Raw genomic sequence first — 103,195 nt, forward strand, 5'->3', positions numbered from 1 at the left:
TTATGTAGTATGTAGGATGAGAAAATGAGGTCTAATCGGCTTACCTGGTTACAAATTAAGTGAAGGGAGAAGTTGGACCATGATCCAAAAACAGACCTGGATGGATTACAGTCAAACGTTGAGGCTTGCAATAATAAAATATGAAGAGAAAAGGAAGAGAGTGAAGGTGTGCACGAGAGACAGCCTAAAAGACACTTGTCTGAATAAGAAGGCAAGAATTTGCTTTGCCTACAAAGATGTGTGTGAGAAGCCTATGTCTTTGGTGAAGCCACACATGACTATCTACAGGTGGTAGATAGTCATGTGTGGCTTCACCAAAGACATGGGATTCTCACACATTTCTCTCCATTCGCACAACTCCGGTGGATGGCAGAGAGTTCTTTCCCCCACAGTAGACACTGTCACACTCTGTCCCTTCAAATCCCATTGGGGTTATAATCACATTCCTGTGAAGGGAATGTCCTTGAGATACAAACTAGTGTCACTTCAATGCCATGACCTGGCGGAGAAAACCATCTAAAACTGCCGCTTTATTTCGCCAAGACAAACAATTCATCCTGAACAAATAGTCTCATCAAATCAAAGTTTATTGGTTGCGCACACAGTTTAGCAGATGCTATAGCGGGTGCAGCGAAATGCTTATGCTACTTGCTAACAATGCAGTAAAATGTCAAAGTTACACAATCAATAAAATAAAAAAAAGATTTAAAAAATCTAGAAAAATCGTAACAACTTAACAACCCAAATAGCACTGTAACAATAATCCAAATGCAATCTATACGTGTCTACACCGGATGAATTTATACAAGATATACTAGGAATGATATGTACAGTAGATATATTAATGAGCTACGTCAAGAATGCAGTATATAAATAAATATGTGCAGGGTATAAACAGTGCAACTAAAATGCAATGTACAGCAGTTGAAATATTAGAATGAACTGTCGAGAACAGTATACAGTACCAGTCAAAAGTTTGGACACAACTACTAATTCAAGGGTTTTTCTTAATTTGGACTATTTTCTACAATGTAGAATAATAAACTATTAAACAACACATATGGAATCACATAGTTTTTTTTGTTTAACAGTTTTTTGGTTACTATTTCGATTTTAGATTCTTTAAATTAGCCACCCTTTGCCTTTGACAGCTTTGCACTCTTGGCATTCTCTCAACCAGCTTCATGAGGTAGTCAACTGGAATGCATTTCAATTAACAGGTGTGCCTTGTTAAAAGTTAATTTGTGGAAATTCTTTCCTTCTTAATACATTTGAGCCAATCAGTTGTGTTGTGACAAGGTAGGGGGTGTATACAGAAGATAGCCCTATCTGTTAAAAGACCAAGTCCATATTATGGAAAGAACAGCTCAAATAAGCAAAGAGAAACAACAATCCATCATTACTTTAAAATGTGAAGGTTAGTCAATGAGGAACATTTTAAGAATTTTGAAAGTTTCTTCAAGTGCAGTCGCAAAAACCATCAAGTGCTTTGATGAAACTGGCTCTCATGAGGGCCGCCATAGGAAAGAAAGACCCAGAGTTACCTCTGCTGCAGAGAATAGGTTCATTAGAGTTAATTGCCTAAGAAATTGCAGCCCAAATAAATGCTTCACAGAGCTCAAGTAACAGACACATCTCAACATCAACTGTTTAGAGGAGACTGTGTGAATCAGGCCCTCGTGGTTGAATTGCTGCAAAGAAACCACCAATAATAAGAAGATACTTGCTTGGGCCAAGAAACACGAGCAATGGACATTAGACTGGTGGAAATCTGTCCTTTGGTCCAAATTTGAGATTTTTGGTTCCAACTGCTGTGTCTTTGTGAGACGCAGAGTAGGTGAATGGATGATCTCCGCATATGTGTGGTTCCCACCGTGAAGCATGGAGGAGGTGGTGTGATGGTGTGGGGTTCCTTTGCTGGTGATAACCAGCATGGCTACCACAGCATTCTGCAGTGATACACCATCACATCTGGTTTGCACTTAGTGGGACTATCATTTGTTTTTGAACAGGACAATGACCCAACACACCTCCAGGCTGTGTAAGGGCTATTTGATTAAGGAGAGTGATGGAGTGCTGCATCAGATCACCCGACCTCAACCCAAATGAGATGGTTTGGGATGAGTTGGAACACAGAGTGAAGGAAAAGCAGGCAACAAGTGCACAGCATATGTGGGAACTTCAACTTGGAAAAGCATACCAGGTGAAGCTGGTTGAGAGAATGCCAAGAGTGTGCAAAGCTGTCATCAAGGCAAAGAATCTCAAATATAAAATGTTTCTTATGACCAAAAATAACTTCTAGACATCAGGACTGAGATTACTCACCACGGACGAGCAGAATCCTTTTTTTCCTTTCATGACTCTGATGAGCCCGAGGCGAAGGATAATGCTTTCTCGGGAACAGGCCCAGATACCCGTGATTTGCGTGAAGAGGCAGCGGAGAAAAAGGAGCCAAAGTGCTGCCTTCTGAGAATTCGTAGGTGATCGAATAAACCCCCACTTCCCTCCATTCTGCTAGCAAACACACAATCTTTGGAAAATAAAATCGACGAGCTATGCGGAACATTAAACTACCAACGGGACATTAAAAACTAACATCTAATGCTTCACGGAGTCGTGGCTGAAAGACGACACTATCAACATACAGCTGGTTACACGCTAGACCGGCAGGATAGAACAGCGGCGTCTGGTAAGACAAGGGGCGGCAGACTGTGTCTTTTTGTAAATAACAGCTGGTGCACGATATCTAAGGAAGTATTGAGCTATTGCTCACCTGAGGTAGAGCATCTCATGATAAGCTGTAGACCACACTATCTACCTAGAGAGTTTTCATCTGTATTTTTCATACAGTGACTTATGAAAGTATTCACCTCCCTTAGCATTTTTCCTATTTTGTTGCTTTACAACCTGGAATTAAATGGATTTGGGGGGGGGGGTTTGCCTACCACTTTGAAGATGCTAAATATTTTTTCTTGTGAAACAAACAAGAAATAAGACAAAAAAAAAACATAACATTTGAGCGTTCATAACTATCTCCCCTCCCCAAAGTCAATACTTTGTAGAGCCACCTTTTGCAGTATTTACAGCTGCAAGTCTCTTGGGGTATGTTTCTATAAGCTTGGCACAACAAGCCACTTGGATTTTTGCCCATTCTTCAAGGCTAAACTGCTCCATCTCCTCCAAGTTGGATGGGTTCCGCTGGTGTAAAGCAATCTTTAAGTCATACCACAGATTCTCAATTGGATTGAGGTCTGGGCTTTGACTAGGCCATTCAAATGTTTCCCCTTAAACCACTCGAGTGTTGCTTTAGCAGTATGCTTACGGTCATTGTCCTGCTGGAAGGTGAACCTCCGTCCCAGTCTCAAATCTCCGGAAGACTGAAACAGGTTTCCCTCAAGAATTTCCCTGTATTTAGCATCATCCATCATTCCTTCAATTCTGACCAGTTTCAAAAGTCCCTGCCGATGAGAAACATGGTGTTCTCGGGGTGATGAGAGGTATTGGGTTAGCGCCAGTCATAACGTTTTCCTTGATAGCCAAAAAGCTACATTTGACCAGAGTACATTCTTCCATATGTTTGGGGAGTCTCCCACATGGCTTTTGGCAAACACCAAACGTGTTTGCTTATTTCTTTCTTTAAGCAATGTTTTTTCCCCATTCTTCCATAAATCTCAGCTCTGTGGAGTGTATGGCTTAAAGTGGTCCTATGGACAGATACTCCAATCTGCACTTTGGAGCTTTGCAGCTCTTTCAGTGTTATCTTTGGTCTATTTGTTTGCTCTCTGAATAATCACCTCCTTGCCTGGTCCGTGAGTTTTGGTGTGCGGCCCTCTCTTGGCAGGTTTGTTGTGGTGCCATATTCTTTCTTTTTTATAATGAATTTAATGGTGCTCTGTGGGACGTTCAAAGTTTCGGATATTTTTTTATAACCCAACCCCGATCTGTACTTCTCCACAACTTTGTCCCTGACCTGTTTGGAGAGCTCCTTGGTCTTCATGGTGCCGCTTGCTTGGTGGTGCCCCTTGCTTAGTGGTGTTGCAGACTCTGGGGCCTTTCAGAACAGGTGTATATATACTGAGATCATATGACAGATCATGTGACACTTAAAGTCACATGATCTTAATTGGTTGCACCACATCTTATTTAGGGGCTTCATAGCAAAGGTGGTGAATACATATGCACACACCACTTCTCAGTTTCTAAATATTTTGAAACAAGTTATTTTTAAAATTTCACTTCACCAATTTGGACTATTTTGTGTATATCCATTACATGAAATCCAAATAAAAATCAATTTAAATTACAGGTTGTAATGCAACAAAATAGGAAAAACGTCAAGGAGGATGAATACTTTTGCAAAGCACTGTTTACATACCACCACAGTCAGAGGCTGGCACTAACACAGCATTGAATGAGCTGTATTAACAAGAAAACGCTCACCCAGAGGCGGCGCTCCTAGTAGCCGGGGACTTTAATGCAGGGAAACTTACATTTGTTTTACCAAATTTCTATCAGCATGTTAAATGTGCAACCAGAGATGGAAAAAAAACTATGGACTACCTATACTCCACACACAGAGACGCATATAAAGCTCCCCCTCGCCCTCCATTTGGGAAATCTGACCACAATTCTATCCTCCTGATAGAAAACAGGAAGCACCAGTGACTAGATCAATAAAAAAAGTGGTCAGATTAAGCAGATGCTAAGCTGCAGGACTGTTTTGCTAGCACAGACTGGAATAAATCAAATCAAATGTATTTATATAGACATCAGCTGATATCTCAAAGTGCTGTACAGAAACCCAGCCTAAAACCCCAAACAGCAAGCAATGTAGGTGTAGAAGCACGGTGGCAGGGAAAACTCCCTAGAAAGGCCAAAACCTAGGAAGAAACCTAGAGAGGAACCAGGCTATGAGGGGTGGCCAGTCCTCTTCTGGCTGTGCCCGGGTGGAGATTATAACAGAACATGGCCAAAATGTTAAAATGTTCATAAATGACCAGCATGGTCAAATAATAATAATCACAGTAGTTGTCAAGGGGGAAGCAAGTCAGCATCTCAGGAGTTGGCAGTTAGTTGGCTTTTCATAGCCGATCATTAAGAGTATCTCTACCGCTCCTGCTGTCTCTAGAGAGTTGAAAACAGCAGGTCTGGGACAGGTAGCACGTCCAGTGAACAGGTCAGGGTTCCATAGCCGCAGGTAGAACAGTTGAAACTGGAGCAGCAGCACGGCCAGGTGGACTGGGGACAGCAAGAAGTCATCATGCCAGGTAGTCCTGATGCATGGTCCTAGGGCTCAGGTCCTCCGAGAGAGAGAAAGAAAGAGAGAAAGAGACAATTAGAGAGAGCATACTTAAATTCCCACAGGACACCGGATAAGACAGGAGAAGTACTCCAGATATAACAAACTGACCCTAGACCCCCGACACAAACTGCTGCAGCATAAATACTGGAGGCTGAGACAGGAGGGGTCAGGAGACACTGTGGCCCCATCTGATGATACCCGCGGACAGGGCCAAACAGGAAAGATATAACCCCACCCACTTTGCAAAAGCACAGCCCCCACACCACTAGAGGGATATCTTCAACCACCAACTTACCATCCTGAGACAAGGCAGAGTATAGCCCACAAAGATCTCCGCCACGGGGGGCGCAAACTCAGACAGGAAGATCACATCAGTGACTCAACCCACTCAAGTGACGCACCCCTCCTAGGGACGGCATGAAAGAGAACCAGTAAGCCAGTGACTCAGCCCCTGTAATAGGGTTAGAGGCAGAGAATCCCAGTGGAGAGAGGGGAACAGGCCAGGCAGAGACAGCAAGGGCGGTTCGTTGCTCCAGAGCCTTTCCGTTCACCTTCACACTCAATCATATGACCCACTGAAGAGATGAGTCTTCAGTAAAGACTTAAAGGTTGAGACCGAGTCTGCGTCTCTCACATGGGTAGGCAGACCATTCCATAAAAATGGAGCTCTATAGGAGAAAGCCCTGCCTCCAGCTGTTTGCTTAGAAATTCTAGGGACAAATAGGAGGCCTGCGTCTTGTGGCCGTAGCGTACGTGTAGGTATGCACGGCAGGACCAAATCGGAAAGATAGGTAGGAGCAATCCCATGTAATGCTTTGTAGGTTAGCAGTAAAACCTTGAAATCAGCCCTTGCCTTAACAGGATGCCAGTGTAGGGAGGCTAGCACTGGAGTAATATGATCACATTTTTTGGTTCTAGTCAGGATTCTAGCAGCTGTATTTAGCACTAACTGAAGTTTATTTCGTGCTTTATCCGGGAAGCCGGAAAGTAGAGCATTGTAGTAGTCCAACCTAGGTATGGATTCATTTTTCTGCATAATTTTTTAACAGAAAGTTTCAGATTTTTGCAATGTTACGTATATGGAAAAAAGCGGTCCTTGAAACAGTCTTGATATGTTCGTCAAAAGAGAGATCAGGGTCTAGAGTAACGGAATATGTTCCGGGATTCCTTTGATGGCATTGAGGAGTACACCACATCAGTCATTGGCTTCATCAATAAGTGCATCGACGACGTTGTCCCCACAGTGACCGTACATACATACCCCAACCAGAAGCCATGGATTACAGGCAGCATCCGCACTGAGCTAAAGGATAGAGCTGCCGCTTTCAAGGAGTGGGACTCTAACCCGGAAGCTTATAAGAAATCCCACTATGCCCTCTGACGAACTATCAAACAGGAAAAGCATCAATACAGGACTAATATCGATTCATACTACACCAGCTCTGATGCTCGTTGGATGTGGCAGGGCATGCAAACCATTACAGACTACAAAGGGAAGCACAGCAGAGAGCTGCCCAGTGACATGAGCTTACCAGACTACCTAAACTACTTCTATGGTCGCTTTGAGGCAAATAACACTGAAACATGCATGAGAGCACCAGCTGTTCCGGAAGACCATGTGATCAAGTAAGACCTTTAAACAGGTCAATATTCACAAGGCTGCAGGGCTAGATGGATTACCATGACGTGTACTGCGAGCATGCGCTGACCATCTGGCAAGGGACTGGCACTGACATTTTCAACCTCTCCCTGTCCAAGTCTGTAATACCAACATGTTTTAAGCAGACCACCATAGTGCCTGTGCCCAAGAACACTAAGGTAACCTGACTAAATGACTACCAACCCGCAGCAGTCACGTCTGTAGCCATGAAGTGCTTTGGAAGGATGGTCATGGCTCACAACAACACCATCATCCCAGAAGACCCCTAGACCCACTCCAATTTGCATACTGCCCCAACAGATCCACAGATGATACAGTCTCTATTGCACTCCACACTGCCCTTCCCACCTGGACAAAAGGAACACCTATGTGAGAATGCTATTCATTGACTACAGCTCAGCGTTCAACACCATAGTGCCCTCAAAGCTTATCAATAAGCTAAGGACCCTGGGACTAAACACCTCCATCTGCAACTGGATCCTGGACTTCCTGATGGGCCGCCCCCAGGTGGTAAGGGTAGGTAACAACACATCCACCATGCTGATTCTCAACACAGGGTCCCCAAGGGGTGTGTGCTCAGTCACCTCCTGTACTCCCTGTTCCCTCATGACTGCATGGCCAGGCACAACTCAAACACCATCATTAAATTTGCCGATGACACAACAGTGGTAGGCCTGATCACCGACAACAATGAGACAGCCTATAGGGAGGAGGTCAGAGACCTGGCCGTGTGGTGCCAGGACAACAACCTCTCCCTCAACATGGTCAAGACAAATATAGTCTCGCTATTGTTGTTTTACTGCTGCTCTTTAATTACTTGTTACTTTTCTCTTATTCTTTTCAATATTTTTTTAAACTGCATTGTTGGTTGGGGGCTCGTAAGTAAGCACCTGTTGGTCTACACCTGTTGTATTCGGCGCATGTGACTAATACAGTTTGATTTTTTATTTTTTATTTTTATTTTTTAATTTCACCTTTATTTAACCAGGTAGGCCAGTTGAGAACAAGTTCTCATTTGCAACTGCAACCTGGCCAAGATAAAGCATAGCAGTGTGAGCAGACAACAAAGAGTTACACATGGAGTAAACAATTAACAAGTCAATAACACAGTAGAAACCAAAGGGGGAGTCTATATACAATGTGTGCAAAAGGCATGAGGAGGTAGGCAAATAATTACAATTTTGCAGATTAACACTGGAGTGATGAATGATCAGATGGTCATGTACAGGTAGAGATATTGGTGTGCAAAAGAGCAGAAAAGTAAATAAATAAAAACAGTATGGGGATGAGGTAGGTGAGAAAGGGTGGGCTATTTACCAATAGACTATGTACAGCTGCAGCGATCGGTTAGCCGCTCAGATAGCTGATGTTTGAAGTTGGTGAGGGAGATAAAGTCTCCAACTTCAGCGATTTTTGCAATTCGTTCCAGTCACAGGCAGCAGAGTACTGGAACGAAAGGCGGCCAAATGAGGTGTTGGCTTTAGGGATGATCAGTGAGATACACCTGCTGGAGCGCGTGCTACGGATGGGTGTTGCCATCGTGACCAGTGAGCTGAGATAAGGCGGAGCTTTACCTAGCATGGACTTGTAGATGACCTGGAGCCAGTGGGTCTGGCGACGAATATGTAGCGAGGGCCAGCCGACTAGAGCATACAAGTCGCAGTGGTGGGTGGTATAAGGTGCTTTAGTGACGAAACGGATGGCACTGTGATAGACTGCATCCAGTTTGCTGAGTAGAGTGTTGGAAGCCATTTTGTAGATGACATCGCCGAAGTCGAGGATCGGTAGGATAGTCAGTTTTACTAGGGTAAGCTTGGCGGCGTGAGTGAAGGAGGCTTTGTTGCGGAATAGAAAGCCGACTCTTGATTTGATTTTCGATTGGAGATGTTTGATATGAGTCTGGAAGGAGAGTTTGCAGTCTAGCCAGACACCTAGGTACTTATAGACGTCCACATATTCTAGGTCGGAACCATCCAGGGTGGTGATGCTAGTCGGGCATGCGGGTGCAGGCAGCGACCGGTTGAAAAGCATGCATTTGGTTTTACTAGCGTTTAAGAGCAGTTGGAGGCCACGGAAGGAGTGTTGTATGGCATTGAAGCTTGTTTGGAGGTTAGATAGCACCGTGTCCAAAGACGGGCCGAAGGTATATAGAATGGTGTCGTCTGCGTAGAGGTGGATCAGGGAATCGCCCGCAGCAAGAGCAACATCATTGATATACACAGAGAAAAGAGTCGGCCCGAGAATTGAACCCTGTGGCACCCCCATAGAGACTGCCAGAGGACCAGACAGCATGCCCTCCGATTTGACGCACTGAACTCTGTCTGCAAAGTAATTGGTGAACCAGGCAAGGCAGTCATCCGAAAAACCGAGGCTCCTGAGTCTGCCGATAAGAATATGGTGATTGACAGAGTCGAAAGCTTTGGCAAGGTCGATGAAGACGGCTGCACAGTACTGTCTTTTATCGATGGCGGTTATGATATCGTTGAGTACCTTGAGTGTGGCTGAGGTGCACCCGTGACCGGCTCGGAAACCAGATTGCACAGCGGAGAAGGTGCGGTGGGATTCGAGATGGTCAGTGACCTGTTTGTTGACTTGGCTTTCGAAGACCTTAGATAGGCAGGGCAGGATGGATATAGGTCTGTAACAGTTTGGGTCCAGGGTGTCTCCCCCTTTGAAGAGGGGGATGACTGCGGCAGCTTTCCAATCCTTGGGGATCTCAGACGATATGAAAGAGAGGTTGAACAGGCTGGTAATAGGGGTTGCGACAATGGTGGCAGATAGTTTCAGAAATAGAGGGTCCAGATTGTCAAGCCCAGCTGATTTGTACGGGTCCAGGTTTAGCAGCTCTTTCAGAACATCTGCTATCTGGATTTGGTTAAAGGAGAACCTGGAGAGGCTTGGGCGAGGAGCCGCGGGGGGGGCGGAGCTGTTGGCCGAGGTTGAAGTAGCCAGGCGGAAGGCATGGCCAGCCGTTGAGAAATGCTTATTGAAGTTTTCGATAATCATGGATTTATCAGTGGTGACCGTGTTACCTAGCCTCAGTGCAGTGGGCAGCTGGGAGGAGGTGCTCTTGTTCTCCATGGACTTCACGGTGTCCCAGAACTTTTTGGAGTTGGAGCTACAGGATGCAAACTTCTGCCTGAAGAAGCTGGCCTTAGCTTTCCTGACTGACTGCGTGTATTGGTTCCGGACTTCCCTGAACAGTTGCATATCACGGGGACTATTCGATGCTATTGCAGTCCGCCACAGGATGTTTTTGTGCTGGTCGAGGGCAGTCAGGTCTGGGGTGAACCAAGGGCTGTATCTGTTCTTAGTTCTGCATTTTTTGAACGGAGCATGCTTATCTAAAATGGTGAGGAAGTTACTTTTAAAGAATGACCAGGCATCCTCAACTGACGGGATGAGGTCGATGTCCTTCCAGGATACCCGGGCCAGGTCGATTAGAAAGGCCTGCTCACAGAAGTGTTTTAGGGAGCGTTTGACAGTGATGAGGGGTGGTCGTTTGACTGCGGCTCCGTAGCGGATACAGGCAATGAGGCAGTGATCGCTGAGATCCTGGTTGAAGACAGCGGAGGTGTATTTGGAGGGCCAGTTGGTCAGGATGACGTCTATGAGGGTGCCCTTGTTTACAGAGTTAGGGTTGTACCTGGTGGGTTCCTTGATGATTTGTGTGAGATTGAGGGCATCTAGCTTAGATTGTAGGACTGGCGAGGTGTTAAGCATATCCCAGTTTAGGTCACCTAACAGAACAAACTCTGAAGCTAGATGGGGGGCGATCAATTCACAAATGGTGTCCAGGGCACAGCTGGGAGCTGAGGGGGGTCGGTAGCAGGCGGCAACCGTGAGAGACTTATTTCTGGAGAGAGTAATTTTCAAAATTAGTAGTTCGAACTGTTTGGGTATGGACCTGGACATTACTTTGCAGGCTCTCTCTGCAGTAAACTGCAACTCCGCCCCCTTTGGCAGTTCTATCTTGACGGAAGATGTTATAGTTGGGTATGGAAATCTCTGAATTGTTGGTGGCCTTCCTGAGCCAGGATTCAGACACAGCAAGGACATCAGGGTTAGCAGAGTGTGCTAAAGCAGTGAGTAAAACAAACTTAGGGAGGAGGCTTCTGATGTTGACATGCATGAAACCAAGGCTTTTTCGATCACAGAAGTCAACAAATGAGGGTGCCTGGGGACATGCAGGGCCTGGGTTTACCTCCACATCACCCGCGGAACAGAGAAGGAGTAGTATGAGGGTGCGGCTAAAGGCTATCAAAACTGGTCGCCTAGAGCGTTGGGGACAGAGAATAAGAGGAGCAGGTTTCTGGGCATGGTAGAATATATTCAGGGCATAATGCGCAGACAGGGGTATGGTGGGGTGCGGGTACAGCGGAGGTAAGCCCAGGCACTGGGTGATGATGAGGGAGGTTGTATCTCTGGACATGCTGGTAGTAATGGGTGAGGTCACCGCATGTGTGGGAGGTGGGACAAAGGAGTTATCAGGGGCGTGAAGAGTGGAACTAGGGGCTCCATTGTGAACTAAAACAATGATAACTAACCTGAACAACAGTATACAAGGCATATTGACATTTGAGAGAGACATACAGCAAGGCATACAGTAATCACAGGTGTTGAATTGGGAAAGCTAGCTAAAACAGTAGGTGAGACAACAGCTAATCAGCTAGCACAACAACAGCAGGTAAAATGATTAGTTGACTGTTGTATTCGGCACATATGACTAATCCAATTTGATTTGATTTGAGTCCAAACTTTTGACTGGTACCGTATGTATGTGAATGGTGTGTATGGACAGTATGTGAATTGAAAAGGTGTGTACAGCAGTAGTTATGTAGGATGGGCCATGACTAGAATACAGTATATACATATAAAGTGGGTAAAACAGTATGTAAACATTATTAAAGTGACCAGTGTTCAGTGACTATGTACTGTACATCAGGCAGCAGTCTAAGGTGCAGGGTAGATAACTGGGTGGTGACAGTGTCTGAGGTTCTGGCCAGGGTACTGGGCAGAGGCTGGCTAGTGGTGACTGTTTAACAGTCAGATGGCCTGGAGATATAAGCTGATTATCAGTCTTTCGGTCGCAGTATTAATTCATCTGTACTTTTTCCCCTTCTACATGGTAGCGGGATGAACAGTCCGTGGCTCAGGTGGCTGGGTCCTTGATGATCTTCTAGGCCTTCCTGACACCGCATCTTAATGTAAGTCTTAAGGTAACAAAAGAGAAGGTTGTGATCTTCCCTATATATTTGTCATGGACATTCCTTGACCCCACTATGTGTGTGAAAAGTCATACTGCTAAACCTTGCCACAGAATTACCATCTTACTAAGTGACTCATGACAGTGGATTCTTTTTGCTTGGCTTTTGTCACATTCAGTGGTGGAAAAAGTACCCAAATTGTCATACTTGAGTAAAAGTATAGATACCTTCATAGAAAGTTACTCAAGTCATCCAGTTAAATACTACTTGAGTAAAATTCAAAGATTTTGGTTTTAAATATACTTACACTACCGGTCAAACGTTTTAGAACACCTAATCATTCAAGGGTTTCTTTATTTTTAATATTTCATAGTTTTGATGTCTTCACTATTATTCTACAATGTAGCCCAATAGTAAAAATAAAGAAAAACCCTGGAATGAGTAAGTGTTCTAAAACTTTTGACCGGTAGTGTAATGTATATATCAAAAGTAAAATATACATTTCTAAAATATACTGTATATATCAAAAGTACAATTATATTTTAAAATGCCTTATATTGAGCAAAGCAGGTAGCACCATTTTCTTGCTTTTCAAATGTATGTTCTCCATAGTCAGGGGCACACCCCAACACTGGCAGTAGGGATGATCACGTGTTCTCAATATGTCCATGAATCAGACCATTTGTCTTGCTAAGCATTCACAATATAAAACGAGTACTTCTGGTTGTCAGGGAAAATTTTGTAAAAAGTACATTATTTTCATTAGGGATAAAGTGAAGTAAAAGTTGTCAGAAATATAAAATAGTAAAGTAAAACACAGATGCCCAAAAAAAACTACTTAAGTAGTACTTTAAAGTGGTCCAACTAAAATGTTATCCGGACTGTGTTCAAAATGAAGACAAGTCTTAATGAAACCACTTTGTAAGTGAGACGGTTTCCTTACCCAGTGGGTATCTAATTTAAAAACATGTGTAGTGAGTTTCACAGCATGCAGGTTTTGTGGGAACACTTAAATAACATATGGCACAGAGAGCAAAAAGGTACAGTGCGTCTCAGATGGAATCACCTAACACCAATACCCAGTCAAAGGTTACTTGCTTGGGCTGACTCAGGAAATACATCATACCATGGATGTTATTAAAAACCTGCCTTTCTAGTGTCTTTAAAACAAATCAATAACATTCGACAATTCACTGTGATCCAGTGAGAAGATGCTGCCTCTGGCTGTCTAGGAGCAGAACAATTTTACATACCTGTGTTAAGTTAACCATTTTGTTCAGGCATAAAAAAAATTTGATGTACAAAAAGCATTTTTTCCCAGCTTCCTGCCTTCAGTTCGCATCTCAGCAGTGCCTGCCCTTATTGATCATGGCACTATCTAGGCCTAGGGTAATCAAGTCTAAAAATGGGCAACCAACATTGTTAGAAACTATGTAAGAATCCATTAATCAAGTATTTGAATGCATTAAACATTTATTAAAAATGTACACAATAATACATACACATTTTTGTATTAGACGTACGAAACTTTGTGCAAACTATTTCCCAATTTAGAGTACATAAAAATAAAAAACATTAACCAAAACTGTATGACAGGGTCCTACAAATGTCATTAGAAAATACTAACGCATGCAAACAGATTCAATAAAATACTAATATTAAATCAAGAGGAAATGGAGCCACGAATAAACTTTGACAAATTTTGTGACTATACAATGTAGCGCAAAATCTGTCATTAATGTAAGTTACTCAAACTAGAAGGTTAAAGCCATGATGCATTCACGCCACAATAGGGTGTTATACCATCATACATGCACCCAGTAAACAAAAACAGCTTGTACATTCCAAACACAGATCATAGTCCGTTGGAAAAAATGTAGAAACCTGATCGCAGAGCTTCTGAAATCAAATAAGTTCTCCATTGAGATGCGATGCCTAGCTCTTACCCTCCTCTTGGTGGTCTGTGTCCATACTGACATGACGCAAGACTGCACATGGAAACTGGCCTACTGGTATTAACAAATTTGGTTCAATACATTAAATATTGCTGTACATGTTCAACATTGTACATTTTTCCCCGACAAAACCATAAAATAGCTAGAAAAATCAGGATCATCATCAGTGTCAAAGAAAGCAGCATTCAGTCATGGAAAAACATGCTTTTAATAAAACATTTTTGTTCAAACCCTTCCTTTTCCCTTCATCTTTGGACACCAGACAAAGTTAGACATCAGAAACAAAGACAGAAATTTAAGAAGTGTGTTTTGCATAAAGTGAACACATACCTATTCCGTTCAAACACATTTCCCAAGTAAGATTAATTGTTCCATGTTAAAAGTACTCCCTATTGCCTATGAAAGTGATACTTTACAGATATCTTGCAGACATACAACTCCCTTTAAAATAAAAATAAAAAAGGAGACGTCTAAAAACAATACATGGCAATGGGGACAGTACACGACACGGTACCTTTTCCAGTACACGACACACTGACGTCACGTACGACTCTTGGCGGCAGTAAGAAAGCCATCTGTGCCCATTTGCCTGAATTTACGTTTTTATTACTCCTAAACCAAATACATTTAGGTTCTCATACGCTTACAATGGATGTTTTGACATTTGGTTGAACAGTAGTTAAGATTTTATTTGGTTGTGATCTTTGCAAAAATAACTTGAATGCAGCAGTTAGCTAGAATGCTAACACTCATTGATATAGGCTGTAGCAAAAGATAGCCAAAGAGCCATTTTACTGGTTGAAGTGTAATGCAGTTGATTTGCGAACATTAAAACAGGACATTATTATGAGCCTTAAACTCCAACTATACTCCAAAAGTAGTGTGATATGCACTCGTAAGCAGCATGTTCTGTAAGAACTCCCCCGTGTTCCGCTACCAACTTGCAGCGTCGCCCTCGTGCGGCAATGTTTGCAAACCCAGAAAGGTGTCAAAAGCAATAGAAACAATGGAAAAACAGAGACAAATACTTCATGTAATAACAATCCTGTACAATGTTCCAAAACTACAGTCAGCTCCAAATGTATTGGGACAGCGACACTTTCGTTGTTTTGGCTCTTTACTCCAGCATTTTGGATTTGAATAAAAAGACTCAGGAGAACAGTTAAAAAATTACAGCACTATTTGTAATTCATTAAGGACTATCCGTAATCATGGTAGCATCCACATTAATTTAGAAGTGTTTAGAAACATTCTATTTCTTATATATGATAAGTGACTCCAGAAATGACAATACATTATTTACCATTAATTTCCATTGGGCACAAAATCTGAAACCACAAAAACCAACAGCAAATGCATCCAACAAGTTTATAGAGTCACAAGCTTGATGTAATCATTGTGTGCAAGGAATATGGGACCAAATACAAAACTTTAATACACCTCCAAAAGTTTTGGAACAAATTCACTTAGTCCCCTAAAATGTGGGGGGGCCCATGTACAAAAAGTGTGGTAATTTCTAAACAGTTTACCCGATGTGGAGGAAAATACCCTCAAATGAATGCAGACTGTCTGCACTTTAACCTCATAGTATCACTTCAAATCCAAAGTGCTGGAGTAGAGCCAAAACAACAAGTGTGTCGCTGTCCCAAAACTTGGAGCTCACTGTATACAGTGCATTCACAACCCTTCCCCCTTTTGTTACATTACAGCCTTATTCTAAAATGGATCAAATATACACTGCTCCAAAAAATAAAGGGAACACTAAAATAACACATCCTAGATCTGAATGAATGAAATATTCTTAAATAAATCACAAAAATTATCAATGGAAATCAAATTTATCAACCCATGGAGGTCTGGATTTGGAGTCACACTCAAAATTAAAGTGGAAAACCACACTACAGGCTGATCCAACTTTGATGTAATGTCCTTAAAACAAGTCAAAATGAGGCTCAGTAGTGTGTGTGGCCTCCACGTGCCTGTATGACCTCCCTACAACGCCTGGGCATGCTCCTGATGAGGTGGCGGATGGTCTCCTGAGGGATCTCCTCCCAGACCTGGACTAAAGCATCCGCCAACTCCTGGACAGTCTGTGGTGCAACGTGGCGTTGGTGGATGGAGCGAGACGCTGTCCCAGATGTGCTCAATTGGATTCAGGTCTGGGGAACGGGCGGGCCAGTCCATAGCATCAATGCCTTCCTCTTGCAGGAACTGCTGACACACTCCAGCCACATAAAGTCTAGCATTGTCTTGCATTAGGAGGAACCCAGGGCCAACCGCAACAGCATATGGTCTCACAAGGGGTCCGAGGATCTCATCTCGGTACCTAATGGCAGTCAGGCTACCTCTGGCGAGCACATGGAGGGCTGTGCGGCCCCCCAAAGAAATGCCACCCCACACCATGACTGACCCACCGCCAAACCGGTCATGCTGGAGGATGTTGCAGACAGCAGAACGTTCTCCACGGCGTCTCCAGACTGTCACGTCTGTCACATGTGCACATTGTGAACCTGCTTTCATCTGTGAAGAGCGCAGGGCGCCAGTGGCGAATTTGCAAATCTTGGTGTTCTCTGGCAAATGCCAAATGTCCTGCACGGTGTTGGGCTGTAAGCACAACCCCCTCCTGTGGACGTCGGGCCCTCATGGAGTCTATTTCTGACCGTTTGAGCAGACACATGTACATTTGTGGCCTGCTGGAAGTACTTTTGCAGGGCTCTGGCAGTGCTCCTTGCACAAAGGCAGAGGTAGCGGTCCTGCAGCTGGGTTGTTTCCCTTCTACGGCCTCCTCCACATCTCCTGATGTACTGGCCTGTCTCCTGGCGCCTCCATGCTCTGGACACTACGCTGACAGACACAGCAAACCTTCTTGCCACAGCTCGCATTGATGTGCCATCCTGGATGAGCTGCACTACCTGAGCCACTTGTGTGGGTTGTAGACTTCGTCTAATGCTACCACTAGAGTGAAAGCACCGCCAGCATTCAAAAGTGACCAAAACATCAGCCAGGAAGCATAGGAACTGAGAAGTGATCTGTGGTTATCACCTGTAGAACCACTCCTTTATTGGGGGTGTCTTGCTAATTGCCAATAATTTCCACCTGTTGTCTATTCCATTTGCACAACAGCATGTGACATTTGTCAATCAGTGTTGCTTCCTAAGTGGACAGTTTGATTTCACAGAAGTGTGATTGACTTGGAGTTACATTGTGTTGTTTAAGTGTTCCCTTTATTTTTTTGAGCAGTGTATATACAGTACTTATTTTCCACCATAATTTGCAAATAAATTCATAAAAAAATCCTACAATGTGATTTTCTGGATTTGTTCCCCTCATTTTGTCTGTCATAGTTGAAGTGTACCTATGATGAAAATGACAGGCCTCTCTCATCTTAAGTGGGAGAACTTGCACAATTGGTGGCTGAATAAATATTTTTTTGCCACACTGGGTGTGTGTGTGTGTGTAATATATATATAAATCAAACAATACCCAATAATTGCAGACGTATTTAAAACAAATATCTTATTTACATAAGTATTCAGACCCTTTTATAAGACTGGAAATTGAGTTCAGGTGCATCTGGTTTCCATTGATCATCCTTGAGATGTTTAAAACTTGGAGTTCACCTGTGGTCAATTCAATTGATTGGACATGATTTGGAAAGACACACACAAGGGTCCCACAGTTAACACTGCATGTCAGAGCAAAAACCAAGCCATGACGTTGAAGGAATTGTCTGTAGAGCTCGGAGACAGGATTGTGTTGATTCGCAGACCTGGAGAAGGTCTGAAAAACATTTCTGCAGCATTTGAAGGTCCCCCCAAAGAACACAGTGGCAGCCATCATTCTTAAATGGAAGAAGTTTGGAATCACCAAAACCAAGATTGAACTATTTGGCCTGAATGCCAAGCGTTATGTCTGGAGGACACCTGGCATCATCTCTACGGTGAAGCATGGTGGAGGAATCATCATGCTGTGGGTATGTTTTATAGTGGCAGGGAGACTAGTCAGGATCGAGGGAAAGATGAACAGAGCAAAGTAGAGATCCTTGATGAAAACCTGCTCCAGAGCACTCGGGACCTCAGACTGGGGCCAAGGTTATATATCCAAGATGGCCTAGTAGTCAGAAGTCTTTCTCCTTCGTCTTGTCGTGTCCCATGTGTCTTTTTTTCTTCGCATATTTTTTATATTTTTGTAAATCTCAAATTCAAAATACTGTCCTTCAACCTGCCTCAACCAATGTGATGTGGATCTGTTTTTTTCTCATTTTTATTTACCTCGGTACCAGAATCCCCCAACAGAAGCTAGCCAGCTCACTAGCTAGTAGCTAGCTAACCACTGCTAGCGGTCATCAGCTAACCTTTAGCTCGGAAAGCGCTCGCCAGTTTGTACAACGCGACTCAAACCAGAGTATACCGGACCCATCTCTCTCCTTATCCCCGGATTACTACCACAAGCTCTGAACCTTTTCACCGGGTCATCGTAGCTAGCTAGCTAACATCTGTCCCGAAGCAAGCACCAATTAGCCTGGAGCTAGCCCATGCTAGGCCCATTCTCCCGGCTAGCTGAAGAGGCCCATCAGCCACTCCTGGGCTACAATACCCAGACCCCTTCTACTGCCGGTACGGGGCACAGAACCACACCGATCCTTCACGACTGGATTACTGACGTAACCTGCTCGAGGGGGTACTCAACTGGCCCATACGCCACGGAGTCCCCTGACTGCCCATCTTTTAGCCGCGGTCCGCTGGCTGTCTAGAGCATATTGGATTGTTAGCTGAATAGATCCATCGGCCAATTCCTTGGGCCACTATACCTATTTTGCCAATTGGACTTGGACCCCTCTGCTACTCGGAACCCTACTAATCCATCACATCACTGCACACGGAGGCTAAAACAGCCCGCTACCTGTCTGAATCCCCATGTCTCCAGCCAGCCCAACCATTCACTGGACCCCTATGATCACTCTGCTACACATGCCTCTCCCTAATATCAATATGCCTTGTCCATTACTGTCCTGTTTAGTGATTGGCTTATTTCACTGTAGAGCCTCTAGCCCTGCTCAATATGCCTTAACCAACCATTTAGTTCCACCTCCCACATATGTGGTGACATCACCTTGTTTAAACGGGGCGGCAGGGTAGCCTAGTGGTTAGAGCGTTGGACTAGTAACCGGAAGGTTGCAAGTTCAAACCCCCGAGCTGACAAGGTACAAATCTGTCGTTCTGCCCTTGAACAGGCAGTTAACCCACTGTTCCTAGGCCGTCATTGAAAATAAGAATTTGTTCTTAACCGACTTGCCTAGTTAAATAAAGGTAAAAAAAAATAAAAAAGCGGCTCTAGAGACAATATCTCATTACTCAATGTCTAGGTTTACCTCCAAAGTTCTCATTTCCTACCATACCTTTGTCTGTACATTATGCCTTGAACCTATTCTCTCGCCCAGAAACCTGCTCCTTTTACTGTTCCGAACGTACAAGACGACCAGTTCTTATAGCCTTTAGCCGTACCCTTATCCTACTCTGGTTATGTAAAGGTTAACCCAGGCCCTGCAGGCCCCAGCACTGCTCCCATTCCCCAGGCGCTCTCATTTGTTGACTTCTGTAACCATAAAAGCCCTGGTTTCATGCATGTTAACATTAGAAGCCTCCTCCCTAAGTTTGTTTTATTCACTGCTTTAGCACACTCTGCCAACCCAGATGTCCTAGCTGTGTCTGAATCCTGGATTAGGAAGACCACCAAAAACCCTGAAATGTCCAACCCTAACAACATTTTCTGACAAGATAGAACTGCCAAAGGGGGCGGTGTTGCAATCAGCAGAGATAGCATGCAGAGTTCTGTCTTTACTATCCAGGTCTTTACCCAAACAATTCAAGCTTCTACTTTTAAAAATCCACCTTCCCAGAAAGAAGTCGCTCACCGTTGCCGCTTGCTATAGACCACCCTCTGCCCACAGCTGTGCACTGGACACCATATGTGAATTGATTGCCCCCCCCCATCTATCTTCAGAGCTCGTGCTGCTAGGTGACCTAAACTGGGACATGCTTAACACCCCGGCCATCCTACAATCTAAGCTTGATGCTCTCAATCTCACACAAATTATCAATGAACCCACCAGGAACAACCCCAAATCTGTAAACACTGGCACCCTCATAGATATCATCCTAACCAACTTGCCCTTCAAATACACCTCTGCTGTTTTCAACCAAGATCTCAGCGATCACTGCCTGCATCCGCAATGAGTCTGCGGTCAAACGACCACCCCTCATCACTGTTAAACACTCCCTAAATCACTTCAACGAGCAAGCCTTTCTAATCAAACTGGCCCGGGTATCCTGGAAGGATATTGACCTCATCCCGTCAGTGGAGGATGCCTGGTTATTCTTTAAAAGTGCCTTCCTCAAAATCTTAGATAAACATGCCCCATTCAAAAATAGAACCAGCAACAGATATAGCCCTTGGTTTTCTCCAGACCTGACTGCCCTTGACCAGCGCAAAAACACCCTGCATTAGCATTGAATAGCCCCCGTGATATGCAACTTTTCAGGGCAGTTAGGAAAGCCAAGGCTAGCTTTTTCAAGCAGAAATGTTCATCCTGTAGCACAAACTCAAAAGTTCTGGGACACTAAAGTCCAAGGAGAATAAGAGCACCTCCTAGCTGCCCACTGCACTGAGGCTAGGAAACACTGTCACCACCGATAAATACACGATAATTGAGAATTTAATAAAGCATTTTTTCTACGGCTGGCCATGCTTTCCTCCTGGCTACCCCTACCCCGGTCAACAGCCCTGCACTCCACATAGCAACTCGCCCAAGCCGCCCCCATTTCTCCTTCACCCAAATCTAGATAGCTGATGTTCTGAAAGAGCTGCAAAATCTGGACCCCTATAGAATCAGCCGGGCTAGACAATCTGGACCCTCTAAAATTATCTGCCGAAATTGTTGCAACCCCTATTACTAGCCTGTTCAACCTCTTGTATCGTCAGATTCCCAAAGATTGAAAAGCTGCCTCAGTCATCCCCCTCTTCAAAGGGGTGACATACTAGACCCATTATCTATCCTACCCTGCCTTTCTAAGGTATTTGAAAGCCAAGTTAACAGATGACCTACCATTTTGAATCCCACCGTACCTTCTCCGCAAAGTTTCAGATCTGGTCATGGGTGCACCTCAGCCACGCTCAAGGTCCTAAACGATATCATAACCGCCATCGTTAAGAGACATTACCGTGCAGCCGTATTCATCGACCTGGCCATGGCTTTCGAATGTCAATCACCACATTCTTATTGGCAGACTCAAGGGCCTTGGTTTCTCAAATGATTGCCTCGCCTGGTTTACCAACTACTTGTCAGATTGAGTTCAGTGTGTCAAATCGGAGGGCCTGTTGTTCGGACGTCAGGCAGTGTCTATGGGGGTGCCAAAGGGTTAAATTCTCGGGCCGACTCTTCTCTGTATACATCAATGATGTCGCCCTTGCTGCTGGAGATTCTCTGATCCACCTCTATGCAGACAACACCATTCTGTATACTTCTGGCCCTTCTTTGGACACTGTGTTAACTAACCTCCAGACGAGCTTCAATGCCATACAACACTCCTTCTGTGGCCTCCAACTGCTCTTAAATGCTAGTAAAACTAAATGCATGCTATTCAACCGATCACTGCCTGCACCTGCCTGTCCATCCAGCATCACTACTCTGGACGGTTCTGACAACTAAAAATACATAGGTGTCTGGTTAGACTGTAAACTCTCTTTCCAGGCTCACATTAAGCATCTCCAATCCAAAATTAAATCTAGAATCGGCTTCCTATTTCACAACAAAGCATCCCTCACTCATGCTGTCAAACATACCCTCGTAAAACTGACCATCCTACCGATCCTCAACTTTGGCCATGTCATTTACAAAATAGCCTCCAACACTCTACTCAACAAATTGGATGCAATCCATCACAGTGCCATCCATTTTGTCAAAGCCCCATATACTACCCACCACTGAGACCTGTACACTCGTTGGCTGGCCCTCGCTTCATACTCGCGGCCAAACCCACTGGCTCCAGGTCATCTACAAGTCTTTGCTAGGTAAAGCCCTGCCTTATCTCAGCTCACTGGTCACCATAGCAGCACCCACCTATAGCACACTCCCCAGCAGGTATATCTCACTGGTCACCCCCAAAGCCAATTCTTCCTTTGGCCACCTTTCCTTACAGTTCTCTGCTGCCAATGACTGGGACAAACTGCAAAAATCATTGAAGCTGGAGACTCATATCTCCCCTCACTAACTTTAAGCATCATTCTATAAATAGCCCATCCAACTACCACATACTGTATTTATCTTGCTCCTTTGCACCCCAGTATCTCTACTTGCACATCTACCATTCCAGTGTGTAATTGCTATATTGTAATTACTTCGCTACCATGGCCTATTTATTGCCTCACCCCCTTATCTTACCTCATTTGTACACACTGTATATAGACTTTGTATTTATTGACTGTTTATTCCATGTGTAACTCTGTTGTTGTATGTGTCAAACTGCTTTGCTTGATCTTGGCCAGGTTGCAGTTGTAAATGAGAACTTGTTCTCAACTGGCCTACCTGGTTAAATAAAAGGTGAAATAAAAAAAAAGTTTGCCTTCCAACAGGACAATGACCCGAAGCACACAGCCAAGACAACGCAGGAGTGGCTTCGGGACAAGTCTCTGAATGTCCTTGAGTGGCCCAGCCAGAGCCCAGACTTGAACACAATCGAACATCTCTGGAGAGACCTGTAAATAGTTGTGCAGTGACGCTCCCAAGCCAACCTGACAGAGCCTGAGAGGATCTGCAGAAGAGAATGGCAGAAACTCCCCAAATACAGGTGTGCCAAGCTTGTAGCGTCATGCCCACAAAGACGCGAGGCTGTAATCGCTGCCAAAGGTGCATCAACAAAGTGTTGAGTAAAGGGTCTGAATACTTATGTTCATGTGATTTCATTTACATTTTTTTTTTTATACATGTGCAGAAATGTCTTGAAACCCGTTTTTGCTTTGTGAATATGGGGTATTGTGTGTAGACTGAGGGGGAAAAAACAACTTTAAATCAATTTTAGAACAAAGGGTGTAACGTAACAAAATGTGGAGAAAGTAAAAGGGTTCTGAAAACTTTCCGAATGCACTGCTTGTTGAGTCCCAACCAAATTCTTGAGATGAAAGTGATAAAGTTTGGACACCTACTCATTATTTTGTTGCTATTTTCTACATTGCAGAAAACCAACTATGAAATAACATATGGAATCATGTAGTAACCAATGTTTTAAAACAAATCAAAATATTTTATATTTGAGATTCTCCAAAGTAGCCACCCTTTGCATTGACAGCTTTGCACACTCATGAATTCTCTCAACCAGCTTCGTGAGGTACCACTTCGTTTCAATTAACAGGTGTGCCTCGTTAAAAGCTAATTTACGGAATTTCTTTAATGAGTTTGAGCCGATCAGTTGTTGTGACAAGGTAGAAGGGTATACAGAAGATGGTCTTTTACCAAATAGGGCTCAGTCTATATTATGGCAAGAACAGCTCAAACAAGCAAAGAGAAACAGTCCATTACTTTAAGAAGTGAAGGTAAGTCAATGCAGAAAATTAAGAACTTCGAAAGTTTCTATAAGTGCAGTCGCAAAAACCATCAAGTGCCATGATGAAACTGGTTCTCATGAGGACCGCCACAGGAAAGGAAGACCCAGAGTTACATCTGCTGCAGAGGATAAGTTCATTAGTTACCAGCTTCAGAAATTGCAGCCCAAATAAACACTTCAGAGTTCAAGTAACAGACTGTTCAGAGACTGCGTGAAATCAGGTCTTCCTGCTCGAATTGCTGCAAAGAAACCACTACAAAAAAGGACACAATTAAGGAGACTTGCTTGGGCCAAGAATAACAAGCAATGGACTTTAGACTGGTGGAAATCTGTCCTTTGGTCTGACGAGTCCAAATGTGAGATTTTTCTTTCCAACCGCCATGTCCTTGTGAGACGCAGGGTAGGTGAACGGATGATCTTTGCATGTGTGGTTCACACAGTGAAGCATATAGGTGGTGTGATGGTGCTTTGCTGGTGACACCGTCAGAGATTTTCAAATTCAAGGAACACTTAACCAGCATGGCTACCACAGCAGTACTATCTGGTTCGCGCTTATTGTGACTGTCCTGTTGAAAAACAAATTATAGTGACACAAAACACACCTCCAGGCTGTGTGAGGGCTATTTGACCAAGGAGAGTGATGGAGTGCTGCATCAGATGACTTGGCCTACACAATCACCCGACCTCAACCCAATTGAGATGGTTTGGGATGAGTTGGACCGCAGAGTGAAGGAAAAGCAGCCAACAAGTGCTCAGCATATGTGGGAAGTCCTTCAAGACTTTTGGAAAAGCATTCCTCATGAAGCTAGTTGAGAGAATGCCAAGAGTGTGCAAAGCTGTCAAGGCAAAGGGTGGCTATTTGAAGAATCTGAAATATATATTTGGAGTTGTTTAAAACTTTTGGTTACTACATGATTCCATGTGTTATTTTATAGGTTTGATGTCTTCACTGTTGTGCTACAATGTAGAGAATAGTAAAAATAAAGAAAAACCCTGGAATGAGTAGGTGTGTCCAAACTTTTGACTGGTACTGTAGATCACAATTTTGCAAAACATGCATCTAGAGTTAGGATTTGGCCCTGCGTCATTAGGGTCATGTGTGTGACACTTCAAATGTGTATTAGCAAAAATCAACTGTTTAAAATTGCAAACAGACATTTTAAAGTAATTACACCATGCTAAGGTGAACCATTTACTATGGCACTGTACTTAACCTTTATCCTTCCATACAACAGAAAAAAATAAAATAAATCTGAACAACTTAACTGCAGGCACATTTAAAAGCTAGAATCAGCAGTTGAAACAATGACAAAGTGTTACCCCGCCTCAGTTTTGGTAAAAAGCTGAGGGATGGGCCTGGAGAAATGTAACCACTCAAATTCATAGACAGAGCTATGGCTGCAAGGAATTATCGTCAAAAATATAAAAAGGATAGTTTTAACCATTTTCTGAAGCTATAGTGCATTTACATTTGTTGTTTACAAACATAGTAAAAAATAAATCTGTAGGGGTATGTATGACAGTTGAACTAAGCTCACGAGTCATTTATAAGTTATATTCAAGAATCAATGAGATCATTAATTTATAATCCCAAAAACTAAGTGTTCTAGCTTTAAATTACGATGTTAAGCAGGAAAGGATATGGCATAGGGTCCTACAAAGCCTTTTTTCATGCAAACCTACTGTAAGACTATATGGCCTGTTGAAATCAATGGATATGCTTTGCGCCCTCCACAGGTTTCAAATGTAAAGTACATACAGTACACACACTACAGTCAACTGAGACGTTGCGTCTTGAGGCCCTGAACATTGTATTCCCTGGGCTTAACCCAATCAAAGCCAGTGACTGAGTTTCTGGGGAAAGAAACAGTAAACATTTACCAATAAAGAAAGTCAATACTAATTCGACTGAGGTGTATAAGTGTAAAGCAATTATTTTCCTGCACTTTTCCTGAAATAATCTAAGATAGTGCAAAGAGTCTACTTTTTTTTGGCTTGAATAACAGAGTAGTCCCAGAGATTAATCATAGTTACAAAAAAAAAGCTTTGGTTAAAAACAAAGATGAAGTGTCAGAGTGTATGTGCTTGGTGAGGACTTAGACAGCTGATGTAAGATGTAGCGTCCATGACAGTCCAGGTTGTGTCCATCATACCAGGAATGCTGTTTGGCGGATGTAAGAATGGCAATAGAAAATATGTCCATACAAGAGCTGTTACTTGACATTTGTCCATGGTAGTAGGGGTGCTGCAGGTGATAAGGGGTGTTTTTTGTTTAGACAGATTCTGCTGGTTGTAAGGCATCACAGTTGATGGCTCAGTTGTCTCTTGGCAGATTTGAGCCAACACGGTAATCAAAGATCATGGGTGGTCATCAGTTTCCTCTCTAAGCTCTGTAGGAAACGCGCACACTTCAGCGGGAGTCATCCATAGGCTTACCTGTCTATGACTCGCTCTCTATGGTGACTGTGACCGTCTCGGCTACATCTGAAACACAAGGGTGAGAGGTCAAGGTTCCGGCAGCTCACAGGCACAGGGATACATGACATCACAGGGATCTACATACCAGTTTTGTCGAAGCTGCCATCCTGATGGTCCTCAATGTGGTTGATGGTGTCGCCAAGGACATGCTTGGGGCTTGCAGGACAATCTACAGAGCTGTTTCAGGACAAGGCCGGTTTAAACTTCACGAATGAGGCGAGATCATTTACTGAATCAGGAATGAAAGAAATCATGAATAACCTTTTGCCGTTGATCTGGAGGCCCACAGCTATCTGCTCAGGATCTAAGTTCACCAACCGGGTGACAAAACTGTTACCATCACCGTGACTGACAGAGAGAAAGGAGAACACAAGGGGGGGGGGGGGGGGGATTAGGCATTTAAATACCTACATTGAAACTCAAACTGTTTTTATTGACTAAAAGGCAGTACTGACTAAGATGCAAAACGATTCTAAAGCTCCAACAGAATAGATGGATAGGTGACTTCGTGTTTTCACCTGGTGTAGATGGGAAACATCCAGTACTTCTTCTGGTCTCCAAAGACCTCAGCCATGTTCCTACTGAACCCCAGAGAGAAGCCATTCTTGTCTGGGCCATTTCTGAAGACAGGAGCCCTGAAAGCCTCTGAAATAAATACAAAATATTAGTTGCAAGCAGCAATGAACAGGGTTCACAGGATGACAGAAAGGAGACAAGAGAAGTTGGATAACAAAGTAGCAATATGTACAGTAGGAACCATCTTCATTTAAGTACAGTCAGCGAAAACATGAATGTTTAATCGCTCAATACCACAAGGATGACATAACTGAAGTTAAGTCTAGTGCTGTATCTTTGAATGCAGTGGGTAATCATTCTTAAAGTCATTACTTAATATATTGAGTTTATATACCAATTCTGTGGTCAATTTGATGTATGGTTGATGACTTGAAATATTTTCAGCGTTTAGCGTGTTGAGATGACTTATAATAATGGCTGGGAACGGAGCGAACGGAATGGCAAATGCATTGAAACCATTCCATTTCATTCTGCCCCAGCAGTTACCATGAGCCCTTCCTCCCCAATTAACATGTCACCAACCTCCGGTGGTGTATTGGTAGGCTATATTTTGCGGTCATTTTTGAATTCTGGGACTTTATTTTGTGTCATAATCTGTTAATTACTTCAATCTCAGTTGGTACACTCCACATTAGCGTAAAAAAAAAAAAAATACAAATTATTCGGTATACCTTCACAGCTGTAATACGCCGACTGCGCAAGCGGCAGAACTTCTACTTTCCCAAATAAATGACACTTTCCACTATGTTCAGGCCACATAATACGGCAACAATATGAGATTACACAGAAAGTAATTATGATATTTCACATTATTCATCTGCACAATTAAAATCTAACATTGATTTGCATGAGACAAAGTCCACCTGATCAATAATTACTGCTCCAGTATCCCATGGTGCCACTGGTGCTAATGACATCTATAGAGCCACCAACAGGTCTGGTGCAGCCATCTAAGGCTGCAGTGACTTTATATTCACAGTTATTATATACAGCAGGTAGCCTAACGTTTAAGAGGATTTGGCCTGTAACTGAAAGGTTGCTGGTCTGAATCCCTGGGGGGGGGGGGGGGGGGGGGGGGGCTGTTGATGTGCCCTTGAGCAAGGCACTTAACCCTAATTGCTCCTGTAAGTTGCTGTGGATAAGAGTCTGCTCAAATGTAAAGAAGCATACCAAAATTCATGGCCCCATCAGTTCATTTCTTATAGCCCTGGTGAGAAATGGTGCCATCTAGTGGTGTAATGTGGCCATCTAAGAATTCAGCAACCAGACATTGTCAAATACATTACAGGCTATTTTATTGGGTCTATATACCAAACCTGTTGTCAATCTGACTTATGGTGCATGAGAAGATAAATATATATATTTTATTTAGCATTAGCACTAATGTGCATCTATTAGGTACAGTGTGGCCATATTTTAATGCAGCAAAAAAACTATAATCTCTCCATGAAATGAAAGACTGATGTCATGAGTCTAACTTCAGGCTAGGCCTCTTTTCTCCACTTCCTTTCTGACTGACATGCCCAAAGTAAACTGCCAGTTACTCAGGCCCAGATGACAGGATAAGCATATAAATTGGTAGCATTGGATAGGAAACACTTTGAAGTTTGTAGAAATTTTAAAATAATGCATGAGACTATAACACAATTTATATGGTAGGAGAAAATCTAAAAAAATTAAATAAAAAAAACATCTGATTGTTTGAGATCCCATGCTCTTCCATTAGAATGTATGTCAAATCCAGCTCCCAGTTTGCAATTCCTATGGCTTCCACTAGATGTCAGTCTGTTTTAGGCTTGTTTCTCCCCAAACAAGGAAGAATTTTGAGTTTTGGCACGGAGTCATAGCTGGAAAACAGTCTGTGCGTGCGAGATGAAGATGCATGGCTGCTAATTTCACTTTTCTATTGAACATACTTCTTTCCATATTAAATTTATAGTTTAATTACATTTTAGGATACCTGAGGATTAATTAGAAAAGTAGTTTGACTTGTTTTACCAAAGTTTAGCGGTAGCTTTTTGGATTCCTTTGTCTGCATGTTGAATGAGTGGATTACTCAAATCGATGGCGCCAACTAAACAGACTTGGGATATAAAGAAGGATTTTCTAACAAAACGACCATGCATGTTGTAGCTGGGACCCTTTGGATTGCAAACAGAGGAAGATTTTCAAAAAGTGATTATTTAAATTGCTATTTGTGATTTTATGAAGCCTGTGCTGGTTGAAAAATATGTTGATGTGGGGCGCCGTCCCCAAACAATTGCATTTTATGCTTTCGCTGTAAAGCTTATTGTAAAATTGGACAATGCAGTTAGATTAACAAGATACTTGTATGTAACAAAATATTTAATATCCATAATTTGTATGATTATTTTTTTAATTGCCCGCCCTCCAATTTCACAGGAAGTTGTCAACAGGTGTCCCGTCTGACGGGACGCCTATCCCAGAGAGATAGTCTAAATACAAAATGTGGAGTGAATCTGACGTATGGTTCATGAGGAGAAGATGATTGCAAATTGAGCATTAGTGTTACATATGCAAGGAATGTATTGTTAAATGGTTCCCTTGTTTTTATAGATATCAATACCACATTCAGTGTGGTTCATCTTAGGGACGTCCAGGATAGTGATAACAAGTCTCAAGTTGATTTAAATGGACACATGTAAATCAGATGGTATTTTTTCAATAACTCAACCATCTTTTGACCAATCCCTTAGTTTTTTCTCTCAAACTAAGTTTTGCCATGTATTTTGGTCCTATGGTTTCATGAGAAGAAGATTTGTTAAGTATGTTTAGCGTATGTGCTAATATGCATCTACTGGTATAATGTGGTCATCTTTGAATCCATAAATGCTATTTTCTCAAACTCTTTATGGACCAGTGTTGACTCCAAAGATCACCTTTGGAAGGCATCAGACATTTAGTCCATGAGAAGATTGATTATTATTACATACACAGTCTCCTTATTTTTAAGATATCAATGCCAAACCTGTTTCACCATGGTAATGTCTTTGATGACCCTAAAAAGTTGATAGGCCATTATGGAGTGGATTTAAATGGACATGTGAAATCCGATGTCCTAATTTATCCCAAAAAAACTCAGCCATCTCTTAATAACTTAGTTGGAGAAAAGATATGTACCATGAACCTACATAACACGTGGACTTATGGTTCATGAGAGGTTTTGCCCCCAAAGTTTTTCAAATGATATCCTGATGGACCTTATGGGTCCTTGAGCAGTGAGGAAAGACACCTAAACTCAGCAAAAAAAAAAAAAGAATTGTCCCTTTTTCAGGACCCTGTCTTTCAAAGATGATTCGTAAAATTCCAAATAACTTTACAACTCTTCATTGTAAAGAGTTTAAACACTGTTTCCCATGCTTGTGCAATGAACCATAAACCATTAATGAACATGCACCTGTGGAATAGTCGTTAGGAGGCTAACAGACGGTAGGCAATTAAGGTCAAAGTTATGAAAACTTAGAACACTAAAGAGGCCTTTCTACAGACTCTGAAAAACACCAAAAGATGCCCAGGGTCCCTGCTCATCTGCGTGAACGTGCCTTAGGCATGAAGACTGCAGATGTGGTGGGGGCAATAAATTGCAATGTCCGTACTGTGAGATGCCTAAGACAGCGCTACAGGGAGACATGACGGACAGCTGATCGTCCTCACAGTGGCAGACCACGTGTAACACCTGCACAGGATCGGTACATCTGAACATCACACCTGCGGGACAGGTACAGGATGGCAACAACTGCCCGAGTTACACCAGGAACGCACAATACCTCCATCAGTGAACAGACTGTCCACACTAGACATCCTCCTCCCTCATGTGGTACCCTTCCTGCAGGCGCATCCTGACATGACCCTCCAGCATGACAATGCCACCAGCCATACTGCTCATTCTGTGCATGATTTCCTGCAGGACAGGAATGTCAGTGTTCTGTCATGGCCAGCAAACAGCTCGGACCTCAATCCCATTGTGCACGTCTGGGACCTGTTGGATCGGAGGGTGAGGGCTAGGGCCATTCGCCCCAGAAATGTCCGGGAACTTGCAGGTGCCTTGGTGGAAGAGTGGGGTAACATCTCACAGCAAGAACTGGAAAATCTGGGAGTCCATGAGGAGCTGTTGCACTGCAGTACTTAATGCAGCTGGTGGCCATGCCAGATAGACTTACTTTTGATTTTGACCCCGCTTTGTTCAGGGACACATTATTCCATTTATGTTAGTCACATGTCTGTGGAACTTGTTCAGTTTATGTCTCAGTTGTTGAATCTTGTTATGTTCATACAAATATTTACACATGTTAAGTTTGCTGAAAATAAACAGTTGGCAGTTTCTTTTTGCTGAGTTTACATACAATTAGTTTGAAGTCTAAGTCAAACAGGGAGAAAGGCTATGAGGGTTTAAGTGAGACTGCTTATAACAGCGCCAGAAATAGGCCAATTGGTGCCATTCTTTTGGACCAAGTTACCCATGCCATCGAGTTTCTGTGTGCCAAATTAGAAGAAAAAAAAGTTCCTAATCTATGCTCAAGTCATTTGACCAAAAATATTCAGGGAATAGGTTCTGAATCACTAATTATAACCAACAATAAAAAAGGTGTCAACAATCAATCAAGACAATAGTGGATGAGTTACTGTGTCGAGTGTGGTGAGGCATGGCAGCTACCTATGGTGGTCCTGTTCTTTCCCACAAGCCAGAGATGGTAGCTGAAAAGCGACAGGATGCTGATGAAGAACATGGCCGCCACAAAAAACAGAAACAACACGTGGAATTTGGCGTGAGTGTCAGGCAGTTGATTCTTGAGGGGAGAGAGAGAGAGAGAGAAGAGCTGTTAGTGACATCATACTCTTCATCCACCACATACAGTAGTAACGTTCACCTTCTGCACAGACGCACAGAATATGACACATCAGTCAGTTGTAAAACGATCTATGAAGACCTCATTCTGGAGTAGCAGACGCTTAGCCTACATGACCGTTCAAGTGAATGGCTCCAGAAAGGTACTACATACAGTACAGGCCTTTTGGTTGTTAGGCAAAATACGACATGCTAAACCAACCAACCCTGTTCGACTCCACACTCGCCCTCAGTTTGGCCAAGATGACAGTGGACATTCATTGTCACAAGCAAGGCAGCATAGAACACAAGCCTAGTTTTACAGACAACGGGAACAGACAACGGCTTATGTTGCAAGACAACGGCTTATGTTGCAAGACAACAGTGTTTGACACATACTGAAGAGAATCGTTCAACAGCAATTGGTACTTCTGAGAGACAGAAGCCTTGTGAATGCCATTATGGGTTGAGCTTCTTGACCTTTCCTTAGTGACAATAGGCTACTCTAAGAAGTGCAACCTTTCTTTTTGACTAACCACAATGATCAGATGGTGACAATCTCGCATTTTACCTGAGGACAATCCCCAACAGATCTCCATCGGCAAAGCTTTAGGCAAAGTATTAGAGGCAGGCAGACGATTAGTGCAGAAATTAAGAAAGTTACACAATCTTAGAGACAAAAAAAGAAAAAAGAAAAAAGAGAAGAACAATATTACAAAACTATCGGGCACCTGCTCAATGTCCTCCAGAATGTTAGCACAATTGCACATGTTCCACCCCCCCCCCCCCTTTCCACACTATACCCTACTGCAAATCACACAGCTAAATATAAACCAGATTCACACAAATTTCTCCTGACATGCAGACTGCTCAAGTTTGAGGTGGTTTATGTAGACGATTTGGGGTATTGGCTAATTGGAACATGCTATCAGGGATCTTACTGCTTTCATTGGTTAACACTCAACTAAGTTCTAGCTAGTTAAGGAAGAAAGGACAGGCAGCTACAGTATTACTTACTGTCCAGAATTTGATGAAATACTGCAGGACGGTAGCGGCGATGAATGCACAATACAGCATGGAGTAGGCCAGAAACAAGACAAAGAACTTGTAGTTTGAAAATCCAACACAGTTATTCACCCTGAGAGAGAAACAGAGAAAACAAAAGTCAACGTGGCTTGTGCTGCTCGGTCTCTTTCTGAGAGCAGAGTAATCCTTTCCACATCACTATACCAGACAGATATAATATGCTCATGCAGTAGAATGGACAGGATGAAACTCTCCACTGATCCAAATCACTATCAAGTCAGTTTTAACAATAGACTTCAAATGAGGGCAGGCATATGTCTGAGCGGTATGGTCATGAGTGTACTTTGCTAAGCATCTATACTTCATGAATGTACTGTTACATACCATGGACAGTGATGGTCCATCTTCAGTACACACCTGAAAGAGGGGGAGTATGACAGCATGAAAAACAAAGTATATAGGACGTTGCTAGTTGACTGCGCCGCTCTTGGTTGTACCGTCTTCCATATTTGGCATTGTGAGGTGGTACATTTTGTGGTTGGACCAATTGAAAGCAACTTGATAGGTTAGCGCTACCATCAGTCCTGTGTCATGCCAACAGTAAAGCAACCGGAGACCGACTGCCATTTTCACCTCCAGAGCTTTGGATTTCATAGCCTATAATGGCAATCAATTTATGTTGTGGGGCGTTTCTATGGCAATTTAAAAGGGAAGGACTCCGAAATACAAAAAGAAAATAGGAACAGATTGTTTTCGCGGAGGGTGGATATTGAAATTCAGTCTCTTAACTTTGTAAATAAATATACATTTCATCTCTATTTAGTTTAATATACAGCAGATTTCATTACAAATAATCATCTTATGTACAGTGAGGGAAAAAAGTATTTGATCCCCTGCTGATTTTGTACGTTTGCCCACTGACAAAGAAATCAGTCTATAATTTTAATGGTAGTTTTATTTGAACAGTGAGAGACAGAATAACAAAAAAATCCTGAAAAACACGTCAGAAATGTTAGAAATTGATTTGCATGTTAATGAGGGTAATAAGTATTTGACCCCGCTGCAAAACATGACAGTACTTGGTGGCAAAACCCTTGTTGGCAATCAGAGGTCAGACGTTTCTTGTAGTTGGCCACCAGGTTTGCACACATCTCAGGAGGGATTTTGTCCCACTCCTCTTTACAGATCTTCTCCAAGTCACTAAGGTTGAGGCTGACGTTTGGCAACTCGAACCTTCAGCTCCTTCCACAGATTTTCTATGGGATTAAGGTCTGGAGACTGGCTAGGCCACTCCAGGACCTTAATGTGCTTCTTCTTGAGCCACTCCATTGTTGCCTTGGGTCATTGTCATGCTGGAATACCCATCCACGACCCATTTTCAATGCCCTGGCTGAGGGAAGGAGGTTCTCACCCAAGATTTGACGGTACATGGCCCCGTCCATCGTCCCTTTGATGCTGTGAAGTTGTCCTGTCCCCTTAGCAGAAAACACCCCCAAAGCATAAATGTTTCCACCTCCATGTTTGAGGGCGGGGATGGTGTTCTTGGGGTCATAGGCAGCATTCCTCCTCCTCCAAACACGGCGAGTTGAGTTGATGCCAAAGAGCTCCATTTGGGTCTCATCTGACCACAACACTTTCCCCCAGTTGTCCTCTGAATCATTCAGATGTTCATTGGCAAACTTCAGACAGACTTTCTTGAGAAGGGGGACCTTGTGGGCGCTGCAGGATTTCATTCCTTCACGGCGTAGGGTGTTACCAACTGTTTTCTTGGTGACTGTGGTCCCAGCTGCCTTGAGATGATTGACAAGATCCTGCCGTGTAGTTCTGGGCTGATTCCTCACCATTCTCATGATCATTGCAACTCCATGAGGTGAGATCTTGCATGGAGCCCCAGGCTCCCAGGCTCCATTTGCAAGTAATCGCACCAACTGTTGTCACCTTCTCACCAAGCTGCTTGGCGATGGTCTAATAGCCCATTCCAGCCTTGTGTAGGTCTACAATCTTGTTCCTGACATCCATGGCGATCTCTTTGGACTTGGCCATGGTGGAGAGTTTGGAATCCGATTGATGGAAGCTGAGATTAGGAGAACTCCTTTGAAGAGAACCTGCAAAATCGGCAGTGTTTCCTACTTACAAAGCATGTAGCGGTCTGTCATTTTTATCATAGGTACACTTAAACTGTGAGATGGAATCTAAAACAAAAAATCCAGAAATTCACATTGTATGATTTTTTAGTAATTAATTTGCATTTTATTGCATGACATAAGTATTTGATACATCAGAAAAGCAGAACTTAATATTTGGTACAGAAACTTGTGTTTGCAATTACAGAGATCATACAATTCCTGTAGTTCTTGACCAGGTTTGCACACACTGCAGCAGGGATTTTGGCCCATTCCTCCATACAGACCTTCTCCAGATCCTTCAGGTTTCGGGGCTGTCGCTAGGCAAGACGGACTTTCAGCTCCCTCCAAAGATTTTCTATTGGATTCAGGTCTGGAGACTGGCTAGGCCACTCCAGCACCTTGAGATGCTTCTTACGGAGCCACTCCTTAGTTGCCCTGGCTGTGTGTTTTGAGTCGTTGTCATGCTGGAAGACCCAGCCACGACCCATCTTCAATGCTCTTACCAAGGGAAGGAGGTGGTTGGCCAAGATCTTGTGATACATGGCCCCATCCATCCTCCCCTCAATACGGTGCAGTCGTCCTGTCCCCTTTGCAGAAAAGCATCCCCAAAGAAAGAATGTTTCCACCTTCATGCTTCATGGTTGGGATGGTGTTCTTGGGGTTGTACTCATCCTTCATCTTCTTCCAAACAATGGCAAAAAGCTCTATTTGTCTCATCAGACCACATGACCTTCTCCCATTCCTCCTCTGGATCATCCAGATGGTCATTGGCAAACTTCAGACAGGCCTAGAAATGCGCTGGCTTGAGCAGGGGGACCTTGCGTGCGTTGCAGGATTTTAATCCATGACGGCGTAGTGTGTTCCTAATGGTTATTTGAGACCGCGGTCCCTGCTCTCTTCAGGTCATTGACCAGGTCCTGCCGTGTAGTTCTGGGCTGATCCCTCACCTTCCTCGTGACCATTGATGCCCCACGAGGTGAGATCTTGCATGGAGCCCCAGACCGAGGATGATTGACCGTCATCTTGAACTTCTTCCATTTTCTAATAATTGAGCCAACAGTTGTTGCCTTCTCACCAAGCTGCTTGCCTATTGTCCTGTAGCCCATCTCAGCCTTGTGCAGGTCTACAATTTTATCCATGATGTCCTTACATAGCTCTCTGGTCTTGGCCATTGTGGAGAGGTTGGAGTCTGTTTGATTGAGTGTGTGGACAGGTGCAGTTAATACAGGTAATGAGTGGAGAACAGGAGGGGTTCTTCTTGGTAGGTGATCAAATACTTATATCATGCAAGAAAATGTAAATGAATTACTTAAAAAAAAAAAAAATCAATGTGATTTTATGGATTTTTGTTTAAGATACCGTCTCTCACAGTTGAAGTGTATCTATGATAAAAATTACAGACCTCTACATGCTTTGTAAGTAGGAAAACCTGCAAAATCGGCAGTGTATCAAATACTTTTTCTCCACACTGCGTATATATAAATCAAATTTCACTCAAGAACCTGCAGCCTCTAGTTAGCGCCACAGAGTTCTATTGAGCAGTGGCCACTTTTTGATCATGCCTGTGATGGCATTCCATTCACTCCAAACATGCTACATTCTCAGAGTAAATTGTCAAACTTCTCAACAATAGTTTTTCCTGAAAAACGGGTCACATATAGTAAAGACATGAGGTTTGGACACGTGTTTTTCTGACAGAATTCTCTGAGCGGACATTTGTATAAACCTTGAATGAATTAGTCCTTTTATGGGTGAAAACCCTAGAGTATATTACTTTGGAGTTGAAGCACCCAAAAAGATACGACAACCCCATGGTGCATCTCATCTGAACCCCACAGTAATTGAACTGAACTCACATGTCACAGGTGGAGCAGTGGTGGCAGCGGTCGGGTTTGATCACCAGACAGCGGTCACAGTACCGGACGGCTGTGGAGAACACATACACCTGATCAATCATCATTAAATCTAAAGCTTGTGTTTCAACTACAGTGTATATGGAAATATTATTTTATACTAATAGAAATCTATTTCACTGAGCAATTGTGTTTAACAAGTCATTAGTCTCAATTATAGGGGTCTAAATTATTGGCACTCCTAAAGATTCTTATAAAAACAAACAATGTATCTGCATTAACATTCTACTTTTTTCTCTCTCAGTTTAAATAACTTGTGGCCTTCCATGGCTTCCTGTTCCACCGGGGCATGAGGTACATGCATGTAAAATCCTTTTGTCATCCATCCCCATGGGAAAAGGCAAAGCGCTCCCAAACAAAGAGACAAATGATTGTTGACCTTGTTAATTTTTTAAATAATTAAATAACACTATTAGGAAGTTTAAAACTTCTTAGGGCTGCAATCCCGTTAACAGAATTGATATGAAAGCAAGTGAAAGTGCAGAGCGCCAAATTCAAACAGAAATCTCAATTTAAATTCCTCAAACATGCATGTATCTTATACTATTTTAAAAGGTAATCTTCTTGTCCGATTTGAAATAGGCTTTACAGCGAAAGCACCACAAACGATTATGTTCGGTCAGAGCCAAGCCACAGAAAAACACAGCCATTTTTTCAGCCAAAGAGAGGAGTCACAAAAATCACAAAGAGATAAAATTAATCACTAACCTTTGATGATCTTCATCAGATGACACTCATAGGACTGTGTTTTGTTCGATAAAGTGCATATTTATATAAAAAAAATCTCAGTATACATTGGCGCGGTGTTCAGTAGTTCCAAAAACATCCGGTGATTTTGCAGAGAGCCACATCAATTTACAGAAATACTCATTATAAATGTCGATGAAAATACAATTGTTAGACATGGAAATATAGATACACTTCTTAAGGCAACCGCTGTGTCAAATTTCAAAAAGGTTTTACGGAAAAAGCAAACCATGCAATAATCTGAGAACGGCACTCAGAAAACAAAAGAGAGATATCCGCCATGTTTGAGTCAACAGAAATAACATTAAATATTCACTTACCTTTGATGATCATCAGAATGCACTCCCAGGAATCCTAGTTCCACATTAAATGTTTGATTTGTTCGATAATGTCCATCATTTATGTCCAAAGAGCTACTTTTGTTAGCACGTTTGGTAAACAAATCCACTCATTAAGTGCGTTCCCTAGTTGCAGACAAAATGTCAAAAAGTTCAGTTACTGTCCGTAGAAACATGTCAAACGATGTATGGAATCAATCTTAAGGGTGTTAACATTTTCAATAATATTCCAACCGGAGAACTCCTTTGTCTTCAGAAAAGCAAAGGAACACATCTACCTCATGTGAAATGCACGTGACCAGTGCGTGACTGCTGGCAGACCTCTGACTCATTCCACTCTGTCGGTCCCACTTCACAGTAGAATCCTCAAACAAGTTTCTAAAGACGGTTGACATTAGTGGAAGCCTTAGGAAGTGCAACATAACCACTATCCCACTGTGTATTCAATAGGGGCTGGTTTGAAAAATCGACCACCCTCAGATTTCCCACATCCTGTTTATATTTCTTCTCAGGTTTTTGCCGGCCATATGAGTTCTGTTATATTCAGAGACATCATTCAAACCGTTTTAGAAACTTCAGAGTGTTTTCTATCCAATACTACTAATAATATGCATATATTAGCAACTGGGACTGAGGAGCAGGCAGTTTACTCTGGGCACCCTTCATCCAAGCTACTTAATACGGCCTCTGCAGCCATAAGTTAAAACCACTGGAACAATGGTAAACTTGCCTGGTATTGGACACAAGTGTATGTTGTCCCCCACGCACAGTGAGGAAGATGGTTTGGGAGGCAAAGACAAAACCAAGGGCCAAAGGTGGACAATTACAGAACTGTTGCATTTTCAGGTCACCAAGTCTCCAATTACACACCAACAGGCTCTTTGGAAGTTTTTCCAGAAAAAAGCCTTTATTGAGAGCAAACAAATGTAACACCTGGAGGTGAAGTAATTTATTTAAATGTAACTAGGCAAGTCAGTTAAGGACAAATTCTTATTTACAATGACTGCCTACACCGGCCAAACCCGAACGACACTGGGCCAATTGTGCGCCGCCCTATGGGACTCCAATCATGGCTGGATGTGATACACCCCGGATTTGAAACAGGGTCTGTGTTGTGACACCTCAAGCATTGAGATGCAGTGCTTTAGACTGCTGCGCTACACGGGAGGGCATCTTGGAGGCAACCAGGTTTTTGGCTGCCAAGAAGCTGAAACTTGGGCTCTTTCAGCAAGACAATAACCCCAAGAAGTAATTAAAAGCCACAAAGAAATTGTTTATTGCATTTTTCAGTGGCCATCTCTGTCTCCGGACATGAACCCCAATGAAAACCTGTGGTTTGATATGAAGAGGGCAGTCCATAAGCGCAGACAGAAGGATATCAAGGATCTGGACAGATTCTGTATGGAGGAATGGTCTGAGATCCCTCCCAATGTGTTCTCCAATCTCATAAAACATTTGAGGAAAAGGCTCAGTGCAGTTATGCTCGAAGAGGGTGCCTGAGTATTGAAACCAGGGGTGCCAATAATTGACACCTAGCTTTGAGATGTTTTTGTATAACTTGTAAACAAAATCTGAGCAATTGTATTAGTATATCTATTAATTATGATCCTTGTGGATCATACAATGTAGCTCAGTATTTGTATTATAGTCTTTTTTTCATATCTTTATCAAGGATGCCAATCATTTGGGACCTTACTGTATATCCCAAATACATAAAATAGCACAAATTCTAATTGGCAACCATGTTGGATGTAGACATAGGGAGTTGGGTGGCAGTAACATTCTCACCTCCTGTCCCAGTGCGTGTATAGACAGGCAATCCTACCACCACCTTCTTCAGGATCTCCTGCTGAGTGTCTGGATGTTCCTCCTTCTCATACTGCTCTTTCTCCACTTTGGGCAGACAAAACTGATGGGAGAACAGAAAGGAGTTTCTCAAAGTACGCAATAACATAGTCTAGTTATTACCAGTAGTCATGCATCTAGAAATTAGGGAACAGTTTAAAATGTGGGAAAAAGTTACTTGAGATTGAGGGCAAATCCCCTTCATAACCATACACTAGGGTTAGGCAGTATCCAGATTCATACCGTTTCTATACCATACAGTATTACCGAATGTGCAAACAAGGGGTGCTATTTAAAAATATAAATACAATAATAAAAATACAGTATAAGGCTTGGGCAGTATCCAGATTTTAATAGCATCACACTGTCTTCTCATTATGGGATTTAATGTATTACCAACATAGCACACAAGGGGGCAGTCCATGGGGCCTCTACCATGATGCTGACAAAATATGAGCAAAATCAAAGCACAGTTAGCATTTATCTAACGAGCAAAAACAAACTAATTGCAAAGATCGGAAAATCCAGCTCAAAGTTATACAAGCATAGCTAGCAGCTACCGAATGTCATTGTGTGTGAGTGTGGACATTTACAAGTGAAAATGAACGAGAGAAATGGTGTAAATAAAAGTTGATTCATGCTTTTCTGAAGGAAGAACAGAATGTGTACATGGAGCAGATGAGAGAAGAACAGAGAAAGAAAAAAAAAGTGGGGGAAGCAGTGAAAAAAAAAAAAAGGCAGCTGTACAGAACTCTTCCAGACCTCTGCCAGAAAGCCATAAGATGTGAGATGGCAAATACTTCGTAGTGAATTGCATTACAAGTAACTTCGTCACCTCATGTGCGCCTCAGAGACTCAGCGATAGAACGCTATAAACTCACCATCTCGCTTTCTCCATTTTCAAAGAAAAACATGACTGTTCTGGGGAACTACAGTAAGCTTCATAATGTAATATGTGACAGGTGAAATGAAAAATGCAATCCGTGTCATCTCTTAACTAATTACACAAGTTGACAGCAGCTGTTAACTTAATGTAGCTACAAATATTCACATTCATTGGAAAAACTTCACAGAAATAGTTGACAGTATTGAAAAACCATCCCATGGCTTTTTTCCCAAATACCATGGTATACCACCCAAGCGCTATCTGAGAGTTAGAGATGCACGTTAGCTAAAGTATGTGGACACTTGTCAGCAACAGGTGTGGCTGAAATAACAGAATCGACTCATTTGAAGGAGTGTCCACACACACATATACAGTGGGGTAAAAAAAGTATTTAGTCAGCCAATTGTGCAAGTTCTCCCACTTAAAAAGATGAGGCCTGTAATTATCATAGGTACACTTCAACTATGACAGACAAAATGAGGGAAAAAAAAAATCCAGAAAATCACATTGTAGGATTTTTTATGAATTTATTTGCAAATTATGGTGGAAAAATAAGTATTTGGTCACCTATAAACCAGCAAGATTTCTGGCTCTCACAGACCTGTAACTTCTTCTTTAAGAAGCTCCTCTGTCCTCCACTCGTTACCTGTATTAATGGCACCTCTTTGAACTTGTCATCAGTATAAAAGACACCTGTCCACAACCTCACAGTCACACTCCAAACTCTACTATGGCCAAGACCAAAGAGCTGTCAAAGGACACCAGAAACAAAATTCTAGACCTGCACCAAGCTGGGAAGACTGAATCTGCAATAGGTAAGCAGCTTGGTTTGAAGAAATCAACTGTGGGAGCAATTATTAGGAAATGGAAAACATACAAGACCACTGATAATCTCCCTCGATCTGGGGCTCCACGCAAGATCTCACTCCGTGGGGTCAAAATGATCACAAGAACGGTGAGCAAAAATCCCAGAACCACACGGTAGGGACCTAGTGAATGACCTGCAGAGAGCTGGGACCAAAGTAACAAAGCCTACCATCAGTAACACTACACCGCCAGGGACTCAAATCCTGCAGTGCCAGACGTGTTCCCCTGCTTAAGCCAGTACATGTCCAGGCCCGTCTGAAGTTTGCTAGAAAGCATTTGGATGATCCAGAAGAAGATTGGGAGAATGTCATATGGTCATATGAAACCAAAATATAACTTTTTGGTAAAAACTCAACTCGTCGTGTTTAGAGGACAAAGAATGCTGAGTTGCATCCAAACACCATAACTACTGTGAAGCATTGGGGTGGAAACATCATGCTTTGGGGCTGTTTTTCTGCAAAGGGACCAGGACGACTGATCCGTGTAAAGGAAAGAATGAATGGGGCCATGTATCGTGAGATTGAGTGAAAACCTCCTTCCATCAGCAAGGGCATTGACGATTAAACGTGGCTGGGTCTTTCAGCATGACAATGATCCCAAACACACAGCCCGGGCAACGAAGGAGTGGCTTCGTAAGAAGCATTTCAATGTTCTGGAGTGGCCTAGCCAGTCTCCAGATCTCAAGCCCATAGAAAATCTTTGGAGGGAGTTGAAAGTCCGCGTTGCCCAGCAACAGCCCCCCCCCCCAAAAAAAATCACTGCTCTAGAGGAGATCTGAATGGAGGAATGGGCCAAAATACCAGCAACAGTGTGTGAAAAAAACTTGTCAAACGTTTTCTTTAAGTCTTCACCTCTGTCATTTCCAACAAAGGGTATATAACAAAGTATTGAGATAAGTATTTGGTCAATAACAAAAGTTTATTTTCCACCATAATTTGGAGGATTTTTAATGAATTTATTTGCAATGTGATTTTCTGGATTTTTCTTCTAATTTTGTCTGCCATAGTTGAAGTGTACCTATGATGAAAATTACAGGCCTCTCATCTTTTTAAAAGTGGGAGAACTTGCACAATTGGTGGCTGATTAAATACTTTTTTGCCCCACTGTATATCAAACATTAGGAACACCTTCCTAATATTAAGGTGCACCCTCCCATTTTGCCCTCAAAACAACATCAATTCATTGGGACATGGACTCTACAAGGTGTTAAAAGCTTTGTTGATTTATGCTTGACCCATGTTGACTTATGCTTCCCAGGCAGTTGTGCCAAGTTGGCTGGAGGTCCTTTGGGTGGAGGACGATTTTTGATACACAAGGGAAACTGTAGAGAGTCTAACCATAGCAGCAATGCAGTTCTTGACACATACTGGTCCGCCTGGCACCTCCTTCGAAAGCACTTAATCTTTTGTCTTGCCCATTCACCCTCTGAATGGCACACATACACAGTCCATGTATCAAATGTCTCAAGGCTTAAAAAAACCTTCTTTAACCTGTCTCCTCCCCTTTATCTACACTGATTGAAGTGGATTTATTGAAGTGGATCATAGCTATCATGTAGTCAGTCTCTCTTGGAAATCTGTTCTTAAAGTTTATACACACACACACACACATATTATATATATATATATATAAATAAAACACACCAAAAGCTTGGACTCATTTACTCAATCCAGGGTTTTTCTTAATTGTTACTATTGTCTACATTGTAGAATAACAGTGAAGACGTTGCAACTATGAAATAACACATGGAATCATGTAGTAACCATTCAAACTAGCCACCCTTTGCCAAGAGTGTGCCAAGCTGTCAAAGCATTCTCTCAACCAGCTTCATGAGGTAGTCACCTGGAATGCATTTCAATTAACAGGTGTGCCTAGTTAATTGAATTTGTGGAATTTCTTTCCTTAATGCATTTGAGCCAATCAGTTGCGTTGTGACAAGGTATTGGGGAGGGGGTATACAGAAGATGGTCTTTTACCAAATAAGGCTAAGTCCATATTATGGCAAGAACAGCTCAAATAAGCAAATAGAAGTAACAGTCCATCATTACTTTAAGACAAGAAGTACAGTCAATGTGGAAAATGTCAAGTTTCTTCAAGTGCAGTCGTAAAAACCATCAAGCACTATGATGAAACCGGCTCTCATGAGGACCGCCACAGGACAGGAAGACCCAGAGTTACCTCTTCTGCAAAGGATAAGTTCATTAGAGTTACCAGCCTCAGAAATTGCAGCCAAAAATAAATGCTTCAGAGGTCAAGTAACAGACACATCTCAACATCAACTGTTCAGAGGAGACTGTGTGAATCAGGCCTTCATGCGGCAAAGAAACCACTACTAAAGGACACCAATAAGAAACATGAGCAATGGACTTTAGACCGGTGTAAATCTGTCCTTTGGTCTGATGAGTCCAAATGTGAGATTTTTGGTTCCAACCACCGTGTCTTTGTGAGACGCAGAGTAGGTGAACGGATGATCTCCGCATTTGTGGTTCCAACCGTAAAGCATGGAGGAGGAAGTGTGATGGTGCTTTGCTGGTGACACAGATTTATTTAACCAGCATGGCTACCACAGCAGTCTGCAGTGATAAGCCATCCCATCTGGTTTGCGCTTAGTGGAACTATCATTTGTTTTTCAACAGGACAATGACCCAACACACCTCCTGGCTGTGTAAGGGCTATTTGACCAAGGAGAGTGATGGAATGCTGCATCAGATGGCTGCCTCCAAAAATCACCCGACCTCAACCCAATTGTGATGGTTTGGGATGAGTTGGACCGCAAACTGAAGGAAAAGCAGCCAACAAGTGCTCAGCATATGTGGGAACTCATTCAAGACAGTTGGAAAAGCATTCCTCAAAGCTGGTTGAGATGCTAAGTGTGTGCAAAGCTGTCAAGGCAAAGGGTGGCTACTTTGAAGAATCTAAAATATATTTTGAGTTGTTTAACACGGTTTTGGTTACTGCATGATCCCATATGTGTAATTTCATAGTTTTGATGTCACCATTATTCTATAATGTAGAAAATAGTCAAAATAAAGTAAAACCCTTGAATGAGTAGGTGTGTCCAAACTTTTGACTGGTAGTGTATATGTAGTATTTTTTTATACACTAAACAATTTAGGCAACAGGGATGTTGATCCAGGAGGGGATTGAATGTCTCTGCTGTATCCACAAAACGGGATCTTGACATCTAGTTAGCAAACAAATTGCCTAGCTGGAGCCCTGAGCTGGATATAATTTATTATACACTTAGATGGTTTTATAGTTATACAGAACATATAGATATATATAGAAGGAGGCAGGGATGCCCCAAATATGATTATTGTATTGAAAATCATATCATTGGCATTTCAAAATATACTGTTTATACCAGGGTATCGCCCAATCCTACCACACACACACACACACTGTCTTATGTTAACATATACTGTACAGTGAAATTACAGAGCGCTTTAGGAACCGCCGTGCCTACTGCTCTGGCCACGTGGCATTGTGATGTAGCATATCACAGGCGGTAGAGTGAGTACTACTGACAAAGACAGATACACTCTCTCTGTATACCTCTTTAGAGGGGTTGGCGGGCCTGCTGCAGATAGTCTTCCAGTAGGACCAGATGAACATAATGAAGAACAGGTGAAAGACAACTAGGTATGATACTGTTGGAGAGAAAGAAGCAAGAGAAACCATTCATACCGCATACCAGAGATCAAATATAATGCAATTATATCCATGAGGTCAATAGATACATCTGGATTTTGGCAACGAGGCCCTTTATCTACTTCCCCAGAGTCAGATGAACTCCTGGATTCCATTTCCATTTCTCCGACTGCAATTTGAAGGAAGTTGATAACTTGCGCAATGACTGGAGGTCAATGGGTAACTTCCTTCATACTGGACACAGACATAAAAAAATGGTATCCACAAGTTCATCCGACTCTGGCGAAGTAGATAAAGGGGCTCATTGCTAAAATCCCAAAATATCCTTTTAACCCTAAATGACAACTTTTCATCCCATGCAAAACAAGTATTTAGTTTACCATGTCTAAATCACAAGTTCCAGAGTACATCAGTGTCACGTAGTCAGAGTAGAGTTTGTGTGGGTTCAAGGTGGTGCAATCATGTGTGGGCCCAAGACAGTCAGTCTTAAATGCACCAGATGTTTCAGAATGTTACTTACTTTTTTCTGCATTATTTGGGATTGTTACTGAAAGAGACAAGGGGGGGGGGGGGGTAAAGAGACAGACAGAGAGGAGTTTAGAGAAGGCCTCCGATTTATGCTTTTGCTGAGTTACAGTACTAGGCTCACATCTACTATCCCCTTTCTCTCAACCCCCAGCAGCAGCCTGGTACTACCAGCAGGAGACCCACCCTTCACAGAAGGCTTTGTTTGCCCTGCTGAAGGGATGCCCCTGACTACAGCCTGTCATTGTACCATCAGCAACAGCCCACAGAAACAGGCTAACCAGGTTAGACACAGTGAGTGGAAACAGTGTGGTTCACGAAGAGACAGCTGGTCAGTTGTATTGGAATAAGTCAACTTGAGGCCAAAGTAGCCTCATATCAAATGGCTCTGAAAGATGCTTGGCACAGAATCGAAGGCAGAATTGCATAGCCAAAATGCAACCGAAGCTAAACAATTTCAAAATAAGAAATAAGGTCAGAGAAAAACAATTTCCAGTCTAGCATTTTTCAGTAGATCTGATTAAATTAAATATGATGGGACAAAATTATTCCAACATCCCCTCTATTCCAATATGGGACGAGGTTAAAGTTTCCAGTCAATTCGATTGCGTCAATTTGTCTGTCCATTTCCTTCTAGCAACAGTGGCTTCAATCTATGGGCATGATTGGCTGGCTACCCACAAAAAGTAGCGAGTGTTTCACTCATTCTATTTCTATGGATTCACTCAAGAAGAAAGTGTTAGATTGTATTTGATCATTGTCACACTTGTACGGTGGTGACAATGATCCATACATTATTAACCTGATTTTATCCGAATAAGTTACTGTAAACTAACGTTACCGGTTATACACATCCTCCAGCTGGGGCAAGCAAGCAGTAAGGCAACTTTGTTTCAATGAGGAAACAAACCACGGTAACCCTTAAAAAAAACTTTAAAAAACGAGAATGTTATACTTACAGATACAGAGTTCAACGACGTATGCATAATAAGACCAGCCAACGACAAGGTTTATGAAAATAACAGGTATCCAAGATAAACTCCGCTGACAGCACCTTAGAACATGATGCGGCGCCATCTTTAATCCGACTGGGGAAAATTGTGGTGTGACGTCAAAGCTTCAGACTTTTCAATTGACTAATGCCGCGTTCAAACAACTGAGAACTTGGAAATCTCATACTTCCGACTTCAGTGCGTTAAAACAACTGGGACCTCGGAAAAAAACGAGCTCCGACTGAAAAAAATACATTTGAACGGTCATCCAACTCGCAATTTCAATTTGGGAACTCGGGCCTCTTTCTTCAGCTCCGGCTTTCCGACCTGAAAATCACTGACGTCATGATTTGACCTCCTATTTTTCAGTTTGGTAAGGAGCGCCTCTTCTCCATCAGATGAAACCACCACAGATATATACAGCTGTGAACCGTGAACTGGTAAACCACTGGAGACTCGACATGAATCGACAATCTTATTTAATTACTGAATCAAATTAAATTGTATTTGTCATATGCTTCGTAAACAGCAGGTGCGGACTAAAAGTGAAATGCTTATTTAAAAGTCATTTTCTAACAATGCAGAGTTAAAGATAAACCTATATTTTGTATTATTATTATTGTGGGGATGGGTGATTCTAGTAATTTAGCTCAGTATTGCAATCTCTGCTCGCCATGTAAGCTACACATTTGTTCCAGCTCACCACAGTCCAATTCAATTAGCTTCTCCTGACCATTGTATTTAGACTACTTCCGAAGGGATAGCATTTTCCATGATGCTTCACTTCATGTGTCAACATGAAAACCAGACTTTATGACCTCGTTGACAAACTAGGCCATATTTATTTATTTTTATTGAACCTTTATTTATCTAGGCAAGTCAGTTAAGAACAAATTCTTATTTACAATGACGGCCTACACCTGGATGACGCTGGGCCTATTGTGCACCGCCTTGTGGGACTCCCAACCATGGCCGGTTGTGATACAGCCTGGATATTTAAGTGGAGATAAGTGATAAGACACAAGATATCAAATCAAATCCAATTTTATTTGTCACATACACATGGTTAGCAGATGTTAATGCGAGTGTAGCGAAATGCTTGTGCTTCTAGTTCCGACAATGCAGTAATAACCAACAAGTAATCTAACTAACAATTCCAAAACTACTGTCTTATACACACAAGTGTAGGGGGATAAAGAATATGTACATAAAGATATATGAATGAGTGATGGTACAGAGCGGCATAGGCAAGATACAGTAGATGGTATCGAGTACAGTATATACATATGAGATGAGTATGTAAACAAAGTGGCATAGTTAAAGTGGCTAGTGATACATGTATTACATAAAGATGCAGTAGATGATATAGAGTACAGTATATACTTATACATATGAGATGAATAATGTAGGGTATGTAAACATTATATTAGATAGCATTGTTTAAAGTGGCTAGTGATATATTTTACATAATTTCCCATCAATTCCCATTATTAAAGTGGCTGGAGTTGAGTCAGTGTGTTGGCAGCAGCCACTCAATGTTAGTGGTGGCTGTTTAACAGTCTGATGGCCTTGAGATAGAAGCTGTTTTTCAGATAGGCCTGCAGGGGCTGTTTCTTGTTTTGAATATGCACATGTTTATTCATTCTGAGGTCTATTTATATAAGATTTGAATTTGTCACATGTTTGCCCCGATGTCAAATGGTCAAACCCTACAACCTTGCTCAGACTGAGATGAGATATTGATATATGAATTCATTGGATGAGTTGCCCCAAGCCCAGATCAGCTCCATCAACTGCTCAGATAGTATCACAGTGCTAGGAGGTGAAATGTGGCTCTCTCCTTATGACATATCTAAATCTCAACCCAACTGAACTGTAAATCATCTGCTGTTGTTGACTCCCCTCACCTCCGCTTTTTCTCTTCACTCCCTCTTGACTGATTTGTCAAAATCAAATGCTCCTACCTCCAGCAGAGGGCAGTAGTGCTATTGAAAACACAAAGGCACCCACAGACTAGTTAGTAGCCTCCATGACCCAATTAAATCTTATTTAAATCAGCCAGCGACCATGAGAATATAGCAGATTAACAAAGTCAACACAATTGATTAACAGGCTACCTGTACAAAAAGGAGTGCAGATACAAAGACACGTTATGCTAACCCCTCAGATCTGATTCGAAATACACACACACACACACACACACACACACACACACACACACACACACACACACACACACACACACACACACACACACACACACACACACACACACACACACACACACACACACACACATGGTTATGCAAAAATGGACTCCTTCCCAGAGCTTCCCATTAAATTAATTGTAAAACTCAAATCAACTCCCCTACCCAGGAATACACACACACACACACCCGACAAGCAGACATGCTCTTAAACAAACAAGAGTGTGTGATACAGAACTCATGATTTAGATTTTGCACTGTGTTAGGCCCTGATAAATTACCTTAACATGACATGTGTTTGACACCTTTCCCAGAAGTTGCCCAGAGCCATAATGTGACCTGCCAGTGTCAACCAACATCCCTTGTCTCTGGGATAATGTTTCTAAAGGGTGAAGGGTGAGGCAGAGACAGAGAGAGCTTAGTGTCATCCCATAATTAGATTTTCTAAATACGATTTCAAACACAAGTGGTCCTTGTATTCAGATTACTGATTATGTGCTTTAGCCCTCTGGGTGGCGGCATATAAATGAAACAAGCTTGTGAGTATTTACTGTAACTGCTGCTTTGGGGGTAATATATGTTATCATATGTACAGTGGGGCAAAAAAGTATTTAGTCAGCCACCAATTGTGCAAGTCCTCCCACTTAAAAAGATGAGAGAGGCCTGTCATTTATATCATAGGTACACTTCAACTATGACAGACAAAATGAGAAAATAAAATCCAGAAAATCACATTGTAGGATTTTTAATGTATTTATTTGCAAATTAAGGTGGAAAATAAGTATTTGGTCAATAACAAAAGTTTATCTAAATACTTTGTTATATACCCTTTGTTGGCAATGACAGAGGTCAAACGTTTTCTGTAAGTCTTCAAAAGGTTTTCACACACTGTTGCTGGTATTTTGGCCCATTCCTCCATGCAGATCTCCTCTAGAGCAGTGATGTTTTGGGGCTGTTTCTGGGCAGATTTTCTATGGGGTTGAGATCTGGAGACTGGCTAGGCCACTCCAGAACCTTGAAATGCTTCTTACGAAGCCACTCCTTCGTTGCACGGGCAGTGTGTTTGGGATCATTGTCATGCTGAAAGACCCAGCCACGTTTCATCTTCAATGCCCTTGCTGATGGAAGGAGGTTTTCACTCAAAATTTCACGATACATGGCCCCATTCATTCTTTCCTTTACACAGATCAGTCGTCCTGGTCCCTTTGCAGAAAAACAGCCCCAAAGTATGATGTTTCCACCCTCATGCTTCACGGTAGGTATGGTGTTCTTTGGATGCAACTCAGCATTCTTTGTCCTCCAAACACGACGAGTTGAGTTTTTACAGGGGGACACGTCTGGCACTGCAGGATTTGAGTCCCTGGCGGCGTAGTGTGTTACTGATGGTAGGCTTTGTTACTTTGGTCCCAGCTCTCTGCAGGTCATTCACTAGGTCCCCCCCGTGTGGTTCTGGGATTTTTGCTCACCGTTCTTGTGATCATTTTGACCCCACGGGGTGAGATCTTGCGTGGAGCCCCAGATCGAGGGAGATTATCAGTGGTCTTGTATGTCTTCAGTTTCCTAATAATTGCTCCCACAGTTGATTTCTTCAAACCAAGCTGCTTACCTATTGCAGATTCAGTCTTCCCAGCCTGGTGCAGGTCTAGAATTTTGTTTCTGGTGTCCTTTGACAGCTCTTTGGTCTTGGCCATAGTGGAGTTTGGAGTGTGACTGTTTGAGGTTGTGGACAGGTGTATTTTATACTGATAACAAGTTCAAACAGGTGCCATTAATACAGGTAACGAGTGGAGGACAGAGGAGCCTCTTAAAGAAGAAGTTACAGGTCTGTGAGAGCCAGAAATCTTGCTTGTTTGTAGGTGACCAAATACTTATTTTCCACCATAATTTGCTAATAAATTCATTAGAAATCCTACAATGTGATTTTCTGGATTGTTTTTCTCATTTTGTCTGTCATAGTTGAAGTGTACCTATGGTGAACATTACAGGCCTCTCTCATCTTTTTAAGTGGGAGAACTTGCACAATTGGTGGCTGACTAAATACTTTTTTGCCCCACTGTATGTATCTCTCTGTATATCAGTGGGTGGCTGGTGCTCTGTAACTGTGTGCTTCTTTTTTTGGTCATGCTGTTCACCCTAAAGTGTTCTGGTAAAAGTAGTACTTCAAGTCTGAATACAGACTTTGTTTTATTTCAATGTTAGCGGTGTCACGTCCTGACCTTAGTTCCTTTTTTATGTCTCTGTTTTAGTTTGGTCAGGGCGTGAGTTGGGGTGGGCATTCTAGGGTTTTTGTTCTAGGTTTTGTATTTCTGTGTTTGGCCTGGTATGGTTCCCAATCAGAGGCAGCTGTTGATCGTTGTCTCTGATTGAGAACCATACTTAGGTAGCCTGTTTTCCCACTATGATTTGTGGGTAGTTATTTTCTGGTTAGTAATTGTTGCACCTGTCAGAACTGTGTGTTTATAGTTTTGTTTGTGTATTCATTCTGGATTAAAAGGATTATGGATATGTACCACGCTGCACTTTGGTCTTCCTCTCCTTCCACCAACGAAAATCGTTACAAGCGGAAAAGAGGAGAGAGAATCAATCAATCAAATGTATTTATAAAGCTCTTTTTACATCAGCCGATGTCACAAAGTGCTTTACAGAAACACAGTCTAAAACCCCAAACAGCAAGCAATGCAGATGTAGAAGCACGGTGGCTAGGAAAAACTCCCTAGAAAGGCAGGAACCTAGGAAGAAACCTAGAGAGGAACCAGGTACTGAGGAGTGGCCAGTCCTCTTCTGGCTGTGCCGGGTGGAGATTATAACAGTACATGGCCAAGATGTTCAAACGTTCATAGATGACCAGCAGGGTCAAATAATAATAATCATCACAGTGGTTGTAGAGGGTGCAACAGGTCAGCACCTCAGGAGTAAATGTCAGTTGGCTTTTCATAGCCAATCATTTAGAGTTAGAGACAGCAGGTGCGGTAGAGAGAGAGAGTCGAAACAGCATGTCCGGGACAAGGACACCGGATAAGACAGGAGAAATACTCCAGATATAACAGAAGGACCCTAGCCCCCGACACAAACTATTGCAGCAAAATTACTGGAGGCTGAGACAGGAGGGGTCGGGAGACACTGTGGCTGCAACCGACGATACCCCCAGACAGGGCCAACCAGGCAGGATATAAACCCACCCACTTTTCCAAAGCACAGCCCCCACACCACTAGAGGGATATCTTCAACCACCAACCTACTACCCTGAGACAAGGCCGAGTATAGCCCACTGCCGAATAGAGAACTACAGTACTAGTCAAAAGTTTGGACACACCTACTCATTCAAGGGTTTTTCTTTATTTTTACTATTTTCTATCAAAACTATGAAATAACACATATGGAATCATGTAGTAACCGAAAAAGTGTTAAACAAATCAAAATATATGTTATATTTGAGATTCTTCAAAGTAGCCACCCTTTGCCTTGATGACAGCTTTGCAAACTCTTGGCATTCTTTCAACCAGCTTCACCTGGAATGCTTTTCCAACAGTCTAGAAGGAGTTCCCACATATGCTGAGCACATGTTGGCTGCTTTTCCTTCAGTCTGCAGTCCAACTCATCCCAAACCATCTCAATTGGGTTGAGGTCGGGTGATTGTGGAAGCCAAGTCATCTGATGCAGCACTCCATCACTCTCCTTGGTCAAATAGCCCTTACACAGCCTGAAGGTGTATTGGATCATTGTCATGTTGAAAAACAAATGATTGTCCCACTAAGTACAAACCAGCTGGGATGGCGTATCGCTGCAGAATGCTGTGGTAGCCATGCTGGTTAAGTGTGTCTGGAATTCTAAATAAATCACTGACAGTGTCACCAGCAAAGCACCATCACACCATCACACCTCCTCCTCCATGCTTTCACAGTGGGACCCACACATGCAGAGATCATTCGTTCACCTGTTCTGCGTCTCACAAAGACACGGCGGTTGGAACCAAAAATCCCCCATTTGGACTCATCAGACCAAAGGACAGATTTCCACCGGTCTAATGTCCATTGTTTGTGTGTTTCGGCCCAGGCAAGTCTCTTCTTCTTATTGGTGTCCTTTATTAGTGGTTTCTTTGCGGCAATTAGACCATGAAGGCCTGATTCACGCAGTCTCCTCTGAACAGTTGAGGTTGAGATGTGTCTGTTACTTGAACTCTGTGAAGCATTTATTTGGGCTGCAATTTCTGAAGCTGGTAGCTCTAATGAAATAATCCTCTGCAGCAGAGGTAACTCTGGGTCTTCCTTTCCCGTGGCGGTCCTCATGAGAGCCAGTTTCATCATAGTGCTTGATGGTTTTTGCGACTGCACTTGAAGAAACTTTCAACGTTCTTGAAATGTTCCTTATTGACTAACCTTCATGTCTCAAAGTAATGATGGACTGTAGTTGATCAACTAGATTGTTTGGACAAAAAAATCTCTCTACGGTCTATCAGTGAATGACATAAGAAGAGGAAAACTGACAATACAACATTTAGAAATTGGACCTTGTACATTGTACTATTACAACTCTCAGCAGCAGTCAGTTAAAAACCTGTGTGTCGGGACCCGGGGTCCATATTGAACCCGTTCTGGGTCCCGATCCGGATGGCAGTCCGCCAGTTTAGTATGACTTTAAGTAGAAGATTGGAAAGATGGAAAGGAGTGGAGGGGCAGATCTAAAAATCGAAATTGAGGAATGATCCGAAAGTGAGGTAAGATAATAAAGATGGAAGAGAGTGGATTCACACTGTCGAAATGGGTTGGACAAGATGGCAACCAGCTCTGAGTGGAGGGCATAATGAATTCCATTTGTAGACGTGTGTGTGTATTTGTTTGTGTGCGTGAGAGTGAGAGAAAATTTGATCTCTGCTTTCAGGCGATATAGAAGGAGCGATCCCCTCTGGGATCAATGCTCAGCCCAGACAGAGCTCTGTGTTATTTAGCAATAACATTTAACATAAGTACGTTAGAGCTTTCATATTTCTCAAGTTCCCCTCAAATCCTAATTCTCCACATTTACACAAACACTATATGCGAGACAGGAATGGCTCCATGTTTCATTCAATTGGATTTCTGTCATTAATACAAAGGCTTGTTTGTCATTCGCTCTGATGTTGATTTTGATAAGCTGTTGGGGAGGTCATGGCAGTGGTTGGGTTAGTGTTGGAGGGAGATGGTAATGTAGTTACTCTCATGGTCACATCACACGCAGGGCATTTACAGGCAAACACATGCGATGTGCACTCTTAAAACAAATGGGCATGCTTAACAAGACAGGAATGCATACACAAGACATGCACATTCACATACCAAAACCCATACCCATATAAACACATCAACATAAAACAGGCAAATGTGCATATGTAACAACACAAGAGACATGAGGCCGAGACAGAGAGTTCTAAACAGAAATAGACTGTGATATGGAGAGAGGAGGGGGTATCAGCAAAAGAGAAACAGAGAGTAAAAAAGGCGAGAACTGTGTCTGGGGTGGGATGATGACAGCTTCTGGCTCCGCTCCATCGCTGACGAAAGCTGCTTAGCCCCTCAGTTGCCATGGAGACCTGCAGGAGCAGCCAGAGAAAAAGAGGGTGAGGGGAGGGGCGTGTGAGGGAGAAATAGAGGAGAAAGACCTGGTGGGGAGAGAAAGACAGAGGGAGGGATAGAGCGAGAGGAGCGAGAAACATACTGCAAGCAATTGAAGCATAGCCAGTCTGCAGAAAGGAGAAGGTGTATTGTAAGAGAGAATAAAGGTACATGTTCTGTTAGCAATAGCTGGGTGAGAAAAATAGGGCACAAAATCGGAGTACAGCAGAGAAGAGTATAGAGATTCAAAATGGATATACAGTCAGAGAGTAGCGAACTCTCTCCGTGCGACCCACAGCCTGCTGGAAAAATCAGAAAGGCCTTCAAGCTGTTTGGGAAGCGCAAGCCAGGCAGCATCTTCTCCATACGCGGCAAAGGCGAGGGGAACAACAAGTCACCTATCGCCAGGAGCAAGACAGTGGAAGGATTAACGGAGTCCGCAGCAGCGGAGCAGGAGCTGGAGAAGGAGACCGAGAAGGAGGAGGAACCAGAGGTGAGTCATAGAGAGGAGGAGGAAGCCCTGGAGGAGCCCCTGGGTGATGCTGGAGATCCCGCCATCCCTTCTGCTGGCCGTCCCTCCATCTCCTCTATGACCTCTGCCAAATCCCTCAGCTTCCTGATGAAGTTGCGGCGCAGCCGTCGAGGAGGACCAGACCGGAGGTTCCGTACAGAGTCCCAGCCAAAGGTACGCCAGCGTCGGGGCCTGAAGGGTCTCTTCAACAGTCTGGCGTGGAACCAGCGAGAGAAGGAGGCCAGGGACGAGGCCGAGACCCCCCCGAGCCCCCTCCTCATGTCGTCCCGTACAAACAGCGTGGAGATCATCAAGGAAGACATGACTTTGACTCCCAGACCTGCGCCTCGCAGCCAGGATGTCCCAGAGCCTGAGCCTGGACAAGAGTCCCCTGTTTCATCGAAGAGCCCCACAGTGAAGGAGAGCTCAGCCTCAAGCTCATCAGAGACGACGGCTCCCTCAGTGACTACAGACAGCGTCACGGAATCTAATGAGGATGTACTGCCGCCTCTGCCCACCACTGAACCACCACCCTTGGATCCTGCTGTGGACCGTCTGAGCTCGCTGCTTGCAGACATCTCCTCTCTGATAAGCTTTGACTCATTGACAGGATGTGGAGACATTTCTGCTGAAGTGGAGGCGGAGTGGGGCAAAGCCTGCCCTACTGTCGGGACTGGACCTGGGACCAAGGGAGCTGTGGCTGGAGAGAAATCCTCATCAACTACTCTTTCAGCAAAACCTACCCCTATTTCTAAACCTACCCCTATTTCTAAACCTACCCCTATTTCGAAACCTACCCCTATTTCTAAACCTACCCCTATTTCCAAACCTACCACTATTACTAAAGCTACCCCTTCACCTACACCAACCCCTGTTCCTACTGCTACTACTAAATCTAGTCCAACCCCTACCCCAACACTTACTTCTAAATCCAAACCTACCCCTTCCTCTTCCCCCATCACTAAACCTACCCCCACCTTTACCCCTACAACCAAACCTACCCTTTCACCTTCCCCCACCACTAAACCTACCCCCACCTTTACCCCTACAACTAAACCTGAACCTACCAGCTGGTCGATCAAACCTGAACCTTCCCCCATTGTGACAACCAAATTCTCAACTATCCCCACAACTATAACTAGCCCTACCACTCAATCAAGCCCTACCCCTTTAACAACCCCCCCCCCTCCACCAACAACAAAATCCACCCCAAGCCCTGTCCCTGTATCCAAACCTTCCCCAGTAGTTACCCCACCTCCTGCCCCTGTATCCAAACCTTCCCCAGTAGTTACCCCACCTGCTGCCCCTGTATCCAAACCTTCCCCAGTAGTTACCCCACCTGCTGCCCCTGTATCCAAACCTTCCCCATTAGTTACCCCACCTGCTGCCCCTGTATCCAAACCTTCCCCAGTAGTTACCCCACCTCCTGCCCCTGTATCCAAACCTTCCCCAGTAGTTACCCCACCTGCTGCCCCTGTATCCAAACCTTCCCCAGTAGTTACCCCACCTCCTGTCCCAGCCCCAGTGGCCAAACCAGCTTCTGTAACCAACCCTGCCACTCTTTCACCAGCCACTTTCACCTCTGCCCCACCCCCCAAAATGATCTCAGTCCCATGTCTGGATTCCACTATCGCACCTCCCTCCCTAACATCCTTTTATCCTACGGCTGTCCCGAGCTCAGCATTTAAAATCCCCTATATCCCAGTTCCAGTGCCAGCCTCAGTCACTAGCCCTGTTCCTGTCCAAACCTTGTCTCCAATTCTAGCTGACTCAAAGGCTCCCTCTGCCCCTACTCCAAAATCAGGCCCAATGTCTAAGACTCCCCCGTTTCCTACCCCTGTCCCTACCCCAACTCCAGTCCCCATATCTAAGACTCCCCCGTTTCCTACCCCTGTCCCTACCCCAACTACAGTCCCTATGTCTAAGACTCCCCCGTTTCCTACCCCTGTCCCTACCCCAACTCCAGTCCCCATGTCTAAGACTCCCCCGTTTCCTACCCCTGTCCCTACTCCAACTCCAGTCCCTATGTCTAAGACTCCCCCGTTTCCTACCCCTGTCCCTACCCCAACTCCAGTCCCCATATCTAAGACTCCCCCGTTTCCTACCCCTGTCCCTACTCCAACTCCAGTCCCTATGTCTAAGACTCCCCCGTTTCCTACCCCTGTCCCTACCCCAACTCCAGTCCCCATATCTAAGACTCCCCCGTTTCCTACCCCTGTCCCTACTCCAACTCCAGTCCCTATGTCTAAGACTCCCCCGTTTCCTACCCCTGTCCCTACTCCAACTCCAGTCCCCATGTCTAAGACTCCCCCGTTTCCTACCCCTGTCCCTACTCCAACTACAGTCCCCATGTCTAAGACTCCCCCGTTTCCTACCCCTGTCCCTACTCCAACTCCAGTCCCCATGTCTAAGACTCCCCCGTTTCCTACCCCTGTCCCTACTCCAACTACAGTCCCCATGTCTAAGACTCCCCCGTTTCCTACCCCTGTCCCTACTCCAACTCCAGTCCCCATGTCTAAGACTCCCCCGTTTCCAACGCCTGTCCCTACCCCAACTACAGTCCCTATGTCTAAGACTCCCTCTACCCCTGCCTCATTCCCTTCTATGCCCTCTCCTGTTCTCTTACTTGCCCCTGTGCAGTGTACACCCCTTGCCTCTGGTCAGGTGAAGGGTGGTGAGCACAAGGGCTCTCTAGATACAGGAGAGGACATGACGAGTCCAAACGGCATGGATGTGCGGGGTGCCTGGAACAATTCACCCAAGAGAGAAGAGAAAGGCCTCGCTTCACAGAATGAGGCACACATGGACCCCCAGGGCCCCCCCACAGAGAAGAAGACACCCCCAGTGAAGGCAGCGGGGCTCAGTAAGATCCCTGTCTGCGGTGGAGGCAGGGCAGGCAAGCTGCCACTCCGTGAGTCCCAGTCCACTGACGACGAGGGGAGCTGGGACCCACCTACTCCAGGGCAGGAAGAGGGGAGTCCATGCCCCAGCATACGCCACGGAGTCAGCAAAGACACAATTAGTAACGCCTCTGCTGAAGCTGAAGTTGAGGCCAGCCTGTCCCCTGTAAAACATAGCCCAGAGGAGAGTCGTCAGCTCCGCCAACCTACAGTCTACAGCAGTATACCGCGTGACTCCAAGATCCCTGTCAAGCTGGGAGTCCAGTCCAACACCACTGTCCCCCAAGGAGCTAAGGAGCCCCCACGCTCCAAGATACCTTTGTCCAAGGTTCCTGTCCGCAGGACCGGCAATAAACCCACAGCCACCACAGCTGCAAGCGCTCAAAATAGAAAATAAAGATAAGAGACTGCTTCAAACACAAACACCGAAATGGCTGCTTTCCTACAAAATCACTCTTTTAATATGATCACATGGACACCCTTTGCATCCTGTTTTTGTACTGTATATTTACAAGGAGAGTCAAATATCTTCATGATTCTCTCAAATGGCACTCTATCCCACATTGTTTTCGTCTTTCTGCTGTAGCACACCACCATCAGCTCCAGAGCAACACAGACATCGAGGCTGAGGCTCAAGCACAACAACACACAAGCGCAACAACACAACATCTCCCCTGGGAACCAAAGGAAGGACTGTGACTCCCTTGTATTGTGCCAACATGACAGATGCATTCAACCAAGATGCAGGTCTAAAGCTGGAGTAGAACGGTGATTGAGGAGGACGGTCGTAACAAAGGGTATTCTGGGATGTATTGTTAAAGGATGCACGGGTATGGTAGCATACCAAGGTCAGAAACAACCGCATATGGAAGAGAGTATCTTTCTAAGGTGCTTTTTTTTCCCTACAGACTATCAGAGTGAAATAAATCGACTTTTTCTACAATACTTTTTATCTTTTGTTACTCCCTCTTTTTTGTAGAACTGTCTAAAAACCCTGTCTTATTTTCCTGCAATTCCTTTTGATAAGTGATACTGTAGTCCTTTTTTTCCATTCGTTATGCCAAGAGAGGGTCCAGACCTCTGAAGAAAATGCAACAACCCACACCAACATCCTATAACATCCCTGGATGTATGTAGCAGAATGCATGCCAACATGAGCCAGGGGACTCCTTTCCTCTACTTTCCTTCATTCATTCTTTTGACACTGTGTGGAATCATACAGCGGGCTGCCTGCCTGCTCATAAGTAACACTGTCAATCACACTGTGAACTTTGGGAAAGACTGGTGCTCTGGATGGAGTTCATTATGGATAGGGTGGCCCCTGTGGAAGGTTGGAACAGTGGGTAAGCCTGTATAACAGACCCTGTCAAGTTTGAGTGGATCCCGAGAGCATCAGTTTCGGAGGGGTGCAATCCCCTTTGCTAATCCCACTTATACATAGTCATGCTCAGATGAGGACAATATCTGTGTGTATACATGACCTATGCTGTTCTGTTTCTTATTTAATCAATAAAATAATGTGAGTACACTGTATGTCACCTGAAAACAATCCTATAGCTCTCTTTGAGTGTGATGCTACACAGCCACGTCGCACCTGCTCTTTTCAGTAATGTGAGACTACGATTCAGTGTTTGTATAACAACAGCAATGTCTGCATCAGCTTTATCTGAGTAGAAGGCGTAAGGATTTGCTCACACACGTACAGTGTGATGCAGTGTTTCTCATTACAGCACCACAGTGTCAGCTGATGGACATACATGTGTCAGCTTTATCTCTATAGATGGCATAAGGATTTGCATACACACTCCTCGGCCCACAGTGTCTATCTCTCACACATTACATACAGAGGGATTTGCTAGCCCTATCTTAAGCAGAGAGAAAAAAAATGGTGTAACTTCATGTCATGTGCGGGTTCACCTACTTGATTGATATCTCTTTGGATGTATAGGAAGCAGGGAAGGGGAAGTCAATGTGGGTCGTGAGGATAGATAGTGCGCGCACGTTCACGCACGTGTGCGTGGGACAGACGATATGAGCAGTCAGGGTAGGGCTCAATGGCGTGATGACAAACTGTTCCACACGAGAACAGTCTCTACTGCAGTGGCATTACGTAAGCCCTGACACCATTAGAACAGAGGAGGGGAGGGAAGAAGAGTGTACAGCATGGGAAAGAGGCGTTTTCCTGTCTTCCGATCATTTAACCAACCCCCCGGGCCGGTGCCTCAAAATATACTGTAGGCATTGTGATGGTGACCATGGGCTGGGACTGGGATGGTCCTCAGTAGAGCAACATTCTACCATGCTCCAAACCAACTGACCTGAATGAAAAAACGCACAAATGTCAGTAGAGCCTGGCTAATGAGCTGTGAGAGAACACACTACAGGAGCATGCAGAAACTCACAGTCATATCAAGAATATGGTTTTAGCCTACCACAGGCATTGTACAGTGTGTATACCCATTTGTATTGTATAAAATAGTTTTGGTTTAGATACTGTGTGTTTATAGTAGTCCGTGTGAAATCCACTCTAGGGGTGTAAATGCTATTGCCATTTCAGCGGCACCACTTCAGGATGGGCTTACTGTTCTTTACCACGATCTTCGGCTGTGATGTTTAGGTCGTCACGGTTGAACGGGCCATAATACGTACTGGATTGGATTGGATTGGATTTACGGTATAATAGATTCACTGCAGAATAGCTGGCGTATTACTCTGTGATGCTAAATAATATAAGCACTTCTCTTTCATGGGCGTAAAATTAAAAGAGGAACCAGGCTATGCAGACCTTAGTGAGGGTGAAGGAGCCAACCTGAGTCTGATTTGATCCAACTCAGTCACGGGGGAAGTGGGGTGGGCTGGTGATGGGGGGCTGGCCGTTTAGCAAGTAATCGACATTTATAGATGAAGCATGACGCAAGCTGCACAAACACAGCTCTGTTCACTAAGTGAGGCCAGAGGCCCTGAGCAGAGGAGCGCAGTCGTCGTTGCGCAGGAAAAACACGAGGACTTCACCGCATCAGATGCTGAATTAGACATCAGGACTGTGAAAACATTTCTCCCTGCTAAAAGAACAATATCCCCAGGCTCTATATATTTATGAGGCACGCAGGAGGACATGGTGGAGGCTAGGGAGGGATTAACTGTAAGTCGTTCAGGAAAATAGATAGGGACATGGAACCTCTACGGTGGCAGACTGGTAGCGATAGACTAGGGATGGTGTAGGGTAGGAAGGAGTAGTCAATAGTGGTAGAGCTATGTGGAGCAGGGTGGTTAGAGGCCAGGCACAGAGACAATAGAAGCATTACTGAGGTATAATAATGGATTTCACTGCAGGGAGAGAAGTGTGAATATGTGGATCATATGGGCCATGAAAAATCTAGGATTATAATGAGCACTGAGCAGTACATTTTGCGTCTCTGTAGTAGTGTTTCTCCAGTCTTTTTCTCCAGCAGGTATATATACATGACACTAGGACAGCTGGATGACATTACGTGGCCAAGCACGACTTCAACACCATCATTAAGTTTGCCGACGACACAACGGTGGTAGGCATGATCACCGACAACGATGAGACGGTCTATAGGGAGGAGGTCAGAGAACAACAACCTCTCCCTCAACGTGATCAAGACAAAGGAGATTATCGTGGACTACAGGAGAAGGAGGGCCGAGTACGTCCCCGTTCTCATTGACGGGGCTGTAGCAGAGCAGGTTGAGAGCTTCAAGTAACCTTGGTGTCCATATCACCAACAAACTATCATGGTCCAAACACACCAAGACAGTCATATAGAGGGCACGAACACACCTATTCCCCCTCAGGAGACTGAAAAGATTTGGCATAGGTCCTCAGATCCTCAAAAAGTTCTACAGCTGCACCATCGAGAGCATCCTGACTGGTTGCATCACCGTCTGGTATGGCAACTGCTCGGCCTCCAGCCGCAAAGCGTTACAGAGGGTAGTGCATTCGGCCCAGTACATCACTTGGGCCAAGCTTCCTGCCACCCAGGACCTCTATACCAGGCGGTGTCAGAGGAAGGCCCTAAAAATTGCCAAACACTCCAGACACCCTAGTCATAGACTGTTCTCTCTGCTACCACACGGCAAGAGTTACCGGAGCGCCGCGTCTAGGTCCATAAGGCTTATTAACAACTTCTACCCGCAAGCCATAAGACTGCTGAATAGCTAATCAAATGGCTACCTGAACTATTTGCATTGACCCCCCCCCTGTTTACGCTGGTGCCACTCACTGTTTTTTATCTCTGCATAGTCACTTACCCCTACCTACATGTACATATTACCTCAATTACCTCGACTAACCTGTACCCCTACACATTGACTCGGAACCGGTACCCCCTGTTATATAGCCTTGTTATTGTTATTTTATCGTTGCTCTTTAAAAAAAAATTACTTTAGTTTGTATAGTAAATATTTTCTCAACTCTTATTTTTCTTAAAACTGCATTGTTGATTGAGGGCTTGTAAGGAAGCATTTCACGGTAAGGTCTACACCTGTTGTATTTGGGGCACGTGACAATTACAATTTGATTGGATGACATTAGGTGAGGGATGGTTTATAATGTCAGTGATAAGCTGCATTATGTATGTGACGTAAAGCCTGACATTGGAGATGAGATTATCTGTAGAGAATTACACAGGAAACAGATGAATCTACTCCATGTTATGCTTATACAATACGGCACATGTCTATGCAAGCGCACACTGCACATTTAAACAATGCTCTTAAATGATACCCTTTATTGCTTATTGTTCAACACGGATTATCACTCACGTTGCTGACATGTTGAACACTGTGAGGATAAGCAATATGTTTTAGCCTGGTAGAAGACATGCAGATTCTATCAGGCTGTTCCGTCAGGAACATAAAGCTGACTCTCACTGCCTTCTCTAAACGTCGGTCATCATTTCATTCTCAACCTGCTGAAGCCAATGCAGCCATGGGCTTCTGCAAAACCAAACCGCCTCCTGCCCCAGATATGTTACACAAATGACCACCCCCACAATGCACTTGGGTAATTCAGAGTAACGTCTCCGTGTGTGTTTGTCTGCCTCTGCCTCAAGAGAAAGGATGTGCTCCTTTAGAACCTAATTCAGCGTGCTTAATTTAGTGTCTCCATGCCAACCCTACTAGGTCAACCAATGAAAGGACTTGGAGAGTGGGGTGGGGGGGTCCAATTAATGAATAAGGGCCCCAAAGTGCACACTCATGCCATTTATGAACACACGGACAGGATGATTTCTGTAATATTACACATCTTACAATGCTTGGATGTATATTTAAGCAATAAAGCCGAAGAGGGTGTGGCACGACGCAACGCATCCTGCCTGTATACAGCCTTTAGCCGTGGTATATTGGCAATATACCAAACACCCGAGGTGCCTTATTGCTACTATAAACATGGTTACCAATGCAATAAGAGCAGTAAAAATACATGTTTTGTCATACCTGTGGAATACGGTCTAATATCTCACAGCTTTCAGCCAATCAGCATTCAGGGTTCAAACCACCTAGTTTATCATTTCAAATGTGTCAGTTAGCTCAAATTCACTCATGAATTGCATAACTGTACCTGCACATTTTAAATGACCACATCAAAATATGTATGTTTAACAAAGTCTTGTCTGATGGGTGTTGTCTCTGTCTGGGTACATTCTGCAGACCACCCCCCCCCCCCAAAAAAAAATCATTAAAAACAGCAGCCAATCATTCCCTAATTCCCTATGTATTATCTGTATGTGGTTAAGCAGAGAGAAATTGGCAAATTAGTGTGCACCAGATGGATATTCTTGGCCATGTAGGAGTGTGCAAATTAGGTCACCCGTTCGCATGAGTTGAACGGCATAGTTAGCTAGTGTAAAAGCAATGTAACACCTGTGACCGTGGCGTTTGATATATCACCATAATAACTAACCGGTTACACTGTATAATCTACATCATACAAAACATTAATATGGCCCTTACATGTTGAATATTTACCCAGTTACAATACATTTAGGATTGAAGTATAAAATATACCGGAATAGAAATAGTAACATGAAACAAATTAGTAAACATATATGATTTATTCTTACATTTGTATAAAAAAAAACATGCAGGATTAAAAATTAACATCTGAATTACCACTGTTCATATAAAAATACCAAATGTATATATATATTTTCAATGCATAAAAGTGATTGTTTCCTTGGTACACATATGGAAAATACTTGAAGTGTGCCCATACTGTGTAGTCACACAGGCCGAGCATGAGGATTCCTGCTTGACATGTCAACTGGTCACAAGGAACTAGTCAGTCCCCTTCATAACACGGTGAAAAATTCCCTATGAGCTAATCAACCGTCACCTCAACACCCTTTGGTCTCGTGTGCACTCTCCCAGTAACCTCATTGACCATGCGACTACTTGCTACCTATGAGCTCACCGTGACTGAGGGAGCCATTTCAGTATCATTGGATCTTAAAAAGAAGAATACATTTTTTGATCACAGTAATTCAAAATACATCAGCTAAGATAAATGTGATTCTACTTATTTGACCCAGTTTTTCTTTTCTATTTTGACTTCAGTATAAATCATTCCAGAACACTGGAGATTGCTTTGCTCTTTGGTTGAACACATGGCTGATTTGTATGTTCAACATGCACAGACTACTGACACATATTTATACATTTGTCCAAAAAAAGAAGAGCAGATACAATTAAACCAATATAAATACATGTTCCATTATTTGTGACCCCCCCCCCCCCAAAAAAAAGTCATTTTAAAAGCAATAACTATTATAGCGCTACACAGGTCTTACAGAGACTGTGTAATAACTAAAAACAGGCCAACGCTAAGGACATCAATGACATCCAACATCACATGGTGCTTTACAATAGGAGCAATGCAAGGCCTTCGAAATCTTTCCCAAAATTAATGAGCCCATTCATTGGGTAGGGAGCTGCACCCAGCCCACTGGTAGCCTGATATTACACAACCTGTCATAAGATGGACTTACATAAAAAGGCACAATATACAATGTTCGATTAAGACATTCATTTTGAACTAGTATTTTAAGTGCCCTGGAATGTTTTTGCCAACTTATTTAGCTGTGTGGCACACACTAAATGTATATACATGCATACAGATCGTCTTCCACACCCTGAAAGTATTCATTTGCCTTTAGGTTCCATTTACATGATTTACATACAAATAAGTATGTCTTTGGTACATAGTGATGAGAGAGGTACTTTTCAAACCCTTCAAGTCTCCGGCGTTTTAGGATTTCCCCTGTCGACCCCACGTTCCTGCTCAACAGTAAGGTACAAAAGACGCATATCAGTTATGTGCATCACCTTGGGTTTTCCAATGGAGGGTGCTATTGTCCTCAGTCTGTGCAGATGCTAGACAGACCCCCGGAAGGTTTGGCACATGAGGGGGGGGGGGGAAAGAGACTGTCCAGCTGGAAGGAAAACCGATGGAGAGCTTTGGTTGACCAATCAACAGCCGGCTCAACTTGGATGGTGGAAAGGACGAGACAGTAACCTCTAGTACACGGTTAGCCTATCCGACTGCATAAAAACACCCTAGACAGCGACTCAGGGTCATTAACGGTCTCAAAATATCATGAGGGTAAACCATGTGATTGTGCCAAAAGGCTTCTCCACACATAAAACGAAAAGTATTCGAATCTTCCTAGATTGTCCTTTCCAAATGAACAAGCAACACTGGACACCTAATCCTCCAGAGGAAGTAATTCATTGCCAAACTGAAGTATCAGATTACCATCACATCAGTCCCGGAGGAGGAGGAGAGAGGTGGGCTCACTGAAGTGAGACCGAAATGAAAGTGGCTGTAAAAGGTAAAAAACCAGGAGGGTAATTGTGCTCGGGTCACAGATTCTCAATCCTGACCAGTCACATTGCTTTGTCTTTGAGGCAGCGATGGAACTGGAGGAGAGGATATTTCCTGTTGATTTGTCAGACCATGAAATGCATGTATCCTTCAGCCCCGGTGACGATGACGTCCATCCAGATGCGCATGGCCTCAGGGGAGGGAGACACCATGTAGTACACCCTGTCATGGGTCTTCACGCTGAACGTCAGCGATGGGTTCGGGCTCTGTGAGGGTGCAAGAGAGGGAGAAATAAAACAACAATGTCAAGTCTAGTTTAAGAAAAATGGTGCTTCTTACCTTGAAAACAAGGATACTCTAGATACTTTAAACGTGTAAATAATTTGTACCTTACCTTGTGTGCATTCTTTAAATGATCATAGTAAACCTCTTCTATGGCTTGGAAGTAGATGACCCCTTTCATCTTGGCCTCGTGTTTGTCTGGAACAGAGCACATAGCGTTGGAATGACTATGTTTATGGGCGGTGAAAAAAAAGCATGACATTAAATCAAAGCACTTCCTAGATTTCCAGAGCAGAGCAGCATAGCCTGACGATGATACCGGCGCTGCTTTTCCTTCAGCGCTCTGATTGATCCACCAATCACAGCCGCAACAGACAGACAGAAGAGGGAGAAAGAGAGAGAATAGAAGTTCTAAATCACCTGCGTAGTAGACCAGGGTCCTGCGGTTCCGGTCAAAGACAAACCAGCGTTTCTTCCAGGTCTTGATCTTGCCACCCATCTTGACCAGGAACCCTCTGCAGGTTTTATCGGTGATGGCCAGGTGGTAGCAGTTGTCTGGGTTGTGTCCAGCTGCCTCGATGTGACCATGGAGGTCAAAGTCATCCTTCCTCTGAGGGAGGTAGCGTGTCATCGGCCGGGCCTGGGGACAAGGGTCACAGGTGTCTAGTCTGTGTTGAGCCAACAGTTAAAAGCTGCAATCAAGTTGAAGATCTGCTAGACATTTTTATTTCAAGTTGTCTTGAATCATGTCTATTTAAGGCCAGGCACCACAACCTAACAGGGTAATACTCCCCCCATTCATATCACAATGATCTCTTACCAGTTGAATGTAGACAAAACCAATAACTACACAAACAAAACATGGGGATCCCTTGTTGAACCCCACAAGAGGGGGTTCTTGCAGGAACCTAACTGCCCAACTGAGACGTTTAGATTTGAATTTGAAAGGACAGCAGGTGGAGACACTTAAATTGAAGAGATCTTTACATTGTTCAGTTAAGGTAAGATTTGTCCCTTGTATGATCTCAATTTATATTGTTTCATGATGATACCAGCTGTCTTTTCATATTTGTGCAAATCTTTCTAAAACAGAAAATGGACGCAATTCAATGGATATATCAATCAAGAAAGAGGTTGGAGTAGGCTATAAGAATATGTTGAAGGCTAGCTGTAAGCTGTATTGGGTGCAGATGACTGAACTTTTCTCTGTCTGCAGGTATACAGACAAGGAGGCATACAACAGGTATGTAAATTGGTATTGGTATGTATTGCAGATCACATTTACCATCCTCCTTCCATTCTTCGTCAATGAATATCCTATAAGGCCTCTACATTATGGACAAGGCATGCGTATGAAAACCATGATCAAAAACAGTTTTTGTTCATTCACATTCACCACAAAAACCATGGTATGAATACTGTTGTGTGCATGTTTTGTTAATCATCTGTATAATTACTACGTTTGGGATTCACAGACTTTAACCTCCCTACACCTCTGATGAATATAACAGGAAACCTGTTCGATTGCCATACAAAATCATTCTGGCTGTGGATACGGAGAACACGCCAGAGGATATACCCATTGGACTTGGTGTTCTGCTTGGAGTTTACCTCATATTGTGATTTTTTTTATTTAGCTTTGCCACTAAAATCATAATAAAACACATTACTAAAATAGTGTGTTATTGTTATGCATATTATTAATAATAAATGGGGAGGAGGTGATTAAACATTTTTACCCCAAAGGGTTGGAATGCATCTTTAAAGGGACCAAAATACAAAAAAAATCTCTATATTGATAAGTAGATTGAAAAATGGCATTGCAGCCTATGGTGCCTCCCTCGCCTTAAATTACCATGCATCTGAAGTTATTGATGTTCTTGGCCCATCTGATTCTATATCTCCCACCTGTGCCCTCTGTTTCTCGCGTAGCTTCACCTCCCTCTCGATCATCTTCTGCCTCCTGCTGGTCTCCTCCTGCAGTCTCTTCTCCAGGTCCTCCCTCCTCCGCCGCTCCTCCTCCAGGGCCTGCCTGCGCACCTCCATCTCACGCTCCTACACAATGATAGTTACAGCATGGTTTCACACACACACACACACACACACACACACGAGGTTGCTTATGAAGGCTTCATTACCCTGTGCTCAAGGAGACGATTCTTATCAGCCTGGGCCTCTCGTAACAAACGTTCCATCTCTTCAATCTTTGCTACGTTGGATGTGCTGGCACTGTGAAAAAAAAAAAAAAAAAAGAGAATCAGAAACGCACATCAAGGAAGAGGACACACACTCACCAGGAAAGCACTGTCAATCCTCGAACTGTTTAAGTGTGAGTGAAATTCCAGACTAGGGCCTTTACTATGAAGTTATTACTGCACCTCTGCATCAGTCATAAAATCCCATCACGTACAAAGTATAGACACTACTTTCTCCCTCGTCTTTCTGTTTCTGTCCTGTAAATAATGTATGGACTGACCAAGACCACATTCACACACTAAACCAGTGGTAACTCTGAGCTGTTGTGTAGTGTACAGGATTAGTAACATGCAGAAAGCGCACTTCTTCTGCTTGCTGGCTGTGAGACAGCTGGACAACGTCTGGGTGAAGCCACGTTGTTCAGCCTCCTCACCGATAAAAACGTATAACATACAGATTGTACAGGACTATCACGATACACCCAAACAACATCTGCAGCGATAGATATAAACATAGATTTACCAGTGGAACAAGATATCCTGAAGAGTTAGAATGAGTCGCATAGTTTCGCTTGGAAGAGCGTGACATCAAATGGAAAATCCCGAACCATATGTGTCTGTGGTCAAGCGTAACCAATGAGCATAATCAACTTTTGTCAGAGAGTTGAAATGATTTCATCTAACTCATTCCCTTCCGACAAGAACTGCCATTAAACAATAACACACAAGTCGCAAACACAATTTTTCGCCCCAAAAAGAATGCAACACAGTACTTTAGGTTTGAACAAAAACACGGCCTCCTCTCTACAACAGACAACCTGAGAAAGCCCTTTACTCACATTAGATTCAGCATCCTGGCACTATCCCAGTGACACGGTACTGATGTTTTGGGTTCCCACAATGCTCTAACAGGTGGTTGGGCCAATTCACTGAGAGCACAGACGTGTTTGTGACCTGACACTCCTGCACCAGCCTCAGCCACACCCCTCCCTCCCGCACAGAATTAGGAAATAACCATACATATGGACTGATGCCGAGTCACATCTCTCGAATTCATAAAATGTCTCTTACGGCCATGTCACCCAGCTCTACTCTAGAACAAAAAAATAAATAAATGCTATTTTCAACTAATGTCACATTGATGGTCCTGCTTGAACCACGATCCTATGTGAACAGTTCGCTCTCCCTCTCACCTGGAGATGTTGTCTGGGGAGCAGGCAGAGATGCTGGTCTCCATGCTGTCAGAGCTGTCCACGCTGAGCGTGTCGAAGGCATGGCCGTTGTCTGTGTAGTGGAAGGAGTCCAGGAAGACGTTGGACTCGGAGACGGTCCTGCTACACAGGTCAACCAGTCTCTGTCGGTCCTCACTCGCGTACAGGTGGCTGTGGCCTGCTGAGAGACAGACGGACACACAGACAGACACACACTTTCTAAAGCCTTTTTATCAGATTAGATGGAAGACGTAAAAAGGTTTGTTGTTGGTTAACTGTCACAACTTGATTGCAGTTGGTCCAAGGGTATTGCTGGTACACAAATAGTATATTCCCTCATAACACTGAAATGGGCGTGGTATTTCAACCCTCTCGGAACGGTTTCCAAAGTCTCTTGTTCCTTCCTGCTGGAAACATTATCAGAGCAGAGGATCATGAACATGTCATTACTGCTCAGACCGATTCAGACTGACCTGTAATGTGGACCAGGTCACGCAAGACAGGGAAAGCTACAAATGTCTAACCCTGTAGCATGTAGCTAGCACGCGGAGAGAAACAGGCAGTAGAGGTTAGGGTTAGGGAGCGAGGCGGGGAATCCAAGGATGATGAGAGAAAAGGGCAGAGAGAGACAGAGAGATGGCTTTGCGAGATGAAAACAAGTTTCCTTTCCTTCAACTAACAGTTTCCTTCTAGACAGTACTTCATTAGAGGCATCATTTACTTACTAAGAAAATCTCAAATTAAGTTTAAACTTTGGAGTAGACACAGATATCGTGTTCACAAAACAGTGTTTTGTCTCACCCTTGAGCAGGCGTTGAGATTCCAGATCTCGGGGAGAGACAGAGAGGCCCCGGGGGATGGCACTACCACAGCTGGAGCTCTGGGACAGGGGCACGTGGGACTGCAGAGTAGATAGACGGACAACAGAGACAGAGAGCGAGAGAGAGCGAGAGAGAGAGCGAGAGATCATGACCTGGTAAGTGTCTCTCTAACCCAAAGCTCCAGTAATCAGATGAGGGGACTCTGGCATTCAATGGCATTATCAATATTTCAATGACGTGCAATGGGGATGTTGGTCCCCCATGCTCACCTTAGAGGACAGGCTGCGGCCCAGTGTGGAGCTGCTGTAGTGACTGAGGGGCTGCTGGCTCCTCTTACGGAGATTGTCACTGAGGTGGGAGTTCTCCTTACTGCCCCGCCTCCTCTCCTCCAGAGAGCGGAAGTGCTGAAGAGACCAGAACAGAAACATATGGAAATGATAAAAGCTTTACATTCATTGAAAGTGGTGGTTTTATAAAGCAACTTCCTCTGTTGTTAGGAAATCCAGTCATGCACTGGAGGGCTCCTAGTACAGACACAGCTGCCCTCTGCTGGTCAGACATAAGGTATGCACTTTGAGTAGTTAATGAATTGTATTAAATACCTCTTTCATGGCAACAGGGTTGTTAGGGAAGGCCTGCCCTCCAGTCACTTCAGCATACTTCCTCTCCAGCGAGGCCAGGTTCTCCCTCTCCTAGAGACACACAGACTGTCAGGTAAACAGCTGCAGTCAGTCCGATACAAAACAAAACAAAACCAGTAACCAAAAACCTTCTTACCCTCTGAAGCATGAGTAGCAGGTTGTTCTTCTCTTTCAGAAAACTGTCCTTCTCTCGCTGAGACTGCTGGGTAATCTGTGTGGACTGCTTCTTCAGGGTCAGGAGTCTCTCCTTGCGTGTGACAGTACTACGCTGGTAATCTGCTACCTCTCGGAGTAAATGATGGTTCCGACCCTCCTTCTCCTCGTCCTGACGACTCTCTCTCTCCAGCTGCTGGAACTCCAGGTCTTCAAACCACTTCCTCTCAGCCTCCAGTACCTCCACATCCTAACAGACAGCGCGCACACACACACACACACACGATAGAGAATGCACTGGCTTTAAGTGGGTCAGTGTGTGGAGGATTTAAACACAGACATACAAATACACTGCTCAAAGAAATAAAAGGTAACACTTAAACACCACAATGTAACTCCAAGTCAATCACACTTCTGTGAAATCAAACTGTCCACTTAGGAAGCAACACTGATTGACAATCAATTTCGCATGCTGTTGTGCAAATGGAATAGACAACAGGTGGAAATTATAGGCAATTAGCAAGACACCCCCAATAAAGGAGTGGTTCTGCAGGTGGTGACCAGACCACTTCTCAGTTCCTATGCTTCCTGGCTGATGTTTTGGTCACTTTTGAATGCTGGCGGTGCTTTCACTCTAGTGGTAGCATGAGAAGGAGTCTACAACCCACACAAGTGGCTCAGGTAGTGCAGCTCATCCAAGATGGTACATCAATGCGCACTGTGGCAAGAAGGTTTGCTGTGTCTGTCAGCGTAGTGTCCAGAGCATGGAGGCGCTACCAGGAGACAGGCCAGTAAACCAGGAGACGTGGAGGAGGCCGTAGGAGGGCAACAACCCAGCAGCAGGACCGCTACCTCCGCCTTTGTGCAAGGAGGAACAGGAGGAGCACTGCCAGAGCCCTGCATAATGGCCTCCAGCAGGCCACAAATGTGCACGTGTCTGCTCAAACGGTCAGAAACAGACTCCATGAGGGTGGTATGAGGGCCTGATGTCCACAGGTGGGGGTTGTGCTTACAGCCCAACACCGTGCAGGACGTTTGGCATTTGCCAGAGAACACCAAATTCGCCACTGGCGCCCTGTGCTCTTCACAGATGAAAGCAGGTTCACACTGAGCACGTGACAGACGTGACAGTCTGGAGACACCGTGGAGAACGTTCTGCTGCCTGCAGCATCCTCCAGCATGACCGGTTTGGCGGTGGGTCAGTCATGGTGTGGGGTGGCATTTCTTTGGGGGGGGCCGCACAGCCCTCCGTGCTCGCCAGAGGTAGCCTGACTGCCATTAGGTACCGAGATGAGATCCTCAGACCCCTTGTGAGACCATATGCTGGTGCGGTTGGCCCTGGGTTCCTCCTAATGCAAGACAATGCTAGACCTCATGTGGCTGGAGTGTGTCAGCAGTTCCTGCAAGAGGAAGGAATTGATGCTATGGACTGGCCCGCCCGTTCCCCAGACATGAATCCAATTGAGCACATCTGGGACATCTCGCTCCATCCACCAATTCCACGTTGCACCACAGACTGTCCAGGAGTTGGCGGATGCTTTAGTCCAGGTCTGGGAGGAGATCCCTCAGGAGACCATCCGCCACCTCATCAGGAGCATGCCCAGGCGTTGTAGGGAGGTCATACAGGCACGTGGAGGCCACACACACTACTGAGCCTCATTTTGACTTGTTTAATTACATCAAAGTTGGATCAGCCTGTAGTGTGGTTTTCCACTTTAATTTTGAGTGTGACTCCAAATCCAGACCTCCATGGGTTGATAAATTTGATTTCCATTGATAATTTGTGTGTGATTTTGTTGTCAGCACATTCAATTATGTAAAGAAAAACATATTTAACAAGAATATTTCATTCATTCAGATCTAGGATGTGTTATTTTAGTGTTCCCTTTATTTTTTTGAGCAGTGTACATGTCCATTTTACAGACAACTAGACCACAGTAATGAACTCCATGTATCCTGCAGTGCCAGTTAAATGCATTAGCTGGATAACAACATACATCTACTCTCTGAGCACATCATTCAAGTCACTGCACTTTCCTATCTCGGTCTGAATCATAGGGGAGAGACCAAGTGAAACCAAGAACTAGAAAAGGAGCTGTCCGAATGAGGCAGGGTGGGATACGAGGACATCTAGAAAAGGGAGCGGATGGCCTAAGAGGAGGATTCTAGGTGCGCCACAGAAATAGAACGCAAAAGCAAACACATGGAAGAGGAGGGTGAATTACGAGGAGGAGGAGCGTCGGAAGCAGAAAGCAACGTGTTAAAAGGGAGAAAAGGCAGTCATAATAACCGAGGAGGAGCGAGGGACCAGGTAGGAGTTTGTTGCTGTGTCTTACTGACCCTGGAGAGCTGCTGCTGAAGCTGCTCCTTGAGCGCCTCGGGACAGTTGTCCAGCTGGGTCTTCTGCTCAGAGACAAGCTCTGACAGCCTCTCTACTTTTACCCTCTCAGCATCGAGCAAGGCTTTCTCCTGCATAGTCATGGACACACACAAACACACACAAATGCATAGGCACATACGCACAGACACAAAGGCACGCACATATGCATACACACACACACACACACACTAAAACATATGCGCAAGTGCGCACGCATACATGCGCACACACAAGACAACAGAGAGAGGAAAGAGAGTGTTAGTGAAGGGAGAGAGGAAACAAAGTGGAGAGATGGAGAAAAAAAAAGAGGAAGGACTGCTCTACTGTATTCAGACCTGTGGGCTGGACTGCTCTACTGTATTCAGACCTGTGGGCTGGACTGCTCTACTGTATTCAGACCTGTGGGCTGGACTGCTCTACTGTATTCAGACCTGTGGGTTGGACTGCTCTACTATATTCAGACCTGTGGACTGTAGATTCCTCCTAGTCAGAGTCTTACCACTGACATCCCGACTCCCACATACTCTGTCTCTCTGTCCGTCTCTCCCCCTCACGTTCCCTGTGTCTGAGAGCAATGGCATCCAACTCAGGGCTGGACAACATCTGCTGCACTTACCTGGGACTTCTCTGCGAGGGCAGTCTTGTCAGTGCTGCCAATCTTCTCATTGAGTTGGTCCAGTACCTCCTTCTCCCTCTGTAGCAGGGCCATCTCAGAGACCTGCTCACCCTCCAGCAGAGCCCGCTCCACCTCCATCTGCACACACACACACAGGTAACATTATCCCACTGACCGACGCAGCTTTAAATTACAATGATCCATAACTCTAGATAATTCGCTCCCAAAAGCCAGATACCAGCGCTAACCCCCACTAGTATCATTACCCAGCCACAACTGTAAACATTCATTTCCTAACTCCACAAAGAATTCCAACTCATAAACACACACATCAACATTAACTCCCACTGACACAAACATCAAACACCCAGCATGCGTGCAGCTCCGTTCACAATCCCATGGCGTGCGCTGCATACCTCTCTGATGGACTCCTCCATCTGGTTGTCCAGGTCTTTGATCTTCTGCTCCACCTCCTCTACGTTGTTCAGCACCTGGATCCTCTCCTCCTCAATACGGCTCACTTCCTGTTTCAGATGCACATCCTCCGCAGCCTGCTGCTGGTGATATTACGGAACCAGCATTAGTCCACAAACTACTGCATCTACTCAATGTGTGTTACCGTCAACACTGTGATGATATCATGTCTAAATTATTATAAAAGCCCACGTCAGGATCATGCCTCTTGTTTAAAGATATCCACTGTTGTACACAGGGGTATGGGGGAAAGAAATGTGTTTTTATGTTTTCTTCACATCCTGTAATTCCTTCTCATTTGTTGCCATAGTACGTCGGTGAGATGGAGCTGCTGCAGAATGCTGTGAGTGATAGTAGGGTGGATTAATGCTCCTGCCTCGTGTCTGTAATGCAGAGGAAACCCAAGTCCTTCAGCAGAACAGGGACTGGGTCACTCATACTCTGCTACATCAGAAGGACTCTACTGTACAAGCCTTAGTCATCTCCTCTACCCGTCAGAGAGGCCTGCTGCCACCAGACAGAATCAAACACCCGCTCCTTCTCATCAGCCCCAGGTCTAATCCACACACATTCAGCCACATGCTGTTTCTGACCCATCACAGCCTCTACAATATCTGATTCCTACTCCACATAGGAGCCTAAAGTAGTGCTGGTCTATAGCGGTCTGAACCTCATGTGGCAGGCAGTCCTACGATTTATGGGCTGTTTCAGAGACGGTATTTGACTAACTGCTCCACTGTTCCACTGCCAGGGCTTAGGAATGTGAGTCGGAAGAAGAGTGGATTGGGAGGTTCAATAACTTGTGTCTTTAATGGGTCTCTGCCTCAGCCGTAACAAATAGTCGGAAATGTATTCTCTACATGCAATGAAATATAATGCTAATCTGGTAGTCAGGGAATAAAGTAGGCCCTCAAAATATTTTTGCCCCCCAATTAAAAAAAAGGTAGTATGATTTTCTATGGAAATGGTCTAAATATTAATATCAGCTACAAAGCAGGTACTGGGTAAGTACTGTAATATGAAGAAAACATCTGGACAAATACTTTTCTCACACCATATGCGCGCACACACACATACAGTTATTCCACTGGGGTTAAAGTCATTTCCTGCTCCCCCTCCTTTCAGATAGGGCTGTAACTGACTTAGGGCTGTAACTGAACTATTCCCCAGAGAACTCCATTAAAACCAAACCACAGCATTAATTCCTTACTGCTCTAGAGTGGAAAAATGCCACAGTTTTACAGCGATAATATAACTCTAATAGTTGCACTGGGACTCAAACTGGGACTGGGGTTAGGGGCAGAGTCCGAATAAGCTCCTAGTGAAATACGGAGGAACCACTTGAGGTGTACTTTGTGTTTAAATACAGGCCTACGGGGAAAGTATAGAATATTTCAGGAGGACTCCTTATATCTTCAGCAACACTCCTGCATACCTCAACCCCCGCAGGGCTACATAGTGGAAACTACCTTGTGTGCTCATATACCCTCTAATGCTGGGGTGTCAAACATACAGCCTGCAGGCCGGTTTGGCCCACGATCCAGTCCAAAGGTGGTTTGAGTAAAAAAAAAAAAAAAAGATTGTTATAAAAATATACATACAGTGGGGCAAAAAAGTATTTAGTCAGCCACCAATTGTGCAAGTACTCCCACTTAAAAAGATGAGGCCTGTAATTTATCATAGGTATACTTCAACTATGACAGACAAAATGAGAAAAAAACCCAGAAAATGACATTATAGGATTTTTTATGAATTTATTTGCAAATTATGGTTGAAAATAAGTATTTGGTCAACAACAAAAAAGTTTCTCAATACTTTGTTATATACCCTTTGTTGGCAATGACAGAGGTCAAATGTTTTCTGTAAATCTTCAAAGTTTTCACACACTGTTGCTGGTGTTTTGGCCCATTCCTCCATACAGATCTCCTCTAGAGCAGTGATGTTTTGGGGCTGTTGCTGGGCAACACGGACTTTCAACTCCCTCCAAAGATTTTCTATGGGGTTGAGATCTGGAGACTGGCTAGGCCACTTCAGGACCTTGAAATGCTTCTTACGAAGCCACTCCTTCCTTGCCCGGGCGGTGTGTTTGGGATCATTGTCATGCTGAAAGACCCAGCCACGTTTCATCTTCAATGCCCTTGCTGATGGAAGGAGGTTTTCACTCAAAATCTCACGATACATGGCCCCATTCATTCTTTCCTTTACACGGATCAGTCGTCCTGGTCCCTTTGCAGAAAAACAGCCCCAAAGCATGATTTTTCCACCCCCATGCTTCACAGTAGGTATGGTGTTCTTTGGATGCAACTCAGCATTCTTTGTCCTCCAAACACGACGAGTTGAGTTTACCAAAAAGTTATATTTTGGTTTCATCTGACATTCTCCCAATCTTCTTCTGGATCATTCCAAATGCTCTCTTGCAAACTTCAGACGGGCCTGGACATGTACTGGCTTAAGCAGGGGGACACGCCTGGCAATGCAGGATTTGAGTCCCTGGCAGCGTAGTGTGTTACTGATGTTAGGCTTTGTTACTTTGGTCCCAGCTCTCTGCAGGTCATTCACTAGGTCCCCCCGTGTGGTTCTGGGATTTTTGCTCACCGTTCTTGTGATCATTTTGACCCCACGGGTGAGATCTTGCATGGAGCCCCAGATCGAGGGAGATTATCAGTGGTCTTGTAGGTCTTCCATTTCCTAATAATTGCTCCCACAGTTGATTTCTTCAAACCAAGCTGCTTACCTATTGCAGATTCAGTCTTCCCAGCCTGGTGCAGGTCTACAATTTTGTTTCTGGTGTCCTTTGACAGCTCTTTGGTTTTGGCCATAGTGGAGTTTGGAGTGGGACTGTGAGGTTGTGGACAGGTGTCTTTTATACTGATAACAAGTTCAAACTGGTGCCATTAATACAGGTAACGAGTAGAGGACAGAGGAGCCTCTTAAAGAAGATGTTACAGGTCTGTGAGAACCAGAAATCTTGCTTGTTTGTAGGTGACCAAATACTTATTTTCCACCATAATTTGCAAATAAATTCATTAAAAAAATCCAGATTTTCTGGATTGTTTTTCTCATTTTGTCTGTTATAATTGAAGTGTACCTATGATGAAAATTACAGGCCTCTCATCTTTTTAAGTGGGAGAACTTAAAAAGAGTGGATTCGGCTATTTCAGCCACACCCGTTGCGGACAGGTGTATAAAATCGAGCACATAGCCATGTGATCTCCATAGACAAACATTGGCAATAGAATAGCCTTGCTGGAAAGTCACTGAGCTCTCCAGTAAGTCAGTTTGTCAAATTCCTGCCCTGCTAGAGCTGTCCCGTTCAACGGTAAGTGCTGTTATTGTGAAGTGGAAATGTCTAGGAGCAACAACGGCTCAGCCGCAAAGTGGTATGCCACAAATCCTCACAGAGCGAGACTGCCGAGTGCTGAAGCGCGTAGCAACACTCACTACCGAGATCCAAACTGCCTCTGGAAGCAGCGTCAGCACAATAACTGTTCGTCGGGAGCTTCATTAAATGGGTTTCCATGGCTGAGCAGCCGCACACAAGCAGCATGGTGTAAAGCTCGCCGCCATTGGACTCTGGAGCAGTGGTAACGCGTTCTCTGGAGTGATGAATCACGCTTCACCATTTGGTAGTCCGACAGATGGATCTGAGTTTGGCGGATGCCAGGAAAAGCTATCTGCTCTAATGCATAATGCCGACTAATGTTTGGTGGAGGAGGAATAATGGTCCGGGGCTGTTTTTCATGGTTCGGGCTAGGCCCCTTAGTTCAAGTGAAGGGAAATCTTAACGCTATAGCATACAATGACATTCTAGATGATTCTGTGCTTCCAACATTCTGGGCTCCCGATTGGCACAGTCGTCTAAGGCACTGCATCTCCGTGCTAGAGGCTTCACTACAGACCCCGGTTTGATTCCAGGCTGTATCACAACCGGTTGTTATTGGGTGTCCCATAGGGCGGTGCACAATTGGCCCAGTGTCGTTAAAGTTTGCCCGGGGCAGGCAGTCATTGTAAATAAGAATTTGTTCATTACTGACTTGCCTAGTGAAATGAAGGTTCAATAAATAAAAATCGAACTTTGTTGCAACAGTTTGCGTGTCAATGCCCCCATGCACAAACAAGGTCCATACATAAATGGTTTGTCGAGATCGGTGTGGAAGTACTTGACTAGCCTGCACAGAGCCTTGACCTCAATCCCATCGAACACCTTTGGGATAAATTGGAACGCCAACTACGAACCAGGGCTTAATCGCCAAACATCAGTGCTCGACCTCACTAATGCTATTAGGGCTGAATGGAAGCAAGGCCCCCAGCAATGTTCCAACATCTTCCCAGAAGAGTAGAGGCTGTTATAGCAGCAAAAGGGGACCAACTCCATATTAATGCCCATTATTTTGGAATGAGATGTTCGACGAGCAGGAGTCCACATACTTTTCGTGATGTAGTGTACTTTAAAATTACTAAAAACGTATGCGTGTATTTACATTCACTCTGTCATAGGTGAACACACGCAGCTATGTCAGGAAATACTGTGTCATGCAGATGCTTTGAAATCACTCCCATACCCAGAATTCCTTGTTTCTTTTTATACCACCCCCCCCCCCCCCCCACACACACACACACACACGCACACACTTTTTCTATACACTTTTCACTGTGTGAGTATGTGTGCCCCACATGTTTATATTGAAGTGCTTCTTTGAGTGTTGAAAGGGTTAGAAAGGAAAGACCTCCGGTCTCAGGACAATGTAAGGCATGTCCACCAGGCCTTACCTTGGCTCTATGGTGAGGGGAGGGTGAGGGGGCACTGCTGCGCATGCTGAGAGCAGGTGACTGGGCCCTGGCATCCCTGTGCCCGCTGTGATGGCGCTCGCGGACCTGCCGCTCCTCTGCCAACTGGTATCCCTCGGCTCTGGTGCCAAAGCCGTTCTCCGGGGCAGTGCCGCTGACGCTGCCAGGGGAGTCGGAGAACACAGACTCATCATCAGACACCTGCAACTTCTCCAGCTCCTTGTTGATCTTCTGCAGGTCGGAGACGGCCAAGCCTCTCTGGTCCCGCTCCACACGGCCCAGTTCAGTACACAGGCTCAGGATGGTCTCCAGCCGCTGGCGCTCCTACACACAGACGGGGAGAAACCAGTGGCCAACACAGTCACGTATACAGCCAATATACCCCTCAGATTGTGATACTGGGATCCAATTATTTCGTAGATGGGTGGTTTAGTCTATTTACAGTCTTTCGTCAACACAATGTGATCACCCACAAGCACGATCAAACAACCTATAAAAACAGAGCATAAAAACACAATAAAACCAGAGAAACCACATTTTTAAAGGGATTCTGACGTGCAAAATTGTATCCAGTGCTTTTCCGAGGAAAGCAACGTTCAAAGGAGTTTTAACCAGTCTGACCAACTGGTTTTATGGCGTACCAGTCTGAATGGCTTCCATCTCTTTACAGCAGGAGTGAGTGTGTGTTCAGTCAATTAAACAGAGAGCTTGTGAAACATGGTGAGAACTAGTCAAAGAAATCCAATTAGTCTTCTCAAGTGACAGAACCTGAAATCAAAGCTCCATAAACACTTTCATGTTTTCATAACAGTCCCTTAGTGAAGAGACTGGGGACCAGATGAACTGGCAGAATGAAACCAGGTGTCTCAGCCACACAATCAGGACCTTCTAGATTAAACTCTAGAGTGAATAATAAAAGCAGGATATTATCATGGCAGAATAATAATGAATAGGAGTAAAATAATTGTTTCTCTCACCAGTCTCTGCACCTCCTGTTCTCTGAGCCTCTCGTCTCTCTGGTGCATGTGGTAGTCTCTCAGCTCCTCCTTCCCATTCAGAGAGCTGATGCTGCCCCTCCTCGATCCCGGCCCCAGTCCTCCCTTCCCAAAGGACAGCCTCCTCTCCCCCAGGCCTAGGTCCAGGCAGGGTGAGGAGCCCTGCAGGCCCCCTCCCTCCAGCTCACAGCCCAGAGAGGCCAGGCTGGCCCGGCGGGGAGTACCCGGTACACTGGCTGTGGCTGGCACAGTCACATCTGGCGGCCGCTCCAGAGAAAACAGGTTGCGCCTCGACTTAGAGGAGAAGGACACAGAAACCTTCTCCCCTCGGTGGGAGCCCATGGATCGGCGTGGTGGCAGGGACAGAGCCGGGGAGTCAGCCGACCGGTGGAGGCGGGGTAGAGAGCGACTGTGGGTAGAGCCCAGGCCATTGAGTGACCCTGTAGAGTACTTCCTCTGACGTGGTGCAGGGTCCATACCATTGTCCACGTTCCGGCCCTGGGCGTATAGCCTGCGGCCAAGACGAGGGCTGGAGGGCATGCTGGCCGCCCCGCTGTGGCCCCGAGGTGGGCGCGGGGCAGGCTCCCCATAGGAAGAGGAACCATTCCACATGGACAGCAGAGAACTGGCTACAGGGGGGCGGCGACCATCAGAGGAGTTAGAGAGAAGCAGGCTGTCCTGTGATTGGTGGCGTGAGCGTGTGTATGGCGGGTTGGGGCTGAGAGGACGCTCGCCCTGGCGAGGAGAGGGGGGCATGCTGCTGCTGGTCATGTAGGGGAGGCCCCTGGAGGAGAGGGGGCGCATGGCGCTCCCGTGGGCTGTGGGAGACACAGGGCTGGGAGGAGGCAGGCTAAGGTAGGTGCGGGTAGATTCTGCGCTGGCCCTGAGGCTAGCCTCCAGAGCACTCTTCCTGCGCTGCAGAGTCTCCATCAAGTCCTGCAGCTCCGCCTTCGAACGGGAGCCTCTCATCACAGTGCCACCCACTGAGCCGCCATTGCTGTGTTCAGTCTTCACACAGTCTGCGGAAACATCAGATGAATAGAACTCTCGTTAATGTGGATATATGATCCGGTCTTGGAGCACCCTTATAATCCCCCTACTTCAAGCCTAACACCTGAGCTGAGCGAGATTGAGGCAATCGGACTGAGTGGGATCTAATAGCCAAACAGTGATCAGCCCCTGCAATGTGCTGACTAAGGAGGGAAAAACCAGCGAAGAACTCCCCTCAGACAGTTCTGGACCCAACACAAACAGAGTCTGTGGTTAAAGAAAACTTCTTCTAAAAATTGAAAAATGTTGGCAGAGAAAGATGTGCCAGAATGCCTTTGTACTTTCTAGCACTGAGGGACAGCCTGGACCCTGAGCACCTCTGTCGGCACACCCCTTCCTCCCACAGAACCCGGGCCCTGCATGCTCTAAGGTCAACTGGACTGGCTGGCCTCAGACTTTGTTTATCTGTGCTTACATGCTGCCATTTGTTTTTCTCAGCAGATAAACTCACACTGCATAGCGGAGGATGTGGTGGTCGTCCATTTATTTATACCTTACATGGGCAGTTTGACCAAAGTACTTTGGCTGTGTACATAATCATTGAGCTGAAGAGTATAACTAGTGTCAGAGAGACAGACAGAAAGACAGAACAAGCACATTCTGGACTGAGAACCACTTCCATAAACACACATCAATCACACGGACACATCTGGAGGTTCCTCATGCAAGGGGACAAAGGGGATAAACAGGGGAGAATTGCAGTAGGTATGGGGGGGAAGTAGAGAAATGGGTGTAAGAGGCTAGCATAAGGAAAGGATAAATGGTTGTGTGTTGTCTTCGAGAGAGAGAGAGAGAGACCTACCTGAGCCGTAGACCATTGTGGTGACAGGACTCTTTTGGGGCAGCATGCTCTTCATTCGACTGGCCTCCTCTGGGTGGAAGAAGTAGGATTCACCTAGACACAGTGTACCCTGGGAAAACAACAAACACAGAACTGCACTTTCACAAATACACACAGATTCAGGAGAGTACTTTGTAGAATATATTGAACACTGCCATGCACACACACAGTAATGACTACATGGTTATGTAAAAATGGACTCCTTCTCAGAGCTTCCCATTAAAATAATTGTCAAACTCAAATCAACTCCTCTACCCGTGAATACACACACTGCATAATGGACACAAGAGAATGCTTCTTGGAGCAGAGCTATACTGAGTTTCCGCCGATTACATCAATATCCAAATAAAACACATTGTTTAATGCAGAGAGCAGTATAAGATACTGTCACGACACCTCAGACCAGTCCGTATATAGAGCACACTACAAAATACCCTCTGTTCTCCGACACAGTCTGGAGCTGAGCAGCTAAATGAGAAAACCTTACAGAGTAGGACAGTAGTCTGGCTGACGCCTAATTCAAAGTCCTCCTGACTTCAGAGTCTGGAAAAGCTGTTTTGATAATGTTAGCACGATGCGTTGATAAAGGGGGCTGTGCTTTTTTACTGGTTGGTTCTTCCCTGTGTCTTTCTCACTCAAACACCCACTTGGACAGCCACACAGAGCCCCCCCCCCCTCCCCCGGAGCGCCGCCACCCCCCCACCCCCTCTTCCAATACAACTGCTGGATTTTCTTATCCAAACAACGTGAGGTCTCAACCCCCCGGGAAAATAAAACATCTGAGAAAACCAATCAAACTCAGCCAGAAATAAACTCTGTGTGAATACTGCATTTACAACAGCCTCCTGCCCAGACCAGTGTGTCAGATCTCCCTCTCTGATCACGTGAGTCGAGACAGCGTTGCTAGGAAAACAGATCCCAGGGAAAGAATTCAGGCTCCAGTATTAATGATATCTGAGATGGAAACAAAGTTCACCTCACTTTTGTGGGGAAAACAATGGATGGCTGAGAAGGCTGCTCTTTGTCCCTGAATCAATATGCTGTTAACCCCTTTATCTAATGTCATTGAACTGAGCGGTCTGGTACAAACTTTGATGATTTCAGCTATATTTACTCTCTGAGACTGGGGCTCTGACAGAGCTGTACAACCCCCCTCCCCCAAACACACACAGTTGTACGCACGCACAAGTCTTTGGGTCTGATAATCCAAGGTTTCCTGCTCCGCCAGGCTGATGGCTGGCTAGCTGGAGGACATTCTTCAGTAAGTTGTGGATCCTTTTATACAAATCAGCTACAACTCAAAATCCATCATCATGAGTTCACCCTGATCTGGCCACCTAAAACATCTTTCCCTCATACGAGGAGTAGGGGGCTTTTAAACCAACACCAGACAACAGGGCAGCAAGGCAGAGCAGAGCAAAAACAGACAGGAGAGGATTTCAGACAGGAGAGGATTTCAGACAGGAGAGGATTTCTTTCTTCAGGGAATCTCATTTCACGTAGGATGCTTCCTACACATGTGGGTTCTACTCCATGTTTGTGTGTGTGTGCGTGCGTGTGTTATAGGACTAGCCTTACACTGCAACTAGGGTTACTCTGTGAAATAATATAGTGGGCTGTATATTACCAGTGGTGGAAAAGTACCCAATTGTCATACTTGAGTAAAAAATATAGATCCCTTCATAGAAAGTTACTCAAGAAAAAGTAAAATACTACTTGAGAAAAAGTATTCGGTTCTAAATATACTTAAGTATCAAAAGTAAAAGTATACAATTTCAAATTCCTTCTTTTAAACAAAGCAGATGGCATAATTTTCTTGTTTTTAAATATAAGGATAGCCATGGGCACACTCCAACACTCAGACATCATTTACAAAAGATGCATGTGTGTTTAGTGAGTCCACCAGATTAGAGGCAGAATGGATGACAATGTACAATGTGTTGTCTTGATAAGTGTGAATTGGTCCATTTTCCTGTCCCGCTAAGCATTCAAAATGTAACGAGTACTTTTGGTGTCAAGTAAAATGTATGGAGTAAAAAGTGTATTATTTTATTTTGGAATGTTTTGAAGTAAAAATAAGTTGTCAAAAATATAAATAGTAAAGTAAAGTACAGATATCCCAAAAACTACTTAAGTAGTACTTGAACGTTTTTTTTTACTTAAGTACTTTACACCACTGTATATTACTAACTGATAAGACCTCTAAAAAACATGTGTAACAACTTAGTCCTCTATTAAAATATGTATACTACAGAGGATGGTGTTGTGGTACTGTACCTCATATGACCAAACACCCAAGGCTTAGGGAATCACCCTCTCACAGATTCTTAGCCCCTTCTGAGAATAGCACACCTTTTTGTCTAGTTGATTAGCCACATAATGACATGGTTACTCGGCAGCAGAGGTGTCAAAATTAGCGGTCCAATGCGCAGCCAGCTCGACTTCTCTTTAAACTCTGCATGCATCTCTCAATCATATCAGAAAACGGTCAACACAAGTGATCAAATGATAGGCATATTCTTCTAATTAAGTAGGCCTATTAGCCTCCAATAAATACAAAAAATTCGAAGGAGTAGGCTATCAAACCACTTCGGGGAAACGATGCCACCATATGAAAAGTACTTAAGGAAAGCGCACTCTGATTTTCCGAGCAATTCAGCTGGAAAACATCCATACATTGATTCAAAAAAATAAAACAAGAATATAGCCTATTTTGCGGGCAACTCTTTCACAGAAACAAGTAACCCAACGGAACCATGCCTATATTTGAACAATGAAACAAACCGGAGTTCGAGAAAGATGAACCGAACGACTGGTAAAAAAATAAAAATAAAAGAAGGGTTATTATCCTGAAAGATAAGAGAGAACGCGGCGCTGGGTGAAACAGATGCGCATCTACTCTGCCTCTTGCAGCAACCGATAGGTTTCTCCAAACTTGTGATAACTTCTGAGATTTCTTTGTTCAGAAGACGACAACTGACCTTTGTGTGCTGTCTCATTCAAACTGTTGAGCGCCGGTGATGGACAACACTCCTCTACCTCGGATTAGCATGACAATGGAACAGAGACGATGCCTGCTGCTACCTTGACTGATTCCCCTGACGCTCCTCCCCATTCTCAGTCGAAGCCCCAAACCCGCGGACTGCGCAAATCTGGTTGGTTGATTTGGGTGGTCGCAGACGCGCTAAATGGGGGAGAGGGAAATAGGGAGACGGTGGAGAGGGAAATAGGGGGCCGGGTGACGGGGGTTCTGTAACCGCAACCCTAATCGACCCACGCTGATAAAGCACGTCCCAATAGCAATGTCTACATTACGCAGATCTCTAATCAGTGCATGCGTTTATTTCATTCCACTGTATGTTCCCCCTAGGACATTCAAAACTACAGGAACAAGAGCCACAACCTGTTATAAACAACTTCCAAACCGACTGCTTGAAAACAGTAAACTGATACTACAAACACTAACAACTATTACTTACAACATTATCATTTAGGCCTAACTAATATTTTTTTTCTTCCCCCAATTGTTTACACACTAAAACTGGCCCATGAGGCACAATGACCCACACCTGTATCTCATTTAGCAGAACCAGACACCAAATCTGCAATACTACTGGCACATGTTTTGCTTCACAATCAGATTGCAATTCTATAACAAACATTTGGCAAAACGCAACACACAATTCTCTACCTTTGGCACAATCTTCACAACTAAAATCTCTTGTGCAAATGAAAAGCAACACTGTTCAACGAGCTAAATTCAATGTATCCCTTTCACTCTTCACATGTGCAAACACTAATTGTGTAAATGTTCACTTTGCAATCAGACCTTTGGTATGGATAAAATGGCCACTCCTGTGTTTGGAAAACAATGGAAGCAAACTTTGCACAGAGAGATGGAGGGTGGAGGAAGACCTAGAACAAGGACAAGGACAGTGATCTCTGATGAAATTTGGGCAACTGTGGTGGACCTTGTGGTCAACCATGGTTTGACCTTGAGAGAGGCTGGGCAGAGAGTACAGCCCAATCTGAGCCGCTTCACCGTAGCATCCATCATCCGGAAGTACCAAAATGAGAATAGGTATGTAAATCAGACATTGGACCTCTCTAGTACTTGTACTACTTGACAGCAGTACAACATAAAGCACAGTAAAGACTGTAGATTCCAATGCATACTGTAAGGGGAAACAAAGTCAATGTTTCATGTATTATTGTATGTTTGAAATTGGTAGCTATACTACTTTGTAACATGTTTATGTTGTGTATGACTGTAGTGTTTACTGTACTGTATGCTATTTTGTTTTTGTAGAACTGAAAGACAACCACCATTTGGGTGGTAGAACATGTCTATTTACAGACAAACAGGAGGTTTGTGCAAATGGTTGTTGAAAATAATGCCATTAAACTGCAGAAAATCCAACAACAGATTATTGAAAATCCTGCCATCTTCCATAACATCAGAGTGAGTTTATCAACCATAGCCCGCATCCTTAAGAAACCTCTCCGGATGAAGCAAATCTACAGTCCCATTTGCAATGGCGATTTTTAGCATGTAAATCTTGGTGGGGCAAACTCTAAATGTTTTTTCAATGCATGCCAGCAAAGCCGCAACACAGCACTAAACAATACATTAATTGCACTATAATGGTGCCCACAAACTGTTTGGGCCCACATAAAGGTGTCCCAACAGTAGAGTCCCAACAGCAGTCCCAACACCTTACCACTGCTACACCTGGCTATCAGCGGAGCCTTGTCTGGAAACGAAACAGTTCATTCAGCCTCATTTACTGCCTTTTTAAACAGCGTTGTAAAACTACTTTCAAGTTCTACTTATGTTGTTTTTGGGGGTATCAGTACTTTACTTTACTATTTACATTTCTGACAACTTTTATTTCACTACATTCCTAAAGAAAATAATTTTCGAATGCTTAGCAGGACAGGAAAATGGTCCAATTCATGCACTTCTCAAGAGAACATCCCTGGTCATCCCTACTGCCTCTGATCAGACGGACTCACTAAACACAAATGCTTCACTTGTAAATTATGTCTGAGCGTTGGCAGGTACCCCTGGCTATCCTTAAAAAAATAATACAATTATCCCGTCTGGTTTGCTTTAATATAGGAATGTTAAGTGATTTATACTTTTGATACTTAAGTATATTTAGAACCAAATACTTTTTAGACTTTTACTCAAGTAGTATTTTACTGGGTGACTTTCTATTCAGTCATTTTCCATTAAGGTATATTTACTTTTACTCAAGTATGGCAATTTGGTACGTTTTCCACCACTGCTTGAAAAAAAATCTGACTTGCTTAAACAAATGTGTTTTCTAACGACAATTGAGATGTGTAAACTATGGCATAAGGCAGGTATTCCCAAACTGTACCCCCCGCAACTATATTCAATGTGCGGGACAAAATTCAGGCTATGATTAAGACGTTTTTCTTTTAAATTTTCACACAGGTCTTTCCATCACGCAGGTACTTTCCCGAAATGGATGACACAAACTGGATTCGTTATCCTTTTCATGCCCTGCCTCCAGTCCACTTACCGATATCTGAACAAGAGAGCATCATTGAAATTGCAACAAGCGGCTCTGTGAAAATTTAATTTAATCAGAAGCCATGGGGCTCAGAAGCCATTGGGCTCAGCTCAGAGTATCCTGCCTTGGCAAATTGAGAACTAAATATAGGCACATTTTCCAGACTGTGTGTGGAAAATGATTTATGACTGGGACTCTCTCCAATACAACCCAACATTGCAACGCAAAAAGGTTTGGAAACCACTGGCATAAGGGGACGATGAGCGGATAAGAGGCAATCCGTAATTTTGATTAAAACATTAATGAGCAAGGTAGGATGGACGTAGTCAATATAACTATTTTGTCACGCTCGTTGAAATGATTGGACTAAGGTGCAGAGTTCCACATATTTTAATAAATCGAAACTCGCCAAACAAAACAATAAAGCATAAACGAACCGTGCCGCTACTAGGCAACTATACATAGTCAAGATCCCACAAATCACAATGGGGCAAATGGCTACCTAAATATGATCCCCAATCAGAGACAACGATAAACAGCTGTCTCTGATTGGGAACCATATCAGGCCAACATAAACCATTAATCACCTAGATGACCCACCCTAGTCACTATCACGCCCCAACCAACATAGAGAATAAACAGCTCTCAATGGTCAGGGCGTGACATATTTGCTCAGCACTTTATGAAATGTACAGCGACATAATTCAGAACATGGGCCATTCTTACAGTATTCTCCCTGTACACCAAGTCAGAACCGTAGGATAAATAAAGGGGGCATATAAGCAGACAATGAAAGCTCTTACAATATTCGATGATGATATTTCTCTAAAACAGGATATAGGCTAAATGTGCACCGCCAAGTCAAAACAGTAGGCTAAGTTATGAGGGGAAAAGGGACCAAATTATTAGGGTGGGGCACATTGGCTACTAACAGCTTACTACACAACATACACTTAGTATTACTTTCTTAGCTACAGTATACATAACTCCCTGGCATATTACATAATTTATGCAGCAGCACACAAGACAGTTTTGGACTCACCTTGTTGTGCTGGGCTCACTTGAACAGGAAGGTGGCGCAGCGGTCTTTCGTGGCAAATTTTGTCATTGAACTTTGTCATCAAAGTCTGGCATTCCCTGGATTGATAGTCCTTTCAAGACAACTGGGAACTCTGGAAAAATACAAGGTTGAATCATGATGTCAGTGATCTTCAGGTCAGAGCTCTAGAAAGAGGCAGAGTTCCCGACTTGGAATTCAGAGTTTGATGACCGCTCAACTTATTTTCCCAGTCTGAGCTAGTTTATTTCCAACTTGCCAGACCTCACTGAAGTCTGAGATTTCCCAGTCCCAATTTTCCAGTTGTTTCGTAGGCAGCAGAAGACATGTTTATCCTTTTAAGTATGGAAAGGAGACCCTTAAACCAAATTTGGACCACACACAGACTCCCCCAAATAGCAGGTCTAGTGATTGCTTTGCAATGCTTGCAGTTAGCCACTGATTCCTCCCAAACAACTAATTGTTGAATTTGCGATTTCCAACTTGTTGTAGAATGTTTATGGCCGATGAGCACCGATACGGTTTATTGATAAACTCTTCATAATTTGTCTTCATATGACAAGGATTGAAAACGATTTGCCAGTATATTGTCGACGTGATTCATGATGAAAACTGCTAGTTTGCTAGCTAAGATTTTGAAAGTATGACGTTGACATGAACAGTCCAATTAAAACTACAGTACATATAACATGATTTGGCGTCATTTTATCTGTGGCCAATGACCTTTGAGCCTTCTTGGATGGGCATTTCTAATGTAACTCTATGGCAACACCCAAGGGCTTGAATTTTAAACTTCTCCCCTCTCTTTGCGGTGACGTGGTTTCCCCATGAGTGACAGAATACTGAGCCGATCACGGCGCAATTAGAACATTACCAACCCCTACGCTCCATATTTTCCGATGGCTGCCCCATCACCACAGAATGCATTGAGCTAGGCTGAAACACCTTCATTTTGGGGCTGCCTTACTCAAGAAAGCAAAAAAGAGACCATGTTTGTATGCAGCTTTATTAACTCAGTTATTTTTACATTGTGACATGTACAGTGCATTCGGAAAGTATTCAGAAGACTTGACTTTTTCCACATTTTGTTACGTCACAGACATATTATAAAACTGATTAAATAGTTAAATAATAAATTTCCCCCTCATCGATCTACATACAATACCCAATAAAGACAAAGCAAAAACTGGTTTTATAATTTATAAAAAAAACAGAAATGTCACATTTACTTAGTACTTTGTTGAAGCACCATTGGCAGCGATTACAGCCTCGCGTCTTCTTGGGTATGACGCAACAAGCCTGGCACACCTGTATTGGGGAGTTTCTCACATTCTTCTCTGCAGATCCTCTCAAGCTCTGTCAGGTTGGATAGGGAGTGTCGCTGCACAGCTATTTTCAGGTTTCTCCAGAGATATTCGATCAGGTTCAAGTCCAGGCTCTGGATGGGCCAGTCAAGGACATTCAGAGACTTGTCCCGAAGCCTCCCCTGCGTTGTCTTGGCTGTGTGCTTAGGGTCATTGTCCTGTTGGAAGGTAAACCTTCATCCCAGTCTGAGGTGATGAGCGCTCTGGAGCAGGTTTTCATCAAGGATCTCTCTGATCTCTCCTCTCTCTCTCTCTCTCATCTTACCCTCAATCCTGACTAGTCTCCCAGTCCCTCCCGCGGAAAAACATCCCCACAACATGATGCTGCCACACCCATGCTTCACCGTAGCGATGGTGCCAGGTTTCCTCCAGGTGTGATGCTTCGCATTCAGGCTGAAGATTTCAATCTTGGTTTCATCTGACCAGATAATCTTGTTTGCCATGGTCTTTAGGTGCCTTTTGGCAAACTCCAAGCGGGCTGTCATATGCCTTTTACTGAGGAGTGGCTTCCATCTGGCCACTCTACCATAAAGGCCTGATTGGTGGAGTGCTGCAGAGATGGTTGTCCTTCTGGGAGGTTCTCCCATCTCCATAGAGGAACTCTGTCATAATGGCCATCTGGTTCTTGGTCACCTCCCTGACCAAGGACCTTCTCCCCCGATTGCTCAGTTTTGCCGGGCGGCCAGATCTAGGAAGGGTCTAGGTCTTTCCAAACTTCTTCTATTTAAGAATGATGTTCTTGGGGACCTTCAATGCTGCAGAAACTTTCAGAATGCACTGTAATAATGCCAAAATACCACACACAGCAGGCAACCAAATATATACAGTACCAGTCAAACGTTTGGACACACCTACTCATTGAAGGGTTTTTCTTTATTTTTTTCTACTTTTTACATTGTAGAATAATAGTGAAGACATTACAACTGTGAAACAACACATGTGGAATCATGTAGTAACCAAAAAAGTATTAAACAAATCAAAATATATTTTATATTTGAGATTCTTCAAAAGAGCCACCCTTTGCCTTGATGACAGACAGCTTTGCACACTCTTGGCATTCTCTCAACCAGCTTCATGAGGTAGTCACCTGGAAAGCATTTCAATAACAGCTGTGTCTTGTTAATTTGTGGAATTTATTTCCATCTTAATGTGTTTGAGCAAATCAGTTGTGACAAGGTACATTAGGGGTGGTATGCAGAATATATGGTAAAAGACCAAGTCCATATTACAGCAAGAACAGCTCAAATAAGCTGTTACATTAGAAGTTTCTTCAAGTGCAGTTGCAGAAACCATCAACCGCCATGATGAAACTGGCTCTCATAAGGACCGCCACAGGAAATGAAGACCCAGAGTTACCTCTGCTGCAAAGAACAAGTTCATTAGAGTTACCAGCCTCAGAAATGGCAGCCCACATAAATGCTTCACAGAGTTCAAGTAACAGACACATTTCAAAATCAACTTTTCAGAGGATACTGTGTGAATCAGGCCTTCTTGGTCGATTTGCTGCAAAGAAACCACTACTAAAGGACACCAATAAGAAAAAGACTTGCTTTGGCCAAAAACATGAGCAATGGACATTAGACTGGTGGAAATCTGTCCTTTGGTCTGATAAGTCCAAATTTGAGATATTTGGTTCCAACTGCCAACTTTGTGAGACGCAGTGTAGGTGAATGCATGATCTCCGCATTTGTGGTTCCCACCGTGAAGCATGGAGGAGGAGGTGTGATGGTGTGGAGTTGCTTTGCTGGTGACACTGTTTGTGATTTTCTTTTTGAATTCAATGCCCACTTAATCAGCATGGCTACCACATCATTCCCATCTGGTTTGCGCTTAGTGGGACTATAATTTGTTTTTCAACAGGACAATGACCCAAAACAGAGTAATGGAGTGCCGAATCAGATGACCTGGTCTCCGCAATCACCTGACCTCAACCCAATTGAGATGGTTTGGGATGAGTTGGACCGCAGAGTGAAGGAAAAGCAGCCAACAGGTGCTCAGCAAATGTGGGAACTCCTTCAAGACTGTTGGAAAAGCATTCCTCATGAAGCTGGTTGAGAAAATTCAAAGAGTGTGCAATGATGTTATCAAGGCAATGGGTGGCTGCTTTGGAGAATCTAAAATATATCTAGATTTGTTTAGGGCTGAGATCCCGTTAACGGGATCGATATGACAACAGCCAGTGAAATTGCAGCGCGCCAAATTCAAAACAACAGAAATCTCATAATTAAAATTCCTCAAACATACAAGTATCTTATACCATTTTAAAGGTAATCTTGTTGTTAATCCCACCACAGTGTCAGATTTCAAATTGGCTTTACAGCGAAAGCACCACAAACGATTATGTTAGGTCAGAGCCATATCACAGAAAAACAGCCATTTTTCCAGCCAAAGAGTGGAAGAATTAATCAATAACCTTTGATGATCTTCATCAGATGACACTCATAGGACTTCATGTTACACAATACATGTGTAACAAGTTTTGTTCGATAAAGTTCATATTTATATAAAAAAAATCTCAGTATACATTGGCGCGTTGTGTTCAGTAGTTCCAAAAACATCAGGTGATTTTGCAGAGAGCCACATCAATTTACAGAAATACATTATACATTTTGATGAAAATACAAGTGTTCTACATGGAAATATAGATACACTTCTCCTTAATGCAACCGCTGTTTCAGATTTCGAAAAACCTTTACGGAAAAAGAAAACCATGCAATAATCTGAGTACGGCGCTCAGAGACCCAACAAGCAAAAAAGATACCCGCCATATTGTGCAGTCAACAGAAGTCAGAAATAACATTATAAATATTCACTTACCTTTGATCTTCATCAGAATGCACTCCCAGGAATCCCAGTTCCACAATAAATGTTTGATAATGTCCATCATTTATGTCCAAATATAGCTACTTTTGTTAGCGCGTTTGGTAAACAAATCAAAACTCACGAAGCGCGTTCACTAGTTGCAGACAAAATGTCAAAGTTCCGTTACAGTCCGTAGAAACATTTCAAACGATGTATAGAATCAGTCTTTATGATTTTAACATGAAATTCAATAATGTTCCATCCGGAGAATTCCTTTGTCTTCAGAAAAGCAAAGGAACGAGAGCTACCTCATGTGAATGCGAGTGACAAGCGCGTGGCTGCTGGCAGACCTCTGACTCATTCCTCTCTCATTCGGTCCCCCTTCACAGTAGAAGCCTCAAACAAGTTTCTAAAGACGGTTTACATCTAGTGGAAGCCTTAGGAAGTGCAAGATGACCAATTTCCCACTGTATCTTCAATAGGGGCTGAGTTGAAAATCGACCAACCTTAGATTTCCCACTTCCTGGTTGGATTTTTTTCTCCGGTCTTTGCCTGCCATATGAGTTCTGTTATACTCACAGACATAATTCATACCGTTTTAGAAACGTCAGAGTGTTTTCTATCCAAATATACTAATAATATGCATGTATTAGCAACTGGGACTGAGGAGCAGGCAGTTTACTCTGGGCACCTTATTCATCCAAGCTACTCAATACTGCCGCCAGCCATAAGGAGTTATCAATTCTTTGGTTACAACATGATTCCATATGTGTTATTTCATGATTTTGATGTTTTCACTATTATTCTACAATGTAGAAAATCGTAAAAATAAAGAAAAACCCTTGAATGAGTAGGTGTGTCCAAACTTTTGACTGATTCTGCCCCACCTGCCCTGAATGACGGGTCGCCACTGCCCATTTGAAAGGAATTCCCAAAGAGTGAAGATTAAACAGTACGAATGTGCAAGTAAGTAATGCACTTGTATTACACTCTTGAAAAATTAGAGACTCATTGATGTTGCCAGTGAACTTTACTATACATAAATTACAGTATTTACTGTCATTTCAAAGAATCATGGAGTTTGATGTAAGTCCCATCCCAGAGTTCAGTGTGTCAAATCGGAGGGCCTGTTGTCCAGACCTCTGGCAGTCTCTATGGGGGTGCCAAGGGTTCAATTCTTGGGCCGACTCTTTTCTCTGTATACATCAATGATGTCACTCTTGCTGCTGGTGATTCTCTGATCCACCTCGGCGCAGACGACACCATTCTGTATACTTTTGGCCCTTTTTTGAACAATGTGTTAACAAACCTGCAGACGAGCTTCAATGCTATACAACACTCCTTCTGTGACCTCCAACTGCTCTTAAATGCTAGTAAAACTAAATGCCTGCTCTTCAACCGATCACTGCCCGCACCCGCCCGTCTAGCATCACTACTCTGGACGGTTCTGACTTAGGTATTTGCAGTTGTCCACATATTCTAAGTGTCTGGTTAGACACACTCCAATCCAAAATTAAATCTAGATTTGGCTACCTATTTCTCAACAAAGCGTCCTTCACTCAAACTGCCAAACATACCCTCATAAAACTGACTATCCTACCGATCCTTGACTTTGGCGATGTCATTTTGTCACGCCCTGGTCAAAGTATTTTGTGTTTATCTTTATGTATTTGGTCAGGCCAGGGTGTTGCATGGGGTTTTTGTATTGGGGTGTGTTTTGTCTTGGGGTTTTGGTGTTAGTATTGGGATTGTAGCGTAGTGGGTTATCTAGCAAAGTCTATGGCTGTCTGGAGTGGTTCTCAATTAGAGGCAGGTGTTTATCGTTGTCTCTGATTGGGAACCATATTTAGGCAGCCATATTCTTTGAGTTTGACGTGGGTGATTGTCCTTAGTGTCTTTGTTCCTGTCGCTGTGTTAGTTGACAAGTATAGGCTGTTTCGGTTTTCGTTACGTTTATTGTTTTGTAGTGTTTGTGTTATTTCGTGTTTACGTTTGTTTGATTAAAAATGGATCGCAATCTACACGCTGCGTTTTGGTCCGACTCTCCTTCACCACACCTAGAAAGCCGTTACACATTTACAAAATAGCCTCCAACAAACTGGATGTAGTCTATCACAGTGCCATCTGTTTTGTCACCAAAGCCCCATATACTACTCTCCACTGCGACCTTTATGCTCTCGTTGGCTGGCCCTCGCTTCATATTCATCGTAAAACCCACTGGCTCCAGGTCGTCTAGAAGTCTTTGCTATCTCAGCTCACTGGTCACCATAGCAGCACCCATCCATAGAACATGCTCCAGCAGGTATATTTCACTGGTCATCCCCAAAGCCAAATGACTGGCCGCCTTTCCTTCCAGTTCTCTGCTGCCAATGACTGGAACGAATTGCAAAAAACACTGAAGCTGGAAACTCATATCTACCTCACTAACTTTAAGCATCAGCTGTCAGAGCAGCTTACCGATCTTTATACCTGTACACAGCCCATCTGTAAATAGCCCACCCAACTACCTCATCCCCATACTGTTATTTATTTTCTTGCTCCTTTGCACCCCAGTATCTCTACTTGCACATTCATCTTCTGCACATCTATCACTCCAGTGTTTAATTGCTAAATTGTAATTATTTCGCCACTATGGCCTATTTATTGCCTTACCTCCCTAATCTTACTACATTTGCACACACTGTATATATACTTTTTTATTGTGTTATTGTCTATTCCATGTGTAACTCTGTGTTTGTGTCGCACTGCTTTGCGCTATCTTGGCCAGGTCGCAGTTGTAAATGAGAACTTGTTCTCAACTGGTCTACCTGGTTAAATAAAGATGAAATAAAAAAAATATTCATAGATGAGGCTGGATTTCAATTTAGCGAAGACTAGGAAGAGAGGCAGGAATATCATTGGTTAACACGCCACCATTGAGGTACCTGGCCAGCGCGGGGGAAATGTCACCATATGAGCAGCTATGAGCCACAATAGGGTCATCCACTAACCACCCTTAAACCATACAACACTGCCCATCGCGTTCATTTCCTGAACACCTTACAAGACAATCTTTTTCAGCCAGAGCAGAGAGGGCCAGGTGATCCTGAGCAGCAAATGTATGTTCTAATTCGGGACAATGTTTCTATTGGGCTGCTCAGTTCAGCAGCTGGTTCCATGACCATCCCATGTTTACAATTTTCTATCTCCCACCATTATTACCCATTTCTCAATCCCATTGAGGAGTTGTTTTCAGCAAAGCGGTGGAAGGTTTATGATCGCAAACCCCTTGAACGTACTGCCCTTCCAGGCAATGGAGGAGGCCTGTGGTGACATTCCAGCAGAGTCCTGTCAGGGGTGGATGCGTCATGCCAGAAGATATTTCCCCTGCTGTCTTGCCAAGGAGAATATCGCCTGGCTGATTTTGTTTTCGCAATGGAGTATTTGTTTCTTGACATATGGTTTTTACAGGTTCTATATCTATTCTGTTAAATTGATCTAACATGCAGTACAGTAGTACAAATAGGCCTATTTTTTTTCCTTTGTATATTCAAAATATATTTACTGTATGTGTGCTTACATTATGACATCTATTGAGTCATGCTGAAATATATAAAATAAAACATATTGTGTTTGTGTTCCTTTCTTGTTTGAGTACACACAAACAGTATACAATATAATCTAAAAAATCTTAGTCTTTACACTGAAATAGGTTCTGATAGTGGTGTTTTGAATATGACACGTTAGTGTGATCTCGGTTGTCACTATGTTAGATTCATGTGACGTGTGTCCAATTTGTATGCAGAGTTTCATTTTGAGCAGGGGGTACATGATTTTGATTGCTGTGTTTCATTTTGCACGATGTTTGTGGGGGTTGGGGAAATTGGATAACTATTTGGAGTACCTGAGATGTAGTTTCAGCCAACGTGTGTTAACAATTGGGAAAAACTGTAAACTGATACAAAGGAGAACTGACCAATGCAGGGACAAACTAACACATTCACAGACTTTCATCTCTCAGAGTGTGGACCATTGTGTGTGTGTGTGTGTGTGTGGTGTATTTGTACAAGTGAAAGTTAGGCAGTGAAAGGCAAGTCTTGAAAACCCGACCCAGGGCAACAGTGGGTCAAGTTTCAGTGACGGAGTCTTTTGGCATAGAGGACTTGCGTCACTGCCCACATCCCTACCTTTATCTGTTTGAATAAAATACTAAATAGTAGCTAGAGATCACAGAGGTTATTTTTATTTCACTAAAACCACTGCAAAGGTTTTTCCTGCAAACTTTCGTTTCGATTCGTTATGTTCTGGGATGTCTGCCTCATGATTTGTTAGGAGGGTTGTCTGTCTGAAGAGGACTCACCCTGGAAAAAATGTTCCCTTATACCCTTGCCAAAAGAGTTCATAATTGAAACCAGACCCTACACTTTAAAACTTTTCTGTAACAGTAAAACACAGAATGCACAGGCAAATACAGTAAAGGTTTTTTAAAGCATTAATACTGTAGATATAAGGACACAAGGCGAGAGACCCAAATGCAGACACAGGAAGTAGATGGTTGAGCGCTGATATTTATTAATCCAAGAGGTAGGCAAAAGGTAAGTCGGGGACAGGCGAGAGTTCATAAACCGGGTCAGAGTCCAAAACAGTACCAGACAAAGGGCAGTCACGAGGCCAGGCCAGGCAGGTTCAGTAACCAGATCTGAGTCCAAACAGTACAAGGGGATAGACAGGTTTGAAGACAGAACAGGCAGAGTGGTCAGGCAGGCGGGTTCAGAGTCAGGATAGGCAAGGGTCGAAACCAGGAGGACTAGAACCAAAAGAGACTGGGGGAAAAATAGGAGCAAGGAAAAACGCTGGTTGACTTGGCAAACAAGACTAACTGGCATAGAGAGACAGGAAACACAGGGATATATACACCGGGGATAATAAGCGACACCTGGAGGGGGTGGAGACAATCACAAGGACAGGTGAAACAGATCAGGGTGTGACAATACCCCCCGCCCCCCTCTAGGGGCGCCACTTGGCGACCTACCTGGGCACATACCTGGTTGACCGGGGTGTCGGTGGTGGAAGTCGGTGATGAGGGCTGGATCCTGGATGTCTCTAGCGGGAACCGAGCACCTCTCATATGGTCCTTAACCCTCCCAGTCAACCAGGTACTGGAAACCCCTGCCCCGTGGTCGAACACCCAGGAGGCGTTTTACCGTGTTGGCTGGATGGCCATCAATGGCATGGGGACGGGGAGTGGGCCTGGAGACAGAAGACAAAGGACTGTGAGACACGGGCGTAATCCTAGACACGTGGAAAGTAGGGTGAATACGGAGGGTACGGGGTAACAAAAAACAGACCTCAGTGGAACTAAGGACTAGATGGATAAGGATAAGGATAAGGCAGCGGGGAGCTGGAGTAAAGGAAAAATAAAATACACCAGTGACGAGGTCAAAATAAATGTCCTCTCTCCTCTGAGACAGGATTGTGTCCAGGCACAGGTCTGGGGAAGGGTAACTAAAGGGTAACTACATTGAAGGTCCCAAGTTAAATAAAGGTAATTCATTCTTAAATCGATGAAGTTTGGAACCACCGAATCTCTTCCTAGATCTGGCCGCCCGGCAAAACTGAGCAATCGGGGGAGAAGGGCCTTGGTCAAGGAGGTGACCAAGAACCATATGGCAACTCTGACAGAGCTCCAGAGTTCCTCTGTGAAGATGGGAGAACCTTCCAGAAGTACAATCATCTCTGCAGCACTCCACCAATCAGACCTTTATGGTAGAGTGGCCAGACAGAAGCCACTCCTAAGTAAAAGGCACGACAGCCAGCTTGGAGTTTGCCAAAAGCCACCTAACTAAGACTAAGACAGGATTCTCTGGTCTGATGAAACCAAGATTTAATTATTTGGCCTGAATGCCAAGCATCACGTCTGAAGGAACCTGGCACCATCGCTACAGTGTAGTATGGTGGTGGCAGTATCATGCTATAGGGATGTTCTTCAGTGGCAGAGACTGGGAGACTAGTCAGGATCGAGGCAAATATGAACAAGGCAAAGTACAGAGAGATCCATGATGAAAACCTGCTCCAGAGCGCTCAGGATCTCAGACCGGGGAGAAGGTTCACCTTCCAACAGGACAATTACCCAAAGCACACAGCCAAGTCTGAATACCTTCCGATTTCACTGTATTTGTTCAATTCCTAAATTCAAATCACAAACTAAACTCAGCAAAAAAAGAAACTGCCCTTTTTCAGGACCCTGTCTTTCAAAGATAATTAGTAAAAATCCAAATAACTTCACAGATCTTCATTGTAAAGGATTTAAACATTGTTTCCCATGCTTTTTCAATGAACCGTAAACAATGAATGAACAATGCACCTGTGGAACGGTCGTAAAGAAACTTAACAGCTTACAGACGGTAGGCAATCAAGGTCACAGTTATGAAAACTAAGGACACTAAAGAGGCCTTCCTACGGACTCTGAAAAACACCAAAAGAAATCCGACCAGGGGTGATGGTCGGATTTACGTTTATCGTCGAGGGAATGAGCGTTACACCGAGGCATGTACTCTGGAGCAGGATCGATTTGGAGGTGGAGGGTCCATCATGGTCTTGGGCGGTGTGTCACAGCATCATAAGACTGAGCTTGTTGTCATTGCAGGCAATCTCAACGCTGTTCGTTACAGGGAAGACATCCTCCTCTCTCATGTGGTACCCTTCCTGCAGGCTCATCCTGACATGAGGCCCCAGCATGACAATGCCACCAGCCATACTGCTCGTTCTGTGCATGATTTCCTGCAAGACAGGAATGTCAGTGTTCTGCCATTGCCAGCGAAGAGCTCAGACCTCAAGCCCATTGAGCACGTCTGGGACCTGTTGGATTGGAGGGTGAGGGCTAGGGCCATTCCCCCCCAGAAACATCTGGGGAACTTGCAGGTGCCTTAGTGGAAGAGTGGGGTAACATCTCACAGCAAGAACTGGCAAATATGTTGCTGTCCATGAGTAGGAGATGCACTGCAATACTTAATGCAGCTGGTGGCCACACTGTTACTTTGGATTTTTACTCCCCCTCTATTCAGGGCACATTATTCAATTTCTGTTAGTCACGTGTCTGTGGAACTTGTTAAGTTTGTCTCAGTTGTTGAATCTAGGTATGTTCATTTAAATATTTAAATATGTTACGTTTGCTGAAAATAAACGCAGTTGACAGTGACAGGACGTTTCTTTTTTTGCTGAGTTGATAATGGGTATATGGGTGTACAGATGACAAGGTGGCCCAGAGGAAGCCAGCTGTTCTCAATATCTACATTGCCCCATTCTTTCCATAGCTCTCACTGAGTTTGAATGAAAGCTTCGCACGCACGTACGCACGCACGCACACACACACGCACACCAGCTTGATATGTCCCTTGTCTCTATCTGTCTATTCTTGTCCTAGGGGTGAGAAGAGCTGACCAATCAGAACTGAGGAGGATTGTTACAGAGCCCCATGATGAACACCCTGATGCTGCACTGACTTCTCTCTCCTGGGAGCTCTCCTCTCCAAACTGTCCCGTTGTGTGTTTCACCGCCTCAGAGGCACGCCTCTGCCGTAAATGTACCCAAGTGATGCTGTAGTATATTTTACAGTAACACACAGTTACAGTATTAAGCTCGTAGCTCTGAATTTACAGGGAAAAGCTTGACAGTGTAGCCTCTGTTGCCTACGGTCAGGTTTTGGAGACTAGCGGATGGAAGGGGTCTCACCCCACTGAAACCCTTCAGGCTTTGCTCTCCATTACACTCACAACTCCTGTTTTATCATGTGGAGGGGGCTCTGGAGCGCAGCCCAGACCAGCTGATTACTTCCAGACACTGCTCTGGAGTCTGTTAAAAATCTCTCCACACACACACACACACACACACACACACACACACACACACACACACACACACTAATGCATACAGTATTAGCATCACACAGGCACACACACTCAGTATTAGTGTGTGACAGTATACAATATTGAACACACCAACGCTTTAATCAACATATACCAGTGCAACACAATCCAACACACAGTCCAACCTGTTTTTTTATCTGTCCAACCAATGACGCAGAGATGATGAGTAGCAGTTGAGTGGTGAACAAGTCGGTATGGAATGTTATTTCATACACTGCACTGTGGAGGAGGGGAGCGAATACAGGCATAAAGAGTTGGTTCAGACAGACACCCTGCTTACTATATTTGTGTGCCTATGAACGGCGTGCATAGAAATCTCTATCGCTACTATCTGTATTATCTGTACCATCTGTACTTCTATCTGTCTCCCCCTACTACTGTAAATGTTTACCTGTCCTCACGCAGGCTAGCGAGATCCCAGTGAGAAGGATCAGAGGAGGGGAGGAAATAGAGGAGTGGGTGTATGATCAGCTTCAGTAATACTCCTAGGCAGAGTCTGAGTCACAGACGTATGACGTCTCACCCCACCAAAAGCCTCGCCCAATCACAATAGGGCGGGCCTATGTCAACAGCCTGGCCTGATGGGTAACCATGGACAGGAAACTATTCATTCTCACAGTTTGTTTTCCTTCCTCTAACTACAGGAGATTATATCCCGAGACAAGGCCAGAGTGGTTCAGATCAGTGTGTGTGTGTGTGTGTGTTGATAGACAGAAGAAAAGTCTGGTCTTTGAAAGCTACAGCAGTGGTATCTCTATAGAACCCTATTTGAAACAGAAACACATTATCTTTCATAAATAGAGTAGGATTTTGTACTGTTCTTGGCCGTCTAAATATAACACTGGTTTTACATTTAAAAGGCACAAAACTATGATATTATGGCAATCCATTTTGAATAACCCTTTTTGCTTCCAGGTAGAACCCTTTTGGGTTCCATGTAGTACCTTTCCACAGAGGCTTTTACATGGAACCAAAAAAGGTTCTCCTATGGGGGCAACCGAAGAACCCTTTAGGAACCCTTTTTTCTAAGAGTGTAGCAGCCAAGAGAGACACTCACAACGGGCCACTTGCAGTTCAGTAGATCCCTTGGGGAGGTAAGAGGAAGTGTACAGAACTTTGTGTGTGTTCTCTAGATATCAATTGGCCTTTATTTATGTAAATGCATCTGAGTTATTTATTTGTGTGTGTATGTGTATATAGGACATCCCTTAATTTAGGGGTATAAGGGTGATGGCCACACTGAGCCAGCCACTGCCCAGGAAGGCCATTGGAGGCGGTCGTCTGCACCTTCAGGCCTCCTCCAGTCTCAATCAGGTCCAGTGATGGCCTCTGTTCGGAAAGAGAGAGTGCGGTAGAGTCCTGGAGTTCTGCTGTGACCCAAGCTCTAAAAAATAAATAAAAAAACACACACACATGGGTGAAGCTGATAGACATTGATGAACAGACTCTGCTAGACATTGATGAACAGACTCTGCTAGACATTGATGAACAGACTCTGCTAGACATTGATGAACAGACTCTGCTAGACATTGATGAACAAACTCTGCTAGACATTGATGAACAGACTCTGCTAGACATTGATGAACAGACTCTGCTAGACATTGATGAACAGACTCTGCTAGACATTGATGAACAGACTCTGCTAGACATTGATGAACAGACTCTGCTAGACATTGATGAACAGACTCTGCTAGACATTGATGAACAGACTCTGCTAGACATTGATGAACAAACTCTGCTAGACATTGATGAACAGACTCTGCTAGACATTGATGAACAGACTCTGCTAGACATTGATGAACAGACTCTGCTAGACATTGATGAACAGACTCTGCTAGACATTGATGAACAGAGTCAGGACGGACGGAGAATATGCTGGAAAAAAGGAATGCGAGTGTTTCAGGAGAGAAAGGTCCCTGGTTACTCCGTCATATTACTCCATAACTTTGTAATTGTGTTTAACTGCCTTAATGTTGCTGGACCCCAGGAAGAGCAGCTAATGGGAATCCTTTGTAAATACGAATACAAACTCCACTGCGGTTTGGGAGGGACTACAACCTAAGTCCACAGATAATCAGAAAACTACGAGAAGTTAGAAACGCGTTGATCAAATACGACAATCAGACAGTGGATCACAGTACGAAAGTGATTCCTGTACCTGTGAGCACATCAGGTCATGCTGTATTGCGAGACCCTTTTCATCTATGTGAGGAATGGCATGTGCAACACTGTCACAGTGTGAAAATAGTGGCCTCTATACCAAAAGCTGAGCCTGGTCTTTAGGCCAGATCACCCTGGCTGACACCACGCTGAACAGAGACGTTTCTCTGGGTCAGTAAATAACACCGACGGAACGGCCGCCCAGGGCCAGTGTCTGTGGTGCGGTTGACAAAAGAAAACATTTGCAAAGAAGATACATTCCTGTCTGTGACTTGTAGGATGTCTCCCCCTTAGACACTAAATCTCTTGGATTATGCACCCCTTAGC

General features: G+C 43.9%; 2 protein-coding genes across 14 annotated transcripts; both read right to left on the minus strand.

The window, feature by feature from the left end:
- Window positions 1–24,825: 24,825 nt before the first annotated feature.
- On the minus strand, window positions 24,826–46,878 carry LOC109872504 (palmitoyltransferase ZDHHC20). The gene is made up of 12 exons (XM_020463766.2): window positions 46,507–46,878; window positions 45,543–45,569; window positions 44,927–45,021; window positions 39,562–39,682; window positions 36,632–36,701; window positions 33,034–33,066; window positions 32,641–32,761; window positions 31,453–31,585; window positions 26,720–26,846; window positions 26,463–26,549; window positions 26,287–26,378; window positions 24,826–26,207 (listed from the first exon to the last, which is right to left on the minus strand). Exons 1-12 carry the CDS (start codon window positions 46,622–46,624, stop codon window positions 26,164–26,166), a joined length of 1,068 nt encoding a protein of 355 aa, XP_020319355.1. The 5' UTR covers window positions 46,625–46,878; the 3' UTR covers window positions 24,826–26,163.
- Window positions 46,879–63,803: 16,925 nt separating this feature from the next.
- phldb2a (pleckstrin homology-like domain, family B, member 2a) lies at window positions 63,804–85,242 on the minus strand. Of its 13 annotated transcripts, none has more exons than XR_004206002.1 (17): window positions 85,020–85,242; window positions 82,000–82,108; window positions 80,130–81,166; window positions 79,135–79,476; window positions 74,307–74,447; window positions 73,891–74,028; window positions 73,235–73,363; window positions 70,878–71,144; window positions 70,703–70,792; window positions 70,370–70,504; window positions 70,081–70,180; window positions 69,262–69,457; window positions 68,012–68,102; window positions 67,729–67,928; window positions 66,294–66,513; window positions 65,986–66,071; window positions 63,804–65,857 (listed from the first exon to the last, which is right to left on the minus strand). XR_004206002.1 is itself a non-coding variant. In XM_031808125.1 (17 exons), the coding sequence occupies exons 1-17, from the start codon at window positions 85,035–85,037 to the stop codon at window positions 65,717–65,719; spliced, it is 3,360 nt and encodes a 1,119-aa protein (XP_031663985.1). In that variant the 5' UTR covers window positions 85,038–85,237; the 3' UTR covers window positions 63,804–65,716. The 13 variants fall into 13 exon arrangements, 11 of the variants coding, with proteins under 11 accessions (XP_031663985.1, XP_020320098.1, XP_020320097.1 ...); XR_004206001.1 differs by having other exon boundaries at window positions 69,262–69,460; window positions 85,020–85,241; XM_031808125.1 differs by having other exon boundaries at window positions 67,812–67,928; window positions 69,262–69,460; window positions 85,020–85,237.
- Between the last annotated feature and the right edge of the window lie 17,953 nt (window positions 85,243–103,195).

This window comes from Oncorhynchus kisutch, linkage group LG28 (assembly GCF_002021735.2).
Source record: "Oncorhynchus kisutch isolate 150728-3 linkage group LG28, Okis_V2, whole genome shotgun sequence".
NCBI classification, from domain to species: domain Eukaryota; kingdom Metazoa; phylum Chordata; class Actinopteri; order Salmoniformes; family Salmonidae; genus Oncorhynchus; species Oncorhynchus kisutch.

Excerpts from the sequence above, each read along its gene's own strand:
- phldb2a (XM_020464507.2), bottom strand. Across the intron at positions 70,793-70,877 it reads TGCTACTCATGCTTCAGAGG|GAGAGGGAGAACCTGGCCTC; the intron begins GTAAGAAGGTTT and ends GTGTGTCTCTAG. Across the intron at positions 68,103-69,261 it reads TCCCCAGACAACATCTCCAG|TGCCAGCACATCCAACGTAG; the intron begins GTGAGAGGGAGA and ends TTTTTTTCACAG.
- LOC109872504 (XM_020463766.2), bottom strand. The coding sequence starts at position 46,624 with ATGGCGCCGCATCATGTTCTAAGGTGCTGTCAGCGGAGTTTATCTTGG. Across the intron at positions 26,550-26,719 it reads ATGTTTCCCATCTACACCAG|TCACGGTGATGGTAACAGTT; the intron begins GTGAAAACACGA and ends TCTCTCTGTCAG. Across the intron at positions 26,208-26,286 it reads TGGCAGCTTCGACAAAACTG|ATGTAGCCGAGACGGTCACA; the intron begins GTATGTAGATCC and ends CTTGTGTTTCAG.